Consider the following 144,179-nt stretch of genomic DNA (forward strand, 5'->3'; position numbering starts at 1 on the left):
GTTTACACTTTGTAGTCAATTTCCACACTAGAATAAATGTTTCTGACTAATAGGCTGTTTTCTATCAGAGAAGTTGTTTGCCTTCAGTTGCGCTTTAATGGCAGTGATGTTTGTGTTCTTTGAGCTTCTCCTGGTTAGTTCTGACGCATCAGGGAATTATTGAAATGGTTTCATTACTGACTCCAAGGAAAATCAATGCCTGATCTTAAAGCTTTTGTGTGAGATATGGTTTCAATTTACATTAAATATACTGTGCTGAGGGAGGTATGAATGGGGACATATTTACATTGACATTGAAAGATTACAAAGAAAGCATTGGACAATTTATAAATTACATTACAAATTAGTAATACACAACAATTACACAAAACAAAATCAGTCGAGACCACAGTATGTTTGAACATTAACCTTACTGGTTACTGCTGACACAAACCTAATTGTGGCCACCCACCATGGGTTTATCCTTAAAACCAATCTCCCCCTCTCCACTGAGTATCCTCTCATAAGCCTTTTCTGAGAGGTATCTCATACCTTATACAGACGCTGTGTGCCGGCCGGGTGTAAGAGCTCTCTCAGCCCTTGTCCTTCAATCACCCAAACCCCTCTGGTGCTCTCACCAATCTATCAGGTGCATCAGTGTTTCATGTGTCCTGTGGCACAACAGTGGGCAGCTCAGTTAGCTCCCTCCCTTTCCTCTGTCCACTTGTACCATAAATCATTTTGCTGGGGTAGGTATAGGAATTGGGTTAGATCAAGTGTGGCCTAGTAACTTGGTGGTCCAACTGGCATTTGACTCTGTGATGTTTTCTGTGTACTTTATCTGTTTGTATATATTTTAGTCTGTGTATTCATCAAAGTAGCCTATGATATGGAGATTAGTTAGAAATCCTGAAGGAGATGAATGATGTGTGTAGATGATGACATTTTGTAAAAAGAATGCTAAGCTTTATTTCATCCTCCATTAAAAAAATGTGCAACACTATAATAGCAGAGCCTAGAATGTATAGGCTTGTGAAGGGCATTGCAGAGAGTGTTGATATACACCCAAACCAGTCAGCAGGTAGCAGCCATGTCTTCCTCCCTCAGCCCTGTCCAATCCACACAGCCTTCCAATGCCAACACTACATGAGGACGGTACACCATTAAATCAACTAGTCACCTATACTTCCTGATCCAATTTACAAACAGTACAGTACAGTAATTGTTTGAAAAGGTCACCCTATTCAATTCCTCATGGAAAAAGCTGAAGGATGAAATAGAACTGTGTGCTCATAAATGCATTTCCCTCTGGGCACAGACATCAATTCAACGTTTATTTCACATTGGTTCAATCAGTGTGTGCCCAGTGGGTTGTTGTCTCAAACTTTTACTTGGATGGATAACATTTTCAAGGCTTATGTATGAATAGAAGGTCTCGAAGGATTACAGTATAGATGTAGGAATTATTCAAAACCCTATACTGCCTAACTAAACCCAAACTCCCTTCACATCACAACTGCTCACTTCTCCAACAAGCAGCTCATTAAATGTTTTGGTTCTGGGCTGCATACTGTATATCTTGTTAATGTATTACCCCCTCTCTATTAACCCTAACATACAGTTAATGAACTGTGCCTAAAGGTTTTGAGTGCTGAGATAGGACATGTTTTTTTCCCCATCAGCCTCTTAGTCCTCAGCCTGTGAATGCTACTCGTACTCCTTTTGAGTGGAGTGCACTTCGGCCATCAACTGTATGGTTTTTAATAAAGGGATCTATTTACCCTGCTAGCACATGGAAGACAAAAGTAGACCCCTAAATTCCCATGGAAGTTTCATGGAGTTGGTTGTGTGCTCTCTCTCCATGCTTTAGGTAACCTGATGTAAAAAGGGCTTTATAAATACATTTGATTGATTGATTGAGGTAGCGCTGCAGTAATTCTAGAAAATAAAATGGTTGTGCTTTATTTTACAGTACAGAAAATTACCAGGTATTGCTTCCAATAAAAATATTTTCTGTAAAACCACAGGAGAAAAACTCATGATTAGTTTTCCAATGAAGGGTTTAAGACCACAAAGAGGAGTAAGTGACCTTATCAGTATGATATAATGACAAGCTGATGAGAGCAACTAGCCATATCTGCATTATAAATATCACACAATCATCTACAGTGCCTTGCAAAAGTTTTCATCCCCCTTGTCTTTTTTCTAATTTTTTTGCATTACAACCTGTAATTTAAATTTATTTTTATTTGGATTTCATGTAATGAACATACACAAAATAGTCCAAATTGGTGAAGTGAAATTAAAAAAATAACTTGTTTAAAAAAATTCTAAAAGATAAATAACGGAAAAGTGGTGCGTGCGTATGTATTCACCCCCTTTGCTATGAAGCCCCTAAATAAGATCTGGTGCAACCAATTACCTTCAGAAGTCACATAATTTGTTAAATAAAGTCCACCTGTGTGCAATCTATGTGTCACATGATCTCAGTATATATACACCTGTTCTGAAAGGCCCCAGAGTCTGCAACACCACTAAGCAAGGGGCACCACCAAGCAATCGGCACCATGAAGACCAAGGAGCTCTCCAAACAGGTCAGGGACAAAGTTGTGGAGAAGTACAGATCAGGCTTGGGTTATAAAAAAATATCAGAAACTTTGAACATCCCACGGAGATCCATTAAATCCATTATTAAAAAATGGAAAGAATATGGCACCATGTGGGAGACTCCCCAAACATATGGAAGAAGGTACTCTGGTCAGATGAGACTAAAATTGAGCTTTTTGGCCATCAAGGAAAATGCTATGTCTGGTGCAAACCCAACACCTCTCATCACCCCAAGAACACCATCCCCACAGTGAAGCATGGTGGTGGCAGCATCATGCTGTGGGGATGTTTTTCATCGTCAGGGACTGGGAAACTGGTCAGAATTGAAGGAATGATGGATGGCGCTAAATAAATGGAAATTCTTGAAGGAAACCTGTTTCAGTCTTCCAGAGATTTGAGACTGGGACGGAGGTTCACCTTCCAGCAGGACAATGACCCTAAGCATACTGCTAAAGCAACACTCGAGTGGTTTAAGGGGAAACATTTAAATGTCTTGGAATGGCCTAGTCAAAGCCCAGACCTCAATCCAATTGAGAATCTGTGGTCTGATTTAAAGATTGCTGTACACAAGCGGAACCCATCCAACTTGAAGGAGCTGGAGCAGTCTTGCCTTGAAGAATGGGCAAAAATCTGATATTTTTTTATAACCCAACCCTGATCTCTACTTCTCCACAACTTTGTCCCTGACCTGTTTGGAGAGCTCCTTGGTCTTCATGGTGCCGATTGCTTGGTGGTGCCCCTTGCTTAGTGGTGTTGCCGACTCTGGGGCCTTTCAGAACAGGTGTATATATACTGAGATCATGTGACAGATCATGTGACACTTAGATTGCACACAGGTGGACTTTATTTAACTAATTATGTGACTTCTGAAGGTAATTGGTTGCACCAGATCTTCTTTAGGGTCTTCATAGCAAAGGGGGTGAATACATATGCACGCACCACTTTTCCGTTATTTTATTTTATTTTATTTTTGGTCATTTCACTTCACCAATTTGGACTATTTTGTGTATGTCCATTACATGAGATCCAAATAAAAATCAATTTAAATTACAGGTTGTAATGCAGAAAAATTGGAAAACGCCAAGGTGGATGAATACTTTTGCAAGGCACTGTAGTAATACAGAGTTGTGGCAAATATGTTTCTATGTCATAACACAGTTGCTTACATGCTTTTTATGTCTGATTTATTTTTCCTAACCATGTAATGAAAAAAATGTCCAATATATTATCAGACGGTGGAAGCAATCTTGTGAGAATTATTGCTCAACCTTGACAATGGAGGGATGGTTAACCTGTTTTAGATTTGACATTTTCAGAATATGGAAATTGAATCAAATGTTTTTATTGTTTTTGTATTGTTCCCTTTGTATTGTTTGGGCATTTGTATTGTGGGTGTACTGTCGGTAAAGTTCAATCATTGGAATAAGTCTGATAATGGCCTATTTAATCTCCCAGTTGTGCGTAAACACATGTGTGTTTGTCACACATTCACACCAAAGAGCAAAGTGTCTTGGTTTTGTCATCACTGGTCATTGAAGTAAAGTGCTCCCTTGTGAGAAGTAGCAGTGAAATTCCCCTGTATTTTCTAACACCCTGCACACATTGTGCCTTCTGGCTGGTGAGTGGGGATGTTTGACTGCAAGGCAAGCAGGAGGGATCCCTCGGCTCTGATCTGAGAGACCATGGCTGATGTTCCATCTCCCGGACACCACGACAACACTGACTCTTGTCAGACCCTGTGAATCAAACACTGTGAAACAGAGCTGTTAAGACTGCTATTGTCTCTTTGTAACTTAAAAGGACTGACTCTGAGTAATGTTTGTCAGTATGACATGGAGAATAACTGGACCTTATTTACTAGTGCTCAAGTTGAATCTGGTGGTTGGTTACCATATGATTTTACAGTACTTATGTTTTAGAATCATTGCACTGTCCTAGTTACTCACCACACATACAGTAGGGTAAAATCTACTGCTGACTTGCTATACCACCTCTCTCATACTTCACAAGCTCTGATGTTCTGAATGATGCACTGGGGATAAGATGGCCTGTTTATTTTCCCTTAGAAACCTGAGGTACTTCTGCCAGAAAATAAATAAAGATAACACAAAAACAATCTGTGGCATATACAGGGGGGAGTGAATAAAAAACAAGGTACTGTAGATATACAATACACTGGAATGATTAATGACAGTGCCTGAGTATCCCAAATTAAAACACTGTTGTTGTACACACTCCTTTGACAAAACACAATTAATTACCAGCACCAGTGCATACAATTGGTTTAAAAAATATTGTATTTACTACACGGGCAAAATTGCATAATTTTGATTAATTGTTATTGGGGACTAGTTAGACTCCTAGCCCTGATTGAAGATTTCTGTCACATCCTGATCTGTTTCACCTGTCCTGTGCTTGTCTCCACCCCCCACCAGGTGTCTCCCATTTGTCCCCATTATCTCCTGTGTATTTATACCTGCATTTTCTGTTTGTCTGTTGCCAGTTCGTCTTGTCCCACCAGCGTGTTCCCATGTTTCCTGTGCTCTAGTTTTTGTTTTTCCTAGGCTTCCCAGCACTGACCTTTCTGCCTGTTCTGATCCTGCCTGCCGTCCTGTACCTGCCTGACTCTGATTTGGATTACGACTCTTTGCCTGCCTGGACTTACCTGTTGGCTGCCCCTTGTTATGTAATAGACTCGTACTATCTGCTTCCTGTGTCTGCATCTGGGTCTTAGCCTGAGCCTTGATAACTTGATGGAGGAAGGAAAAATGAACTAGGAAGTCACAATAGACCCTGCTACATCCTTCTATTAATGAAAGGAAATGCATGGTGCTTTTAATCACGACTTTCAGGCAGGGGGAAAACAGTACCAGCACCTAACAGGAGAAACTATAAACAGAAAACCACTATGAGAAAATTATGTCCAATGCAGTTGTTTTTATCTCAATATCAAATCATTTCTGGGTAACAATTATGTACCTTAAAGTGATTGTTTTCAATGAAAATGGTCAAATAGAAAAAAAATAGCTAATTAGCTAAGAGCAATTTCTCAAGCAAGAATTTTGCTAGGACTGTCTGGGAGTGGTGTGAGTGGGGAAGGGGAAAACTGAAAATTAGCAGTTATTGGCAGAGAGGTTTGGAACTCTATTGGTCTATTAACTAATTTACCTCCTGGTGATGTCACCAGACAGGCCAAAACTCCATTCCACCAAAACAGGCTGACATTTCAGGCTTTCTTTTCAAACAGTTCTTACACTAAAAGGGCATTATCATAATTTTCACAATTTCACAGTATTATTCCAATCGTGTGGAAATATACACTGCTCAAAAAAATAAAGGGAACACTAAAAGAACACATCCTAGATCTGAATGAATGAAATAATCTTATTAAATACTTTTTTCTTTACCTAGTTGAATGTGCTGACAACAAAATCACACAAAATTATCAATGGAAATCAAATTTATCAACCCATGGAGGTCTGGATTTGGAGTCACCCTCAAAATTAAAGTGGAAAACCACACTACAGGCTGATCCAACTTTGATGTAATGTCCTTAAAACAAGTCAAAATGAGGCTCAGTAGTGTGTGTGGCCTCCACGTGCCTGTATGACCTCCCTACAACGCCTGGGCATGCTCCTGATGAGGTGGCGGATGGTCTCCTGAGGGATCTCCTCCCAGACCTGGACTAAAGCATCCGCCAACTCCTGGACAGTCTGTGGTGCAACGTGGCGTTGGTGGATGGAGCGAGACATGATGTCCCAGATGTGCTCAATTGGATTCAGGTCTGGGGAACGGGCGGTCCATAGCATCAATGCTTTCCTCTTGCAGGAACTGCTGACACACTCCAGCCACATGAGGTCTAGCATTGTCTTGCATTAGGAGGAACCCAGGGCCAACCGCACCAGCATATGGTCTCACAAGGGGTCTGAGGATCTCATCTCGGTACCTAATGGCAGTCAGGCTACCTCTGGCGAGCACATGGAGGGCTGTGCGGCCCCCCAAAGAAATGCCACCCCACACCATGACTGACCCACCGCCAAACCGGTCATGCTGGAGGATGTTGCAGGCAGCAGAACGTTCTCCACGGGCGTCTCCAGACTCTGTCACGTCTGTCACGTGCTCAGTGTGAACCTGCTTTCATCTGTGAAGAGCACAGGGCGCCAGTGGCGAATTTGCCAATCTTGGTGTTCTCTGGCAAATGCCAACGTCCTGCACGGTGTTGGGCTGTAAGCACAACCCCCACCTGTGGACGTCAGGCCCTCATACCACCCTCATGGAGTCTGTTTCTGACCGTTTGAGCAGACACATGCACATTTGTGGCCTGCTGGAGGTCATTTTGCAGGGCTCTGGCAGTGCTCCTCCTGCTCCTCCTTGCACAAAGGCGGAGGTAGCAGTCCTGCTGCTGGGTTGTTCCCCTCCTACGGCCTCCTCCACGTCTCCTGATGTACTGGCCTGTCTCCTGGTAGCGCCTCCATGCTCTGGACACTACGCTGACAGACACAGCAAACCTTCTTGCCACAGCTCGCATTGATGTGACATCCTGGATGAGCTGCACTACCTGAGCCACTTGTGTGGGTTGTAGACTCCGTCTCATGCTACCACTAGAGTGAAAGCACCGCCAGCATTCAAAAGTGACCAAAACATCAGCCAGGAAGCATAGGAACTGAGAAGTGGTCTGTGGTCACCACCTGCAAAACCAGTCCTTTATTGTGGGTGTCTTGCTAATTGCCTATAATTTCCACCTGTTGTCTATTCCATTTGCACAACAGCATGTGACATTTATTGTCAATCAGTGTTGCTTCCTAAGTGGACAGTTTGATTTCACAGAAGTGTGATTGACTTGGAGTTACATTGTGTTGTTTAAGTGTTCCCTTTATTTTTTTGAGCAGTGTATATAAAACAGCCTTTAAGTCAAGGAGACTTATAGTTTAGTTTGGGACACTCCTAAATAAAGTACGTCCCATCTCACAATATAGATACAGCCCCAGCCCCTGAGAGCATGAGACCATGTTTGCTTCTTCATCTCATCATCAATCAAACACAGAAAACAATTTAAAGTCCTGTTGATACAGGATGGCACCTTGCATGTTATTGAGAGGTCTTTGGCAAGATGGAAAAGAGAGGAAGGCAGAGGAATCACAGACCAACCTGTAAAAAACACTCTGATCTGAATCGATGTGCCGTTTTACACTGAGTGGAACTGGAATACATGTATTGCATCCCAAATAGCACCCTATTGCCTACACTGTACAGTGCACTACTTTTGACCAGGACCCATAGGCTCATAGGCTTCTGGTCAAAAGTAATGGACTAAATAGGTAATAGCTTGCCATTTGGTACACACACATTGCCTCTTAATCTAAGAATGAGAGAACAAAGAAAGGTTTTGCAATATTGTCTGAGGTTGGTGATATTTTTCATTAAATGTAAACCAGGACAGTGGCAGGCAACAATGTCATTAATATTGCATTATTTCTCCTCCAAACTTAGATTTGCCCTTTTCAAATGAGGAGACAAGGAAATGTACTGCAGGAAGCAGGCTCCTTCCAATAATAATGCACAGTTGTTATGTAAAAGCAAAATATGGCATGTGTCATTTCAGATTACAGCGATATGACATGGCTGCTAGAGTGGGTACAATGTGAACAATGATAAACAGTGCTATTTTCCAATTATGGGACAGCTTATAGCGAAGGGATAGCAAACTGTTCATAGGCAACAATATAAGGCATATTTGAAAATAACTGTGACTGAAATTGTTAGTTTCATGCAGTGAGCCATTCAGCACAACAATATCTGCCTGTCAATGATAGCTAACAATTTATTTCCACATCATCACATATAATAATTTGCTTGCTGATGAGGATTTGATTGAGCTATTAATTGCTTACGTTTTTGAAGATACTGTTCAGACAAAAATAAATTACATGGGTAACGTTACACCTGAAAAATCAGTTTTGATTATATGGACAGACTGTGCTTTGTGTTATTAAATCCTCCCCATTACCTGTGTGTTTCCTGAGTATAGGAGGTAATACATTGGTATGCATTAATCCACATAGTCCCTTTTTAAACAATGGGCTACTTTCCCCTAATGATAATCATCTTCCAGGTGCAGCACAGAAATGGTGATTAAATGTTGATTTTCCATCAGAGAGAAGCTGCGGGTGATGTATTTTAGCACATCAAGTTCTCCTCATACGGCTGATTGCAGAGGTTATATAAGAGCAAGAAAAACTCTCCATCCCTCTCCCCAGGAAAGACCTTGAGGATACTAGTCATCTTCTCTGTCTCCTAGTAGTAGTAGAAGGCTATAATTCCTTCCACACTAAAGTGGAACTCCTTGTTGTCTGTGGACTCATGTCATTACAGAGACAGGAGTATGTATAATGGCTGACTTTGTCACTTATGTGTGCTGTGCAAATTTCCCTTCTACAAACTGAATCAAGGGCGTGGGGGTCTGCATAGATTAGAACAGACATAGTTGATTATTGAGTGAGATAAAGCGAGAACCATTTGCATTCACATGGCCGTGGAGAGTACATTGTGGCCTCAAGTCAAGGCGGATATCATTATTGCAAATGAAAATAGCCTATAAGTGGCACCCTTGGTCAAATTGACACTGCGACAATAACGATAATATAGGAAGAGAAATGAGTCACTGACTTGAAATTCATGTCCTTGGTTTTATAGCTAACATTTACTGGCAGCATGATACCAGTTTGAAAGCCATAGTACAATAGAATAAAGTGTTAGGGAAAATATTCTTAGATTATGCCCAAATCTAGGTAACGAATATATATTTAGTAGAGCCAAGAAGCAGTCAAATTATTTTACAAAGACATTCCAACAATAGTTGTTCAGAAATGTTCTGACAAATCAAAGTCTGCTCTCTCCTCATCCTAATATGAGCCACATCTGTTGAAACTGGTTCCCTAATCCTTAATTTTCACTTTCTCTCAGCCTAATCTCTGACTGGCATTTAAACAAAGCTTAGAGTGTCCTGAAGTGGATTAACATTTGCTCTTAAGACAAGGAGCTTTGCCTGCTCTGCTTTCTGTATCTGTCCCTGTAGAATCATACATTGCATAACCAAAAGTATGTGGACACCTGCTCGTCGAACATCTCATTCCAAAATCTTTGCCATTATTATGGAGTTCGTCCCCCCTTTCCTGCTATAACAGCCTCCACTCTTCTGGGAAGGCTTTCCACTAGATGTTGGAACATTGCTGCGGGGACTTCCTTCCATTCAGTCACAAGAGCATTAGTGTAGTCGGGCACTGATGTTAGGCGATTGGCCTGGCTCGCAGTCGGCATTCCAATTCCTCCCAAAGGTGTTCAATGGGGTTGAGGTCTGGGCTCTTTGCAGGCCAGTCAAGTTCTTCCACACTGATCTCGACAAACCATTTCTGTATGGACCTTGCATTGTGCACAGGGGCATTGTCATACTGAAACAGGAAAGGGCCTTTCCCAAACTGTTGCCACAAAGTTTGAAGCACAGAATCGTCTAGAATGTCATTGTATGCTGTAGTGTTAATATTTCCTTTCACTGGAACGAATGGGCCTAGCCTGAACAATAAACTACAGCCCCAGACCAGTACTCCTCCTCCACCAAACTTTACAGTTGGCACTATGCATTCGTGCAGGTAGCGTTCTACTGGCATCCACCAAACCCAGATTAGTCCGTCGGACTGCCAGAAGGTGAAGCGTGATTCATCACTCCAGAGAATGCGTTTCCACTGCACCAGAGTCCAATGGCGGCGAGCTTTACACCACTCCAGCTGACGCTTGGCATTACGCATGGTGATCTTAGGCTTGTGTGCGGCTGCTCGGCCATGGAAACCCATTTTGTGAAGATCCCGACGAACAGTTCTTGTGCTGACGTTGCTTCCAGAGGCAGTTTGGAACTCGGTAATGAGTGTTGCAACTGAGGACAGATGATTTTTAAGTGTTTTACGTTGCGTTCTGTACGCTTGTGTGGCCTACTACTTCGCGGCTGAGCAGTTGTTGCTCCTAGACGTTTCCACTTCACAATAACAGCACTTACAGTTTACCGGGGCAGATCTACAAGGGCAGGAATTTGACCTACTGACTTATTGGAAAGGTGGCATCCTATGACGGTGCCACATTGAAAGTCACTGAGCTCTTCAGTAAGGGCCATTCTACTGCCAATGTTTGTCTATGGAGATTGCATAGCTGTATGCTAGATTTTATACACCTGTCAGAAACGGGTGTGGCTGAAATAGCTGAATCCACTAATTTGAAGTCGTATCCACATACAGTACCAGTCAAAAGTTTGGACACACCTACTCATTCAAGGGTTTTTCTTTAAAATTTTTGCATGTTGCGTTTAGATATTTGTTCAGTGTAGTTTGTCAATTTTTTTACAAATACACTATATATACAAAAGTACAGTACCGGTCAAAAGTTTGGACACGTCTACTCCCTTATGAAGTTGATTGAGAGAATGCCAAGAGTGTGCAAAGCTGTCATCAAGGCAAAGGGTGGCTATTTGAAGAATCTCAAATATAACATATATTTTGATTTGTTTAACACTTTTTGGGTTACTACATGATTCCATATGTGTTATTTCATAATGTTGATGTCTTCACTATTATTCTACAATGTAGAAAATAATAAAAATAAAGAAAAACCCTTGAATGAGTAGGTGTGTCCAAACTTTTGACTGGTACTGTATACAGTTGAAGTTGGAAGTTTACATACACTTAGGTTGGAGTCATTAAAACTCGTTTTTTCAAACACTCCACAATTTTCTTGTTAACAAACTATAATTTTGGTAAGTCGGTTAGGACATCTACTTTGTGCATGACACAAGTAATTTTTCCAACAATTGTTTACAGACCGATTACTTATAATTCACTGTCTCACAATTCCAGTGGGTCAGAAGTTTACATACACTAAGTTGACTGTGCCTTTAAACAGCTTAGAAAATTCCAGAAAATTATGTAATGGTTTAAGAAGCTTCTGATAGGCTAATTTACATAATTTGAGTCAATTGGAGGTGTACCTGTGGATGTATTTCAAGGCCTACCTTCAAACTCAGTCCCTCTTTGCTTGACATCATGGGAAAATCTGGCTCATCCTTGGATTTCAGGAAATTTCCAAACGCCTGAAGGTACTACGTTCATCTGTACAAACAATAGTACGCAAGTATAAACACCATGGGACCATGCAGCCGTCATACCGCTCAGGAAGGAGACGCGTTCTGTCTCCTAGAGATGAACTTACTTTGGTGCGAAAAGTGCAAATCAATCCCAGAACAACAGCAAAGGACCTTGTGAAGATGCTGGAGGAAACAGGTACAAAAGTATCTATATCCACAGTAAAATGAGTCCTATATCGACATAACCTGAAAGGCCGCTCAGCAAGGAAGAAGTCACTGCTCCAAAACCACCATAAAAAAGCCAGACTACGGTTTGCAACTGCACATGGGGACAAAGATCTTACTTTTTGGAGAAATGTCCTCTGGTCTGATGAACCAAAAATAGAATTGTTTGGCCATAATAACCATTGTTATGTTTGGAGAAAAAAGGGGGAGCTTGCAAGCCGAAGAACACCATCCCAACCGTGAAGCACGGGGGTGGCAGCATCATGCTGTGAGAGTGCTTTGCTGCAGGAGGGACTGGTGCACTTCACAAAATAGATGGCATCATGAGGAAGGAAAATTATGTGGCTATATTGAAGCAACATCTCAAGACATCAGTCAGGAAGTTAAAGCTTGGTCGCAAATGGGTCTTCCAAATGGACAATGACCCCAAGCATAATTCCAAAGTTGTGGCAAAATGGCTTAAGGACAACAAAGTCAAGGTATTGGAGTGGCCATCACAAAGCCCTGACCTCAATCCTATAGAAAATGTGTGGGCAGAACTGAAAAAGCGTGTGCGAGGAAGGAGGCCTACAAACCTGACTCAGTTACACCAGTTCTGTCAGAAGGAATGGGCCAAAAGTCACCCAACTTATTGTGGGAAGCTTGTGGAAGGCTACCCGAAACGTTTGACCCAAGTTAAACAATTTAAAGGCAATGCTACCAAATACTAATTGAGTGTATGTAAACTTCTGACCCACTGGGAATGTGATGAAATAAATAAAAGCTGAAATAAATCATTCTCTCTACTATTATTCTGACATTTCACATTCTTAAAATAAAGTGGTGATCCTAACTGACCTAAGACAGGGAATTTTTACTAGGATTAAATGTCAGGAATTGTGGAAAAACTGAGTTTAAATGTATTTGGCTAAGGTGAATGTAAACTTCCGACTTCAACGGTATATGTTTTCAAAAAATATATATGGGGGATTGGAAGTGATGCAGACAATTACATTGATGGAAGTTAAAATCTATCTGCAATATTAAAGCTCATCTACCCCCTTTTTTTTTAAGACAAAAAAACAGACACATCGCAACATCAACTGTTCAGATGAGACTGCGTGCAAATTGCTGCAAAGAAACCACTACTAAAGGACACCAATAATAATAAGAAGAGACTTGCTTGGGCCAAGAAACACGAGGAATGGACATTAGACCGGTGGAAATCTGTCCTTTGGTCTGATGATTCCAAATTTGAGATTTTTGGTTCCAACCAAGTAGGTGAATGGATGATCTCCGCATGTGTGGTTCCCACCGTGAAGCATGGAGGAGGTGGTGTGATGGTGTGGGGGTGCTTTGCTGGTGACACTGTCAGTGATTTATTTAGAATTCAAGGCACACTTAATCATTATGGCTACCACAGCATTCTGCAGCGATACGCCATCCCATCTGATTTGCACTTAGTGGGACTCTCATTTGTTTTTCAAAAGGACAATTACCCAAAACACACCTCCAGGCTGTGTAAGGGCTATTTGACCAAGAAGGAGAGCGATAAAGTGCTGCATCAGATGACCTGGCCTCAACAATCACCCGACAACCCAATTGAGATGGTTTGGGATGAGTTGGACCACAGAGTGAAGGAAAAGGAGCCAACAAGTGCTCAGCATATGTGGGAACTCCTTCAAGACTGTTGGAAATGTATTCCAGGTGAAGCTGGTTGATAGAATGCCTACTCATTCAAGGGCAAAGCTGTCATGAAGGCAAAGGGTGGCTACTTTGAAGAACATAAAATATAAAATAAATTTTATTTGTTTAACACTTGTTTGGTTTCTACATGATTCCATATGTGTTATTTCATAGTTTTGATGTCTTCACTATTATTCTACAATGTAGAAAATAGTAAGGATAGTGTTTGATCACTATCAAACACATCAGCAAGTCACCACTCAATTATGGGCTTAGGGGCCAAGTGTTCTTTCAACATAACATTGGCGACGTGTTGTCTTCTGTAAAGTCTGAGGCTCTACCATCCATATCGGACATGTCTATTTCTTCTCTTGAGATAACATTGTGATGGCAACGTTTGGGCATTGCTAAGGATGTAGCTGTAGTAGTTTACTGATAAAAACGTCTCTGTAGTTGATGACTGCTGACGGTATTGTACAAAAACTCATGCTGTAGAAGTTTAAGAAAGAACGTTCTCTCTTCCATTGATTGGTAAAAGAATAACAAAATTGTGATCTATAATACATGTATATACTGTAGCTATGCAGATTTTAAGTCGTTACACAAATGTCAGGGTAGGATTCAATTTATTTCAAAAAGCTAAAATGTTTTAACGTGCTGTCCATGTATTACTGTATTTAGTTTTAGTGTATTGGTGCCCAGAAAGATGTGCATTTTGGTTAGGCCAGATTGAGACAGTAAAAGATGGGGAATATTGGATGGGGAAATGATCATTTTATCTCAGGGGGCTCATAAACATTAACATTAATATGTTAGACGCGACCTATTCAAATTCACCATAAAGTTACCTCTGACAAATAGTCAGGAATTGCACAGAGTGTTTCTGGAACTGAACTATTATTCTTAATTAATTAAGAGTTAAGATACAACGGAATAGATAATGGATGGATTATAATGAATGTTTTGGGGCTTTCAATTGTAGACCAATGGTATATTTTATTTATTTTACATATCTTCAAAGTATCCTATATCTACAGCATACATTGGGCTTATGTTTATTTTGAACCCTCATTAAACTACATGCTTCAGTGCTCTCGTCTTTCTTGTACATCCCAGTAATTGCCATCAATGTTTCTGTAGAATAATTATCTGATTGCAGTAACGAGCTGCCTACGTATATGTGATCAGACAATGGAACACAGTTTATAGGCAAACAGTTTGCAATGTTCCAAAAACCAAGTCTCTCAGAATCTCACAGCAGTGCGACTGACTGTATTTCTCAATGGTTCCTATGAGATTCTGTGTGACTCACCCTTCCCCCTTCATTTGTCAGAGAGTGCTCCCTTCGTCTGTCTGAATAATGAAGTCACCTCTCCCTGTTGGCTGGGACCCAGGCATAAAAATACTATTGTCAGCATGACAATGAGAAACTACCAGGTCCCCTTCCCATGAGAGCTATGTGTCCTTGTCCACCTGCACCTCTCGCCCCCACACCGCTCCCCTTTCTACCACCCCTCTGCCACCCGGCTCATCACTCACTGTCACACTATCTGTCTATCCGGCATGTGAACGAGAATGAAACGTGTAATGCATACCCTGTCGGTCCGCTTTGGTCTCTGCTAGGAGGAGCACAATAGCTTTTGTCTCATATTCAACCGTTTAATAGTAATCCACTAGATGATATTCAAGGACATTTCTTGCAAGTAACATTCAACAGCTTAAAAAATATCATCCCTTTGTCAAGAAAATGTTATGGGCACACGTGTCACAGCAATCGCAATCGCAATTCCCTACATTTTGACCATTCAGTAGAAATAAATGAAAGACACAAAATATGAGCACCAAAAAGGTTTAGAGAGAGTTATTTATCTTCAAAGATGTGAACTTTTTGGCTGGGCATCAGAAAATACAGTGGGGAAGGAGTTTCTTGCTGAGCGTAATAAATTGGAACACTTCCAGTACTTTGTGAAGACCTGTTATCCTGTAGGTGGGTTTTAACGATTAGAGTGTTGCGAGGCCAGAATCCAGTAGAAGGCTGTAAGTGGAAACACAACAAAGGCAGGTAAGTGGGCTTACGCTGTCAAAGTCAAACAACCACCCGCATCTGGCTTTACATCTGTAAAAATAGGCCCTGGCTTCCATGTAACATGCAGTGAACATCATTATGGGTAAGGAACATCTTTAGAAATCTTGAAATGTTCCAATATGTACACTGCCTGGCTCTGTACACAATGGTTTAGAATATAGAATTCTTGAATTAATGCAGTTTTTTTAACATACTCAGTGGTTCACCATAAAAACATTTTATTATCCTAACTGTTCTTGGAGGACTGATACCAATTTCTATTTTACAATATATTACTATTATTTAGACATCTTTACATTGGTTTATATATTAATTACTTGAAAACAATTTGTACATGCTTGTGGAATTGACATTCCCTTGTCAGATGAAGCATAAGGATGTAAAAAGGCACGTTATTGCTCTGATAATTAGTGGCAAGCAATACAGTCAAAAGTAAAAGATAAAATAATATAATTTTTTTATTTGTGAGAACAGTAGTTGCTTTGCATTCTTATCTGTTCATCGGGAAGATGAACAGCTTTTTGAATCGTATTAAATATCTTATCAGGATAGTGAAATGTCCAAAGAAATTATCCAAATGATAGCCTGAAGTAATTACACGTTGATATGGCGACTGGTAAGCAATTTCATCTTTTGATCTGCTCAAAGGAATCAACAAAATTACTCGCTGCAACCTGCAAAGATTCCTGGGATTGGCTTTATACCAAAAACACAATACTTGTCATTGTCAGTGTTGAACCACATTGGGAGTTTCATTCAAGTGTCTTATTATTCCTTTTGTACATGTAGGTGGATGTTCTGTATGAAATGTAGAGTATTTCAAACAGTACTGTATAGCTCACTGTAAGCCTATGGTATGGTCTCCACATTTGACCCCCAGCTCAGTGGAACACATACTGTATATTGATCATATTCTTCTGAATATTCAGCAGTTGAAAGCTCTTTGCCCTAAGGGGAGGGCTCAGTGCACACAGTCCATAGAATAATCCACACACTGTGAACTCCTCATCTCATCAGTCCCAGGGCCTATATCAATCTCATATGAAATGCTCTCTGACTGTCTGTCCATGGGTTTGTCTTCCAAGACTGAAATTATATTATTTTCTCAGAGGTAATGTCTTGCCTCAATGCCTCGGATGCTTTATCCAGTTCCGAATCATCCACTTTTGACCAGAACACCTTTGCACCACCAGTCGAAGGCCAAAGTTGGCATCTTTCAACATCTCCACCTCAAGGCACCGTCCAGTGTCCCTGCTGATGATTGGACCATTCTGCAAAACAAGACGCAAAAGGATCCTATCAAAAACACTGGTATTGAAAAAGAACACATTGTTCCAAATAACTTTGTGTAACCTCAAATCACTCTCTATATTCCTGATGGTAGGTATTATGTTTAAATAGTGTTACTATTACCGACTCAATACAGGCACACTTCAAAGTAGAAACCACATTGCTATTCCTTGTATTCCTTCGGCCATGTGACAGTTGTGAATGCAAATGCACTGAATGAAAGTGGTATTTTGCTATGACTCAGTGGGATTTTGCATACTCTTCTACAGTGAAGGGACCTTTACCAGCAGCAACCACATTTCATCTCACATTTAACTCAAGGCTCATACTATTATAGAGAACAATTTATTTACCTCAATAGGTATGTATTACATGACTCAGTTATTTTGAAGAAGCCAGAGGCTCTTTTCAGAAACATTGATCAATTATTGTATTTGAATCAATTTGTGTTTTGTTTTTACCTGTGTAAAATCCCACAGCCTCTGCGAAACCCGCGAAACAGAGTCACATTTTTTCAAACTGGGCGTGCGCTCTCTTCCATCGTCAATAAGACATTTTGTATCGGGCAGGAAGGTGGTCGACCCTAGGGGTCCTAACTGCAACAGGCCCTCTGTTGAGTAACGGGCAAGCTGAAAAACAGAGATGAACATAAGGCAGTTAATTTGATTATAGCAAAAATAATCATGGATCCAAAATGCTGTACATTTTAGTAAATGCTGCAAATAAAATTGGCAAGTAGTGCACCAGAAGGTATTTTCATCATCCAACTCTAAGATATCGAAATCTATGGAGCTGCTAAGTCTATTAGCTATGTTACTGTCCTAGGACATTATAATACAGACAGAGGCATAGTTTATTAATGCTAAAGATTTTTTCAACCAGACATAATCCCTGGTCATTCAATCCAGTACAAGAAAGGGTGTGTGTCTGTGTGTCGTATCTGTTACTTAAGGATACAGTAGAAATAAAATACATTATTAATTTCACTGATCCTCTCACAGAAATGAGATGACAAAGATAGGGGGGTCTTCAATACAGCCCAACTTGACACATTGTGATATTCTGTTCTTCCCCTTTGTTCCCCAGTCATCCAGGTAAGAGGGGGTGTTGTAACGGAGGTAACTGTATGAACCAGAACAAGAGGAGGTCAGAGTCGATCAATGTAACGGAATGCTTTTGAACCCATACTGTTGATGACCCGGCATAAATTTACATTATGTGAGCCTTGCATCTGAATGAATGGCTGCTGCTGCAGGTTGATATTTTCTGTTACCACTCCCTTCAACTAAATACTCAGAGCTGGATAAACAATATACCAGCCAGCTCATGTGGGGACAGTAGGCTGTACTGTAGCTCTGACTGAAGGTGACAGAGTGCTCTTTGTACAGAGTGCTGCACTTATAGAGATAAAGAGACACCAATTTGGAACACATGAAAAATTTGGAATGGGTTCACCACTTACTTGTCCAGACTTTTCAGCTTTTACTACCTTGGGCCTGGTGAAAGTCCTGTGGCTGATTGCCTTTTCACTATTTCTATTGAAATACCAAGAGAGTGTTTCAAATACTAAGAAAGATTAAACAAATATTTTGCATGCTGAAAACAAGTGTCCAATGAAGATCCTGGAGCAGTAACGTTAATATTTTTCTGTGTCTAGGGCTGTTAAGGTGATCATATTACCGGCAGTCACGAATCATGACCAGTCAAATTCCACCTGACAGTTGAGTCACAACTACTGTAGGCTTCTCCAAAACTGCGCTCTGATGCCGCTGATGGTCATTAGTAGCCTACCAAACTTGCTAATAGAAAGTCGCTAATGGCCTGGTACTCAGCGCTCTATTGTCCCTCTAATCACTCTGACATCAATGCAAATAGTATAGAATATAAAATCAAAAACTTCATCAGAGCCCTGGTATTAAGAGTCTGAGCGGAATAGGATCACCTGTTGCGCAGCGAGATCCAGCTCCTCATAGCTGGTTGATGCATGGAATCAAATGTGTTCCTATGAGCCCATGTTGCGCAACATACAGTGGGGAGAACAAGTATTTGATACACTGCTGATTTTGCAGGTTTTCCTACTTACAAAGCATGTAGAGGTCTGTCATTTTTATCATAGGTACACTTCAACTGTGAGAGACGGAATCTAAAACTAAAATCCAGAAAATCACATTGTATGATTTTTAAGTAATTAATTTGCATTTTATTGCATGACATAAGTATTTGATCACCTACCAACCAAGAATTCCGGCTCTCACAGACCTGTTAGTTTTTCTTTAAGAAGCCCTCCTGTTCTCCACTCATTACCTGTATTAACTGCACCTGTTTGAACTCGTTACCTGTATAAAAGACACCTGTCCACACACTCAATCAAACAGACTCCAACCTCTCCACAATGGCCAAGACCAGAGAGCTGTGTAAGGACATCAGGGATAAAATTGTAGACCTGCACAAGGCTTGGATGGGTTACAGGACAATAGGCAAGCAGCTTAGTGAGAAGGCAACAACTGTTGGCGCAATTATTAGAAAATGGAAGAAGTTCAAGATGACGGTCAATCACCCTCGGTCTGGGGCTCCATGCGAGATCTCACCTCGTGGGGCATCAATGATCATGAGGAAGGTGAGGGATCTGCCCAGAACTACACTGCAGGACCTGGTCAATGACCTGAAGAGAGCTGGGACCACAGTCTCAAAGAAAACCATTAGTAACACACTACGCCGTCATGGATTAAAATCCTGCAGCGCACGCAAGGTCCCCCTGCTCAAGCCAGCGCATGTCCAGGCCCGTCTGAAGTTTGCCAATGACCATCTGGATGATCCAGAGGAGGAATGGGAGAAGGTCATGTGGTCTGATGAGACAAAAATATAGCTTTTTGTTCTAAACTCCACTCGCCGTGTTTGGAGGAAGAAGAAGGATGAGTACAACCCCAAGAACACCATCCCAACCGTGAAGCATGGAGGTGGAAACGTCATTCTTTGGGGATGCTTTTCTGCAAAGGGGACAGGACGACTGCACCGTATTGAGGGGAGGATGGATGGGGCCATGTATCGCGAGATCTTGGCCAACAACCTCCTTCCCTCAGTAAGAGCATTGAAGATGGGTCGTGGCTGGGTCTTCCAGCATGACAACGACCCGAAACACACAACCAGGGCAACTAAGGAGTGGCTCCGTAAGAAGCATATCAAGGTCCTGGAGTGGCCTAGCCAGTCTACAGACCTGAACCCAATAGAAAATCTTTGGAGGGAGCTGAAAGTCCGTATTGCCCAGCGACAGCCCCGAAACCTGAAGGATCTGGAGAAGGTCTGTATGGAGGAGTGGGCCAAAATACCTGCTGCAGTGTGTGCAAACCTGGTCAAGACCTACAGGAAACGTATGATCTCTGTAACTGCAAACAAAGGTTTCTGTACCAAATATTAAGTTCTGCTTTTCCGATGTATCAAATACTTATGTCATGCAATAAAATGCAATGTGATTTTCTGGATTTTTGTTTTAGATTCCATCTCTCACAGTTGAAGTGTACCTATGATAAAAATTACAGACCTCTACATGCTTTGTAAGTAGGAAAACCTGCAAAATCGGCAGTGTATCAAATACTTGTTCTCCCCACTGTATATTGCCTATGCTATGCAATTCCGTGAGAAAACAGTTTTGATGGCCTTTATTAAAAAGAGGAGGATCCCATCAGCTTTCTATAGGCTACGCCTACTAATAGCCTATTGAGCACATTACTTCGCTTTACAACCGTAGTAGCCTACCTGGCTGGCATGAAAATGAACAGCTGGAAAAGCATCCTCCATTAGTTATTCAAGTGCATGTATTTTTTCCCTCTGCCCCTGTTCTGACAGTTGCATGATAATGGCTCATTCTACAGTAAATCAAAACTACTTTCACACATATATTATTAAGTACATGTAAAGACAAGATTAAATTGAGAAGCGTCTAATGGGTGAGAATATTATCACTTGTGAATGATGCCCAGCGTGTGCAGAAATATGTGTTTCTTACGAGCCCAGTCAATGCGCAATCGCGTGTGAAAACAGTTTTGACTTGCCACTATTTAAAAGAGGATCCCAGCTTTCTCGTGCTGTTACAGTATATTTATTGCTCAATTCTTAAAATTAAGCACATTAATCCGCTTTACAACCGGTGTAACCTACCCGGCATATTAAAAACGTAACCACAGGAAGCGCTTCCTCCATTCGCTATTCGAGTGCAGGCTACGTTTTTGTTTTGTGGGCCATTCTAAATAAAACAAATTTTCACACATGTATTAGTAGGCTATATGTAAAGACCAGATTAAATAGAAAATAGTCTGATGGGTGAGAATATCATCAAGTGCTTGTCAAATTGTGAATGAGAGACTGATATGATGACCAATGGTGACTTTAAGTAAGCATTTCAAGGTAAGGTCTACCTACACCTGTTGTATTCAGCGCATGTGACAAATACAATTTGAATTGATTTGATGAAGTCTGTGCAGCCTGCACAAGAAACAGAGCAGAGCACATGCCTTTCATGCAACTTTTTTCAAACCATCATCAGAGTCGCATCATGTAGCTTTAGAATGTACTAGAAATCAAAACATATAGGCTAAGGTTTGTATCACAACTAAAGTTGCATAAATAACTCATACAGAAAGTATGAACACCCTTTTACTTTTTCCACGTTGTTGTGTTACAGCCTGAATTTAATATTGATTCAATTAAGATTTTGTGACACACAATACCCCATAATGTCAAAGTGGAATTATGTTTTTAGACATTTTTACAAATGTATAAAAAATGAAACGTTGAAATGTCTTGAGTCAATAAGTACTCAACCCCTTTGTTATTGTGAGCCTAAATCAATTCAGGAGTGAAAATGTACTTAACAACTCACATAATAAGTTGCATGGACTCACTCTGTGTGCAATAATAGTGTTTAACATTATTTTTGAATGACTAGCTCATCTCTGTACCCCACATACAATTATCTGTAAGGTCCCTCAGTCGAGCAGTGAATTTCAAATACAGATTCAACCACAAAGACCAGGGAGGTTTTCCAATGGCTAGTAAAGAAGGGCACCTATTGGTAGATGGGTAAAAATAAAAAAGCAGACATTGAATATCCCTTTGAGCATGGTATTAATTACACTTTGGATGGTGTATCAATACACCCAGTCACTACAAAGATAAAGGTGTCCTTCCTAACACTGTTACCGGAGAGGAAGGAAACCGCTCAGGGATTTCACCATGAGGTCAATGGTGACTTTAAAACTGTTACAGAGTTTAATGGCTGTGATAGGAGAAAACTGAGGATGGATCAACAACATTGTAGTTACTCCACAATATTAACCTAAATGACAGTGAAAACAAGGACGCCTGTACAAAATACAAATTTTCTAAAACATGCATCCTGTTTGCAATAAGGCACTAAAGTAAAACTGCAAAAAATGTGGCAAAGAAATTAACTTAATGTCCTGAATATAAAGTGCTATGTTTGCGCCAAATCCAACACAACACATCACTGAGTACCACTGTTCATATTATCAAGCATGGTTGGTGGCTGCATAATGTTATGGGTATCTTTGTCATCGGCAAGGACAAAGGTTTTAGGATAAAAGGAAACAGAATAGAGCTAAGCACAGACAAAATCCTAGAGGAAAACCTGGTTCAGTTTGCTTTCCAACAGACACTGGGAGACAAATTCACCTTTCAGTGGGAAAATAACCTAAACACAAGGCCAAATACACAATTTAATTGCTTACCAAGATGACATTGAATGTTCCTGTATGGCCTAGTTACAGTTTTGACTGAAATTGAAAATATATGGCAAGACTTGAAAATGGCTGTCTAGCAATGATCAACAACCAACTTGACAGAGATTGAAGAATTTAAAAAAGAATAATTAATTGATAATGCCCGAGAAGCTGGTGTTTGGAGGATATATTGGCACGGGTGTTGTCAGGCCCGAGACTAAGTACTTTAGTTCTGTATCTATGGACGCGACCCAGTTGTTCGTTCTAAATGTTCTATTGCCATACTGGTTGGAAATGTTCTTATCCCTTGCTTGCTAGCTAGCAAACTACGGCTAACTTACAGTCACGTCAAACAGTGCAGCCAGAATAACAGCAAAGTAGCTGCATCTGCATTTGTTTAAGCTGTTTTCTAGTGACATTTATTTGGATACATCCATAATAATGAGCTAATGATGCGCGATTTCGCCTGGCATAGAAAATGTGCTCGTCAGGACACTGTTGTTCAGAGGAGCTAAGTTAGCCAACAACACAGCTAACACAATCACTTCAAACTGAAGCTGGAAAGACTGCAAACTAGCTGCATTTCGTTTCGTTTTACCTGTTTTCTATTGACATTTATTTGTATATATCCATAAAAATTATGCCAGCTGATTCATGTTTTCGACTGGCTGAGAAAAGCTGTCTGCCTGTCTGTCTTGTCCCGACTCCCAACATGTTCATTACAATGGGACAGCTGGAGATCGAATTTCAATATTGAAACAATGTGGCAAATGTTGGAAAGACAGACAGCAAGGTTTATACAAATCTCCGCTGTTGAAAACCAAATGCTAGTCTAAAAGAAAATTGGAGATCATGTCTAGATGCTTTTTATAGTGGAGATCAAGTTTATAAATTGCCTGGCTGGGCTGATGAGACAGTGGATTGTGCAGTGAGATGGAACAGAGTAAATAGGCATTTCAACATCATAGTTTTAGCCGGTGGTAACTTGTGGAATAGACTCCGGCTGGAATGCGGTTTTAACCAATCAGCATCCAGGATTAGACCCACCCATTGTATAATGTGCAAATATTGTAATATATAATAATAATAATATTAATAATATTGTACAACCCAGGTGTGCAAAGCCCTTAGAGACTTATTCAGAAAGACTCACAGCTGTAATCACAGCCAAAGGTGATTCTAATATTTATTGACTCAGGGGTGTGAATACTTATGTAAATGAGATATTTCTGTTTTTAATTTTCAATAAATTTGCAAACATTTCTAAACACACTTTGCCGTTTTGGGGTATTGTGTGTAAATGGGGTGAGAAAAAATATATTTAATCCATTTTGAAGTCAGGCTGTAACACAACAAAATGTGGAATAAGTCAAGGGGTATGAATACTTTCTAAAGGCACTGTTGGAGGACCTGTTTCATATTATCACTTTGTTAACCACTTAACACAGAATAGCTGCATGTGCATACTCCCTCAGAAATCGTTTGGAGAAAATATCCTTTCTATTTTATTCAGCTACGTTCAATTGTGCTCTTCTTACTATAAAATAATGCCACAGGAATTATAAGCACATTTTATCTGCTAAATTTACTAGTGTAGCCATATGGCATAGCCAGATCAGGGCCTAACAAAAGGACGACTCAGAATATGCTTTTTTGTTCTTCTGAAATAGGCTACATTTTCTTCATATTATTTTGTTTCTTTAGACCTGCCTAAAATAATGGATTTATTGTGATGGTGTAGGTTATATTAAATTGATTTAGTGTGGTCCTCTGTAGCTCAGCTGGTAGAGCACGGCGCTTGTAACGCCAGGGTAGTGGGTTCGATCCCCGGGACCACCCATACACAAAAATGTATGCACGCATGACTGTAAGTCGCTTTGGATAAAAGCGTCTGCTAAATGGCATTAAAAAAATATATATATATATTTAGTATACTTTTTTAAATGTTGATGTTTCAAAGGTCCGCATCACTGCCCGGAGATGCTAAACGTGTTTATGTTATTAACGGTCAATTACCATGAGAACGGTAGTTATTTGCTTGACAGTTACCGTCTGACAAAATGTCATGACCGCCACAGCCCTATTTGTATCACAAAGTGATAGCTGTTTTTCCATTCTGTATTAATCACTATAACCCTGTTTGAACATGGGTTCCTGCCTGGCAGCAAGGCGAATAGATCTTAAACGATTAAGTGATTTAATTTGTCATTCATTAATTTCACTCTTGTTTTTTCTTCTTTCAAATGACCTCAAACTGACTTTCCATCCTGGTGTTTAGGGGTTGTGTAATGTGTAGTAACTGGCGTCATAAACTGATTTATCAGTAGTGGAAATGAGAACTGTATACAGTCCAGCAATATAATCCCTGTTAAGCCTTTATTTCCTAATGCAGTTAAAATCTGACTATAACAAATAATTAGCCACTATAAGGAAATAATTCTGCCAAGCCAATCAATCTGTTTTCAAAATATTAGAGCCTGATGCTCAATTACTTGGCGCAGTAAAGTTTGGGAGGGAGCCTCTTTGGGTCAGGCTAATCATGAGTTAACTAATTGGCTCATTAACACTAGGCTGGGGTACAGTACAGTAAATATGATGTTTGTGTGTTATTGTATAGGAGGAAGTATTTCAGAGGGAGACTTCTTGCTATTGTAATCTCTACCACGGAGCTGCAATGTGCCTCTCTGAGATTGCTGTACTGTATGCCACATGCCTTAAAGGGCAATTCCACCACTTTTCGACCTCATATTCAATATATCCAGCACCAAACCAGTGTCTACATATGTGAAAACAACGCGTTTCTCTGACCTGTGGTTAAAAAGATAAGAAGAAAGGTCCTAAAAAATGCTTCTCTGTGACATCATAGGATCAGTTTAAAAGTACAAAAAAACGGTGATTTTCCAAACCTGCATCGAGTTTCTAGCTAAAGGGAGAGTATTTTCTTGCTCCCAACGTCACCACAAATCTCACAGTGATGTTTGATGATGTCACGGGTCAGTGCTGATAGATTAGTGCTTTTTGAGGTTGGTAGTTTAGTGGTTAAGAGCGTTGTGCCAGTAACCAAAAGGTCGCTGGTTCTAATCCCCGAGCCGACTAGGTGAAAAATCTGTCGATGTGCCCTTGAGCAAGGCACTTAACCCTAATTGCTCCTGTAAGTCGCTCTGTATAAGAGCGTCTGCTAAATGACTAAAATGTAAATATAAATGTTTGGATTCGACTAGAAAAATGTATCAATGTTTTCGGTTTCGATACTTTTTTTAGACATTAAATGCACTATGCATTTTGTTGATAGAATGATGTTACAAGACAGAATAAAACAATTAATAAAAGTCACATGATGGTAGTGAATGGCCATTACTGCTTATCACTTATTAACCATAATTTATTCACAGAACTTTACTTTAATAAAATATTTCAGATTTTGTGTATATTACATTTGTTTTAGGCCTATCATCCCATTTCTATAGAGCTGCTGCCTATGCTGTCTGACAAAATCACTATTTGAGTAGTTCTTCAAAGTAAATAGGGCATATTTTTATGACTGCTGAATACCAACTATCAATCACTTAGATAATGTATTTCCAGGTAGAGATACCTTGCGAAACAACTGCTCTCTATCCCTCTTGATCGCGCGTTCTTCTGTCTCTTCTCTCTGGCACCGTGTCTGCCCCACACAGACCAGACAAGTAGACTATGATTATTGTCATTGTAGTTAATTACCACATTTTCGGGACACTAAACTATGTCGAATATTGGCCTATTGGAATCTACAACTCCCTATTACATCACACAGTTTGGGGTTGATGTGCTGTTTTCACATATGTAGACACTGGTATTGTGCTGGAGATAATGAAATTAGTTAGACAAGTGGTGGAATTGCCCTTTAAAAGGAGCCATGCAGGCTTTCCGTGGTTGCTATGATGCCTGGTGGTCGCCTAGGCAGACAGCTCTGTACATACTGTACATATTTTAATAGTTTTAGGTGTTTTTTGACAGAATCTTAAAAAAAAAAATTGTTAGCTAATTACGTTTTATTGTATACATATTGATCCACGCCAGTGCAAGACTGGCAAGTCAGTTATTTTACCAACTGAACTGGGAAGCTAGCTATGTTTTTACTTGAAACAACAAGAGATGGCAGAGGCTTGGAGACTGTTGAAGATGGCATAGGATCACTCAAGTCTTTCCCCAATGGTTTATTCCAAAGTGGACTATACCTTTTGATTATAGTGAGCTTCATGCACTCTAAGCTTAGTGGCTGCATGGCTTCACGCAGGTGGATGCTACATGTTTTTCTGAGGAATTCACGAAGGTGTCTACGACTGGAGATGGCAAAAGGTGACCTGACTTCTGACCATCGTTTCCACCCCACTCAACCCTTCATCTGAGCCACAACCCTTCATCTGGGCCTCAGTCGGAAGAGACGTGGACGGCGTGGGTGAGAAAGGTGCGTATGGAGAGCAGATCGGAGACAGGATGTGACCTGTTGGACTTGCACCTGCCTCTGTTGATGACCATGGTAGGTATTCCACCCAGAACTGTCAATAGGCTAACTGAAATGTTTTGTTTTGTTGTTTTAAGAGGGTCTTTGAGATTATTATTATTATTATTATTATTATTATTATTATTATTATTATTATTATTGTTACATGTATGGCCCAGGTAGGAAGGCCCACCATACAGTACAGTATCCCTGGACTGAACACATTATCTCCTTATGGGGGCTGAGCAGCAGCGGGAGACCTGCGTGTGATGTGAAACACCCTGTTTGTTTCCAAAATGGCACCCTATTCCCTATGGGAATGGCACCCTATGCCATTTGGGACGCAGCCCCTGACTACTACAGATCCCTTGGCTGGGGACGTAAAAGGCCTCTTAGCATACATACGCCGAGCAACATACGCCGTCCACTACTCTATGTACACCACACATAGCTGGGATTCCTGCTGGTATGAGCCAGGGGGTTGAGTGGGGTGACACTGGCCCTGGAATCCCCATCCTCTGCTATTCCCTATATTAGGATTAGCCCAAATGGACAAGGTGAGCCATTGTCATCCTGGGTTTAAACCTCCTTACAAGAGGCGTGGGGGAAACAGAGAGACTAATAAAGATTTATTCCGCACAATTACATTTTTCATACATAATAGGAAAGGTTCAGTAAAATCAAAACGGCTCCAAAAATGGAATTGGATCCTGTGTAGTATCTTAGTAATATAGTTATTTGTTTATTTCCTCTGAGGGTAGGATTAAAGACTCAGTGTATCTTTACTGGACTGCACTGAGCTCTCTCCGGAGGATAGAAGGACAAAAGAGCCAGCCAACACTGCAAATATTTTATATTCAGAATGCGACTGATAATAAATATGTCACTCCGCATCCGGAGGGGGAAAAATGAGCCATTAATAATATTTGCATGATTGCATGCGTACAAAAATAGTCGCAAAGACCCTTTGGCCCACGCACACACAGGTCAGCACCTAGTGAACATTTTATGATGGAACTACCAGGGAGGCCATTGATTAGAATATTAGAACAAACAAATGAGAAAGCAAAAATCTATCGGCTTATGAATTATATTGAAATAAATTATAAACCCAACATGCAACAATTTCAATGATTTTACTAAGTTACAGTTCATATAAGGAAATCAGTCCATTGAAATACATGTATTAAGCCCTAATCTATGGATTCCACATGACTAGGCAGCCAATCAGAATTAGTTTATCCCCAGAAAAGGGCTTTATTACAGACAGAAATACTCCTCAGTTTCATCAGCTGTCCGGGTGGCTGGTCTCAGATGATCCTGCAGGTGAAGAAGCCGGATGTGGAGGTCTTGGGCTGGTGTGGTTACACGTGGTTTGCAGTTGTGAGGCCATTTTGATGTATTGCCAAATACACTAAAACCACGTTGGAAGTTGCTTATGGTAGAGAAATTAACATTAAATTCTCTGGCAACAGCTCTGGTGGACATTCCTGCAGTCAGCATGCAAATTGCACGCTCCCTCAAAACTTACACAGGCATTGTGTTGTGTGACAAAATTGGCATCATATTGTCTCCAGCACAAGGTGCATCTGTGTAATGATCATGCTTTTTAATCAGCTTCTTGATATGCAACACCTGTCAGGTGGATGGATTATCTTGGCAAAGGAAAAATGCTCACTAACAGGGATGTAAACAAATTTGTCCACAAAATTTGAGAGAAATAAGCTTTTTGTGCGTATGGAAAATTTCTAGGATATTTTATTTCAGCTCATGAAACATGGGACCAAAATGTTACATGTTGCGTTTATATTTTTGTTCATTATACTTCTCCTGCCTCCGCCAGCTTCTTCTTCGTGGCCAAAAAAGATGGAGGACTGAGGCCGTGCATTGACTACCGGGGGCTGAATGCAGTCACCACCAAGTACCGGTACCCCCTCCCTCTGGTTCCGTCGGCCATCAAGCAGCTGCGAGGGGCCCGGTACTTTACCAAGTTGGACCTGAGGAGTGCCTACAACCTGATCCGAATCCGGGAAGGAGATGAGTGGAAGACGGCATTCAGCACTACCTCAGGCCACTATGAATACTGCGTCATGCCCTACGACCTCGCCATCGCACCTTCCGTGTTCCAGTCCTTCGTCAATGACGTGTTCCGAGACATGCTGAGTAGACAGGTGGTGGTGTACATCGACGATATCCTGATCTACTCGGCTACGTTCGAGGAGCACGTCAGGGACGTCCGAGCGGCCCTTCTCCGCCTCCGGGAACACAACCTGTTGGTGAAGGGGGATAAATGCGAATTTCACCAACAGGCCATCTCCTTCCTGGGATACAGGATCAGCCCTCAGGGGGTGTTCATGGAAAGAGCGAAGACAGACGCCGTCAGGTCTTGGCCAGTCCCCACCACCATCAAGGGCCTACAGAGCTTCCTGGGCTTCGCAAATTTCTACCGGCGTTTCATCAGGTCCTTCAGCTCCATAGCCGCCCCGCTCACCTCTCTCCTTAAGGGTGGGCCTCAGAAGCTGACCTGGAACCCTGAGGCTGACGCTGACTTCAAGAGGCTTAAGGAGAGGTTCTCCACAGCACCCCTCATAAAACACACAGATCCAGCTCGTACTTTCATCCTGGAGGTGGACACATCTGAGGAGGGCATGGGTGGGGTCCTCTCCCAGCGGCAAGGTAAGCCAGAGATATCCCTGTGCCTTTTTCACAAAAAAGCTTACCCACGCAGAGAGGAACTATGGAGTTGGAGACAGGGAGCTGTTGGCGGTGGTCCTCGTTCTGGAGGAATGGAGACACTGGCTGGAGGGCGCAGTCCATCCATTCCGGAATCTCACTGACCACCGGTATTTGGAGCACATACGGGCAGTGAAATGGATGAACTCTCGTCAAGCCAGGTGGGCCCAATTTTTTACTCGCTTTTCAGCTATTTCCCGTTATATCAACTCCTGTTCCGCATGTGCCCAAATGAAGACACCTCGGAAGGCAAACTAGTTCCTCTCCCAGTGCCTCAGCGACCTTGGTCACACCTGTCCATAGACTTTGTCACCGACCTCCCATGTTCTGACGGCTTCACCACAGTCCTGGTGGTCGTAGATCGGTTCTCCAAATCGTGCCATTTTTTGCCACTAACTGGTCTTCCTTCTGCTCTCCAGGTCGCTGAGGTCCTGTTCCAACAGTTCTTTCAGCATTATGGACTTCCGGAGGACATCGTCTCGGACCGTGGCCCACAATTCACCTCCCGAGTGTGGAAGGCTTTCCTGGAGAAGATCGGGGCCACGGCCAGCCTCACTTCCGGGTATAGGCCTCAGTTGAATGGGCAGGTGGAGCGCATGAACGAGGAGCTGGGGAGGTTTCTTCGTTGCCACTGTCAGGACCGGCAGGGTGAGTGGGCGAGGTTTCTTCCCTGGGCAGAATATGCCCAGAACCCCATCGTTCACTCCTCCACGGGGCTCACTCCCTTCCAGTGCGTCCTGGGGTACCAGCCGGCCTTGGCCCCTTGGACACCCAGCCAGACCGATGTGCCCGCTGTCGACGAGTGGTTCCACAGGGCCAGACACCGCCCATGTCCATCTCCAGAGGGCCATTCGTCGGCAGAAAGACCAAGCCGACCGCCACAGCAGTGAGGCCCATATATTCCAGCCTGGTGATCGTGTCTGGCTGTCCACAAAAAACATCTCTCTCCGCCTGCCCTTCAAGAAACTGAGCCCCCGGTTTGTGGGGCCGTTTAAGGTCCTCAGGCGGATAAATGAGGTATCGTACCGGCTGCTCCTTCCCTACCTGCTGGACTCCAGGTTCCGTGGGGGATGGCTCCATTACCTGGTGGACTGGGAGGGGCATAGTCCTGAGGAGAGGAGCTGGGTTCCGGCTGGGGATGTTCTGGACCCCAACCTAATTCGGGACTTCCACCGTCGCCGCCCTGACCGGCCCGCACTTCATCCTCGGGGTCGTCCTTCTGGCTGGTGACGTCCTGTGGCGGGAGCCGCGCGTCCGGGGGATGTACTGTCACGTCTCCTCCCGTTGCTCCCCTCCGGCGTTCTGATTCGCCGGTCTACTGAGCCACCTGTCTGAGCTCACCACCTCGGCAACACCGGAATGGAAACCCAACGCACCCTAATCACCTCCAGCGCACCTGCACCTCATCATCTCATTACCACCCCTATATAGCCCTGGACTGTTCAGTGTTGTGTTGTGTGTGTGTGATTGTTAGTGTCATGTCGTGTACTCGCTCTTTGTTGTTCTCTTGCTCAGTGTTAAGTAAACCTTTACATTGTTGATTCCTGCGTCTGCGTCCTACCTCTTCATATCCTCAGTACTCGTCACAACTGTAAGAATAATGCTTAAATACTTAAATTATTTAGTAAAGAAAGAAGGTATCTTCATGTTCAACCAACCAAAATTGTAAACAGAGTCTTTACATTACTTGTAAATATACAAAAGAGAGTGAAATCTGCTAACCTGTGAGGACATCCCGTGGCAGGGGTAGAGGATGGCTTTGTCATCGTCCTCTGATCCCTGGTCCAGACAGTAGCCACTGGCCTTACTGTTCCTGACCTGCAACACACCAAACAACACATACATTTTACTGATTCTGACCTGCAAGACAGCAAACAACACAGACACTTTACTGTTCCTGTCCTGCAACACACCAAACAACACAGAAACTTTACTGTTCCTGACCTGCAACACACCAAACAACACTGACACTTTACTGTTCCTGACCTGCAACACACCAAACAATACATCAACTTTATTGTTCCTGACCTGCAACACACCAAACAGACACTTTACTGTTCCTTACAACACACCAAACAACACAGATACTTTACTCTTCCTGACCTGCAATACACCAAATAACACAGACACTTTACTGTTCCTTACAACACACCAAACAACACAGATACTTTACTGTTCCTGACCTGCAATACACCAAATAACACAGACACTTTACTGTTCCTGACCTGCAACACATCAAACAACAGATAATTTACTGTTCTTAACCTGCAACAGACCAAAGAACACAGACACTTTAATGTTCCTGAACTGCAACATACCAAACAACACAGATACTTTACTGTTCCTGACCTACAATACACCAAAAAATAGACACTTTACTGTTCCTGACTTGCAACACACCAAACAACATACTCTACAGTGATGAGAGATTCCATTTTAACGCCAGGATGTTTTGGACCCCTTTAAAACAGTGTGTTTGAGCTAAAGACTTCTGTGTTGTACCATTGGATTAGTCTATTTATTCTGCATCCGTAGATACCAACCATTAGTCTGTGTTTGTGAGACAAGGGCGGATCCCGAAGGGACCCGGAGTCAGGTCTTTTTACAAAAACATATGTAGAGTCTGAATAGTTTGAGCTATAAATTTTAAAAAGCTATCTCATGGATACGCACATGTAACATGTTGTGCTCTATGATGCTGACAAGCATTAGAAGGTAAGGGGTTCATCTACATAGAAAATCATAGGAAATCCCAGGACATAGTGTATATAATACTGTAATAAGCTCACATAGTTGCTGTCACAAACTCCAAACTCCACACAGTTGTCACTGAATAGTTGGATATTAATTTCCCAGTGAGCAAACAAATTAATTTGTATCAGGTTTTTGCTTTGCCGGACCTTATTATTATTTTTACATTTCTCAATAAAATTCACGAATGCAACTGTTTATGTCAAATTGTTTTGTGTTCTAATTATATTTAGCCTCACTTCACAGTGAGGCTAAATATAAGGGCTGAACATGCAGCTAAATGAAAGTCAGATTAATGAAAAGCCAATTTTTGCTGGGGTCTCGGGACTGTTAGGCTTAATCTAAGATAAAGTAAGCAAAAGAAACCTCTCCAATCTCCTAGATTCCTAGTCCTGATGGTAGTGTGGTTAAGTGTGTTTTTAAGACTATGTGATTTTAATGTGTATCACTTTATTTCCACCTTGTGAATGTAACCGGTGTGAAATGACTAGCTAGTTAGCGGTGCGTGCTAGTAGCGTTTCAATCAGTGACATCAATCACTCTGAGATCTTGAAGTAGTTGTTTCCCTTGCTCTGCAAGCGCTGCAGCTTTTGTGGAGCGTTAGGTAACGATGCTTTGTGGGCGGCAGTTGTTGATGTATTCAGAGGGTCCCTGGTTCGAGCCCAGGTTGGGGTGAGGAGAAGTAATACTGTTACATGAAGAGATCTATCATGTTGTGTTGTCTGGTTAAAGTTTTAATGTTTATTAGTCGTATGTATTGGATACACATGGTATACACCGTCCAACAAAATGCTTACTTGCAGGTTCCTTCTCGACAATGCAGCAACAATACGAAATAATAAAAGACAAGAATACGAATATAAAGTAAATGGCTCAGTAGAATACAATAAACATTTTAGGATAAGTGTAATACAGGAAGGCAGAATTTATTGTCCAATATTTAAACGTGTTTTGGGGAAGGGGGGATTGTGGGGCAAGTGTTAAAATTGTGAAGAATTTAGAAATCATAGTAAGAAACTGGTAGCAGCAGTTATAATGTGTGTGTAGCATGAATGTATATGTGTTTGTGTGTGTGTGGATGTGTGTTTGTCTGTGTGGGTGTGTGCGTGTGCGTGAGTGAGCGTATGTGTGCTAAGGTGCGGAGAAACAGAGCAGGTGGTCCGTCCAGTTCAAGTGTTCAGCAGTCTGATGGCTTGTAGATAGAAACTGTCTCTGAGCCTGTTGGTATCCGACCACATGGTCCGATAACGTCAGCCAGACGGTAAGGGAGTGAACAGCTTGTGGCTGGGGTGTGTGGGGTCCTTGATGATGCTGTGGGCCTTCCTCAGGCACCATTTGGAGTAGATGTCCTGGATGGGTGGGAGCACGGTCCCAGTGATGTACTGGGCAGTCTTCACCACCTGCTGGAGGGCTTCGCTGGTCTGGTCAGTGCAGGGGGTGCAGCTGTGGTTCAGCTGCTGCGCTATGGCAACACATGGTGACTGTTCCAAGATTTGTCGCAGAATTGAAATAGTGGCACCTAAATGGGCACTGCTTTGAGGAATCCATTTACAAGAAGCTGGGCTAGGAGCATTCATGGGGCCAGGGCCACCAACATCGTGCTGCTTGATGAAGTTGCGGCCTATTTTAATTCTGATATATGCCGACGATATACTTGAAATGCTTATTGATTTTCTCCCCCGACTCTGATGTCGAAATCAATAAGTTAAAGGCTTGTATTTTATTTTACAATGATTCCGAATTGTCTGTCTGACTTCTTGCGCTCAATTTCTCATCATGTCATAATCTTTTCCGCTGTGCAGGGTTGTGCAGCTGAGCCCAAACAATCAAGTCGGCATCAAAAGCAAATAAGTGTGTAATTAATACTCTTGCATCTAATTTTGTAGCAGCGCAGCGTTTCTGTGGAAACATGATACCTTTACCTTTCGATGACATGTAATCTTTGAAATGCAGAAGCGGTGAAATACAATGTCAATGGTAGATTGACTGAGTATACAGTATGTAAACATAGCTTGCGTAGTACTGTACGTGACATTAAAGAAAACACTGCTTCTTCTTATATGGAAGCTCTTATATGCAAATACAGATTTAAAAAAACAAAGCACACCCTGCAATCACTGCAAGAGACAAGTGCGTGCCAAATAATTCAACAAATTATCAAGAATTTGTGGGTTTGCAAATTAACTAATTTGAAATGTGTATTATTTGTTGAACGTGTCTTCAAATACATAGTAGGCTGCAGGTATTCCACTCAAATCTTTTTTATTTTTTATTGTGTCATTGAAAGTGAAAATGTAATCAGGTATTCCGCTACATACAGTATAGGTATTCTACTCAAAACATGCTTTTGTTTTTGTATCGCTATCATTGATAGGGAATAGTGAACAGTGAATGTCTCACCTCCCCATATGTGATGGTGTTGTTGTAGATGCGCATCTCTGGGTAGACATTCTCCAGGTACCAACTGAAGCTCTGACACTGCAGCCTCTTCCTCAGTGCTACCCGCTCAGACACGTCCCCATAGTCAACCCCAGGGTTCTGGTAGCAACGGGAAAAATAAATCACATTTAACATTTATCCAGGAGGCTATTACTTATTATCTACTTAGCTAAGCAACATGTGACTACACTTGTTGTAGTTTGAATAGAAAAATGGAGGCCTCGAAAGACTGCTGGAGGGAGGAAGGGTGGAAAAAAGGAAAAGAAAAGAGAGAGCCTGAGAGTGGAATAGTGTATTTGGTTTAGAGATGGATGGATGGTGGCCTTTCATGTGGGACCCTCATTGTTCTTTCATTAGACATGATAGTATGCTGTGCAAATTCTAATCAGCTGCTTAATTATGAGTGCTCACGGCCCTGCCGTGCCGGCCGGTGTTGTGCGTTGAGGTGGCTTCCCAGATTTATGTGGAAAATGCCTAATAACTGCTCTGCTCTGCTCTGAGCTCTGCACTGTGTCCTGGCCTGTACATCAGAAATGCACTGCCTCATTAAGAGACACACTGACTGTTTCTAAACCTTAAGCAAACTTCTCTTTAAAAAGCTCCCTTTTCCTTCTCTACAGCCAGCCATGGGTATTAACCATATTTTCATATATGTGAATAATGCCATTGTCCTCTGTCTTTCTAATTAGCTGTAACATTAGGCTAACAGATGCATTCCTTTTGGGAGATGTTATTTGGACTACATGATGGTGGTAACCACAGTGAATCATAGACCCTGCCCTCCTAGCAGAGTAACCAATAACCAATTATTCTGTGTGTGTGGTGGAGGGAATGGGAGATGGATTAGTTATAACATTATACGTTTTGTACAGTACATAAAATAACTTCAGCGCCATGGGACAGAGGGGTAATAGAGCACCATGCCACTGGGATTGTAATTACATTGGACCAAGAATGTTATGCGATGAGCTAGTTTGTCTATAGGGTGCGGTCTTAGTTACTGTCGGAGGCCTTCAATCAGTAGGCTGCTCCTCCTGCATTCATTCATTGTACCTCTCCCTTCTTCTCCCTAGCTTTCTGTCACATTTACAGAGGCATTGGCCACCCTAGGATCGTTACCTTAATGTGCTCCTGTGCAGGAGGCCTTGTTTGAGTGAAACAGAATCCAAAGCTTGTTTCTCCTGACAATAATGTTTTGAAAAACATACAATTACTACCAGGCTGTGTTTTAAAGCATTGTCACCCGCCCCCTATGACACATAGATAATTTGCAGTACAGCAATTAGTGTTCTCCATTAAGCTGTTTTTTATTTATTATTGTAAAAAATTATTAATTTCCAAGCCCATTTCAATGGCTCTTGAAAGCAATTACGTCTAAACTGATATGTATGAAAGCGTACTCTGATTAAATGAAAGGCCCCCTCATTCATTTGATTTCAGCTCTCTGCTACGCTCCGCTCCACCACTCAGAGCCAGACGTCGTCGTTCAGATCTCACTGAGCTGCTCTGAAAGTTGAGTGGGATGAAATCTGAATTCTGAATTTCCATTGAGGCATAGCTGTCTCTCTACAGGATGCTGGTCTGAATGAACAAGTGGTGAGAATGGATGGATGGATGGGTGGGTAAAAGAGCAGACAGACCCATGTGACCATCTGTGTTCAAACTGGGTCTCCTGTGCGCCATAATACTGTGTTAGCCTGCTGAGCTAAAGTTTAGGTATTAGCTAACACAAGTCTTCAGGTCTTAGGCAAGGTTATTCACGAGCTTGATTCACCAAACCACCTCTATTACACTCATGGAAATAAGCCCTGTCTTATCATAGAATGTCATTCTATTTCTACCATCAATAGAAATAAGTCCTGTCTTGTCATAGAATGTCATTCTATTTCTACCATCAATAGAAATAAGCCCTGTATTGTCATAGAATGTCATTCTATTTCTATCATCACACTAGCCTTGACCTTGGCCGTATGTTTCCGGCGCTGACAGACTATGGCTACGCTCACATTCATGGGGATGTTCCAGGCCATGTACACATGGGACTTGTACTCGTCCATCCAGACCTCGGCGGCCCGCAGGGCGTTCCTCTTGGCGTAGTAGTCAATGTCATTGTTGTACGGCTTCTTTGTCCGCTCGATGTGCGCCACTCTGGCGCAAGGCAGCACCTCCATGCTCCCCCCACACTGCCACACCTAGAGAGGAGACAGCACAGAGGAGACAGCAGAGAGGAGACAGCAGAGGGAAGACAGCAGAGAGGAGACAGCAGAGAGGAGACAGCAGAGAGGAGACAGCAGAGAGGAGACAGCAGAGGGAAGACAGCAGAGAGGAGACAGCAGAGAGGAGACAGCAGAGAGGAGACAGCAGAGAGGAGACAGCAGAGGGAAGACAGCAGAGAGGAGACAGCAGAGAGGAGACAGCAGAGAGGAGACAGCAGAGAGGAGACAGCAAAGAGGAGACAGCAGAGAGGAGACAGCAGAGGGAAGACAGCAGAGAGGAGACGGCAGAGAGGAGACAGCAGAGAGGAGACAGCAGAGAGAAGACAGCAGAGAGGAGACAGCAGAGAGGAGACAGCAGAGAGGAGACAGCAGAGAGAAGACAGAGTCAAGCCTAGTCTAGAGGACCGTTTAATAGTTCAGACAGAGAAAACATTTGTATCTGCAGGACTTCCTGCTAGCTGTTATAGCTGCCTCCTTGTTTATCTTTTTACGAAGGAGGGTGTTTGCTTGATGCAGCAATTAGGTTCCACAGGCCATTATTTTCTGCTGAAGTGGGTGAAAACAGGCCTGATAAATGGGTCTGTATGGGAATGGCCCATAAATATGAGTGTCCCTAGAGAGTTTCCTGTGACACACAGTAACCCTGACACTGGATTGTGGCTGAATAATGTCTGTGTGTGCATAAGGGGTAATACATAAAAATAGGTGGTAAATGCATGTCATCCTGGAGAAAAACGTCCATCACTGCAGAAAGTATTGACTGACTACGGGCCTGAAAAATGCAGTGACACTCAACTGTGACCGACTCAATACTCAAGGAAGGAAAATAGTGGCAGAATCATCAGCAATGACTACGAGAATGAATTCTTCCAGGTTATTGGAAAACAATTCCAACCTAATGCTAACACTTGCCCAGACACAAAATTACAGCACAAAAAGGAAAGTCACAAGTAGAGAGAGAGAGAACTTAAATGAGAACATTTCCAACAGCAGAGCAGAAAGACAGAGAGGACATCATATGGTAATGTAGTCCTTCTGTCTTTTAAACTGCAGAGCCACCAGCACTCTGAGTCTCTTAATGACAATCTTCACAATCCAGAACAGATGTTCCAAACCATTAACATTCCACTGAACCCAACAGTTACCTCGTGCTCAGCAGAAGAGGACACAGATAACTGCCCGCATGCCGCAGAAAAATGCCCTGAAGAAACCAGGAGCTCCACCAATCGAATTTAGAGTACCAAAATACAAATACGTTTTTGAATTACATACTGATGAGTCACCTCCCTAAGGTAAAAAACTAAATTTAGACTAGCATTGACATCACCATTGTTTTGGAGGGGGTAGTAAGGAAACTTTACATGATCGTTACTTACTGTAGGTGTACCACTAATGTTTTATATGTTGTGTTAGCATGGACTTCCACTGTGCTCCTACTTTATGTCAAACATAAGGGGGTTTCATACCAAACTGCATGCAATGACGCATGTTGGTCCACTGAGTGAGTGTGGGGATGAGGCAGAGCAGAGGGAATTGAGTCAGTAGGAGAAATGTCATTGCTCAGATTCAATTGATTGATGGATCCCTAGTCAGGATACATTGCGTCAAAAGTTTGTTCTCCACCCTTTTTGATGGACAGGGCTGCATAACTGTAACCCATTGCATTCACTTGGGCCTTCCACTGACACAAAAAACAATGCTTGTATTGGAAAACATCCCATTTTAAGTGTATGATCCCAAAACGACTGCTGCTATGCAGAGCATATACTCCTCCATCTTTTCCCTAGCAGTTTGTGGCAGCTTATGTTGGAACTTCTTGTACTTCACCGCACATAACGCAGAGGTATTTGAGCGATTGTATTACAAGCACTATACTAATAGAGTATGCTGTGCTGAGTGCTAACAAAATGAGAAGTCAAATCAAGTATTCAAATAAACCAAATAAATGATTGCTGATCAGTGGGTCTGTGAAATTCATTGAGGAAAGATGTTGGAGCCGCTAAGGCACCAAGCCATATGGTACGGTGTGCCATGTTCATGGAAATTAAATACATCAAATATTAATCAAGTCACTGTTACCCAAATGTACATGTACAGTAACACTCAGATGTGTTTATGTGAGTGAGTGTTTAATTGAACGTTAATAAAGGCATTCATAGCATGAATACATTTGTCTTCTGATCCATTCCCTAGCTATGAAGCCATTTGCCCTCCTCCATCTCACACCCTCAATGGTTGCATTTGACTCAACCAACCTCCATAATGACCCAGATTGGCTGCAAACAGCAGTGAAGTGTGGAGTGACCCTGGACTAAGAAATCAATCAGCGCTATTACCATAACTTGACCAATAGCACCTTCATGGCTACAACATTCAAACTACTTGCTTTCATTGTGCATCTGTGGATGACATTGCATTCACTAATAGATGACTTATTATTTTACTGATCAATGGTTAGGTTTCAAATAACAAACAAAGACTTAATCAAATAAACACAGACTCATCTTCAATGCTGTCTCTACTAAATCACAAGCGCTTAACTGATGAACATGCAGTGGTAATACACTAATACACTTCTCTTCCTTTATCACTTTTATACAACAGGTTACCAACATATTCAAATAATGATTGACATATTTTCATTAAAAACTTTATTTTTATTAATTTATTCATTCTATTTCATCCTTCCACAAGATATAGTCCCGACACAAATCTAGGGTTGCTACCCAAGCCGGCTGGTCGTTCGTTCTATCGGTTCGATTGCCAGAGACGCTACCAGTCGTTGTCTTTTTGTTCTATATCTATGGATGCGACCCAGTCATTCGTTCTAAATGTTCCATTGCTATACTGGCTGGCAACATTCTTATCCCTTGCTTGCTAGCTAGCCAACTATGGCTAATTTACAGTCACGTCAAAAAGTGCAGCCAGAATAACAGCAAAGTAGCTGCATTTGCATTTGTTTAAGCTGTTTTCTAGTGACATTTATTTGGATACATCCATAACAATGAGCTAATGAGGTGCGATTTCGCCTGGCATAGGAAATGTGTTCACTCGTCAGGACACTGGTGTTCAGAGGAGCTCGCCAACAACACAGCTAACACAATCACTTCAAACTGAAGCGGGAATGACTGCAAACTAGCTGCACTTCGTTTCGAAGAGTAAATAGGCATTTTAACGTCATAAATTTAGTCGGTGGTAACTTGTGGAATAGAACTTGCTGGAATGCGGTTTCAACTAATCAGCATTCAGGATTAGAACCCCCCGTTGTATAAACTTGTATATACTCTATGCTGTTCAGAATGGATAAAAAACAAGGGTTGTGTGTGTGATTACAGTGCTTGGTTACTAGAATACACCCTTCCTTGCACTAAAAGTAAATTGAAGATCAATATCTTTCAGCCATGATTTCCAGTGTCAGACACACGATAACTAACTAACTGCAATCTGGAGCCAGTCTTGTGAAAGGCATCAGGCAGTATAGACTTCCTGTACTCTCTTAGTGACGAGAGAGAAGAAGAACCACACTGAGATAAAGCAGAGTATGTTTGACTACCACTGCTCAAATAGAGTGTAATATTACATGTTTGGACATGCAGTGGGTAGTCGTATATCAGAAAGTTGATAAAACAGATAGCTAGCGGAAGTAGAACACAGGGACTTCAATTAGCTGCACAATTTCAATCCACTCTCCACCATTAACTTTGATGTTTTATCTCAAACAGCCTGAACTATATCTGGTAATGAGTGGTGTTGTTTGTCATTATATTCTCTACCCCTCCTCCTCCATTCTCAGTCAATGTGCACACCAGAGTAATAGCTGGATCATAGCAGGGATTTGCCAGATAAACGCTGTATCTTTAGTCAGCACAGAAATCATCACCCTCTTGCCTATCAGCTTCAACAAGAAACTCCTAGCTAGGCCTCTGTTACAGTCAGTACATTTTCAATGTGTAATTTTAAACTGCGTAGGATAGCATTGGGTGATTGCAGAGATGGATCTGCACAGGTAATGCTTGTTTACTTACGGGAGAATCAAGTGTGTCAGAGTGGGTGTATCAAATCAAATCCAATTTTATTTGTCACATGCGCCGAATACAAATGGTGTAGAATTTACCGTGAAATGCTTGCTTACGAGCCCTTCCCAACGATGCAGAGTAAAAAAATAAAATAGTAACACAAGAGGAATACAATTAAATACACAAGAATGAAGCTATAGCCTATACAGGGAGTACCAGTACCAGATCAATGTGCAGAGGTACGAGATATTTGAGGTATATATGTACTGTACATGAAGGCAGGGTAAAGTGACTAGGCATCAGGATAGATAAAAATAAGAGTACAATAAGGAACAGAGTAGCAGCAACAAATAATCAGTGAAAAAGTGTGTGTCTGTGAGTGTGCGTGTGTGTATTGTTCATGATGGTGTGTGTGTTGTGTCAGTATGCGTCCATTTGGGACGTGTGGTTTTAACAGTGTGTGTTTATCTAAAATTGTCCTTTCTGTCTATTCTTGTAATCAGTCTAAATGACATTGAAAAAGCCTAATCAGATCAGACTAGACAAATCCTCTATGACAGGGTAGGTTTGGGAAAAATTGATTAAATAGATAACAGACATCACAGAACATGAAGTCTGAGGAGAGTCAGGTCAGTTCCCTTTTTAAAACACACAAAATCATCAGTGATAATGTGACCTTTGCAGCATAAGAGATAGAGAGAGTGTTAGTCAATCAGAGCGAGAACAGGTGGCGTGCAGCAGGCCAGTACCAGGCAGAGGAAGGAGCAGACTGCTGGCTTCTCATGTATGTCACGTCTGTTCCAGGAACTCTTATGACGCTGCTGCCACTCTCTCATGTCTTTGGAGGTCTCAGCCAGGGCATTAGCAAAACAAATCAGATTTAATGCCTTTTTTCGCTGGACACAAAAGGCATAATGATGATGTGATGATTGGACCAGGGCTACTTGGAAAACCCATTTATGCCATGCTGAGAGGGCCTCGCCAGCACAGCTTGCGCCTGATCTCCTCAAATAGCCAATAATTGATCTGTATGTGCATCATCTGGCCTGTCAAGTCACGTTAAAAAGTGTTTTGTACCAGCAGTAATCAAGTTTCTCACTACCACAGTAAAATAACATTTATCTCAAAGATATTAAGTACAGTTGGTGTCTTGCCCTGATATATGGTTGTTGATTCATATGGCATCATAGGAGTCAACAGCTATGCATCAGAGCAAGTTGGTGACCAACACAGAAGTATCATACACACACATTACCTTTTCACCTCTGAATAGATTAGGAAATAAGCATCTTTGAGTATCTTACTATGGTTTCATCTGAATATATAGTGAAGTCTGCTTTGCATAAATGCCTCTTTAAAAGCAGGAGAGAGATCATTAAGAGGCATCACCTAACATAGGAGACTGTTTACTTTGATGTAGAGGTAATTTAATTGCTAATATAATTGCCAATGTGGGGCGTTAGTTAATTGGCGCAGGACCATTTCGGTGAGCTAAGCCCTAGAGGGATGCAGGAAACTGTAAAAAACATAAAAACTATTAACAGCAGTAAACAGAATTGGAAACAGCACCATTCCACAGTATCACTACTAACCCAGCATATAGGAGAATCTAAGGTCTACATAAGGTTCTGTTACTCAGAGGATCTCTTACATTAGTGTTCTTCAAACTTTCTTTCCCAATGTACTTTATTTCATGAACACTGCTACTCAGAGTCTGTAGCGAAAGTAACATTGACATCTAATCCCTCTAATCTACCAGAAGTCATGAAGTAAGGATACAATGAAAGGAAAGGAGACAAGGAGAGGAGACAAGGTTGGAACATTCAGCACTGGGACTTAGTCGGAGATCATCAGAATGTTGCCTGAGGTCCTGCTGACTTCATTTTCTGCCTCATCTTGCTTGGCAGCTGTCTAATTTGACAAAACATTACATATCTTATAAGGCCTTATTTTGAGGCCCAGCTTTACCTTAATTCAGTGGCCTGAAACTTGTGATTTAAAGGCCACATCAGGCCTGCAAGTAGGGTTGCAAAATTCCCAGATTTCCAGGAATCTCCCAACTGGGATTTTATAACCCTACCTGCAAGTCACATTATGTTGGCTTGCAAAGTGATGTTGAAAAATTTGTTTTGATGTGACATTTCGATTTGAGTCAGTACCACAAACATTTTTAATAATAATGATTTTTCATTGACTTAGTAGAAGTATTTGAGTAAAAATGCATTGGGGTTTACAGTGTAACTACTGTGCCGAGCCGTGTCGGTCCCTTCCAGTAACTGTAGGAGCTGCCTGGAGGGTCACAGAGAGTTTAGCTCCAATATTTATTGGTCATATTGTAAGCATGGATGGCTGAGCTAAGGCCAATGGACCCAGGCATGACCCCAGCGGACCTCTGATTACTATAAACTCCATGTTGTGTATGTCTGTTATTCAGAGAGCAGTGGGGACTGGAGGGCATTTGCCAAAAGAAAAACATACATTTTCCATAACTACTTCACTGACAGTCAACTCTAAATGTACTGTAAAATGACCCTGTTCTGCAAATTGCACACCTTTTGAGAATAGTAATCATGTATACATACTTCATATACAGTATGTATGTGTACATAAAGGGAGGTTTGCCATAAGCCATACGATTATGAAAATCTATACTTTAGGCTTAGCTAATGGCCTTCTCCCATTGACAATCACACAAAGCACATAATTGACATTTCTGAGTTATAGCACTTGATACATTCAAAAATCTATTCAGCTCTCCCCACTCTCACATACAGCAAATGTATCCAATTAGCATAATCAAAGGTCTGGTAACAGTCAAGCTTCTCAAAGACAGCGGCTCCTAAACCCTTTTTGCCTTGTGATATACAGTACTAGCTACAATGCCTACAATCTTTTGAATATTCTTGTGACCTTTCAAATAAATGAAACCAATTATTCTAGCTTTAACTCAGTTTTACTTCTATATACTAATAATAATATAATAATATATGCCATTTAGCAGATGCTTTTATCCAAAGCGACTTATGCAGAAATGAACACACTAACCCTGGCATTACAAACGCCATGCTCTACCATATAGACACAAGGGGACTAGCCACGAGCCACCAGTGTCTCCTGACCCATAGTTGGGGGGGAGACACACTGACTGCCCTAAGCCACCAGTGTCTCCTGACCCATAGTTGGGGGGGAGACACACTGACTGCCCTAAGCCACCAGTGTCTCCTGACCCATAGTTGGTGGGGAGACACGCTGACTGCCCTAAGCCACCAGTGTCTCCTGACCCATAGTTGGGGGGGAGACACACTGACTGCCCTAAGCCACCAGTGTCTCCTGACCCATAGTTGGGAGGGAGACACACTGACTGCCCTAAGCCACCAGTGTCTCCTGACCCATAGTTGGGAGGGAGACACACTGACTGCCCTAAGCCACCAGTGTCTCCTGACCCATAGTTGGGAGGGAGACACACTGACTGCCCTAAGCCACCAGTGTCTCCTGACCCATAGTTGGGAGGGAGACAGACTGACTGCCCTAAGCCACCAGTGTCTCCTGACCCATAGTTGGTGGGGAGACACACTGACTGCCCTAAGCCACCAGTGTCTCCTGACCCATAGTTGGGAGGGAGACACACTGATTGCCCTAAGCCACCAGTGTCTCCTGACCCATAGTTGGGAGGGAGACACACTGACTGCCCTAAGCCACCAGTGTCTCCTGACCCATAGTTGGTGGGGAGACACGCTGACTGCCCTAAGCCACCAGTGTCTCCTGACCCATAGTTGGGAGGGAGACACACTGACTGCCCTAAGCCACCAGTGTCTCCTGACCCATAGTTGGGAGGGAGACACACTGACTGCCCTAAGCCACCAGTGTCTCCTGACCCATAGTTGGGAGGGAGACAGACTGACTGCCCTAAGCCACCAGTGTCTCCTGACCCATAGTTGGGAGGGAGACAGACTGACTGCCCTAAGCCACCAGTGTCTCCTGACCCATAGTTGGTGGGGAGACACACTGACTGCCCTAAGCCACCAGTGTCTCCTGACCCATAGTTGGGAGGGAGACACACTGACTGCCCTAAGCCACCAGTGTCTCCTGACCCATAGTTGGTGGGGAGACACGCTGACTGCCCTAAGCCACCAGTGTCTCCTGACCCATAGTTGGGAGGGAGACACACTGACTGCCCTAAGCCACCAGTGTCTCCTGACCCATTTCCATTTCTGCTGCAATTCTGGGACCAATTGTGTGTCAAGTTAGAGCGAAGCAACCAATGGATGAGGGAGGATTAAAGGGATTGGGATATGTTATCCCTTTTAAACAAAGCCAGGTGAATCCCTCAACAGTTTTATCGCCGGAGCCCTTACAGAGATTAACACTACAACACAGAACGGAAATATTCACAATTAAAAATAAGAAAGACATACTTGCATTTGTGAGCTATATGTTTGTGCTTAGTTGTGTCTTAGGAATTTGTGTCTCTGTCTCTGTTCTTAATTAAAATCTTCTAGAGTCTCTGCTCCCAGGAGAGATCTCTTCCTTTTAAAATAATATCTGAAGGATTTGCCCATTTCAAAGACATAGCAGGAAATCCTGACCACAAAGTGATATATTCTCCCATAAAGCTGTTTGGCTTTATAAAGTGAAATAAATATTCCTTTTTAGTTTTTTTGTGACTTTAAAGATTAATTCAATTTGAGAACTCCCACCGTGCAGTGTGGACACCTATAGCATTCAAAGCACTGATGTAATCACTCCACTGATGTAATCACATATACATCAATTGATTCAGTATGCGGATACCAAGAACAAAAAAAGGCATGATAGCATAAAATCTTTCCCTCAAAGCTGGAATAGTAGAATACTTAACATTTCCTCTATAACAGACAGACAGGGCCATACTAAAAAACTATGAGTGCTAAACCTTGGTTTGAGCACAATTCATTAGGCCTACACCCCTCAACTGGTAGTGTACACCTAACTGGTGTTTTTGTCAGCATCCATGTTACACGCTACATGTTACACACATCCATGTTACACGCTACATGTTACACACATCCATGTTACACGGTACATGTTACACACATCCATGTTACACACCGTGGTTAACACATTCAGAACTAGTCAGACCATTGTCTCTAAGCTGTTAAGAATGACCAGGCAGCATCATCATAATGTGTTGCAATGCAAAGACAGTTTGTCTATCCCACCCCTCCCAACGGGCTGTCCTATGAGATGAGTGATGTTTCAAAGCAGAATGAGCTGAAGGTCTCTCTCTCTCTCTCATACCCAAAATGCATAGTTCAAATCAGGATGTCTCTGTGATGTGATGCAGCGCTTTCAACTCTACTGTCAAAACGTGCAAAGCAATTCAATCCCCTGCCTTCTCATCAGCAGTCCCCTTAATTTTAGTGAGTTTGTCTGGCATACCAGTGCGTTCCTCAGTACCAAAGTGTTTTATTTTTTGTTACAATAGATTAGCTGTCAAAATCATTTCCATCTTGTCAAACACATCTAACACCATCAAACCCCCCCAATTAAACTAACAAATAAAAAATAAAATCTATAATGAGAAGGATGATCCAATTTCAAGTCTGTGCTTTCAAAGTTTATTTAAGTAATTTTGGCGACTTCAGACAGAGTTGGATGGTTAATTAGCTTCACTCTGAAAACAGAGGGTTATGAAATTAACAATACGTCTTAAAGGATCTTAATTGCATCGTCAATGTGTGTTTAAAGATAGGTGCAAGTGCAGTCACACTTGAAAGAGGCCTTTAATGAAGTTTATGACTCATGTGGATAATAAGTGGCTGACAAGTTCTGCCTAATTGCTACTCCCTCTGGCCCTGAATGGGAAAAACTCTCTCTCTGGCTGTCGAGTGCTACAGTATGTATTGAGACCCACATAACCTTGTCAATCTCCAAAAGGCATTCAGGGATTTCAAATACTTGAAAATAAGCTGCATGGGCTATTGTTAGGGAATAATTGTGCTTTTCAAAACGTGACCTGTTTAAACATTTAGTGGCAGATTTCTGGTACAGCACCATACCTTATAAAACAATAGAAACCCAGTCCAATTATATGTGCGCACAGACACTGTCAGCAGGTGCTGTAGGTGGGTGTGGTGCAGGAATCAGGCGCAGGACGCAGAAACTTAGTCCAAAAGACTTTAGTGAACAATCACTCATAACATGAGCCAAAAAGCCCGGAGGCGAGAAAGTACGCACACAGGCGTAAAATAAAATGCGCACTAACATGTGCGAGAACCCTCCCAAACAGAGGAGGAAAACAACGAAGCACAGACAACCAACAGAAGCGCAATCACACACAACACATGACAAACACAACGAGAACTTATAGGACAACAAATGAACGCTAAACGATAACAGGTGTACCACATCTAGACCAAACCAAACGAACATCGAAACATACAACGGTGGCAGCTAGTACTCCGGAGACGACGACCGCCGAAGCCTGCCCGAGCAAGGAAGAGAGGCAGCCTCGGCCGAAACCGTGACAGACACAAAATGTTTTAAAACAAATAATTAAATAGAGTAATATGAGATCTGTATGTAAAACATTTACATTTGACATTTTAGTAATTTAGTAATTTAGCAGATGCTCTTATCTAGAGCAATTTACAGTAAATGCATTACTCTTAAAATAGCTAGGTGAGACAATCACATATCACAGTCAAATATACAGGATACAAACATTCCTTTCCACCTAAACAATGGATAGGCCTATATAGCGTTTTGCAAAAAAACACGTTTTTTTTTTTTTAATCTACGAATTAAAGATCTGAGAACAGTAATGTTTTACATACACATGAAGGTACCCATAAGCAATAATTTCTGATGAAAAAACACAAATGTGAAACATTTGTGGATATAGCGTTTTAGAAATAAACTCTTGATCTATTTATACTTATTTACTTCAATAATAACTTATACAACTGGGATAGCCAGATTGTAAACTTAAACCATTGAATGAATGGAGCATTAAAAGAGATCCCAAATTGTATTTTAAGAAAGCTCTATATAACTGTAGTTCCTATTCTTCTCTGTGTCCTCACTCCCATGACTAGTGATGAGGTAGTGAGGTAAAACCTACTCTAATGAAGCATAGAGTAAATACCTCTCAGTCCATTAAGCCCCAGCAGATTGATTCAGGCCCTCTAAATAATGTATGTATTGAAATGGTCTACCCATTGTTACCTTTACACTGTGCCTATTGATGAAAAACAGATCTTTCCTCCCACATATTCTCAGTTAAAGGACTATATTCATGTAATGGGGAGATGAGCCAGTAGAGGAGCGGAAAGGAGATGAAGAAATCCACATGAGAGATACAGAATATCTGTAGTCGATATTTGATATACGACACAGGCCAGGTCTCCTGTTGTACTGATATCTCACACAAATGTACATATTTCTCATCATCTATCTCCATCTTCTCCCATGAGTCTTCATGTCTGCCTTCAAACCGTGACGCAGTACCCTAATGGTCAAATTCCCTAATGTAGTGGCTCAAATCAGTCCTATTCTTTTTGAAATGGTCTGTTTGTTTCAGTGGGCCCACATATGGTCAGCTGCTTTGTCATTTGCTGCCTGATGGACGTGGGCATGAGGGTGATTTAGCTAGCCGCGGATGGAACTGGAATGGCTGGTGACCACAGATGGCTGAGGCTTAATGTGGGTTCATAAGGACAGGGCTGACCTTTTCAAGATGACTCTCTCTTTGCTATGGATGTGGGGATATGGAGGAAAGCAAAGTAAAGCAAACACCACTGGAGAGAGATCCCCTCTCCTCTTCGGATATAATGATTTTGTACATACTTCCCAGTTTCTACTGCATTGTGATGGCACCGTCAACATCATAGAGATATGACACTATTTAATTATGTGGTCAGCATGAACTGTAGTTACACACTAAAAAATGATGGTTCATCAAGGGTTCTTTGGGAAGGGTAACTCCTGAGTGGTGCAGTGGTCTAAGGCACTGCATCGCAGTGCATACTGTGCCACTAGAGATCCTGGTTCAAATCCAGGCTCTGTCGCAGCCGGCCGCGACCGGGAGACCCATGGGGCGGCACACAAGTCGTCCAGGGTAGGGGAGGGAATAGCCGGCAGGGATGTAGCTCAGTTGATAGAGCATGGCGTTTGCAACGCCAGGGTTGTGGGTTCGTTTCCCACAGGGGGCCAGTATAAAATAAAATAAAAAATGTGTTCACTAACTGCAAGTCGCTCTGGATAAGAGCGTCTGCTAAATGACTTAAATGTAAGGGTGATGGTTTTATGTGGAAACATAATGACCAAGAAACCTTTGAGCTCTTCAATGGTTCTTTACAGTTCACAAAAGGGTTCCTTGCTCTTTTAGTGACAATTAAAATTTAGGGGAGGCGGCTCATTATAATATTTTGGGGCATGGTTTACGCACCACAGCTCTTTTTGTGCAACCGTGAGTGAGAGTGTCATTCCAGTTTATCTAATGTTTTGTGTTATGCAATTACACATCATACTATGGCGGGTGATGGTGTCTTGTGAAAGACTCACATACGGCTTTGTGTCAATTGAGAACGGTTCACTGACAGAATAATAACACCTATGGAATTTTAACTATGTAAAATGGCTGACCGGAATAAAAAACCCTGTATGGTTCTTCAAAATAATCTACAAAGACCATTTCAGATGTAAAGGTTCTATAAAGAACCATAAAAAGAGTTCTCTATAGCCCAAAAAAAGGTTGAAACCTGTTTTGGTGCTATATAGAACCTTTTTTAATGGTTATTTATAGAACCTTAGGAAAGAGTTCTTTATAGATGGGATGGGTTAGCTGACAACGTCACGAAAACGACGCGCACGCTTCAATGGGGCAGACATCTGCGTGTTGTTGTGATTCTGGATGTCCAGATAGCTACCAACAATGACAAGAAACTGCCATGTGGGGAATCGTAAATGACTCGTTTCAGCTAGTTTCATCTTGTTCTTGATACCATGTCTTGTTTTGAGGTGTTTTGACTGATTTCATGTCAATGTATTTATGTTTTCAATAAACATTGGAGATTAAATATAGTTTACATGTTGTCAACAATCTAAGCCAACCCCGTCTGTTTTACCCCGTGGTTGCGCACGCGTAGGTTTTCTTGCAGAACAACCAACCCATTTATAGCACCATTCAGTTTCCATTTAGAACCTTATGAGCATGGTTCTTTATTGAACCTTCAAAATAGGGTTCTATATACATTTACATTTACGTCATTTAGCAGACGCTCTTATCCAGAGCGACTTACAGTTAGTGAATACATATTTTTGTATATATTTTTCTATACTGGCCCCCCGTGGGAATCAAACCCACAACCCTGGCGTTGCAAACGCCATGCTCTATCAACTGAGCTACATCCCTGCCGGCCATTCCCTCCCCTACCCTGGACGACGCTGGGCCAATTGTGCGCCGCCCATTAGTCTCCCGGTCGCGGCCGGCTGCGACAGAGCCTGGATTCGAACCAGGATCTCTAGCACCAAAAAGCACCAAAAAGGGTTCCGCTATGGTTACAAGCCAAAGAACCCCTATCTGGTACTATTTTGTTTTTCTTGTGTGTGTGTGTGTGTGTAGTGTGAGAACATCTTGAAATGTGTAGCTAACAACTATGTACCACCACCACCACTGCATAATGAGTTGTGTTTTTTATAAAGTAAACTATCCTCTAACAATCCATTTGGCAGAGAGTTGGTCTCCCAGGCATAAAATGAGCATTTAGTTGTAAAAGGAACAAACAATTGTTGTTTGAGGCACAGTTGCCACAAACTAGCCACCGCATCTGAACACAACACTTCAAAGCAGTGAGTGTTTTACTTGAAAGCTTTGGCATTACCCAGGTTCAATAATGTACCAATCTTTGTCTGTTTTTTTTAAACTGCAGAAATGGCGGAAGTTTCAAGACACAACCTCACTACAATATGTTCACCTATAGAAAATAAGGCTGTCTTAGTTAAGGGCAGAGGTGTCAATTGGGTATGCCAGGGTATGGCAGTCACCATACCCTAGCTCAACACCAACAATTTTAAATAGGCTACTAAAATCATTCCAATCCCGATTAAAGGGCAAATACAGTTTAGCGGGATTAAAGGGCTGACTTTAAGGACGATGCAGACACCTGGGAGCGGCAGTGGTGTAAAGTACTTAAGTAAAAATACTTTAAAGTACTACTTAAGTCGTTTTCTGGGGTATCTGTACTTTACTATCTGTAAAATAATAAAACAAGAAAATTGTGCTGTCTGGTTTGCTTAATCTAAGGAATGTGAAATTATTTACTTTTGATACTTAAGTATATTTTAGCAATTACATTTACTTTTATACTTTAGTATATTTAAAACCAAATACTTTTAGACTTTTAATCAAGTACTATTTTACTGGGTGACTTTCACTTTTACTTGAGTAATTTTCTATTTATCTTTACTTTTACTCAAGTATGACAATTGGGTACTTCTCCACCACTGGGGAGTGGGAGGGAAGGCTGTTTGTATGGCTGGCTGGCTTTATGGAGAGCAGAGATCTGTATATAATGGCAAGATGCTCATGTCTCCGCCCTAACAATGTATACAAATAAGTGTCGAAAGGGAGTAGGCACGCCACTGGCTAGTCCCTGAAAAAGCATCTTGCCTCCGACTGGCAGCTGTAGTGTCTCCGGTCGAGAGAAGGGCGGGTGAGGGGTGGGTGGGCTGTGTAGGAAAACGGCACGTGAACGGCAGGAGCACGGCTGCCACTTGACAAAGCAGCCTATCGCGGGTGCCCAGTGAATGAGGCGATAGGCAAAAAAGCTGTCGCACGGCACTCGACCACTCTGGAGGGACGCCGGCCTACCGAGTGCTGACTGGGTGTGTTAGTAGAATGTTAAATCCTCTATTGACTGAGGTGAATGAAGCTACGGCAACAAGGTGATAATGGCTGGAGTAAATTTTGCTTGTTTTTGCTGTTCTCCAAATTGCATTTTAGAGTAAAAAAATTGTGTAGAAATTATGTAACTTTGCCATACCCTAGGTTTAGCTGAAATGAAGACCATGTCCTGTGTGGGTTCCTTTGTCTACCCTTAAGTACCTGAAAATATCCAGCCAAACAACAAACCCTGAAAGTGAAGAGGCAGGAGTGTATCCTATCTTTTGGGTAGGAGAGGACCCAACTGAGTTGAGCGATCGATCCCCCTTTCTTCTATTTTGTGTTGATGTTTCTGGAGTTTTAATGAAGTTAATTCGCCATCAAACAGAAGCGAGATAATGACCATATGCCAGAGATGAACCAGAGCCCGTGTGGATACAGTAGATGGGCTTTCAGGAAACTAATTATTATAACTTTTCTTTTGTCAAATACATGTGAAAAATGCTTGAATATCACAGGAGAAGGGCCGTGGTGTGATCACTCACAGATGAGTTGAGATAAAAACACATTACAAACCCTTTCTAGAAGATACCATCATGTGCAGTGTCACCCTGACCCCTAGATAGATATGTTATGTATGTATATACAGTGGGGAGAACAAGTATTTGATACACTGCCGATTTTGCAGGTTTTCCTACTTACAAAGCATGTAGTGGTCTGTAATTTTTATCATAGGTACACTTCAACTGTGAGAGACGGAATCTAAAACAAAAATCCAGAAAATCACATTGTATGATTTTTAAGTAATTCATTTGCATTTTATTGCATGACATAAGTATTTGATCACCTACCAACCAGTAAGAATTCTGGCTCTCACAGACCTGTTAGTTTTTCTTTAAGAAGCCCTCCTGTTCTCCACTCATTACCTGTATTAACTGCACCTGTTTGAACTCGTTACCTGTATAAAAGTCACCTGTCCACACACTCTGGGTTGGCGCCCCCCCTTGGTTTGTGCTGTGGTGGAGACCTCTGTGGGCTATACTCGGCCTTGTCTCAGGATTGTAAGTTGGTGGTTGAGGATATCCTTCTGGTGGTGCGGGGGCTGTGCTTTGGCAGAGTGGGTGGGGTTATATCCTTCCTGTTTGGCCCTGTCCGGGGGTTTCTTCGGATGGGGCCACAGTGTCTCCGGACCGCTCCTGTCTCAGCCTCCAGTATTTATGCTGCAGTAGTTTATGTGTCGGGGGGGCTGGGGTTAGTTGGTTATACCTGGAGTACTTCTCCTGTCTTATCCAGTGTCCTGTGTGAATTTAAGTATGCTCTCTCTAATTCTCTCGTTCTCTCTTTCTCTCTGAGAACCTGAGCCCTAGGACCATACGTCAGGACTACCGGGCATGCTGACACCTTGCTGTCCCCAGTCCGCCTGGCCTTGCTGCTATTCCAGTTTCAACTGTTCTGCCTGCGGTTACGAAACCCCTACCTGTCCCAGACCTGCTGTTTTCAACTCTTAATGATCGGCTATGAAAAGCCAACTGAGAGACCTGAGCCCTAGGACCATACGTCGGGACTACCGGCCGTGGTGACTCCTTGCTGTCCCCAGTCCGCCTGGCCTTGCTGCTATTCCAGTTTCAACTGTTCTGCCTGCGGTTATGGAACCCCTACCTGTCCCAGACCTGCTGTTTTCAACTCTTAATGATCGGCTATGAAAAGCCAACTGAGATTTATTCCTGATTATTATTTGACCATGCTTGTCACTTATGAACATTTTTGAACATCTTGGCATGGTTCTGTTATAATCTCCACCCGGCACAGCCAGAAGAGGACTGGCCACCCCTCATAGCCTGGTTCCTCTCTAGGTTTCTTCCTAGGTTTTGGCCTTTCTAGGGAGTTTTTCCTAGCCACCGTGCTTCTACACCTGCATTACTAGCTGTTTGGGGTTTTAGGCTGGGTTTCTGTACAGCACTTCGAGATATTAGCTGATGTAAGAAGGGCTATATAAAATAAAATTGATTGAAAATTGATTGATTGACTCAATCAAACAGACTCCAACCTCTCCACAATGGCCAAGACCAGAGAGCTGTGTAAGGACATCAGGGATAAAATTGTAGACCTGCACAAGGCTGGGATGGGCTAAAGGACAATAGGCAAGCAGCTTGGTGAGAAGGCAACAACTGCTGGCGCAATTATTAGAAAATGGAAGAAGTTCAAGATGACGGTCAATCACCCTCGTTCTGGGGCTCCATGCAAGATCTCACCTCGTGGGACATCAATGATCATGAGGAAGGTGAGGGATCAGCCCAGAACTACACGGCAGGACCTGGTCAATGACCTGAAGAGAGCTGGGACCACAGTCTCAAAGAAAACCATTAGTAACACACTACGCCGTCATGGATTAAAATCCTGCAGCGCATGCAAGGTCCCCCTGCTCAAGCCAGTGCATGTCCAGGCCCGTCTGAAGTTTGCCAATGACCATCTGGATGATCCAGAGGAGGAAGGGGAGAAGGTCATGTGGTCTGATGAGACAAAAATAGAGCTTTTTGGTCTAAACTCCACTCGCCGTGTTTGGAGGAAGAAGAAGGATGAGCACAATCCCAAGAACACCATCCCAACCGTGAAGCATGGAGGTGGAAACATCATTCTTTGGGGATGCTTTTCTGCAAAGGGGACAGGACGACTGCACCATATTGAGGGGAGGATGGATGGGGCCATGTATCGCGAGATCTTGGCCAACAACCTCCTTCCCTCAGTAAGAGCATTGAAGATGGGTCGTGGCTGGGTTTTCCAGCATGACAACGACTCGAAACACACAGCCAGGGCAACTAAGGAGTGGCTCCGTAAGAAGCATCTCAAGGTCCTGGAGTGACCTAGCCAGTCTCCAGACCTGAACCCAATAGAAAATCTTTGGAGGGAGCTGAAAGTCCGTATTGCCCAGCGACAGCCCCGAAACCTGAAGGATCTGGAGAAGGTCTGTATGGAGGAGTGGGCCAAAATCCCTGCTGCAGTGTGTGCAAACCTGGTCAACACCAACAGGAAACATATGATCTCTGTAATTGCAAACAAAGGTTTCTGTACCAAATATTAAGTTCTGCTTTTCTGATGTATCAAATACTTATGTCATGCAATAAAATGCACATTAATTACTTAAAAATCATACAATGTGATTATCTGGATTTTTGTTTTAGATTCCGTCTCTCACAGTTGAAGTGTACCTATGATAAAAATGACAGACCTCTACATGCTTTGTAAGTAGGAAAACCTGCAAAATCGGCAGTGTATCAAATACTTGTTCTCCCCACTGTATGTATGTATACTGTAGCTACATATGCCTGAGGGGACTTGAAAATGAAGGACAGTGTTTTGGTCACATGAGATGCTGTATCAGCAAACAATAAGTGAGAGATGGAAAATGCATGACGCAATAAATGTGTATTGACACCTCTGGCAGAATTCATCATTTCTATTCCTTCTTGATATTTTTTTCTCTTTGCAAACTCAGCCTCATGTTAAGCAATATTTTCATCACTGACACCAGGGTATGGGTTTCAAATTATACTTATTTATAAGTCACAGTGAACTGCAGCAAAAATAAACTACTTTAATACTAATATTTTGGAAGAGCTGCAATGGCATCGAGAATCAACATCATTAAATATCATGGCTAAATTAACTCATTTGTACACATACAGTACTGGTATAAATGGGAAAACTGTGTTATCAAGAAACAGCTGAAACATTTCCTTTAACATCAATAGTCTATGTATCTTATTGTTTTACACATTGACTACCTCTCTCATATCTCTAATCCTGGTCTTCCTCTCTTTATGATTTCTCCCACATTTCCATGAAAGCCCCTCCTATTCCCTGTAGTGTAAATACATATCTATACTGTACAGTGGAGGCTCCTCAGGGGAGGAAGGGGAGGACCATCATCCTCAGTGAATTTCATAAAAATATATATACTGAATATATTCACATCACCAAATAATTGATTAAAACACACTATTTTGCAATGAAGGTCTATAGTAGCCTCAACAGCACTCTGTAGGGTTGCACCATGGTGTAGCCGGAGGATAGCTGGTTTCCATCCTCCTCTGGGTACATTGACTTCAATACAAAACCTAGGAGGCTCATGGTTCTCAACGCCTTCCGTAGACTTACACAGTAATTATGACAACTTCCGGAGGACGTCCTCCAACCTATCAGAGCTCTTGCAGCATGAACTGACATGTTGTTCACCCAATCAAAGGATCAGAGAATTAATCTAGTACTGAAAGCATAAGCTACAGATAGCTAGCACTGCAGTGCATAAAATGCGCTGAGTAGTTGACTCAAAGAGAGAGAAAGACAAATGGTAAATAGTTTTGAACAAATTAATAAACAAAATGAAGGAGAGGCAAGAGATATTGAGAGAGAAAGAGATAGCTATATTTAGCTGCATTTTTTTCACTTTCACTTAGCTAGCGAATGCAGCTAGCTAGTTTAGCCTATTCAAACACCCGGCTCAAACAGACAGGGATTCTATGTTAACTAGCTGGCTATGGCTATCCAACACTTTCAAGTCAAGGTAAGCTTTTGGTTTTATTAATGTATTGCCACCGGGGGCCCGCCGGTGTAACTGCTAAACTGCTTGCTTGACTGTATACTGTAATGGGTTTACTAATGCATTAGTTCTAGTAGCTATGTTGACTATGACATTACTAATATGCTAATATGGTGACAACGATGTAGGCTTGGAAAGGTTTTTTCGCCTTCAGACAGCTGATGTTTTTGTGCACTGAAGTCCACAAGGGAAGGGAAAAGGTGATAGGAGGAGAGCACATAGATGCGAGAAGGAATTACACAACAAACAAAATGTTCCTGTTGTTTGTATGTGGCTGCTTTGAAAGTGAACTGTGTTTGAGTGTGATCAGGGGTGTATTCATTCCACCAATTCTGTTTAAAAACGTTTCTTAAACGGAAGCAAATGGAACGAAACGGGGATAAACATACCGGAATTTGTCCAATAGAAACTCTTGTTTGCAACTGTTGGACTAATGACTACACCTTAGATACGCTAGATGCAGGCAAGAGTGTGCAAGGTGGTATTGAATGTGTCACTGTCTGTCACCTTAGGTGTGATTGCACCTTGAGTGCGCTCTGGCGTTGTCAGATTGTCCATTCGTAAATTCAGAGCGTTTTGCTCCCGGACCATTCAGAGCACACACTGGATGCTCTGGCCAAGGAATAGGGTTGATCCGAGCTAGCATTCTGACCTCACAACAGCAGTCAAGGACCCAAGTTAACTGACTGAAGTTGGCTAGCTTGCTAACTACTTCCAGACACAAATGAGAGAACAACTCACTCTGACCATTTTATTCACCCTAGCAGAGCTGGTTAGGCTGCTTTCATGTTATCTAGAGCGTTGACTGTAACTGTGCTGCTGGCAACAATGTAATTACGTATTTTTGCCGACGTTTACTGACACCCGTCACATTCAATGGTGTTGCATGTTATTCAATTAATCAGTTACCCCTTGATTACTCACATGTTTCTCTCGACCTGTGCATCTATACTGAACAAAAATATAAACGCAACATGCAACAATTTCAAAGATTTTACTGAGTTACAGTTCATATAAGGAAATCAGTCAATTTAAATAAATTCATTAGGCCATAATCTATGTATCTCACATGACTGGGAATACAGATATGCCTCCGTTGGTCACAGATACCTACAAAAAAAGTAGGGGTGTGGATCAGAAAACCAGTCAGGATCTGGTGTCACCACCCTTTGCCTCATGCAGCAATACACATCTCCTTTGCATAGAGTTGATCAGGCTGTTGATTGTGGCTTGTGAAATGTTGTCCCACTCCTCTTCAACGGCTGTGCGAAGTTGCTGGATATTGGCGAGAACTGGAACACGCTGTCGTACACGTCGCTCCAGAGCATCCCAAACATGCTCAATGGGTGATATGTCTGGTGAGTATGCAGGCCATGGAATAACTGGGACATTTTCAGCTTCCAGGAATTGTGTACAGATCCTTGCAACATTTGCATTATCATGCTGAAACATGAGGTGATGGCGGCGGAAGAATGGCACAACAATGGGCCTCAGGATCTCGCATTCAAATTGCCATCGATAAAATGCAATTGTGTTCATTGTCCGTAGCTTATGCCTGCCCATATGATAACCCCACCACCACCATGGGGCACTCTGTTCACAATGTTGACATCAGCAAACCGCTCGCCCACATGACGAACATTCAATTCTCTGGCAACAGCTCTGGTGGACAATCCTGCAGTCAGCATGCCAATTACAAGCACCCTCAAAACTTGAGACATCTGTGGCATTGTGTTGTGTGACAAAGCTGCACATTTTAGAGTGGCCTTTTATTGTCCCCAGCACAAAGTACACCTGTGTAATGATCATGCAGTTTAATCAGCTTTTTGATATGCCACACAGTTGGATGAATTATCTTGGCAAAGAAGAAATGCTCACTAACAGGGACATAAACAAATTTGAAATAAGGTTATTGTGCGTATGGAAAACGTATGGGATCTTTTATTTCAGCTCATGAACATTGGGACCAACACTTTACATGTTACGTTAATATTTTTGTTCAGTGGCCATCCGAGTGGCACAGTGGTCTAAGGCACTGCATTGCAGTGCTAGAGGCGTCATTACAGTCCCGGGTTCGATCCCAGGCTGTGTCGCAGCCGACCACGACTGGGAGACCCATGATGGTTTTAGCGACTGCACTTGAAGAAACGTTCAAAGTTCTTGAAATTTTCCGGATTGACTGACCTTCATGTCTTAAAGTAATGATGGACTGTCATTTCTCTTTGCTTATTTGAGCTGTTCTTGACATAATATGGACTTGGTCTTTTACCAAATAGGGCTATCTTCTGTATACCACCCCTACCTTGTCACAACACAACTGATTGGCTCAAACGCATTAAGAAGGAAATAAATTCCACAAATTAACTTTTAACAAGGCACACCTGTTAATTGAAATGCATTCCAGGTGGCTACCTCATGAAGCTGGTTGAGAGAATGCCAAGAGTGTGCAAAGCTGTCATCAAGGCAAAGGGTAGCTACTTTGCAGAATCTCAAATATAAAATATATTTTGATTTGTTTAACACTTTTTGGGTTACTTCATGATTCCATATGTGTTATTTCATAGTTTTGATGTCTTCACTATTATTCTACAATGTAGAAAATAGTACAAATAAAGAAAAACACTTGAATGAGTACGTGCGTCCAAACCTTTGGCTGGTACTGTATATATATATTTTTTGTTCAGTATACATTATAAACTTTCATTCATAGGCTAGGTTGTAGCAACCTCATGATGGGTTTATGGAAAATTCTAGTATCATGTAGTAGCCTAAACCTATCGATGTTACATTGAGCTGGGTGAATGGAATATGAATGACAGTCATCCAATATGCTGTAATAGAAATAAGGCCATACTCATTTTTAAAAAATCGTCTTCCCTCATCTTAAACATCACCGACCGTACATTGAAAAAATCCAATAAGATCATACACTTCTGATCTTCATTCCCTCCCATACTGCTCACCAAGATCTCCACTACCACACAGAAGACCAATGTGGCCTGTTTCTCTCTCTCTCTCTCCCTCTCTATCTATCTGAATTTAACCACTCTCTTCCTCTAAAAAGGCCAGCTCTTTGGTGCCAGCCCAGAATACCTTTTAAACAGAGTGTTATAGGGAAGGACGAATGGACAGTCAATTATAAATACTCCATAACCTTTGGCTGTGAACTGGGCGTTTCATCCACTCCCGTGGTGAAATGGTCCTGGGCAGCCGCCCTGGCTAATTGTTAAAAATGTTTGTGTCAATCACGCCTATCCCAAATGGCAAGTCTCTCTCTCTCTCTCTCTCTCTCTCTCTCTCTCTCTCTCTCTCTCTCTCTCTCTCTCTCTCTCTCTCTCTCTCTCTCTCTCTCTCTCTCTCTCTCTCTCTCTCTCTCTCTCTCTCTCTCTCTCTCTCTCTCTCTCTCTCTCTCTCTCTCTCTCTCTCTCTCTCTCTCTCTCTCTCTCTCTCTCTCTCTCTCTCTCTCTCTCTCTCTCTCTCTCTCTCTCACTCACTCACTCACTCAATGAGATGGCCTCAGATACATAATTACTCCCTGCAACAGAGAATAACATGTTTGTTTAATGTTAATGTGTTTAATCTTCCTGACAATGACAGAACTAGAGAAGAAAAGGTACTAGAGTTTACATAGGCATTATGGTGAAAGACAAAGAGAGACTGTTATGCCTACATCTGTGACATTGGTGTTACTATTGCATGAATCAAGGAGAGTGCAATTACTTTATGTAAGCATTGTGCAAATGTCAGACCTGATGCAAGTCATTCAATGGAGCACAATGAGAAAGTGGAGTACATCAGTATAAAACACACACTCCAGTGGGTTTCTTATAACACTCTATTTAGTGGACGTATCTGAATCAATCTCCTACTCTATGAACCGACCACTCAGTGGCATGGTTTGCTGCATAAAGTCAGGTCCGGTGAATAACAAAACAGAGTTTAACCTTGAAGACTGAAATTCAGGGGTGGCATACTGAACACTGAAATGACTATTAGGCTCAATGAAGAATGTGACTCTTCACTGGTAACAAACCTGAAACAAACATGTATTTGTTGTCTGAATGTCTCTTACTATTCAGGGGGAAAACCTTGCTATTGATGAGGATATGTCATGCTAGTCCATTTGGAATGATGAGGACTTTGAGACGGCCATCAGCTACTATAGCATTCCCTCCAGGTTCCTCAGAGGGGTTGAGTTATCAATAAACCAACCAAGATCTATCCTCTCGCCTCTCGCCTCTGAAGTGCATTTTCAAAGGCTGCAGAAACCCTTCTGAAGCACCGTTCAAGCAATCTGAAGATGTTAAACTGGATGTGATGACATTAATGAAGGATAATTTTTCAAGCATGTCTCATTCCAATAAGCCCAGAGTGAGTTTAGATTCAGAGTGGTTCCACTTGGCTGAGGAGAAACATTTTCTGAATTTAAACGTAACCAATTCTTCAACCAAGCCTCCGCTCACATGAAGCGTTAAATTCAACTCAAAGCAGCTGCAAAAAGATTTACATTTTCAGTATAGGGCTTTAAAGCCATAGGGTTGACTGAATATTTGCATTAAGGATTTTCCCTCCCATCTGAGAAACATATTTATAACATCTTTCTGTTGACGCCTTTGGGTATTGTATTTTAAGCTGTAACCCTTAGGCTACAAAACATAAGGAAACTTAATCGTGAGCCATTCCAAAGACGGGAATATAGACTTAATAAATCATTTCAACAGGACTTTCCAAGTGAGCCGGCACTGTACCTAATATTGGATTTGTAATTACTGGTAATGTGTTCCATCATACCAGTCTTTCCTTTCCAATCCCACTTGCTTTAGCTGAATAGGCACATTAACAACCTCAACTTCTAATGGCATTTCTAACTACTTTTTTTGTGTGATTATGATTTTGTACCTTCATTTTGTAATTTCTCAAAAGTAAATGTGTCCATCAAAAGAATGTGGATGTATTTAATAAGCAGAATTAATCAGTATTGTTGTACTCACGCGCATGCCAAGCTCAATGTTCTCGCCCCCATAGACTTCCATGCCAGGATCAAGGAGGCCAATCTGGCCAAAGTATTCTCTGTCCACCACAAAGGAGCAGCCGATCATAGCTGGTGTCCTAGATGAAAAGACAGAGATGGAGAGAGGCTTTTAAAAACTGCGTTCTTGATCAGCTTCAGTGACTAACCTTTAGTGCACCCACAGTGCACTCTGTTGAGGAGACCCTTTACTAAAACAACAGGATTCATAATAATGTTAATAATCACTGCACACAAGGCAGTTTGCACCTTGGGCTACACTGCAGGCCGATACACTATTTACTTGACTTGATTTAATTTCAAAATCTATGCATGATTAACCTTGGAAAACCCCTGAGTAACAATGCATTTTACATGTGTTGCTATTAAGAGAAAAAAACAGAACACCATTGTTCTCTCTTAATTGTACATCTACATGTGAGGTACAAGTGCACCCATACATTAATGTGTTTTGATAAATCTACATTCTGTGAAAATACCACAGGCTCAGGGTTTAGTATATCTTTAGATATGCATTTTTCCATGAGTGTCTGTGTTAAAACATCAAGAGGACCAACTTCCAGAGACATCTCCATAATACAATAGAACTGAGTCTATAAATCTGTTCAAGGAACATTGCTTTAGGGACGTTTGAAAGTGGTATGAGGGGGAAGCTATGATGGGGACAAGGTCCTCTAGTAAATATAGACTGTCAGACACACACACACACACACACAAACCTCCATGAGAGAGCCGCCTGTGCTGGCCTGAGGAGGATAGGATGGGCCACTCTCCTCTCCTCTCCACTCCAGCCTGCTCTCTCTAGGTCTCTAAAGTCGTTTTTATTTCCGGGCCACTGTCACCCTAGGCTTGCTTTTACTGGCTTTAGCCATTGCATTTAGTGCTCTGTGACATAGACTTCATAAAAATGTAATATAAAAAATATAGCAGTCCATGATGTGCGATGGCAAACAGAGTCAAAAGGCTTATTTTCAATCTGATCAGTGGGTGGCTGTAGTCTACTGCAGCATGGTGCCTGTAGCTAGTACACCATACATTAACATGCAGTGGAGAATGCCGTTCTGTACGGCTGGCCATACTGTATGTTAGTGGGAGGAGGTTATTAGAGAGGAAGGATGAAGAGGGAACTCTTTAATGATTAATAGACACTGTATTAATATTCAAAAGAAGGTTGTTTAAGGATATCAAGGATGCTGTGCAACTTTATATTTGTAGGCGATAATTGCAGTAGTTTCTTTTTCAAAAAATAATCTGCATGGAGTGTGCTTTATGAAATTATTATGTGGGGTAAGGAAGAAAGATACACACACACACACACACACACACACACACACACACACACATACACGCACACAATAACACAAACCAACATCTGCACAATCACTGCTCTATAGATATCTTGCAAAAAGCTCCCTTTTTCAATGAGCAAACTGCTTACACACTCTCATCCTCTGTCTGGTTTCCACCTCCTTTTCTTATGTTATGATGTTTGCAGTCAGTCAAAGTTTATAAAAGAGACGTTTTTGCTTTTACAGTGCCTTCAGAAAGTATTCACACACCTTTACTTTTACCACATTTTGTTGTGTTACAACCTGAATTTAAAATGGCCTACACACAATACCCCATAATATCAAAGTGGAATTATGTTTTTAGAAAATTTAACAAATTAATAACACATGAAAAGCTGAAATGTCTTGAGTCAATAAGTATTCAACCCCTTTGTTATGGCAAGCCTAAATAATTTCAGGAGTAAAAATGTGCTTAACAAGTCACATAATAAGTTGTACGGACTCACTTTGTGTGCAATAATAGTGTTTAACATGATTTTTGAATGACTACCTCATCTCTGTACCCCACACATACAATTATCTGTAAGGTCCCTCAGTCAAGCAGTGAATGTCAAACACAGATTCCACCACCAAGACCAAGGAGGTTTTCCAATGCCTCGCAAAGAAGGGCACCTATTGAAAAAAGCAAACACTGAGTATCCCTTTGAGCATGATGAAGTTATTAATTACACTTTGGATGGTGTATCAATACACCCAGTCACTACAAAGATACAGCCGTCCTTCCTAACTCAGGTACTGGAGAGGAAGGAAACCGCTCAGGGATTTCACCAATGGTGACTTTAAAACAGTTACAGACTTTAATGACTGTGACAGGAGAAAACTGAGGATGGATCAACAACACTGTAGTTACTCCACAATACTAACCTAAATGACAGAGGGAAAAGAAGAAAGCCTCTACAGAATAAAAAATATTCCAAAACATGCATCCTGTTTGCAATAAGGCACTAAAGTAAAACTTCAAAGAATGTGGCAAAGAAATTAACTTCATGTCCTTCATACAAAGCGTTATGTTTGGGGCAAATCCAACACAACGCATCACTGAGTACCACTCTTCATATTTTCAACATGCCATCATGTTATGGGTATGCTTGTCATCAACAAGGACTAAGGAGTTTTTTTAGGATATAAAGAAACGGAATAGAGCTAAGCACAGGCAAAATCCTATAGGAAAACCTGGTTCAGTCTGCTTTCCGACAGACACTGGGAGATAAATTCACCTTTCAGCAGGACATTGACTTAAAACACAAGGCCAAATATACACTGGAGTTGCTTTCCAAGACGACATTGAATGTTTTGAGTGGCCTAGTTACCGTTTTGACCTAAATTGGCTTGAAATCTATGGCAAGATTTGAAAATGGCTGTCTAGCAATGATCAAAAACCAACTTGGCAGACCTTGAAGTATTTAAAAAAGAATAATGTGAAAATATTGCACAATACAGCTGTGCAAAGCTCTTAGAGACGTACCCAGAAATACTCACAGCTGTAATCACTGCCAAAGGTGATTCTAACATTGACTCAGGGGTGTGAATACGTATGTAAACAAGATATTTCTGTATTTCATTTTCGATACATTTGCAAACATTTTTAAAAACATGTTTTCACTTTGTCATTATGGGGTATTGTGAGTAAATAGGTGAGAAGAAAACATAATTTAATCCATTTTGAATTCAGGCTGTAACACAATGGAATAAGTCAAGGGGCATGAATACTTTCTGAAGGCACTGTTGTGGATATGCATTTTTGGATGCCCAAACACCTGAGTGCGAAGGCAATCGGTCTCAGCTCTGAATAGCCATAGGCCTACACTACGTCTATTGTTGATGGACAGAGGGCTTTAGGAAACAAGTACAGGAATGATTTCCAATAGGGATCCACACAGCCAACACATTCCACCTGCCTCTTGAGGCTTGGAGTGTCAATAACAGGACTGCAAATAGCACCTGCAATGTTTGCAGTCATTCCACTGCTGTTTTTGACAAAATGTCTACATCTCATGAACTACATAAAAGATCTTACAACAGAAACAATTGGGTTACTGTAGTCCATATGAAAAGGAATTGTCACGATCGCCTATGAAGTATGACCAAAGCGCAGCGTTGGGAGTGAACATGATGATTTTAATATTGAAACACACGACAAAACAAACACGATCCGTGAAGTCCTCAGTGACAACTACTGAACAATGAACAAAAACCCACAACCCCCAACGGAAAACAAACAGATTAAATATGGCTCCCAATCAGAGATAACGAGCTGACAGCTGACACTCGTTACCTCCGATTGGGAGTCACTTGACCAAACACATAGAAATACACCCAAAAGAATGAACAACCCTGGCTCAATATTCAGAGTCCCGGAGCCAGGGCGTTACAGGAATCCCAATAACTCCTCTTACAATATTTAATAAGAAAAGTTGAGTTTTTCATGCTTGTTCTGCTGTATGTTTGTTTAATCTGTCTCAGGAGCAACAGTAACACCACTTAACAGAGCCCTGCTTAACATTATTTCCAACGCTTAACATTTCTGTCTCTAACTGGCAAAGCATGGTTCGGTTGTAATTTAAATAGTAATAAGCAAAGTAGCATAGCCATGATGTCAGAACAGTCTCATATTGTCTCTTCTGTCTCTGTTGGTTGGCTCCTGACATTGTGTTAAATTACAATCATAAGCTAAATTATGCTTGAATGCCTCAACCAGAAGACAAATGGCCATAGCACATGGTTCAGAAGTCACCTCCAGTGTTCAGACACATCATTAGGGGCTATATGAATAATTAATTAAATCTATTTTATGACCTGATTTGTGTGTTGCCATGACCTTGACCCAGCCAAACACGTCCGGAGAAATATATGACTATTTCTGTGTGATTTAGGAAATATGATATAATACTAATGCTGAACATATAAAAAATATATAAAACATGATTTACCTGAGGCCCCTAGGTGAATATTTACTGTAATAATAATCCATTCTATGATTACAGTGACAACATTTCTTCCATACAATACAGCACCAATGAACAAAGTTGTGTAGACTAAAGTCAAGTCCATTGCTCACTGTATGCAGTTACACTACTGACCCAATATCAAGGTTTCCTCATCAAAATGTTTGTTTGTTTGAGGTTGACTCTGTTAGTTGTTTGGCCTGTACACTTGGACCGAAGACCCATACAGCCATATAGTTGATGGCTCTAAACATGAATAAGTCATATATGGGACCTAGCTATCCATATTTCATCAAACATCCTCATCTATAATGGAGGGGGTGCTCAGCTATGGTGAGGTGTGTTACCTGATGGGGGCTGTCTCGTCACCCTTGTCCAGCCACTCCTGAGGGGGGATGATGTACATGCACCACAGGCCCCAGTTGTAGCCGTGGGCCGCGTTGGCGTACTGTTGCACCTCGAACGTGTTGAACTTGATGTTGTCGATGGCGGGGAGGATGATCCGGGTATGGTCCTCCTTCACTCTGGTCAAGATAGGCTCCGCCCTTTGATATGAGAAGAGACAGACATCAGGGTTGAGCTACTGTACTGTGACACTGTACAACATCCCTTTAAAACACTACAGAAATAAATGTAATACATATGGCCAGCAATAAAAAAGCAGTGTTGGCTCCCTCGATATCTTTATTTCTCATGAACAGGGTTGCCAGGGATTCTCAATAAAAGCCTTTTTCCAAAAGCCTGCCAAAGTCTTCAACAGTGGCTTACTCTAGGGTGTTTTGCTTGACACGTTCTGTGTCAGAGTACATCAAACTGTGTGCAGCAGCCTTGGTGTTGGTGTCCCCTTGTCATTGAAGTGGCTGGCTACAGAGTATGTGTTTGTTCCCTTCATTTCCTACTCCCTTGCCCTATGGCATGCATGCTGATACCCTTGGGTAGATGGTAGGGGAATAAAGGTCGCTGTCAATTAATTTGCCATGCTGTTAGCCCTGGCTATACATGTTACTTTGATCATCTGTCTAATGTTAGGAGGTCTGCTTCAGTACAGCTTAAGAGCAACTACCCATACCTAGAAGCTGCATTTCTCTTGATTTTCAATCTGACAGGCTGCAATTATGATCCATAATTACCGTAACTCTTAAGAATATCCTCTCCCTCTTCTCTCTCCATTCTCAGCCTCTATCGCTCTCACCATATTTTCTCTCTCAATCCCATTCTCTCTCTATTTCTTTAAAACCAAGCCCATTTATCTTCCAAAAGCAGAAGTATTCCTTATCGCATCAAGGTAGTGGAAAGAGTGCAGGGGAGTGGATCCAAATGGAGCTATAAGTGGGTTTGCAGTAAAAATGACTGACAGAAGCACTACTAAGTAAAAGCAATCATTTAATAAGAGCAGAGGGATTGGTAAAAGCTTCCCATCTCAAAGATTGGCATATGAGAGACATGGGCCTCTACTTACTTTAAGGTATAATGGAAAGGATAAAAGTCTGCGTGGGAGAGGGGTTGACCTCCCCATCTGCTGTTGGAAAGTTGGTTTGTATCCAGGTAAAGAAAGGTGTTGATGAGCCAAATTGTCTGACAAACATGATTTACCGTTTGTGTTTTGAACAGTCAAACTTGAATGATGAAGTAATAAAATGTAATAACTGAAGGGTGATAACAAATATTGCAATGCTAACTTATTGTCACTGAACACTTGAATTGTAAATGACTGCATTTAGATTCATTAAAAACTAGGATGTTTATATAGCCCTAATCCCCCAGTTATTTCTGAGATATCTATTGACAATTATATGTTATTTCTCAGCCAGCAAATACATCTTATATGGAGTTAATTCTACTTAGAATGAGTAGGCCTTCTGTAAGCTTCATATTGCCATGTGCCTAACATGGATAGACAATGATGAATACAGTAGCTGTACCACATGCTGAGATCTTGCTTTTGGTGGATCCTGTATGAATTCTCTAACCTTGAGAACCCAGAACCCCACTCTTCTCCAGTATACTCCACCAGTCATTCATCTTCACCTGTCCTTGAGAGTCTACAGTACAGTAGCAGCCCAGAGCTAGCTAGCAGCATGCGCAACACTAGCTACCTCACTAGGCACCTGTGGTACCCCAGAAACAATGAGGGATCAGGTTTGACTGATGAGGTTTTTCATTTCCCCCCTCTTCTCCTCCTATCATTTCATATCACCATCTCCGTGACAGTTATTCACCCACATCTGTCCAGATTCAATTTGGTTTCATATTCAAATAAATTTTTTTCCCTCAGTGATGACTCATGTAATCTTGTGAATACATTGTGTCAATAGGTCTCGTTGTTTTTCTAGAGCTTCTCTCATTTTATTGCTACCTGGTCTGGTCTCAAGCCTTTTTCAACATATACATGTACAGACGTTTTGGGCAAACAGATTATTGTGTGAGTTGTTTACTTGGCCATTGTTTGATTAATTTAATGATGTCTACAAGTAACAAAATAAACAGCCCTGCGTGTTTTTAACCCACTCAAAACCAATGGAAGATGTCTAATATTACGATCAACATTGATTTTCCCGACCTTAGCAAACACGCATGCCTGGGGTCGTGGAGCATCATATGGCAGGATATAAATTCCCTGATCTCAATCTGTGTGTACTTAAGTCGACATGCCATCTTCTGAGGATGGCTCCTCTCCCTATCTGTCCTACCTTTGTCCTCTGCACAGAGCCCAGAACGCAGGCCTCTGAGATTACAACTCTATTCTTCCAGATTAATGGAATTCCTGTGTGACACATCTTGAATTGGGAAAGTTTCTGAAACACGGATTTATCAGATAATGGGATCTAGCTTCATTCACAACCATGCAGCCACAGAACTGCAGGCCCTGAGTGAGGATCTGTTTCATTCGTTTGCAGGTTACAGTTTTTCTCAATTGCTAAAACACTAAACCCTATTGTCTGAACCAAATGCTCAGTTGCCTGAACCCACTGATTGAATCAATCACTCTTTTGGCAAAACCATAAGCACTTTTCACCTGTTTAGACATAACTTGCCAACACATTTTCATTGTGATGCACCCGTGCTGCATAATGGTGAGCACAGGTGACAAAAGTCAAACACAATTAGAGCACAGGTGTCACCACTTGAACACAACAACTCAAAATTGATCACACTTGTGGCTAATGATGTGAGGGAACATATACAGTAAGCCAGTTCAGAGAGCACTGGTTTGTGAGGCCCTACAATGGATAGAAATCTGAGAGGAAGAGTTCGTGTGAGAGGAGGTCGAGGTGGTCGAGGTGGTCAGCGAAGACAAAGAACAGTAATATCTGATGAAATCAGAGCTACTGTGATTGACCATGTTCTTGTCCATGGTATGAGCATGAGGGAGGCTGGACAAAGGGTACAACCAAACATCAGTAGATTCACTGTGTCCACCATAATCCGAAGATTTAGAGAAGAGAACAGGTAATTACCTTTTTTTGACATTATAGTACAGTATGTAAATGTTGACAGCAATTACTGTATGACATACTATATACTGTACCACAGTATACTGTAAGTAAATATATGTTTCAGTACATCACTGTACCAATGTACTGTAGTATTGTAATGGAGGGTTGGTCTAACTGTTTGTAGGCCTAGTATTCCATGTATATTTTTTGTAACTCCATGTTCTCTTTTTGTAGAATTTAAAGACTGCCACATGGGGGTGGGAGGACAGGTATGTTCTCCCCACACCAAGGGACCCTAATTGTTGATATGGTCCGTGAGAACAATGCCATTAAACTGAGCGAAATTCAACAGAAGATCATTGAGGACCATTTAAATTTTGAGGGTATCAACAGTGTCAGCCTCTCTACTGTTGATCGTGTCCTCAAGCGCAACAGACTGCGCATGAAACAGCTATACAGAGTGCCCTTTGATCGCAACTCAGACAGAGTCAAAGAGCAAAGATTCCAGTATGTACAGGTTGGCATATATCCAGACTCATTCAATGTTGATTACTCTAAGTAGTGATTTACTGTAGTGGCCTAAATCACTTTTTCCGTATCACTTACAAAACTATATCTATTTCTACAGAGGGTTTTTCAACTGGATGCAATGGAAAGACCCCATCAATACATCTACATGGATGAAGCTGGGTTTAATCTCACCAAAAGGAGAAGGAGAGGCCGTAATGTGATTGGCCATCGGGCCATTGTTGGTGTTCCTGGGCAGCGTGGTGGCAATGTCACATTATGTGCTGCCATCAGCAATCATGGGGTTGTCCACCATCATGCCAACCTGGGGCCCTACAACACTCACCAGCTCCTCATTTTCCTCAATCACATGCGAGATGCTTTGTTAGGGCAGCAGGATGAGCATCCCATCTATGTTGTTGTTTGGGACAATGTGAGTTTTCACAGAGCCCTCCAGGTTAGAGAGTGGTACAATATGAACCAAGGTTTTATCAATCTTTGCCTTCCACCGTACTCCCCTTTCCTAAACCCCATTGAGGAATTATTCTCCTCATGGCGGTGGAAGGTATATGAACGCCAACCTTACACCAGAGTAAATCTCCTGCAAGCCATGGGACTTGCCTGTGGTGACATAGGTGTGGAGGCATGCCAAGCCTGGATACGGCATGCCAGGGTTTTTTTCCCCCGTTGCCTGGCCAGACAAAATGTGGCCTGTGATGTGGATGAAGTCCTGTGCCCTGACCCAGTACGGAGACATGATGCTGTGGCTGAGTAATGCACTTATTTGTATATTTTTGTACTTTATTTTTACATGGGCTTACTGTACACAAGTGGCAAACGCATAAGATTTCTGTTTGTTTTTACAAGTGCTACATGTAAATGCACAAGATTTCTGTTTTGTCTTTTTTTTTTTTTGCAACATGCATTTAGCCTACAGTGAACAATAAACATTTATTTATCCAGCTTCGTGTCCTGAGCATTGTGTTTTCTATTTTTCTACGTAGTGTTTAGTGACTGTTCAGTAGTGTTTTTAATTTTGATTGACTCGGGGCACGATTTGACAACATAGTTCAATTTTGAGCACAGATTGAACTGTTTTGAGGTGAAAGTTTGGTTTTGCAAGAAGAGTCTGAGGTTTTGTGAATGTAGCTTGAAAATTGGGTTTTGTGTTCACAGTTAAGAGAAAAGGAGAGCAGCTTTCAAGAAATGTGTCTTAGCAATCGAGAAAAACTGTAATGCACCAGAACATGTGAGTTGCCCATGCAGAAAGTTGAGGGGATTTCATTGTGACATACTGTAGCTTCCATTTATGAGCGCATTTTATGTGTGTGTGTGTGCATGCACATTTGTTTGTGTGTGTGCGTGAGCGTGTGAGTGAATAAGTGAGTGAGTGAGAGAGAGAGAGAGAGAGAGAGAGAGAGAGAGAGAGAGAGAGAGAGAGAGAGAGAGAGAGAGAGAGACACACACATGTTGTAGCACATTAAGACTGCACACTGTACATAGATCTTGGACTATCCAGTCACACAGTTGTCTCCATGGCTGTTTTGGATAGATAATGCATGAATCTGTAGCAAAAATATTCATATTAGGCAACACTACTCCTGTAAAAATGACTGTTCTGAATGAAAGGTACAGATGTAGGATATTAAATTGTTCACCCTGTTGCAGGATAACCTTCCTGCAATGCAGGAAATTAAAAACCTTTAGTGAATTTGAGGGTTAAACAGGCTTTTGAAGTTTGTAATTTACACTTTGAAATTTCAGCCTAGATTTCCCGTTACAAAAAATTTATCAACCCCAATAAAAATGTTTTCCTGCTCTAGCAAACAGGCTCAAATTAAGATCCTACATCTGTAGGGATCATTATTCACACTGAATTTAAAGTTACAGTGTCAGGTCCACTGAATAAGGTTTTGGCAATATCATGATAGTGGAAGGTTAAGAGCTTGCAATACTATCTAAATTTAGCTTTTATGTCTTGATATTACTTTTATAATTTTCAGTTGACGTGGTAGGTATATATGCTTAGGGATAAAAGCTGATAGTACTGTAGTATTAGCAGCATAAATCTCTGTCTATTCTGCATTTTTGGATGCCTGCCTAGTGTGTGGGTTGTGAAGCACTCACTGTGTAAGCGTTACACCATCTATCTCCATTCAAGATGGATAAACACTAAACCAAGACCAGTCAGTCAGAGCAAGAGGAAAGGTAAGGCATGTTTCACTTTAGCTGTGAAAAGGCCACAGGGTTTCTAAAGCTCAGTACTGTTGAATGAAAAATAATACTTGTAGTACACTTGCACAGCATAGCAAGTAGACTGAGCTCATTATGTCCACTAAAAGTGATACATTTTCAAGCTTTGAGAAGAGATCACAAGTGTCAAAATATGTCTGATTTTTAAACTGTTTCGCACAATAAAATTGTTTACTGCTCAGTATAAGGTCTATGGGATGTTATCTACCCTTTTTTAATTTTTTTGTAAATCAAGTGTATAGTTCACAAATGTATCCAAGATAAGCACCTCATTGAATCCTGTTCAAATATATTTCCATTTTCTGAACAATAAATGCAAAGCACACAATCCAAACCAGTTGATAGGTCCTCGGAAGAGGTTGGAACAGTCATATTGCTCCTTTCACTCTTATTTTTCGTATTTTCCATTCTCTGACCTCAATCTGAATCCTGGGAAACGGTGGGATGACAAGGTGTAGCAGCATCACAGCACCATCAAAGCGTGGGGTTGTGACCTGTGCATTTCATTACAGCCATGCAGCCTACATCCAACACCCACAGCCTTTTATCTCCCCCACACACTCAGCAGGCACACACACACACGCATGGACTAATCATTAATAACCTGAGATTGCAAAAATATAAATGTATCTGAGGCTGCTCCCCCTGTGTGCTCAGAGTTCAAGAGGCACGGATGCTCATTACAACCCTGTCGTATTTCCACCATATTAATTGTATTTACAGAAAAATGGAGGTTAGCAGAATTAGAATGTTCGCCTCGGAATGGATGACCCTGTTTCTCAGCATTGGATGTATAGTTGTACTGTTATGGCTTTGGAGGGAGGGAAAGGATTGTGTACGTTTAGATGACGCAACAATAATGCAATGCAATGATATAACATCTACCCATCGAGTGAATGTATAACTGAACATAAATATGTTCCATCCATTCCACTGGTGAAAACTATTAAAACGTGAACTATTCATACTTAATAAACCAACATGGGTTCAAGGAAATGTAAAGTGTCAAAGTACATTTATGATGCAATTATATCAAACAATCCTATAATTCCATATGTGTATAATCAATTCTATACTAAGGGTAAACAATATCAACTGGATAGTTTCTTGGCTTCAGAATGCCATCACGTTCACTTGGCTCAACTGGATGCCTGCATGCATTAGTAGTTTTAACAAGGTTATTCACTATGCCTCGTGACAAAAAGCAGGGGAACAATCCATCTCACTTATCACTGAAGTATGTGCCATAATGCATATTCATATGATGATGAATAGAGGGGCTTGTGATTGCAACGAATGGACACATCTAAGGTTGCTGCTAGTATTTGAATAAGGGCTAGCAGCACAATATACCACATACTATAAAGTTGAAGTCGGAAGTTTACATACACCTTAGCCAAATACATTTAAACTCAGTTTTTCACAATTCCTGACATTTAATCCTAGTAAGAATTCCCTGTTTTAGGTCAGTTAGGATCACCACTTTATTTTAAGAATGTGAAATGTCAGAATAATAGTAGAGAGAATGATTTATTTCAGCTTTTATTTATTTCATCACATTCCCAGTGAGTCAGAAGTTTACATACACTCAATTAGTATTTAGTAGCATTGCCTTTAAATTATTTAACTTGGGTGAAACGTTTTGGGTAGCCTTCCACAAGCTTCCCACAATAAGTTGGGTGAATTTTGGCCCATTCCTCCTGACAGAGCTGGTGTAACTGAGTCAGGTTTGTAGGCCTCCTTGCTCGCACACGCTTTTTCAGTTCTGCCAACAAATTGTCTATAGGATTGAGGTCAGGGCTTTGTGATGGCCACTCCAATACCTTGACTTTGTTGTCCTTAAGCCATTTTGCCACAACTTTGGAAGTATGCTTGGGGTCATTGTCCATTTGGAAGACCCATTTGCGACCAAGCTTTAACTTCCTGACTGATGTCTTGAGATGTTGCTTCAATATATCCACATAATTTTCCTTCCTCATGATGCCATCTATTTTGTGAAGTGCACCAGGCCCTCCTGCAGCAAAGCACCCCCACAGCATGATGCTGCCACCCCCGTGCTTCATGGTTGGGATGGTGTTCTTCAGCTTGCAAGCAACCCCCTTTTTCCTCCAAACATAACGATGGTCATTATGGCCAAACAGTTCTATTTGTGTTTCATCAGACCAGAGGACATTTCTCCAAAAAGTGCAGTTGCAAACCGTAGTCAGGCTTTTTTATGGCGGTTTTGGAGCAGTGGCTTCTTCCTTGCTGAATGGCCTTTCAGGTTATGTCGATATAGGACTCATTTTACTGCGGATATAGATACTTTTGTACCTGTTTCCTCCAGCATCTTCACAAGGTCCTTTGCTGTTGTTCTGGGATTTATTTGCACTTTTCGCACCAAAGTACGTTCATCTCTAGTAGACAGAACGCGTCTCCTTCCTGAGCGGTATGACGGCTGCGTGGTCCTATGGTGTTTATACTTGTGTACTATTGTTTGTACAGATGAACGTGGTACCTTCAGGCATTTGGAAATTGCTCCCAATGATTAACCAGACTTGTGGAGGTCTACCATTTGTTTCTGAGGTCTTGGCTGATTTCTTTTGATTTTCCCATGTTGTCAAGCAAAGAGGCACTGAGTTTGAAAATACATCCACAGGTACACCTCCAATTGACTCAAATGATGTCAATTAGCCTACCAGAAGCTTCTAAAGCCATGACATAATTTCTGGAATTTTCCAAGCTGTTTAAAGGCACAGTCAACCTAGTGTATGTAAACTTCTGACCCACTGGAATTGTGATACAGTGAATTATAAGTGAAATAATCTGTCTGTAAACAATTGTTGGAAAAGTTACTTGTGTCATGCACAAAGTAGATGTCCTAACCGACTTGCCAAAACTATAGTTTGTTAACAAGAAATTTGTGGAGTGGTTTTAATGACTCCAACCTAAGTGTATGTAAACTTCCGACTTCAACTGTACATTCAACATGTGTCATATTTTTTCCTATTCACACTGAAATCTATATACTCAGCTCTGTGCAAACACATAAGCACACTCACAGTTGAAGTGGCAAAAATGTGCTGTATGCAACACAAATCAATTTAAATCAAATTATATTTGTCACATGCTTCGTAAACAACAGGTGTAGACTAACAGTGAAATGCTTACATTATGGGCCCTTCCCAACAATGCAGAGAGAAAGAAAATAGAGAAATAATAGAAAAGTAATGACATGAAATAATAAAAGTAATAATAAATACACAATGAGTAATGATAACTTGGCTATATACACGGGGTAACAGTACCGAGTCGATGTGCAGGGGTACGAGATAATTAAGGTAGATATGTACATATAGGTAGGAATAAAGTGACTAGGCAACATGATAGATAATAAACAGTAGTTAGTGCAAAAGGTCAATGCAGATAGTCTGGGTAGCTATTTGGTTAACTATTTAACTAACTATTTAGCAGTCTTATGGCTTAGGGGTAGAAGCTGTTTAGGGTCCTGTTGGTTCCAGACTTGCATCGGTACCGCTTGCCGTGCGGTAGCAGAGAGAACAGTTTATGCCTTGGGTGGCTGAAGTCTTTGACAATTTTTAAGGTATAGAGGTCATGGATGGCAGGGTGCTCAGCCCCAGTGATGTACTGGCCCGTACGCCCTACCCTCTGTAGCGCCTTGTTTCCTAGAGAGATGTAGTGCCTGATGTTTTTAATCTCATCTATCGCATTCTTTTTTTTTGACATAGTATAGCTTCTTTGAGAGAATAAGTCGGATCCAAGGGCACAGTTGTATGTTTCATAAGCTGATGTCAAATATAATGTATTCTCATGTAAAACAAATGAACGGCTGCTGTACCGAACAAAGAGGCCACGCTAGAAAAAAAAGTGAAACGTGAAGTGTGTGTGTGAGTCACGAAGGCAGCAGGTGAACTAAATCAAAGGAAACTCCTACTGATCCCTGCATGTAAAACAAGAGAGCGAAAATCAGAAACAATGAGGGTGGTTCCCATGGAGGTGAAAGGGTGGTGAGGGGACGGAAAAGCACATCCATTTTTTAACAGGAGCAGATGGGGAAACAGATGAGGGAACCACGAGGGAATCAATTATCATCACCCACTCCAACTCCTGATGAAACCAACCAACCAACTCCCCCATGTAGCTGGCTGGCTGGCAGAGACAGCTTGGTTTGGAGTGGCCATTAAGTTCCCACTAAAAGCCCTCCTGGGCCAGGGTCAAGGTACGTGAGATCCACCTCCGCCCAGAAGTCGAAAGGTCAGCAGTGATGAATGTATAGCGGATCATATCACAGTAGATGGACTGTCTGATTATCTGTGCTCATATTTGTACATTACCTTGTATTCGTTTTGTCAGAACTAGTCTAGACTCACAGAGGGCCTTGAGCCTTCTTAACTTTAATGCTGTGTGTTGATTTATTATAGTCAAATGTGTGTAGGAATCACATGGTCGTTTATTCATAACTAGGGAGGAAGGGGACAAGGAGTTTTTCCTGACCATGTGACCTTACTTGTGACTTTACTCCAGGCCCTAGAATTTCCTGGTCCAGGGAAACTCTAGGCCCTATTCATAACACATGATAGTATTCAATACTCTTGAACAAGATATTTAACCACACTTTTATAGAAGTGATAAGTAAATATATTCAGCAAATATTTGTCATCTTCTCTTCCTGTTCTGTCTGATGTTGGAGTTATGAAGCAATGGCTGTATCTTGTTAGGTGAAGTTACTGGGCTACAGCCAGGGAGGCAGAGAAACAATTTATTACCAAAACCTTCGGTTCCAGCACTCACCCAGCTTCCCCCAGCTTCCCCAGGAACACACCACACACACTCCATCTTAAAAAGCCTGACAAGATGACAGACTCAAATTAGGTGCCAATTACAAGGCACTTGAGTGATGTGTTTGGTGGTAAGCATGGGTGTCAGCCAGACATTGGGTTGAGACCCCCTTAAGTAATTTCCATGATGCTTATAAGACTAAAGTCTAAGGCCTGAGGAGGGTGGGAACAGTGAGGCAAACACAACATTTGAGCTGTTCTCTATTATTTTATCCTCCCACCACCGTTAAAACGTGCCGTTGGCTTATGTCAGCGACTTACAGGACAGTACAGTACAGTACCGTAACATCATTGAAATCCAAACAGTGTATTTTCTATTGGCCATTAGTCACAGTTCAGGAGTGATGAGGGAAAGCTTATTAACTGCTCTAACTCTTTCAAAATGGAGGTCATATTCCCTGAATGTGCTGCCTCAGTAAGAATTCCTTGTAGCGTAGGCACTGTTTAGCTGACGCTTAATCAAAATGCTTAAGGAGCGACCCGCATATTTCATCGATGATTATGTAGGACTACAACCGTTGCACTCCAACATGGACCCCAAGAGGGAAATAGAGAATGAAGAGAGTGTATGAAGATGAAGCACAGTTCTTACCAGGCAGTGTTGAACTCTACATGGGCATCAAAGAAGCCTACGACCGGGGCGGTTGCAGCATTCCAGCCGTGTATCCTGGCTCGGATCAGGCCCTCCCTCTTACTGTTGCGGACGATCTTTACCAGGCCTGGGTAACGCTTGTTCACATACTGGTCTAGGTTGAACTTCAGCTCCACTGGAGAGACAAGAAAAAGAGAATCAGTTATATTGGAAAACAGAAACACTGAAAGTTATGACTTCACCGCAAATGCAGAAAGTGTTGTTTGAATCTGGTATACAACAATCAATTAGCATTATTTGTCTGAAAAAAAAAATGGGGTTATGAATTGCCCCAAAAAGAACACAACAGAGCTCAGCATCATGAGTTACGTAGAAGAAGTAAAACTAGAGCGACCCAGCACAACACAGATGACCTTATTCTTTCTGTACTGTAAAAACGTTATCTCCCTCTCCCTTGACTCTACTCCAAGGGATGAGCCTGGCTTTCTTTCCATGTCACTGTCTTACCTGGAAATAAAATCAGTGAGGTAAACAAGCAGTTCCATAAATGGCCCGTCTGACTGACTGAGCCCATGTAATGTTTTTGGAGGAGCTGACGCCTGGAGCTGACGCCTGGAGCTGACACCTGGAGCTGAAGCACGGAGCTGGCACCTGCTCAGCACATAAATCAACCTCTGAAAGAACACCGGATCTAATCTGTAGGTCTCAGTCAGATAGAGATGGTGCTGTCATTGGAGGTTTGTTCAGTACTTTTTGTCAGAATGAGTAAAGCTGGTCTGCCTATAAGATTTGAGGCATTAAACATTAAAGCGGCAATCAGCAGTGAAAACAATAACAAAGCTCCGCACCCCTGGTTCAGTAAAAAGCGGCGGGATGGGGCTGGAGAAATGTAACCACTCTCAAATTCATAGACAGAGCTATGGATGTAAGGATTGACCATCCATGATATAAAAAGTATTGTTTTAACCATGTTTTGAGGTAACATAGTGTTTGTTTACATTTTCTTTGTTTAAAAACATTGGAGTAAAACAAGCTTATATTTTGGGTTCTGATGGGGCACAACAGTTGAACTAAGCTCATGTGGCATTTATAGTATAAGTTATATTCTTCAAGAATCAATGGGTACATATCATTAATCTATTAGTCCAAAAATGTCTGTAGCAACCGCTGATTGCGCCTTTAAGCATCCTTTGACTACAATATGACCCTACAGACAACCAATGAGTGCGGCCAAACGTTTTTCTCTGAACATGTGATCTGACCAGGAAAAACTCTGGGCCGTAGCGATAGACTACAGTGACCTGACCTCTACACCCTAGTTTAACTCCAGGCTCTCTGGGAGTTTTTCCTGGGCTTTTTTTCTGTTTGTCTATGTTTAAGTTTACTAGAATGGTTTGTGAGCTGTGTGCAAACTGTGGCTACATTGCTGCAGCTAAAAGATGATGAAACCCAACAAAGCGCAATAATTGCATAGCTGTTCTGTTGGGGAGAGAAACATTATAGGATCCCCTCTGATGCTCAGCAAACAAATAGAAAGTTGGAATGCATCCGCAGCACTGGAGAATTATGGACCATTGACTATGTTTTAAAGGGATCGACAGTGCAACACAGCAAAGAATAAATAACTATCCATCATACTGTGAATATGGAATAAACACATATTTCACCGTATAGGGAGCCATAGGATTTCAGGGTGAAAATGGTACGATTGTGGGAGGACTTTTGCTGTGTCTGATAGATTTTTCTCACATGCATTGGTTTTATTTGATCAGTCTACAGGCTTACACATTTTAATCTGCATATATCATGTGGTTTAGTTTGATGTATGACTTCTATACTATGCCTATTGCCTAATGATCCCTGTGTGGTCACCAGAGATCGAAGGCCAGTGTGTAGCCATGTTGATTAAGGCCAATTGGCAGTGGGTTACGTCATATATGACATAACTTATATAGCCTATACCACTGACAGAGAGAGATAGATGAGAGATTGGTCATATTTTTTTTCTTGATGATCAACTGCAATCCACTTGTATTTGGATTCAGCTCTCATGTCATGTTATGAGCTGTACTCAACTTTGCTTCAGTTCAACAGATCCCAGCTAGCACATAACGTTCTGAGAACCATATGTTTAGTAGAGCTTGGTGAGAGTGTTGTTGTCCTATGGTTATTTTGCATACAACCTTCCCACAACATTCTGGGAATGGTGCAGGATAACCAGCTAGCACATAACGCACTGAGAACCATATGTTTCTTAGGTGGGAATTTCACAACTTCAGCATAACGGTTCCGACAGGTTTCTTCATGGTTCAATTTAAAGTAATCTTCTCAAATTGTTCTGAGAACGTTAAGAAACAACGTTCTTCTGTGGGAATTACAGTACTTTAGCATAACGTTTTCTGCAGGTTTCCTCATGGTTCTATTTAAATTAATGTTCTCAAAACGTAAAAAAAACGTTCAAGAAAAACCACAAGAAAACATTAGCAACGTTCTAAGAACTTTCTAAGAATGTTATTTAAAAACATACACATTCTGTTCTCAGTGTCAACCAAACTCTCTCCATCTTCTATCTTGTGAAGTGTGTTCAGGTGTGTTGGCCGCGCCCACTAATTGGCCACGCCTAATATGAATGAGTGCTTGTTTCCTTTGAAATGGAGTCTGTTTGAATAGACTAAAATCGAAAGTTTTGTAGGAGTTAAAAATACATGTCATGCTAGCTCCATCCTGGTGGCACAGTGGACTAATTCCTTGGATAGAGAACAGAAGATCATAGGTTCAAATCTCACCAAGAAATGTTGCATTAATGCCTAAACAAATTAATTTCCATGTGTCCTATCTGTGCTTGGAGTTCAAAACAGTTAACCTTAGCTAACAGTGTTATTAAAAGTCTTATTCAAACATGTTCTCAGAATGTTAATTAATTATCTTCAACTAACCTATATCTTCCGTTCTCAAAACATAAATAACATCTCCCAGGAAAACTTTCAAGGAACCATAGTAAAAAGTTCTCAGAGCCCCCTGCAACCTAAAAATAAACATTCCCAGAACAGGTGAAATTTGCTCTTCCGTTCTCAGAATGTTAAAAAAAACTTTCAGTTTTACCAGTCAGGAAACTTGCAGCTTCGTTCCCAGAAACAATGGGAAACCAAAAACGGACGTTCCCACACCTTCCAAGGAACCAAATGTGCTAGCTGGGATGCTATTTTCATTATATGAACCATTAAGTTATTAATTTACTTGCCATATTTGGAGTTGAAATTCCAACAGGCCTATTAAACATTGTACTTCTGATAATATGTAAGCTGCAACAATGAATGAGTGTTTGGGACTGTTACTGTATGATATACACTGTTAGCTAAACTTCATCAAGTAGAACAAGCATTTAGTTTCCCTGCCCGCCCGGCGCCCACTAAGGCAAATGAGCAACCCTGAATGAAAATAAACCTTTCAGCAACCAATAAATGTCACTCTCTGTCCCAGCTAAAGGATATGTGTCACAAAGACAAGGCAAACATCCCACTGGGCACAGACAATTCAACGTCTATTCCGCGTTGGTTCAATGTAATTTCATTAAAATGACGTGGAAACAACGTTGATTCAACCAGTTTGTGCCCAGTGGGATGTTCCCTGTGTGTGATTCATTGTGCACCCAGCGAGCCTCTGTGCCTTACCTCTAGTCATTTCTCAGAGCCGCGGTCAAATGAGAGGAGACAGGCCTAGCCAGCAAGAAAAGGTCAAGTAGCCAAGCCTGCATGTTTATAGTCTAATGTCACTGGAGAGAACAGCTTAAACATCTGCACAAATTACCATCACCAATCACAACCAGTAAATAATGGCGTAGACGGATAGGGGGGAGTACGTGGTTTGGTATTTTACCCCGGCTGCCATTTGTGCCTACCTTGTTTGGTTTAAATTGATGCCTATTTAAGAGCCTCTACGGGGAGGCCAATGTTGACTCTTACTTGGTCCTCTTTCAGTATGTTATTTATGTGCCTCCACTCTGCGCCAGCCGGGGGGACACTGGGACTAAAACCCAGCTCCATGCCAAGTGATGGAAGGCCAAGTGTCGATTGGAATCTAGTTCATTGTCCCTCTCCTCTGAAACAGGCAGGCTTCTGGGAGTCATGGCTGAGCGGGACCAGCTGCCACAGGCCATGCAGGTGTGTGGAAGCAACCAAAGGCCTATGCAGACCAAATCACCGTGAAGACTGTGCACTGCACATCAGTTCACCAGAGGATAGAGGCCTCTCTTTTTTTCTGGTTATTTTTAAACTCACTAACAGTGTTCAAGAGCACACCCTCAAGGGTTCTCCATTCCTCTCTACTTTTCCCTCGTTCATTCTCTTCTCTGAACACACGCACAAACAACACACACACACAGAGAGAGAGAGAGAGAGAGAGAGAGAGAGAGAGAGAGAGAGAGAGAGAGAGAGAGAGAGAGAGAGAGAGAGAGAGAGAGAGAGAGAGAGAGAGAGAGAGAGAGAGAGAGAGAGAGAGAGAGAGAGAGAGAGAGAGAGAATCACACTTAAGTTAGCAAGTTTTGTGTAACTTGACTTATTAGATCATGGCTGTTTATTTGTTTTATAAGGGAATTGACTCCTCTGGCACTTTTCCCACACACAAACAGATGCAATCCTTTGTTTGTGACTCCCCCCGCCACTTTTAAAGAGACAAAAATGAATTGGAGAAGTAATGTTTGTGGAGCAATGAGCCACAACAAAATGCAGTAATGCAGTAATACAGGGATTGTGGTTATTCGAATGAGATATGGGAAACAAAACACTAGGTCAGGTAACAGTAGCAGCACTGTGACAAATGCTGATGTAAAAAGGGCTTTTGATTGATAACTTGATTGAGTACAGTCAAAAGGAATGAACAGTTAGATGGTTATACTAAACCAGCATCTAAACTAGAAGTCTTACCACTGTCGCTGTTGTCGTCCACCAGGATGATCTCCTTGAGAAGGTGTGCAGGGGTATGGTTGACCACGCTGTGGACGGACCGCAAGATGACCGACAAGGCCTCGTTCACAAAGATGAAAACCACTGAGATCTGAGGGAGGTCCTCTGGGTAGGTCAACTGCTTGCACCTGTTAGGAAACAAATCATACGGTTTTATAATTATGGAACACAATTCAGGATTTGGCCAGTGAACCGGTAAAAGTGAGCTGCCCTTTTTCATTTGAATAAACCAAGTCTTGTTTGAATGTTCTGAACATTCATTGTAGAAGGCAGAATATATTTAAATGCTAAATGTATGAAGACTTGTGTATGTATGCTTAGTGAATGAATAGTGTTTTATATCGATGTCCCCTAAAAGCTTACCACGGTCCCAAAACGTTTTTTGACAAAGCAAAGTAGGGGAAATAGGAACACTCTTTAATGTGAGGGTTGTGGCAAGGGAAAGCTGCAGCCTGGCTGTAAATGAAAGATGCAGCCCCTTCCTGGCTAGCTAGGTCTATTAGCTGGAGGTGAGAGGCAGATGAGGTGTAGAGAACAGGGCTGGGAATGACACCAACACTGATGGGCTAGGGCTTTTCTCTCTCTCTCTCTCTCTCTCTCTCTCTCTCTCTCTCTCTCTCTCTCTCTCTCTCTCTCTCTCTCTCTCTCTCTCTCTCTCTCTCTCTCTCTCTCTCTCTCTCTCTCTCTCTCTCTCTCTCTCTCTCGTCTCCACAGCCAACACTCTCTCCCTCCTTTTCTCTGTGTCTCTCCCTATCCCTCCTCCCTCCCTCTCCCACCACTCTCTCTCGACAACCCAGGATCTCAACTGGAGAAAATGCTCTTGCTGCCACTGATTAGGCCTCTCACACCAACGCATGGTAACTGGAACTGTGGAGCAGTGATTCTCATGATTGCAATCCAATTTCATGTTGTTGTTTTCAATGACCCAGTTAATGGAATGAATAGCACACGCCCACAGTTGTGGTTGCTGCTGTACACAAGCACACAAACAGGCACCATACATTAGGTTTTAGATTTTGTATATATTTTTATGCTGTTCATCATAGTCTGTTTGACTCCTCCCATTGCGTTTCCCTAGGGCTTTCACAGTAGCATAAAGCTTTGCAGGAATCTAAAGGTAAAGCTGGTCATACTGAAACGGATTCCTATGGCAACAACCAGCACACACGAACATCTTGTAAACCATCCCCCACCAGCATCCTAATTATATTTCAACTGCAATTCCTTCTGAATTCAATCTCTTTATGCTTCCCTTGCTTGTTATGCTCAACAGTGCTGTCCCACTGGGCACACTCTGGTCATTTCTATTAAATTACGTTGAGCCAACGTGGAATAGACGTTGAATTGACGTGGGGTGTTATTTAATCTTCTATTTGTCTGGTGTAATCATATTGCACCACAATTAGGTGTTAATGAAGCACTTAGTCACAATAACATGTGTTTATTTTTTCACAATGTTCTCACGTTTGGTTGAAATGAAATGTGTTGGCAAAACGTCATCACAACAAATTCTAAATTTAACTTGACTTGGCTCTAAGTAGATGAGAGCAGAGGGCACAAACAAAATGAGTCATTTAAAGCTGGAATCCTTCATGGTGAAATTGCTACTGTCCGTTTGCGATATTACAACAACAAAGACATTACTGCAAACAAACACAGTTTTTTTGCACGCGTAATAGAACAGCAGCATATGTACTGCAATTATTTTTACCACGATGAGTGAGGATCCCCAGCTCTGCTTCGTCAACAAAACAAAAACAATTACAACGGCCGTGGGGCAGAGAGTGGCACCGTTTTCCCTACTGTTTCCCTACAAAAGTTCAGTATTTCTTCCCATATTCCTAGCACACAATGACAACATCAAGCTTGTGACAAACTTGTTGGATGCATTTGCAGTTTGTTTCGGTTGTGTTTCATATTATTTTGTGCCCAATAGAAATGAATTGTAAATAATGTATCGTGTCACTTTGGAGTCACTAAATACTTATATATTAACGTGGATGCTACCATGATTAAGGATAATCCTGAATGAACTGTGAATAATGATGAGTGAGAAAGATGCTGAGGGTGAAAGATCATACCCCCAAGACATGCTAACCTTTCACCATTACCAATAATAGGGGATGTTAGCATGTCTTGGGGGTATGATCTTTGACCATGTGTAACTTTCTCATTCATCAATCATTTCAGACCCACTGTGTGTGTGTGTGTGTGTGTGTGTGTGTGTGTGTGTGTGTGTGTGTGTGTGTGTGTGTGTGTGTGTGTGTGTGTGTGCACCAGATGGAACCCAGCGTGGCTCTGCGTCCTGTCCTCTCTACCCACCTAAACTTGGGAATTGTGCAGTTAGTTAGTTCTGCACAAACCAATGATGAGGCCTGTGTGTGTGTGCGTGTGTGTTTGGCCTGCACTAACTGTTTCTCACCTCACAGCAATGGGAAATGACAGTAGTGAAATGTACAATAATATGGAGAGGAGAGACTGTAAGGGTGTTATACATGGTATATCCCTCAACGGTTCATTTTAGGACCTGTCCTTTTTAAACTGTACATAAATTATGTTGGTAGAAATGTTTAAAACTCCCCCTGTATGCTGACGACACAATTGTTTACTCCTGTGCCTCTAAAATTGAGAAGGCTTTTCAGGATTTGCAACTGGCTTTTGATTCCATTCAGAAACTGTGCTGAATGCCAGAAAGACTCAGTACATTGTTCTGTCTTCAAAGCAGAAAAGTGGAGTCATTTGCAGATTTTATCTTTAAATGGCCAACTGATTGAAAGAGTATCTTCATATAAGTACCTAGGCATCTGGTTAAATGAAAAGCTAAATTTTAAATAGCACATTGAAAACTTGGGTTTAAACTGAAATTAGGTTTATATTTTAGGAACAAATCAGGTTTTTCTATGTCAGTTAGAAAGGAACTTGTGCAAGGGACATTTTTATCTGTGTTGGACTATGGTGACACTAGTACCTTTAGGGTACTGGACACAGTGTATCATGGAGTGCTTAGGTTCATAACTTATGCAATATCACTCATATCTTTGCTCCTCACTAACATCAAAATCATAATCCTACAGCCTCCACTCTCAGGACAAGGACTGAAATGGGGGAACAATCCTTCTCTCCTACAACTCTCCAAGACCGAGCTACAAAATACTTTAAAACTGAAGCTGTACAGTATATTATTTTGTCTAAATGGGTCATACTGTTAATGTATTATTTGCAGTATATTCCCCTATTCAAGTTCAAAGTGAAGTTCTATAAAAAAAAATCAGTTACAATTAAATTCTTTGATTGAAAAACGGAATTGGTTATATATCAGTTTATATACGTATACTATTTATTTATTTTTCAATACAGAATGTTCCATGTTTCCTCTCAATAATAGCAGATAGGACTGTTTTGATTGATAAGCTTTTCAGTGTATTCCTGAAATCCTTCCAAAAGGATTACTTTTCTCTCAACAAGTTTATTTTGTTCTCTTCCACAGCTTTTCTACTGCCTCTTTCAATCAGCCATACAGGCATTATACGTAAACACAAAGCCATATCTGGCAGTGAATACAAGTTAATCTTTGTGCAATGGTTTTCCTTTAGTGGGGGGACAGCCACAATCTGACAACCATGCCAAATCAAATTATGTATGTTTTATTTGGGCTTAGTTTAATTTGTCATGGCTAATGGCTAGCGTATGTGTATGAATATGGTTACCAGAAAAATGTAGGCCAGAAGGGGCCATAGCAAGAAACCAGATCACTTCAGTTGAGTTGTGTCTATGTGCAAATTCAGTGTCGAGGTTGTTAAGTGATATTGTAGTTCCAATGCCCTAGTTACTGAATCCAATGTAGGTCATCGCTCAACCTTAAATTTGTACCTGTCTGCAGGAACGGGGAGACTTGTAGGTCCATAACAGTATGAGCGATCGACTCATCTGTTTGTAATGGAACTAAGCTCACTGGCAAGCTCTCATAATTTGACCTAGAACGATCTGTGACAGAAACAGAGCACCAGATTAAGACTTATTCCCATCACACTCCCTCTTCGGCCTGTGACGCTGGCCGGCCCGTCTGCTTTTCACAGCCATGTTATTTGCTTTGAAATTTCACATTAACCTGAGATAACCTGTGCCGCACAGGAAATCTGAAAGCAACTCTACCCCTATAGAAAAGGTTGTTCTCAAAAATACATTAGTTTGCCTTGTCATTTCGCTGCCCTGTTGAGGAGATAAACTCAGCTTTCGTAGGAGAAACATTTGAGCTGAAAGCATTTTACTTACAAATGGCCACTGCGGTGACCTTGCAATCCCATTCCAGGGTATCAGAGGCTTAAGAAATTAGGTAGCGCCCAGCCGCGTGCCCTTCCTTTTGCTTTATAGTCTAGTTCTCCTAGTCCCAGATGCTGAAGGAAGACAAGTCTTTGGGGAACCTCAACATCTGTCGCATTGCTTGATCTCAATGAATATCGGAGCAATATTGTCACGTCTTGCTACGAATGAGTACAGATCTTATAGATGAATTGAAATAGAAAATATTGTAAAACTTTTCATCACGGGCTAAAGAGGCAAACTAGACAAACTAGAGAGCAACAGAGAGCTAACAGCATGGACATTGCATTTTCACATTGACTGTGAGGTATAGGCTTGAACTGTTTTTCATTTTCTTTCTCATTCAGATGCTATTCTCTTCTGCCCTCTGTGAACCTCAGGTGCTAGCTAGTGCATCATTATTATTTGCCCATCCCTTCTCTAAGACGTATTATTGCTGCATTGTGCTAAAGGCCACCTAGGATGGACAACATATTGTGGTGTGACAGCAGTTCCTGGTTGGGATAATAAAGCCTCTAGTTAACTTCCTCTGGATCACTGTTAGAAAATGTCACCGCTGGAAGGATTGGCAACATAAAGCTCAGACCACTGGACAGTGAATGGGGATAAAAGTGGTTAGGGAAATGCTCCGTCTTGACAAATCCTAATTTGACCATGAGCTGATAGTGGGCTGTAATTAGAATTAATAGATCGGCGGTAGGTCTTAAAACCCTACAAAATGAAAAAATCTATATCATATCCAATGGATACAGAGACAGAGGGGATGAGGAGTGTGGATGTAGAGATCATTCAATAATCCCCCCCAGCCTCCTTGTGTTTGTCAAACACCTCTCTGCTCCATGACTCCTGTGCAATTATGGCATTAGACCAGAGGTGTCTTGTGTTACCCTTCCAACACTATCCTACAGACCCCAATCCTATACTTTGCTGGCTCAGGTATTTTCATTTCACATTGTCCTTTCAAGCAATGTTTCAGAAACCAAGGTGGATGCATAAGCAGGCCAATGCAGTACAGATCAGCTTGGCTCGGCTCAGAAGTGTGGAAATGGTATCAGTATATTGAAGATGTGTCTTGTGTGTTTCTGCACAGCCCAATTCAGTCCAATCTGCAATGCCATGCACCCACATAGTATGAAAATAGCCCTATTCCTTTCCTGCACCAAGGACCCATGTTTTGATAACAAAGTCCTTGTCTTGTTTCTATCAGTAGACATTCAACAAGGTCGTTCAAAGTGCAGGGACAATGTTTGTTTTATTTCATTCGAGCCATGGTGCAATAATATGCAGAACAGTAAGACACGGATATGTTAAGCTAAACATATTGATTTCCTTTATGCGTAGGGAGCCCACTGTATCTTCACCAAACACTGTGTCTATATGGTTATTATGAACTGCTTTTGTTTGGGGAGGGGTTCACCCTCTGGAATGACCTGTTTACAGCCAAAGAAACGGCATATCTTGCTGCACATGTTTGTTAATGGGACCGTGAACAATTGTGTTTTTCTGAAATAGAGGCAGACACACATACACGTCGCACACACACACGCACACACACACATACACACACACACACACAGCATAGAACTGCATGAATCATTATTTCCACAGGGTATACATAACATACAGCTGCCCCTTAAATTAGTGTCAAACACAGGACTGACGGTATGATTATCTATCACGAGGGAGTAAACAATACATGGAGATAAACGGTTTAGCCAAACCGTTAACACTGACTTCCTGTAAACATGATCAAACCGTCAACACTGACTTCCTGTAGACATGATCAAACCGTCAACACTGACTTCCTGTAAACATGATCAAACCGTCAACACTGATTTCCTGTAGACATGATTAAACCGTCAACACTGACTTCCTGTAGACATGATCAAACCGTCAACACTGAGTTCTTATAGACATGATCAAACCGTTAACACTGACTTCCTGTAGACATTATCAAATCGTTAATACTGACTTCCTGTAAACATGGTCAAACTGTTACACTGACATCCTGTAGACCCGATCAAACCGTCAACACTGACTTCCTGTAGACACAATCAAACTTCAACACTAACTTTCTTTAGACATGATCAAACTGTCAACACTGACTTCCTGTAGACACAATCAAACCTTTAACACTAACTTTCTTTAGACACGATCAAACTGTCAATACTGACTTCCTGTAGGCACAATCAAACCATCAACACTGACTTCCTGTAGACACGATCAAACCGTCAACACTGAGTTCTTGTAGACATAATCAAACCATCAACACTGAGTTCCTGTAGACATGATCAAACCGTTAACACTGACTTCCTGCAGACACGATCAAACCATCAACACTGACTTCCTGTAGACACGATCAAACCGTCAACACTGAGTTCCTGTAGACATGATAAAACCGTTAACACTGACTTCCTGTAGACATTATCCTCCTCATAAAGAACCATTTCCTCAAATCCAATTTTCCACCAAGCAGTTTTCAGCTGGTTATTAATTAGTAACCCGTCTTTTCACTCTTTCCCTCTCTCGCTCTCTCCTCTCGTTGATTTTCCAGTATGAAAGAAAGGGAAAGGGGATTACAAAGTGGATGTGGATCAAATGAATTGTTATCCCTAGCAAAGCCCAAAGAATTCTCTGGACGTCTCTCTCTGTCTGTCTGTTTTTGTTCTCTGACACGGGCTGATCTAAACTCCAGTGGCATGCCTTATTACAGGGTTCTTCAATTCCGGTCCTGGAGGGCCGAAACATTTTGTTTTTTATTTCTACCTGGTAGTTAATTGCACTCACCTGGTGTTCCAGGTCTGAATTAGCCCCTGATTAGAAGGAGAGGATGAAAAACAGAGGTGTCTCTGCCCTCCAGGACCGGAATTGAAGAACCCTGCCTTATTATTTGCTCACAGTCATTGTATCACATTCTAAATATAAGATTCAGTTAAAAAAGACCATTAATCTTCCCGCTGGGGTCTCCACGGTCTCTTTCAGAAGAAATACTGCTGGACTCTCTTTCTTTTATTGCATTATTAACTAGCCTGCCGCCCCACTATCAACATCATCTCTGGCTGTCTGGGACAATGTCTTTTCATGTAAGGATTACTTGTGTCTTATGCAATTTCCTTTGTAGCTACGGAGACAAGGCAAGGCTAAAAACCTATTTTGGGTTTCTCACTGTTTTATAAGATCTGTGGTTTCTTACCTCAATTCAGTTGGCTCTTTTATTCTTGCTCCTTAGTTGGAGAGTTACCTACAGACAGTGTTCTTTTCTTCTGCACAAATAAATATAATAAAACATACTAAATGAATAAATAAATAAAGTCAAACCTACTTTTTGGGTCTGTAGTCTGGGATGCTGCGGTCCAGGGAGATGCGGTCACTGAGCTGGGCGTTGTAGCCGTACTCCTCGTACTTCCCCTCCCCGTCAACATGGCTGTTGTCCCCCAGAGTGGCAGCTGCTCCTCCCTGGCCCAGACCCCCAGGCCCCTCCACCAGCCCCATGGGCTTCGCCAGCCCTAGAGGACAAACACACAGACATGCACATGCAGGCACACACGCACGCAGACATAAATGCACACGAACACAGACACATGCTCACACACACACACACACACACACACACACACACACACACACACACACACACACACACACACACACACACACACACACACACACACACACACAGGGAGACAGAGAGAGAAGGACAGACAGAGAAAGAGACAGAGAGTGGTAGGTGAGAGGAGAGGCCATGCAGAGGGACAGCTGATTGGCATTCATGGGCTGTGAGGATCATGGGGAGTGCATCATTACACTGTCTGTCTTTAAAGGTGCTGAAAATACCAACCTGGACATGGATTTCTCAAGGTGACAAAGCAGAATGACCAGCAGAGAAAAAGCAGTGGCGTGCAAGACATAGAGATACACATACATTATAACGTCTGAGTTCTATTTCTATGGCACAAGCATTGCATTAGAGATATGTACACTGAGTGTACAAAACATTAAGAACACCTTCCTAATATTGAGTAGCACCCCCCCCTTTGCCCTCAATTCGTCGGGGCATGGACTCTACAAGGTGTCGAAAGCATTCCACAGGAATGCTGGCCCATGTTGACTCCAATGCTTCCCACAGTTGTGTCAAGTTGTGTCAAGTTGGCTGGATGTCCTTTGGGTGGGGGACCATTCTTGATACACATGGGGAACTGTTGAATGTGAAAAACCCAGCAGCGTTGCAGTTCTTGACATAAACCGATGCGCCTGGCACCTACTACCATACCCCGTTCAAAGGCACTTAAATATTTTGTCTTTCCAATTCACCCTCTGAATAGCACACATACACAATCCATGTCTCCATCGTCTCAAGGCTTTAAAATTATTCTTTAACCTGTCTCCTCCCCATCATCTACACAGATTGAAGTGGATTTAACTACTGACATCAATAAGGGATAATAGCATTCACCTAGATTCACCTGGTCGTCACTCTATGTCATGGAAAGGGCAGGTGTTCTTAATGTTTTGTACACTCAGTCTACATTTCCCTGGTACTGATCATTTTACAGGATATCAGGTCTAAAATCACTGTTGGAATTCTCCTCATTTGGAAAAGCATATTAGATACGCTTTCGGTTAACCTAATTAGAATTAGACTGAAACTGGTTGGGACTGACAGGTTTAAAGATACTTTACAGATACTACTGGCCACAACAGCAGCTCTCTAGACTGTTATAATTCCCTGCAGAGGAAGGGGTCGCCTGGGTAAATAATACAAAATCTATCAACAAACAAATACAGCTTTTCAACTACACATCGATGGCCGTTCACTAAGTGACTTTAAGTCATCCGACTGGTCACACACAGGTTGAATCAACGTTGTTTCGATGTCATTTTAATGAAATGACGTGGAACCAACGTGGAATAGAAGTTGAATTGATGTCTGTGACCAGTGGATCACACATCAGAAATAAATCTGTGTCTGTGAAGTCTCCAACTATTGTAATTGACATCTGATTGAATGTCTCAGACAAATCACCCTGATGCTCTTATTAAAATGACACAGTACAATGAATTTAGCAGACTAGAACACAGTTCCCCTCTCTGTGACATTTGTAAAGGGGAAAGGAATGTGTACAATGGGTTATCAGAAATTAGATTTTCAGAGATCTCAGCAGTCTCATCAAGTGAATGCTCTTGGAAGTTTTCAGTCTTTAATCACAGACAGTGATATTTTGCTGTTATCAATGTAGAACTTTCCAGAACGACATCAAAGTCTGGCTCTTAATTATACTTTTGGTTTGTATTTACATTCCTGGCTCGTTCTTTTTTTTACCTTTTACGTTTAAGTATCATTTACATTTTAGTCATTTAGCAGACACTCTTATACAGAGTGACTTACAGTTAGTGAGTGCATACATTATTATAAAAAAATTAATAAATCATACTGGCCCCCCATGGGAATCGAACCCACAACCCTGGCGTTGCAAACGCTGTCGTATAAATATATATGACTCGAAAGTAGTCAACTCAAACATATCTCACAAGAAACTAGAGCCTGTGAATCCAAAAATTAGACTTGTATTATCTATTAACAAAAGCCGAGCAATTCCATGGAACGACTGTCTCTCTCTGGCTTAGACATCCCTTTTATACACCCACACACAACTGCACAAACATGCGTACATGGCATATAGTTACCCCCTTATGGCAAATTCCTAACTTATTTTAGTTCTACACCACCCTTCTTTTTCAACGTCCAACTGTCACACAATGTCCACTCCAAAAGGTAATGAATGCTTTTTTCTATATGAAGCCTCTCATTCTATCATTCTATTGGCTGCGTGGCCTAGGCCCCTTCTTAAAAAAGAACTACGGTAATGCATACCATGTGTCCATAACAAGCCCATGGGCCACAGTTTGAGAGCCCCTGCGACAGAGCACATACATTCATTTAAACATAGTCATGTTTATTACTAATATTATTATTTTACCTTTGACCTCTCCCTACATTTGCCTTAATGATACATAAAATAATACCATAACGCCGGCCATTCCCTACCACACCCTGGACGACGCTGGGCAAATTGTGCGCAACCCCATGGGTCTCCCGGTCATGGCCGGCTACGACAGAGCCTGGATTCGAACCAGGATCTCTAGTGGCACAGCTAGCACTGCAATGCAGTGCCTTAGACCACTGCGCCACTCGGGAGACCGAGTATGGAGTGAGTCTCATAGCTCTTTCTCTCGTCTGGATATTTTAGACTCTGCTGCACCTTGTCTAGGTATGAAGTCTCATAGCGTTTCTGGTTTGGATATTTTAAACCCTGCTGCACAGTGACATTGTATGGGCTTAATTTGATCTTCCTGTCATACTTCCAGTGTGATCTCCACAGGTAAACCATGTTGCCTCTTCTCAATAGATGGACAGAAACAGCAAGTTAACAGGCCATACTAATGAAGATCTAGGGTCACACATTCTCCCACAAGCCATTGCAAGCAAAACGTTTTGGGGGAGAGGGCTTTGAGGTTCTGAGAGATTTGCCATTGGAGCTGAACGGTTGGCTGTTGCAAGCTGTCACCTCTCACGAGAGGGATCACATTAGGGACAATGCAGTGGTGTCATCTGACACCCTGGGTGGGGTTCAGTAGTGTTATGAACCCATTCTGAATCCCAATTGCCCACTCTCATAACACTGAGGTAATCTAAGAAGCAACAGAAAGTGAAATCTGGAGGGCCTCTCTGCGTGAGACTCAGAAACAGCCTAACATCCCTGCAGTTTAGTTTTCCACAGTCCGTCAGTTATTTTTCTCCCCTCACTCTCTGCTTCTTCTGGCTGGTTGAAGAAAATTCCATTAGAGGATGAGCGGATGCACTCACATTGAGCCAGGAAGTCTGTCCGCTGTTTGCTGCTGCCTGACAGAGTGGAGAAGAGATATTTTAACATAGGCCTCGTGCGACTGACATGGTTTGAACCTGGGTATCTTACACAACAGAAGAGCACATTAGCCCGCTAAGCTAAAGCTTAGTCAGTGGTCCAATGCAACTCTACGTCTAAAGCAATGTTACTCATCATCAGTGGTGTAGTGGAAGGGTAAATGCAAGTAAACACAGTTTACCCACCTTTTTTTATTTTGCGTGACAGTTCACCCACCTTTGCAGAAAAATCCATTGTAAGTATAGGGAGCGTTACTCTTTTCTCTGTGACCGGCGATCAGAGTTTACCTTCCTATTTTTTTTACCACTACATCACTGCTCATCATGTGAGTGTGGTCCAGAGTACTGGTTTGATCCTGTGTTGTTTATACACAGGATCAAACCAGCAACAGCAAACAGAACCGGCTCAGGGATTTGGTGGTGATTGGTTTGGAGCTGCCTTTGTTTTGCTGCTGCCGATACAATTGGGCTTTGATAATACCTCAGAGGATCATTTGTTGTAGCTACAATTTCTCACTCTGCTGCTGATTCATCTTTTCATGTTATTTTTTTATTGAGGCTGAATAGTCTGTTGATTAGAGCAAAGCAAGGAATCCTTACAATGCCACAACTTATTAGTGCAAATAGAGGGGTTTAGCTTTTGATGAAAACTGACAAGTCCGCTACAAGGATGAATACTTATTGGAAATATTACATTCAATTGTGTTTTATTACAAACCACTCTGAATTGGTACAGTATATATTGCTAAGTGTGTAAAGCTACTTGAGCTATTAAATTAGACAAGCCTCAAGCCATTCAATATAATTCACATTCCAGACATAATAGAACATTAAATGATTGCATTCACTAAAACCAATGAGTAGGTAAGTCATTTTCTACAACAATGAGAGATGTCCCACACAAGTCAACAAAATACAACAATAATATGGTTGTGCGATTCATCATTGAAATATATTGGACTCTCATTCAGGGTAAAAAATATTGTGAATCAGGTTGGGCAAACTATTGGGGCACACGATGATGGCATATGCTCCAGCTACCACAGTGTTTGGCCAGGACTGTGAATGTCAGTGCACCTCTATGACTAATCGTGTTACTGTACTGTTGACCACAGTGTTTGAGCACTATGCTTGTACCATTGGGTTGGACCTGTATACAATGAGCAGAAACATTAACTTGTTCAGTCAAGGCAGACAATATGCCTACCATGATGTAGTTCTGTGAATATAAAGCAGAATAAATCTGGGAAGGAAGGGTAGGGGAATCAAGGACACTTGATTTTTCCAGGCTTATTAGATTGACTGATAAGACGCTTTTAAAGGACTTTTCGTGTCTGGGGTAAAACTGTACATTGCTTATTCACTATGGCAAAACCACCAAAAAGAGCTTCAAGCTTTTTAGCCTAAACAGAAGCATATCTACAGATGTGTGTAATCCTATCCTATTGTGATGATTCATGTTGTATCACTGACACATCCTCAACCCAATATCCTTTACTTCCTCTAGTGTCATTCTTCAAACTGCACATTAGCAAAACACCTTAATTATCCCTCAATGAGGTAATTACAGGGAAACATCTGGTTGTTCCACTGTAAACACACAGGCACTATTCCCTGTATTAAGAAGTTAGCAGCACGCTATGGGGAGATAAAGGTTGCATCCAAAATGACACCCTATTCCCTACATAGTGCACTACTTTTGACCAGAGCTTTATGGGCCCTGTTCAAAAGTAATGCACTATTTAGGGAATAGGGTGCCATTTGGGAGTCAGACGAGGATGGTGTACTGTTCCTATGCACTCAGATGGACAGATCTGTGTTTGTGCAGATATGGGGACGAGAAAGGCTGACTACCATTAAACATCAATCTGGGTGCACTATGTCCAAGTGCATATCCATCTTGATGTTCAGTCGCTCACCTCAGAATCCATTTTTATAGAGGCGCCCGCAAAATGATGCATTAAAGTCATAACAGTGATAAATAATGTAACAACATTCAAAAAGTGTCTAACTTGGGCTTTATGCGATAGATGTCAAACTAAAAGACACCCCCATTTTGTGAATGATTTAAAGGAAAAGTGGAGTTATGCGTGTCAAAAGTGAAGCTGAGATTATATAAATATTGATGTCTTGGATGTGGTCGTGTGATCTGTTGTTCAAGAAGAGGAAAATAACTCCCTGTGGTTGGTTTTAAAAGCTACAATGTGGGCGATCCATAAAACATTGACAACAGGGGAAAGGCATAATGTATAATGCATAAAGTCTTGATTTGCTGCTCATGTCAAAAAACGCAAACCAATGGGTCATCAGGTCTTATAGGGGTGACTTGTAGCTCAATTGGTAAAGCATTGCGCGGGTATCACCCATACGTAAAGATGTATGCACACATGACTGTAAGTCGCTTTGGATAAAAGTGTCAGCTAAATGGCATATTATTTTTATTTTTATTTTTACTTGTATTTGGAAATGATCAATGTGATATCTCTAGACCCAATGTGCCATCACAATAATCCAAGCTTGCATGGCAACACATGCAAAGGTCTGAAAGTGGAAAGTACTGTTTCAAAAGAAGAAGTGCACAATAGCACCTTTTAGCAATTCTAAGGCAAATATTCTTTATAATCTACAGTAAAGTATATATGTCTATAAATCATGAAATACGACACTTTCCTAATGAAAAGGAAATATATTCACATGGATCTAACCTCTCATTTAAGAGGGCAAGGACAGATTCATGTCAGGACTTTGTAGGGAATCATCAAATTAAATTTCAAAAATAACCACCATATGAAACCTCTAGCTATTCCCAAAGTGGCATTATCCTGTAGATAGAATGCAGATTGTCAGAAGAGGCAATGAATTTATTACAGGGATTCAGATTCCTAAATACTGGAACTGATTAATTGATTATCATCAGTTACTGAAAATGTTTGGTAGATGATTGCTTATCTACATATCATTACTGGAAAATACAGTGGGGAGAACAAGTATTTGATACACTGCCAATTTTGCAGGTTTTCCTACTTACAAAGCATGTAGAGGTCTGTAATTTTTATCATAGGTACACTTCAACTGTGAGAGACGGAATCTAAAACAAAAATTCAGAAAGTCACATTGTATGATTTTTAAGTAATTAATTAGCATTTTATTGCATGACATAAGTATTTGATCACCTACCAACCAGTAAGAATTCCGGCTCTCACAGACCTGTTAGTTTTTCTTTAAGAAGCCCTCCTGTTCTCCACTCATTACCTGTATTAACTGCACCTGTTTGAACTCGTTACCTGTATAAAAGACACCTGTCCACACACTCAATCAAACAGACTCCAACCTCTCCACAATGGCCAAGACCAGAGAGCTGTGTAAGGACATCAGGGATACAATTGTAGACCTGCACAAGGCTGGGATGGGCTACAGGACAATAGAAAAGCAGCTTGGTGAGAAGGAAACAACTGTTGGCACAATTATTAGAAAATGGAAGAAGTTCAAGATGATGGTCAATCACCCTCGGTCTGGGGCTCCATGCAAGATCTCACCTCGTGGGGCATCAATGATCATGAGGAAGGTGAGGGATCAGCCCAGAACTACACGGCAGGACCTGGTCAATGACCTGAAGAGAGCTGGGACCACAGTCTCAAAGAAAACCATTAGTAACACACTACGCCGTCATGGATTAAAATCCTGCAGCGCACGCAAGGTCCCCCTGCTCAAGCCAGTGCATGTCTAGGTCCGTCTGAAGTTTGCCAATGACCATCTGGATGATCCAGAGGAGGAATGGGAGAAGGTCATGTGGTCTGATGAGACAAAAATATAGCTTTTTGGTCTAAACTCCACTCGCCGTGTTTGGAGGAAGAAGAAGGATGAGTACAACCCCAAGAACACCATCCCAACCGTGAAGCATGGAGGTGGAAACATCATTCTTTGGGGATGCTTTTCTGCAAAGGGGACAGGACGACTGCACCGTATTGAGGGGAGGATGGATGGGGCCATGTATCGCGAGATCTTGGCCAACAACCTCCTTCCCTCAGTAAGAGCATTGAAGATGGGTCGTGGCTGGGTCTTCCAGCATGACAACGACCCGAAACACACAGCCAGGGCAACTAAGGAGTGGCTCCATAAGAAGCATCTCAAGGTCCTGGAGTGGCCTAGCCAGTCTCCAGACCTGAACCCAATAGAAAATCTTTGGAGGGAGCTGAAAGTCCGTATTGCCCAGCGACAGCCCTGAAACCTGAAGGATCTGGAGAAGGTCTGTATGGAGGGATGAGCCAAAATCCCTGCTGCAGTGTGTGCAAACCTGGTCAAGACCTACAGGAAACGTATGATCTCTGTAATTGCAAACAAAGGTTTCTGTACCAAATATTAAGTTCTGCTTTTCTGATGTATCAAATACTTATGTCATGCAATAAAATGCAAATTAATTACTTAAAAATCATACAATGTGATTTTCTGGATTTTTGTTTTAGATTCAGTCTCTCACAGTTGAAGTGTACCTATGATAAAAATTACAGACCTCTACATGCTTTGTAAGTAGGAAAACCTGCAAAATCGGCAGTGTATCAAATACTTGTTCTCCCCACTGTATGTTTAATTCCACCACAGGCTTCATTTCCCCACTCCAATTTGCTGGGGAGTTGTCTGTGGGCACTCCAATAAATTGTAGAATTACTGATGAATACTATTAAGGTAGGGGTATGGGAGATGAGACAAAATTACATTTCTAATTCCTCATCAGGATTTCTCTCTCTCCAGGCTTTATTAACAACATTGCTTTCTGCAGCATAATTGAAGGGTTTATTTCCAAAACGCTATATCCACCAATTATCCACATTTGTGTTTTTTCATCAGAAATAATTGCGTATTGGTACCATTATGGGTGTGTAAAATATTACTGTTCTCAATTTTTTTTATTAATAGATTATTTTGCAAAACACTTTATATCCATTGTTCAGTTGAAATGGAATGTTCATATCCTGTATATTTGACTGTGATATGTGGTTGTCTCACCTCGCAATCTTAAGATTAATGCACTTATTGTAAGTCACTCTGGATAAGAGCACATGCAAATTACTAAAATGTAAAATGTAAATGTTTTACAGGGATGTAGCTCAGTTGGTAGAGCATGGCGTTTGCAACGCCAGGGTTGTGGGTTCGTTTCCCACGGAGGGCCAGTATGAAGAAAAAAAAAAAAACTGTAAGTCGCTCTGGATAAGAGCGTCTGCTAAAATGACTAAAATGTAAAATGTAAAAATGTTTTACATATACAGTGCCTTGCAAAAGTATTCATCCCCATTGGCGTTTTTCCTATTTTCTTGCATTACAACCTGTAATTGAAATTGATTTTTATTTGGATTTCATGTAATGGTCATACACAAAATAGTCCAAGTTGGTGAAGTGAAATGAAAAAAATTACGTGTTTCAAAAAATTCAAAAAAATAAATAACGGAAAAGTAGTGCGTGCATATGTATTCACCCCCTTTGCTATGAAGCCCCTAAATAACATCTGGTGCAACCAATTACCTTCAGAAGTCACATAATTAGTTAAATAAAGTCCACCTGTGTGCAATCTAAGTGTCACATGATCTGTCACATGATCTCAGTATATATACACCTGTTCTGAAAGGCCCCAGAGTCTGCAACACCACTAAGAAAGGGGTACCAACAAGCAAGCGGCACCATGAAGACCAATGAGCTCTCCAAACAGGTCATGTACAAAGTTGTGGAGAAGTACAGATCAGGGTTATAAAAAAATATCAGAAACTTTGAACATTCCACGGAGCACCATTAAATCCATTATTAAAAAATGGAAAGAATATGGCACCACAACAAACCTGCCAAGAGAGGGTCGCCCACCAAAACTCACGGACCAGTTAAGGAGGGCATTAATCAGAGAGGCAACAAAGAGAGCAAAGATAACCCTGAAGGAGATGTAAAGCTCCACAGTGGAGATTGGAGTATCTGTCCACAAGACCACTTTAAGCCGTACACTCCACAGAGCTTGGCTTTATGGAAGAGTGGCCAGAAAAAGCCATTGCTTCAAGAAAAAAATAAGCAAATGCGTTCGCCAAAAGGCATTTGGGAGACTCCCCAAACATATGGAAGAAGGAACTCTGGTCAGATGAGACTAAAATTGAGCTTTTTGGCCATCAAGGAAAACGCTATGTCTGGTGCAAACCCAACACCTCTCATCACCCCGAGAACACCATCCCCACATGGTGATGATGTTTTTCATCGGCAGGGACTGGGAAACTGGTCAGAATTTAAGGAATGATGGATGGCGCTAAATACAGGGAAATTCTTGAGGGAAACCTGTTTCAGTCTTCCAGAGATTTGAGACTGGGATGGAGGTTCACCTTCCAGCAGGACAATGACCCTAAGCATACTGCTAAAGCAATACTTGAGTGGCTTAAGGGGAAACATTTAAATGTCTTGGAATGGCCTAGTCAAAGCCCAGACCTCAATCCAATTGAGAGTCTGTGGTATGACTTAAAGATTTCTGTACACCAGCGGAACCCATCCAACTTGAAGGAGCTGGAGCAGTTTTGCCTTGAAGAATGGACAAAAATCCCAGGAACAAATGCTTGCACAATGCACAAGAGCTGGATCACTTTTCAAAGCCATGTAATATAAGAAGACTGAGCATTTTAAATGTCCTCCAAATCTAATTGGGCCTTGTCTTAATCCATTGGCATGTCATTGTTGGACAATAAACAACTGAAAAATGGGCAATTACTTCAAATCGCTGCAGGACATGGTAATAGTTATTGGCACACAAGGTTCTCACTCTGTACAGCCAATCCCAATTGCAATAGAATACAATTTGTGGTCTGTGCCCCATTTACAAATCGGGTAATAAATCGGGATATAAATGTATGATGAAGTGTGTCAATAAATAGGTGGACGCTAAACATGGAGGGGTTGGTGACAGGAGGGAAGGATTCCTCCAGACTCTGTCTGACTCTGTACACTTCAGGGCAAATACATAAAATACATTTTTAGTGTCACACACCAGATAGGTGCAGTGAAACGTTATTTTTACAGGGTCAGCCATAGTAGTACACCACCCCTGGAGCAAATTAAGGTAAAGTGCCTTGCTCAAGGGCACATCGACAGAGTTTTCACTTTGTCAGCTCAGGTATTCGAACCAGCTACCTTTCGGTTTCTGGCCCAGTGCTCTAACCGCTAGGCTACCTGCTGCCCTACATTCATAAATATATGGTGGCTCCCCGGCCCCTTACACCAGATAAAGCCCCCTGAATGAGAGGATGCATTATATATTTGGTGAGGCAGTGCCTCCTAGCTTTGCTCCAAAGGCCTTGAAAACGTTTGAAAATAAGAATAAAATGACTTCACAAACACTTTGACCAAAATCCTGTTCATAATACAATAGTTCCGGCATGAATAGGGCTTTTGCTGGGCACCAAGGCCAAATATCACAATGATGGTTTGATACTGTGAGTACACAACTTATCATTTAAGAACCTGTCTCTATGGAATTGATTTTATGTTAACATTTTCACCTTAAAGCTGAGTTTTGTTGATGTCGACTGAATAGGGAGATTGAGGGAATTATCCGCTACTATTAACAAATCAGTGATTGCACAGGCTGCTTATCATAGGATTTGTATAGGATTTGTATATACTATTGATAACATATGGATGATTCTTACTGTAATTGTGGAATTGACTGTATAAAATGCTACATAGTAATGCATGCTCAATATTCTCTACAATAGTTAAAGGACCTCTCAAATTAAATGTTGGACTTTTCAGTCTATGGATCTCTCATGTTTCATGAGAGAGTAGGACCATGGAGCATACTGAGAGTCCTGAGTTGTTTTTTACATGATTTAAAGGATGCTGTTTTTTGCCAGGCAGATACATTTCAGTGATTAATGGCAACATAATTAAATAAAGCTGCTTTTTCATTTGATTAGAGAACCATTTTATTGGAACTTCTTTTAGATTTCAGACAGCCAATCAAGATGATTGTATTGGGACCAAGGGAATGACAAAAGCAAAACTAGTAGCCAGAGGCAGGGTTGTTTCCCCCTATGGGTATAATATTAAACTATTGGCTAAGGTCTTTGATTTCAATTATTGATAGGGATCAGACCAAGTTAAATGCACAGATTAGGAACTGTAGCATTTATTCTACTTTAGAAAAATATATTCACTTGTTGGCAATGGTTTGTAACACCATGAAGAGCCACCATCCGTTACTGGATGACTCACTCTGCACAAAATAACTATACCTACTGACTGACACCGTCTGAATTGCTGATATACCAGTTGCATATTATCTTGTTGACCATTGTCTGATCAAGTCCAATGTATTTGGGAAAGTAACATGCATAGGCTGTTTATAGTTGCTCTGTAGTAAAATGACAGTAACTCAGGATGGCCATAACTATAGAGATATGACTCCTCAATTAATACTGAAAATTAGAAATATCTCATACTTGAGTAAAGGCTATACTAAATGTTGTTAAGTAAGCATACTCCATACCATTTAATTGGTTGTAGACAACGTCTTCGAGCCGCTCCAGCCTCTGAAGTATAGACTGCCTGTCCACTAAGTTGGAAACTTTTCCATTCCTGGTTCTCAGTCTCTGGTCTGATATCCTGCCGATCTGAATGAGTTCCTCAGAACGGTCCTGTATTCTGCAGTACACTGAGAACAAAATGATCCCCACAAAAACGAAAATGTTTACCGTGAGCAAAGTTTTTATTTTGCGTGCCACAGCCATGTAACCTAAGAGAACAGTCGGGCTGACACCGTCAAGCCAAATAATAATCCATTTGGAGTACTTAACTACCTTTCGGCTCTGTAGCAATGAAAGCAGACGCTTTTAGTGGAAGTCAACTTTGGGAGTCCTGGAACGAGGAGCTGTCCTTTCAGCACCACTGAGATACCGGCGGCACGCTTCTCTAGGGCTGGTGTGGGGGGCTAATCCTGTTCAAGCTTCGGGTCTCCCAGACTGTGGTATCCAGATGCTGTACTGAAGAAGTTGAAGGTTGACAAGCATGCTAGACAAAACAATGTTTTCTCTTTATATCAACGCAGTACGCCTATACCTTTACAGACTCACTGCTGGTGGAGTGAAATAGAATGTCTTCTGTGGTGTCCACTAAAAATAAATTACGTCAGACACGAACCATAGTCTAAAATAGGAGCGAATATGTACTGCAGCCAAACATATCTGCGTGCACTGCAATGTGGAAAGTCGTCAAATCTCAGTCACGAGGACAAAATCAGCTCGTCCATCATTAACAGTGCATAATACCGTATTTGCGAAGCAGCATCAAATATCACTGCTTTGACATTTCCTCTCTCAAAGGCGTTGTGGTCACAGGATTCGTCCTGATCCTGAAAGAGATTCGGATGTGTTTCGAAATGTGCACATGCCTCCCTCAATTATGCAGCGAGTTTCTTCCATCAATCCACCATTGGTCGCAATAGAACGTTGAGGTGGTGACAGAAGTTCAGAACGGGTTTGTCCTCAAATGCTGTCAAACGGTACGGATGCTCGCGCTGCCTCTCTGCATGGTGAGCGAGCCAACCATTCTCTGTTGCCAGCTCTCGCATGCTGTCTTGCATCCCACCCTCTCCCTCTCTGTTCAGGCTCTCTCTCTTAAGGAAGAGTGCAGGGAAAGCGCTATTGCGTTGTGACGTTTAGAGTCACAATTATTAATATTCACGTGCTGCCTCAGGGATAAAAGAAACATGAATATAAAAAGCAACTTTCTTGGAATTCATACGGTGCACTGTATCCGGCCACTTAATTACAATAACATAACATAATAATAATATATGATTAGAAAATATGTTATAGAACCCTAGGCTATGTCCAATTTGTGTATTGACTATTGTACCTCGAGTTGATGAGCTTGTAAGTTTCATAGCTACTGTTTTTTCCCATTGCAGCATTAATAGTTATGTCCAGTCAGCCAACACATTCTAGAGGACATGTGTATGCAAATGTAATTGCTCCTGACAACTGCCATATCCTACTGAGACCCAGCAATTCATTTGTGTCCTCTCTAATGGACATTAGTTTTTGGTCCGTATCTCAAAGGCCATTACATGCCACGGTGTTAGGTCCTGTTGTACCTTTGTGAGGCTTTTGTCAGCTTGAAACTTTTTTATTTCTGGTTCTTCAAAATGGCTAACATCACAACTACCACCACACTTGTTTCGCTGTGGTCACAGGATTCGTCCTGATGGAAATATCTCAGGAATAGTTTGGTGTGTTTTCAGAGAAGTGTAATAATGTGTTTCACATTAAATAAGAGCTTGTTAATAAATGTTATCTGTAATGTACATCAGGATGCTTTTTTACTTACTGTCCCCATTTACTGTATTGTAAAATGTTTTATATTTACTATCAACCGAGTCCTAATGGCCACTACTGTGCACTGTATACAACAAAAAATAAATAAACATATTTCTTCAAATGTTTTTCATTGACACATATTGTTTTCACCCCAAAGACGGCTGTGATGTAAAAAATGATAATTCCAAAACTTATTTTTGTTAGGTCTCAGGAAACTATAAAAACAACCCTGTAAGGACATTGCTAGAGGGTAACAGTCAAGATCAAATAAATTAAACACGTTTGAGCTGGCATTGACTTCGAGATTGATTGTATTCTCCTAATACCAACAGAATAAATCACACACAGAATAGTCAGGTTGATTGAGCTACTATACTCCCAATAATCATAACAACAGCCAGAACATGGTTTGTCAATTATTGTTGGTATATGACTTAATTGATTGCTAATTGATTTCAAGTCAACCTCTTCAGAGATGTCTCAATGTAGTTAGGCTACACAAAATGCAAACAGGTATCACAGGTGTAAGTAGCCTACAATGTAAAAACATGTATCTACTTCACCCATCAATGCAATATCATGTACAGTGCCTTCAGAAAGTATTCACACCCCTTGACTTTTTCCACATTTTGTTGTGTTACAGACTGAATTTCAAATGGATAAAATTGTGATTTTGTGTTATGGATCTACACACAATACCCCACAATGTCAAAGTGGAATTGTGTTCCTAGACATTTTTACAGATTAATAAAAAATGAAAAGATGAAATGTTTTGTGTCAATAAGTATTCAACCCCTTTGCTATCGCAAGCCTACATAACTTCAGGAGTAAAAATGTGCTTAACAAGTCAGATAATAAGTTGCATTGAATAACTCTGTATGCAATAATAGTGTTTAACATGGTTTTTGAATGACTACCTCATCTCTGTACACCACACATAACAATTATCCTCAGAATGGAGGTTCCCTCTACCCAGATGCCAGTTGAACCTCTTATCTAAGCTCAGCACTGTGTACCCTGCCTGCCAGAGACCAACTGTTGCCTGATCAGTGATTCCGAATAATCACGATTCTAGTAAATTACAGCCAACAGAGCCAGTCCCTGTGTACTTTCTCTTGATTAGAGTAACCCAGAAGTAGGCCTTCTGAAACATTTTAATCCCTGGCCTTTCTCCTCAGAGGAGCCAAGTACAGATTTATGATTTGTTTGACTATCCAAAACAATTAGATATGGGCTATAACTGTAAAATGTTTATTGAATGGTATGGGTACGGAGAGCTCAAGGCTTGTAAATGTTTTCTCGCACTAGAGTAAATTCCTTGATGAGACATTTTAAGATAAATGTTTTACAGATAGCTTTTCTTTTTTTAAATCCATGTTATTTCTTCAGGCAACTAGTCTGAAACCAAGTCATTCAAGAACTAGCATAGTGCATTCTTCATTTTACAACTATGGTTCTTGTGCTTTATGCTTTAGACTTATCAGGGAGAACTTTCTCATTTCAAACTTTCCCACATTTGTAATGGCATTTATAATGCTGTTACCACCATTGGTAATACCCCCAAAACACACTGAACTGATACGGGTGCTCATTAGTCCCATGACTTTCTTAAATCTCCAAATCAAGAAGGCCAACATCCTTTGTACATACAGCCTTCCCCCTAAACCAAGCAGATGTTTTACTGAAGGGACATAATTGAAGCCATTCTAATTGAAACCATTCTGAATGGTGAATTTTCAATTTAATTCAAATGTAAGATGAGATAAAACAAGACATATGGACTATTGTTTAACATGTAATGTTAATGAACAAGAAACAAAGACATTGCTCTATTGAACTTCACAACTGCATAATGATAGGCCATGGTCTATGCTGCAACGCTCAGAGTAGGTAACACGCTAGGTAACATGTTGGCTCCTCGGTTGTTATTCATACACGTCTATCTATCCCTTTAGTTCTCATGCTCTGCATGACAAGTAGATTTGAAATAATTGGCTTTATCTGCAGAACTTAATGAGGTTTCCTGTTGAATATGAATCACATTTCAAAATATGCTGATTTGGTTTGTGGAGAGAGAAGTCTGCTGCTGAAACAGACAGGCTTCGGGAATCATTCAGTAGCCCACTGGTCCACTGCTGTTCATACTATTAATATTAGTATTACTACTACCACGATTATGACTACGATTATGATACCAATATTACTGCTGCTGCTGCTACTACTACTACAACTACTACTACTAAAACAACAACAACAACAACTACTATGACGACGACGACTACTACTACTACTACTACTACTACTACTACTACTACTACTACTACTACTACTACTACTACTACTACTGTAACTACTACTACTGCTGCTATTATGAATATTACTACTACTACAGCTCTTACTATTACAGCAGCTAAAACATATATATTTGAATAAAATGTCTATAGTATATTATTGTACTACCGTCCCCCTTCTTTCCCCTCCTCTCCTAAACTTTCTCTGTGACCGGTTCCTGTTTTGTGTATTCTGCACGCAGCCCAAGACAGCTTAGCCAGACACAAGCTAGCTCTGAGGCCTTTTAGCCGTATTAGCCTGGGAGGCTGCCAGACACACCTTACTCATCCACCTCACAGTGTCTCTGCACGTCTCTCTCAAACCTGTGAAAGTGACAGGATGGAGAAGAGAGGCTACTGAGCCTCATTTTCCAAGTTGAGCACCAAATCAAATTGACATTTGACAAGAAATGCCTCAATTAGGAATGTTTTAATACACTGTAATTGAGCATGCGCCCCATGTATCAGTATGCTAAAGAAATGTACACCATATATACAACATCCTACAATGTTAAGAACTTATAACAGTAGATATGTCCAATATGGGCCTGCAGTTTTACATGTCAGAGTACAGTATATGAAAGCAACTAACACAATACAAAAAAAACAACCAACTCAGATAATGTGCGTCTGGGATTTCAATAACTGGTAGTGAATGCAGGGTTAATTACTGTGCTTGTCTCAGATGTACAAGTATACAGGCACAAACTGTGTCTCCTTTAAAAATACCTCCCTGTACAGTGGTGCCTGCCCTGAGAGTGTGCCAGTACTAAGTTCATATATTATCACTTTGACCTCAGGCTAACAACTAAGACCCAGTTCTATCTGCCTTAACTTGGCTCATTTTGATTCGCCCAAGCCACTTCTCCTTCAGTACAACTGGGACCGTTGATTTGCCTAATGCTTTAAAGTCAATTACAATATTAATAACCCAGTGGACTGTTAAGTTTCAAATGGGTTGATGGTGGTTTTGTTTTTCTCAGACTAATGCAGTCTTGCTGAAAGGAGGCAGCGAGAGTGTTTATTAGCAACAAGCCTCATTAAGAGACAATGTGCTCCCTGAGCTTCGTACACTAGTCTCTCGTTACCCATAATTCATAATTCTTAACCACTCTGGTCTCAGATGCACTTTGTTTTATAAGTTCAACCAAACAGACACTCTTGAGGAAGGTTTGACAACAAGACAACACATTGGCCCTGAGCTGAGCTGGTTGTTTGGACGGCTGCTCAAAGGTATGGCACATGATGTCAAACTGAATTAATTTAACATCAGACAAGCTCTGCTGATCTGATATTACACGAGAGGAAGAAACTGAGTTGATTGTTGTTTGTAGTTAAACAAATCGGATATAATATAAAAATGAATGATGGGGTTTATCAATACAAACATAAACCTGACTTTTTCCATATGACTAGGGTGGGAACTCTCCAGACTCCCCTGAAATGTTTCTTGATTTATGGCAGAAGCAATTATGTTTTGCCAGTGTAGTGAGCGTTGATAGGAGAATTGGTCCAGGTAATTAGAAAGAATAATGAAACAGCTGGCCAAGGGAATGAATCACTGCATCAAAAATCTTATCAAAGATAAATGGACTATCCACATTACCTCATCATCATATGCCAGATAGATTGTTGTTTTAAATCCCTGTGTGCACACTAATCATTATTCTATACTGCCACTCCAGCTCCGTTCCTGTATGTATGCAGATTGATTGGGTCTCTGTAGGTTTGTCGCTGGAGACAGTGAACGTTCCCATGGTTTATGATTTACTGTCTGAATGCTAATTATAGTTAACAATTTACTGTAGACGTCCTGGCCAGGCTGCTGGAATGTACAGTCACATGTATTGTGTGCATTCCACATGTGGGTCTATTGTACAGTGTGTGTGTGTGTTTGTGTGTGTGTGTGTGTGTGTGTGTTTGTGGCTAAGGTCTCTACATTTGAGTCATTTAGCTAGATAAGATGGCTAGGTGAGACAACCACATATCACAGTCGTAGTAAGTACATTTTTCCAGCAAAGTCAGTGCCAGTAGGAAAATGCAAAAAATTTTGGAATATGGGCAGAGACTCTGCTGTCCTAGCATCAGGGAGAATCTCGTTCCACCATTGGGGTGCCAGGACCGAGAAGAGCTTTGACTGGGCTGAGCGGGAGCCTACCCACCGCAGGAGTGAGACGGCCAAGAGATAAGTGGTGGTAGAACAGAGTGCTCTGGTTGGGGTGTAGGGTTTGAGCATAGCCTGAAAGTAGGGAGGGGCATTTCCCCCTTGCTGCTCCATAGGCAAGCACTCTACGGATGTTGTAGAGCATGAACCTGCAGGAGCGAGTCACTGCTTTGATGTTTACAGAGAACAACAGGGTGTTGTGCAGGGTCACACCAAGGTTCTTTGTACTCTGGCAGGGGGACACCGTGGAGTTGTCAACCGTGATGGAGAGGTCTAAGAACGAGCAGGCCTTTCCCAGAAGGAAGAGCAGCTCTGTCTTGTCAAGGTTGAGCTTGAGGTGGTGGGCTGACATCCAAGCTGAGATGTCTGCCAGGCACGCAGAGATGCGTGTCGCTACCTGGGCATCAGAAGGGGGGGAAGGAGAAAAGCAGTTGACTGTCATCCGCATTGCAATGATAGGAGAGACGATGTGAGGTAATGACGAAGCTGAGTGACTTGATGTATAGAGGAAAGAGGAGAGGGCCTAGAACCGAGACCTGGGGGACACCAGTAGTGAGAGCACTTGGTGTAGATACAGACAAATCTTTAATTTAGGTTTTCTGTAACATAGCTACTTTCATATGGAATCAGATGCACACAAACAGATGCTCTACAGGGGCCTGATGTTCTGTGTACTGTATAGTGGTATTTTAATGCCAGGCGGCAGGTGCTGTACTGCTATGCTGCTTGCCTACATTGTTTGCTTTAGGAGACGAATGCTACAGTAAATGACAGATAGTGAAAGCTGAGCGCATGTGCAGTATATGATCAACAACCCCATTCAAACATTTCTCAACAGGGAGTGGCACGCTCAGGTTGGTTGATGTTCAATACCTTCCCCATCTGTGGCTCAAAGACCATGCCAGCTGCCATTGTCTCTGACATGCTTAACATAAATGTTGTTAACAGAAAGACACACATTAGTGTGCGCACACGCACGCGCGCACACACACACAACTATATATACACAAAGTGGTCTGTTTATTAGGTAAAACACCCCATTCACAAAAATGGTTTACTCCTACAGAGTTTCTATATAACGCAGGCAGACAGGCATCGAGGCAGACAGGCATCGAGGCATTCAGTTACTGTTTGATTGAATGTTAGAATGGGCAAAACGAGTGACCTAAGTAACTTTGAGTGTGGCATGATCATCGGTGCCAGGTGCGCCGGTTCCAGTATCTCAGAAACGGCTGGCTTCCTGGGCTTTTCACGCTTGACAGTGTCTAGGGTTTACCGAGAATGGTGCAACATTCAAAAAACATCCAGTCAGCGGTAGTCCTGTGGGAGAAACAGCTCGTCGATGAGAGGTCAAAGGAGAATGGCAAGAATCGTGCAAGCTAACAGGCAGGCCACAAACAGGCAAATAACAGTGGTGTGCAGAACGGCATCTCGGAATTCATAACTTGCCGGTCCTTGTCACAGATGGACTATTGCAGCAGACGACCACACTGGGTTCCACTCCTATCAGCTAAAAACAAGAAGAAGCTGCTCCAGAGGGCACGCGATCACCAACACTGGACAATTGAGGAGTGGAAAAACATTGCCTGGTCCGACGAATCCCAGTTACTGTTGTGTCATGCTGATGGCAGGGTCAGGATTTGGCGTAAGCAGTATGAATCCATTGCCCCATCCTGTCTGGTGTCAACGGTACAGGCTTGTGGCGGTGGTCTAATGGTGTGGGGAATGTTTTCTTGGCACACGTTAGGTCCCTTGATACCAATTGAGCAACGTTTCTATTCCCGGAAGAATTTAGGCTGCTCTGGAGGCAAAGGGGGGTCCGACCCGGTACTAGATGGGTGTACCTAATAAACTGGCCACATAGTGTATATACAGTGCATTCTGAAAGTATTCAGACCCCTTGACTTTTTCCACATTTTGTTACGTTACAGCCTTATTCTAAAATTGATTAAATTGTTTTTTTCCCCTCATCAATCTACACAAAGCAAAAACAGGTTTTTAGACATTTTTGTAATAAAATAGAAAATAAAAAATGAAATATCACATTTACATAAGTATTCAGACCCTTTACTCAGTACTTTGTTGAAGCACCTTTGACAGCGATTAAAGCCTTGAGTCTTCTTGGCACACCTGTATTTGTGGAGTTTCTCCCATTCTTCTCTGCAGATCCTCTCAAGCTCTGTCAGGTTGGATGGGGAGCATCGCTGCACAGCTATTTTCAGGTCTCTCCAGAGATGTTCGATCGGGTTCAAGTCCGGCCTCTGGCTGGGCCACTCAAGGACATTCAGAGACTTGTCCCGAAGCCACTCCTGTGTTGTCTTGGCTATGTGATTAGGGTCGTTGTCCTGTTGGAAGGTGAACCTTCGCCCCAGTCTGAGGTCCTAAGCGCTCTGGAGCAGGTTTTCATCAAGGATCTCTCTGTACTTTGCTCCGTTCATCTTTCCCTCGATCCTGACTAGTCTCCCAGTCCCTGCCACTGAAAAACACACCCACAGCATGATGCTGCCACCACCATGCTTCAACGGAGGGATGGTGCAAGGTTTCCTCCAGATGTGACGCTTGGCATTCAGGCCAAAGAGTCAATCTTGGTTTCATCAGACCAGATATTCTTGTTTCTTATGGTCTGAGAGTCCTTTAGGTGCCTTTTGGCAAACTCCAAGCAGGTTATCATGTGCCTTTTACTGAGTAATGGCTTCCGTCTGGCCACTCTACCATTAAGCCCTGCAGAGATGGTTGTCCTTCTGGAAGGTTCTCCCATCTCTATAGAGGAACTCTGGAGCTCTGTCAGAGTGACCATCGGGTTCATGGTCACCTCCCTGACTTAGGCCCCTCTCCTCCGATTGCTCAGTTTGGCTGGGCGGCCAGATCTAGGAAGAGTCTTGGTGGTTCCAAACTTATTCCATTTAAGAATGAAGGAGGCCACTGTGTTCTTGGGGACCTTCAATGCTGCTGACATTTTTTGGTACCCTTCCCCAGATCTGTGCCTCAACACAATCCTGTCTCATAGCTCTAAGGACTATTCCTTCGACCTCATGCCTTGGCTTTTGCTCTGACATGCACTGTCAACTGTGGGACCTTATATAGACAGGTGTGTGACTTTCCAAATCATGTCCAATCAATTGAATTTACCACAGGTGGACTATAATCAAGTTGTAGAAACATCTCAAGGATGATCAATGGAAACAGGATGCACCGGAGCTCAACTTCGACTCTCATAGCAAAGGGTCTGAATACTTATGTAAATAAGGTATTTCTAAAAACCTGTTTTTGCTTTGTCATTATGGGGTATTGTGTGTAGATTGATGAGGAATTGTTTTTATTGAATCCATTTTAGAATAAGGCTGTAACGTAACCAAATGTGGAAAAAGTCAAGGGGTCTGAATACTTTCTGACTGCACTGTATGCATAACATAGTGCATGCATCCATATCAATCCACCAAAAGAGCAAAGTAGGTATTGGCACCAGGAATCAGAGCAGCCCGGATGGCCAGACTAAAATCCACATTTGGAACATTGCATTGGGGAGCCACTGTGTCAGGCCAAATCACATCCGCGGTTCTCCTATCCTAACTTACGTCTTCTTTACTTAACAGAGAACATATACTTTGGGAATTAGCCAGACAGCAGTAATGCCATTTGGAGAAAAACATGAGAAAATAAACTGGAGGCACAGCACAGGAGCCAGCCGACATCAAAGCTGTGTGCATCTCTCGTTCTCCTCTTGCTAAAGGCCCCGTCTGTGTGATTGTAATTAAAGATAGAGACGTGGGCAGTTCTTCCAGAGAAAATAATTGTGTGGCGATGGAGAAAGAGAGAGAGATAGAGAGAGGTGGATGCAGGAGGGTGGTGGTTGGTGACTGTAAAAGGCTACAGGCAGGGCACCGGTTGGCGGACGACTGAGAGGAGAAGTGACACATTGGGGGACAACAGGGGCTCAGATCAGGGGAGAAGAGGGAACAATAGGTCAGTACTACTCCTCTCCCACTGGCACTCTCTCTCTGCTCCCCATTTTACCACCTCAGCCCCTGGGAGGACACTGTCATGTCTGGAAGATGGTACTGGAAAGGTGGTAATGGAATTAAAAAGTGTGGTAGCAAAATATACTATTCAATATAAGGGCCTATATGATGTAGATAGCAATGGTCAATACATAAGTAACACTCTACATGTATAATTATATTCCTATAGTACAGTAAGTAAAGCACAGTGTTTCTATACAGGTACATAGGAGCAACGTGATATAAAGTGTTACCATTGCCAAGCAAGAATCAAATCAAATCTAATTATATTTGTCACATGCTTACTTACAAGCCCTTAACCAAATACAAATATTGGCCAGAAAAACAGAGTAACTTGTGCTTAGGATCTATTATGCTAACTACTTGGCATTTGTATTAGCCATCAGGCTTTTAGATAATGCATTTTTCTGAAGTTCTTTTTGTTATGGCCTACCAGCAGACCAAGCACAGAAACTAACCAAGTTTGCTTGCTTACCCCATTTTTCAGTATGGCATCTATTTTAGCCCCAAGGGTAAGAAAGTCAACTGAAAGTTAATTTCAATGTCTTTGATTAATGGTTGCTGGAGGATGGATTCCTTTAATCTGTCCACTTTTCAATTGTTTCATTTGAAACCACATACACACACACACACACACAGGTAATTATTCAGAGAACTCTCCCAGAGTAAATGTTTGTCCTTTCGCCCCTCTGCTGTGAGTTGCCTTGATTCAAGGCTTTTTAACAACCAGCTCTGGTGGTGGATTGGTATGAAAGCTATAGGCTACACCAATACTGTATATTTGGTGTTAAATAATGTACTGCACAATGTCATTGGGTGTAGCATTTCACAATAAGTAAGTATGGTAACAGTTTGGCTGCTGGTGGAATAGTTGGCTGCTCTTGGATGGACAGCAGATATTGCAGCCATTGTCCATGTGCTTTTTCATTGCTCCATGATCAATAATGACATGACAGGGATTCCAGTGCACTAAGTCTTCATAAGACTTCATATTCAGGCTGTCATATAACATCCTTAAATAACCTAAAAGCTCCTGAGATGAAACAACAGAAGGATATCCAAGTCAAGGATTTGTTGTCTGTGTAAAGTGATGTTTTCATGACTCCCAAAGCATTTGGAAGATAATTGTAGAACAATTCCTTCTGCCTGAAGCAAATAGAACACTTTAAAAGCATGATGTTAAGTTATGTATTCTTTGATGTACAGACTTTTTTCAGTTGGCCATTTGAGTGAAATGCCTCACAGTGTGGAAGTTGCATTATATATGAATGAGTAGGTGTTCTAAACATTTTGAAAGGTAGTGTATTTCCCCAAAATCTCTGAAAGGAACATTTCCTCAAATTCTGTGTTTGAGAAATTCCTCATTTACATTTTAGTGACTACTAAACTAGAGCTTGGGGCTGAAAGATCTCACATTGACAGTCATTGGAGAGAGTTAGATTTTTTTTTCTTCAATAAAGTGATTGGATGTGGTTTGAAATGAGAATTGCAGACAACTTTTCTAGGAACATGAACATTATAGAAATGTTGATCACGGTAAGTAACAACCTTGTGACAGTGCCAACCAATCAATTACCATAGTTGAAGGATTTTTCCACATTAAATTGTTCATTTTTCTCATTGTAACAGATTCAAATTTTCTATCCCAGCTCTATGGCGGTCTCTTTTGACAACATTACATTACAGTGCTGTTCTCCATGACAGTATGTGTCCCTAATAGACACTAAGAGCTCTATTCAATCAGTATTGCAAGGTAGCAGCAATTGAAATGGCAGTTGGATGCACTCTCAAGCTGATTGAGTAAAGCTTATTATCTGTAGCAGTCACACTGAATCCATTTCATCAGCCAAGCAGCGCTCGTATTAACGGTCTTAACTCATTTCATCCAATTGAATTGACTCATATTTTTATCACTGTGACAGCCTTGAGTCTCTTTTAAGCAGATTTACTTTTTTTTCCATGGAAACTTATGTATTGGTGGCTGGAGCAACATTGATTAACTGATTACATAAAGTAAATACAAAAGCATGATAGAACAATACCTTATTGTCACAAGTGTAGAGGAGTAGGCAGGAGGCAGTCGCAGGTTTTGAACTACTGAATTTATTAAAGCACCAGAGCTTAAAGCGTGACGAAACCCACAGTGCAAAATATAAAGTGCTCAGGAAATAGTAGGAGAGATTCCTCTCAGGAAAACAAGCAACATATACATGACCGACAAAGACAAATGACAGAGGGAGTATAAATATATATACACACAGTGATAGCGTGGGGATTAGAACTAGGTGTGTATAATGATGACGAGACAAGTCCGGGGTTGATGAGTGAAGGGCGTTTGCCAGCAGCAGGTTCGGCAGAAGCTAGAAGGCCGGCGACGCCGAACGCCTGAGCTGGACAGGAGGGGGAGCCAAAGCGAAGGAGTACGCCGGGGCTCCCTCGACGTCCAAGGGAGGCGGACAGTGCGTTGTGGGTTCCAGCACTAGCCAAGGGACCAGCTGCCACCGGCCTGAGGAGAGATACATGAAATGAGGGTGAGATACAGTAATTGACAAGGAGCTGTAATCTGTACGTCACCTCACTGATTCTCCTCAGGACTTTAAACGGCCCCAAAAACCGCGGGCTCAGCTTCCGGCAGGGCAGGCAGAGGGGCAGGTCCTTCGTAGAAAGCCAGACCCTGTCACCGGGGTGAAAGACCGGGGCCACACTGTGGTGACGATCGGCCTGCGCCGTCTGCCGGAACCAATCGTCCATGGCAGGAGCCTTGATCTGACTCCAGTGCCAGGGCTGGCTGATAGCCTAGAACACACTGAAATGGTGTGAGGTTAGTGGATGAGTGACGGATGGAGTTTTGTGTGTATTCTGCCCAAGGCAGAAATGCAGCCCACTCCCCCGGTCGGTCCTGACAGTAACTACAAAGGTACCTACCCAGTTCCTGATTTACCCTTTCCACCTTCCCATTTGATTGGGGACGGTACCCGGAGGTGAGGCTGACTGTGACCCCCAGTCGTTCCATGAAGGCCTTCCAGACACGGGAGGTGAACTGAGGACCACGTTCAGACACAATGTCCTCCGGGATCCCGTAGTGCCGGAAGACGTAAGAGAAGAGAGCCTCCGCGGTCTGCATGGCCGTAGGGAGACCAGGCAGAGGAATCAAACGACAGGCTTTGGAAAAACCGGTCCACAACGACCAGGATGATGGTGTGCCCCTCCGAGGGGGGAAGGTCTGTGACAAAGTCCACGGAGAGATGGGACCATGGTCGTTGTGGAACCGGCAGTGGGTGGAGTTTGCCATTGGGGAGGTGTCTCTGTGTCTTGCTCTGTGTACAGGAGGAGCAGGAGGAGACGTAAACCCGGACGTTCCGGGCCAAGGTGGGCCATCAGTACTTGGCGGAGAGACAGTCGATAGTACGGGCTATACCCGGGTGCCCCGACACAGGTGCTATGTGTGCCCAGGCGAGCAGACGGTCCCGCACATCAGAGGGCACGTAGATATGCCCCTCGGGATAGTCGGCAGGTGAGGGCTCAACGGATGTCCGCGTCCACATTCCACACGACAGGAGCCACAATGCGGGACAGGGGAATAATGGTTGTCACTTCCTCCCTCCGATCCTCTGTGTCATGCACCCGGGACAACGCATCGTCCTTAACGCTCTTAGATCCCGGCCGGTAAGAGAGGATAAAGTCAAACCTGGTGAAGAATAGGGTCCACCTGGCCTGACGCGGGTTCAGCCTCTCCGCTGCTCAAATATACTCCAGGTTCCGGTTGGTCTGTCCAGACAAGGAATGGGTGTTGAGCACCCTCCAGCCAGTGCCGCCATGCCTTCAGCGCCTTCTTGACGGCCAACAACTCACGATCCCCCACGTCGTAATTCCACTCCGCGGGAGACAGCTTCTGTGAGTAGAAGGTGCATGGATGGAGTTTAGGCGGTGATCCAGTACATTGGGAGAGAACAACCCCTACTCCAACCTCGGAGGCATCCACCTCCTCGATGAAGGGCAGAGACAGGTCAGGTTGAGCCAGAACCGGTGCGTTCGTAAACCGTTCCTTTAGCGCACAAAAGGCTTCGTTGGCATCCCCAGTCCAGCGCAGCTGTCGAGGACCTCCCTTCAGGAGGGAGGTGAGAGGGGTCACCACTGTGCTGAAACCCCTAATAAAGCGCCTGAAATAGTTGGAAAAACCTAGGAAGCGCTGCACTTTCTAGATGTTGGAGGGAACAGGCCACGACAGTACTGCACTGACCCTCTGTTCTTCCATCTCCACTTCTGCGGTGGATATCCGAAAGCCCAGGAAGGAGACCGCCTGCTGGAAGAAACGGCACTTCTCTGCCTTGGCGTACAGGTGATGCCCTATCAGCCTCTCCAAAATGGACCTGACATGAGACATGTTGCTCGCGTGTAGTGGAGTACACCAAGATGTTTTCTATGTACACCACTACAGAGCGACCCAACATGTCTCTAAACACCTCGTTAATGAAGGATTGGAACACAGAGGGTGCATTTGTCAGGCTGTAGGGCATTACCCTGTATTCATAGTTACCGGTGCTGGTGCTGAAGGAGGTTTTTCCATTCATCCCCCTCTCTGATGCGCACCAGGTTGTAGGCACTGCGTAAATCTAATTTGGTAAAGTACTTTGCACCGTGCATCTGTTCGATCACATTGGGTATGAGAGGCAGGGGATAACTAAATTTAACCGTAGCCTTATTCAGTGTCCGGTAATCGATACAGGGGAGGAGACCTCCGTCCTTATTCTTTACGAAAAAGAAGCTGGAAGATCCCGGAGAGGTGGATGGACGGAGGAATCCTAGGGCTAGCCCCTCCTGGATATAGACCTCCATGGCTTCGGTCTCTGCATGCGAGAAGGTAGATGTGCCCCACGGGAGGGTAGAACCAGGTAGTAGGTCGATAGTGCAGTCCCATGGGCGATGAGGGGGCAGACACGTTGCACGAGTCTTCAAAAAGCCACCTGTAGGTCCCGGTATTCCTCCGGGATAGGGACATGGCTGGCCTGGTCCGGACTTTCTACGGAGGTGGCACAGATAGACACCGAGAGACACCTCCCCTGACACTCCTGCGACCAACCCAACAACCTCCTCTCTGTCCATGATATACTGGGGTTATGCGACTGTAACCATGGGAGACCTAAAACTAAGGGGTGTGCAGGAGACTCTAAGATGAGGAACGTGATTCGTTCATAGTTGTTGTGATCAACTGTGAGGGAAATGGGAATCGTGGTCTGGCTCACCAGTCCTGATCCTAGGGGACGGTTGTCTAGGGCATGGACTGGGAAAGGGGGTTGTAAAGGGACTAGAGGAATGCGTAAAGATAAGGCCACTGACCGGTCTAGGAAATTGCCTGCAGCACCTGAGTCCACTAGGGCAGGACTCAGTGGGGGACCAAGATAGTCCGGGAAGGTGACAGGGAGGAGGACGGGCTGGGTGGACGGAGAGGAGCAAGGCACGTCCATGCCTACCTGGGAAGGTGCAGGAGCGCTCCTCGACCTGTCGCTTCCTCGCCTGGTTCTCCTTCTGGGACAGGTGTTCCAGGGGTGGTCCGACTCCCCGCAGTAGGAGCAGAGATCCTGTTGATGGCGGCATTGACGTTCCTCTGGTGGAAGGTGCGTCATGCCCAACTCCATGGGCTCAGTCTCGATGGAGGTTCCTGGGAGAGACCCGAACCCCTGGGATGGGCGACGACGGGCACTAAGGAGATTATCCAGGTGGATGGCCATGGCGATGAGCTGGTCCAGTGTGAGGTCCTCATCGCAACAGGCCAGCTCGGTCTGGACGTCCGCCTGTAGCCCGCTGGGGAAAACCGTCAACGGACGCAGTCACCGTCTGGACGCAGTCATTGTCTGGAATTCCAGAACATACTCAGATGCTGTCCTGGACCCCTGGCGCAGACGGAGGAGACAATCACCTCCCTCTCGGCCCTCTGTTGGGTGGTCAAAAATGGCATGGAAGAGTTGACTGAAGCGCTCATGAGACTGTACTTCTGGACCATCCCTCTCCCAAACGGCGTGCGCCCACTCCAGAGCCCGGCCAGTCAGCACTGAAATCACCAAGGCCACCTTGTCCCTCTCGGAGGCCGTCCCAGCATGACGTGCAAGGTGGAGGTCACACTGCAGGAGAAACCCCCTACAGTGAGCTGGGGTGCCGTTGCTGATTGGACCGAGTGATATACAGTGGGGAGAACAAGTATTTGATTCACTGCCGATTTTGCAGGTTTTCCTACTTACAAAGCATGTAGAGGTCTGTAATTTTTATCATAGGTACACTTCAACTGTGAGAGACGGAATCTAAAACAAAAATCCAGAAAATCACATTGTATGATTTTTAAGTAATTAATTTGCATTTTATTGCATACATAAGTATTTGATACATCAGAAAAGCAGAACTTAATATTTGGTACAGAAACCTTTGTTTGCAATTACAGAGATCATATGTTTCCTGTAGGTCTTGACCAGGTTTGCACACACTGCAGCAGGGATTTTGGCCCATACAGACCTTCTCCAGATCCTTCAGGTTTCGGGGCTGTCGCTGGGCAATACGGACTTTCAGCTCCATCCAAAGATTTTCTATTGGGTTCAGGTCTGGAGACTGGCTAGGCCACTCCAGGACCTTGAGATGCTACTTACGGAGTCACTCCTTAGTTGCCCTTGCTGTGTGTTTTGGGTCGTTGTCATGCTGGAAGACCCAGCCACGACCCATCTTCAATGCTCTTACTGAGAGAAGGAGGTTGTTGGCCAAGATCTCGTGATACATGGCCCCATCCATCCTCCCCTCAATACGGTGCAGTCGTCCTGTCCCCTTTGCAGAAAATCATCCCCAAAGAATTATGTTTACACCTCCATACTTCACGGTTGGGATGGTGTTCTTGGGGTTGTACTCATCCTTTTTCTTCCTCCAAACACGGCGAGTGGAGTTTAGACTAAAAAGCTCTATTTTTGTCTCATCAGACCACATGACCTTCTCCCATTCCTCCTCTGGATCATCCAGATGGTCATTGGCAAACTTCAGACGGGCCTGGACATGCGCTGGCTTGAGCAGGGGGACCTAGCGTGCGCTGCAGGATTTTAATCCATGACGGCGTAGTGTGTTACTAATGGTTTTCTTTGAGACTGTGATCCCAGCTCTCTTCAGGTCATTGACCATGTCCTGCCATGTAGTTCTGGGCTGATCCCTCACCTTCCTCATGATCATTGATGCCCCACGAGGTGAGATCTTGCATGGAGCCCCAGACCGAGGGTGATTGACTGTCATCTTGAACTTCTTCCATTTTCTAATAATTGCGCCAACAGTTGTTTCCTTCTCACCAAGCTGCTTGCCTATTGTCCTGTAGCCCATCCCAGCCTTGTGCAGGTCTACAATTGTATCCCTGATGTCCTTACACAGCTCTCTGGTCTTGGCCATTGTGGAGAGGTTGGAGTCTGTTTGATTGAGTGTGTGGACAGGTGTCTTTTATACAGGTAACGAGTTCAAACAGGTGCAGTTAATACAGGTAATGAGTGGAGAACAGGAGGGCTTCTTAAAGAAAAACTAACAGGTCTGTGAGAGCCGGAATTCTTACTGGTTGGTAGGTGATAAATACTTATGTCATGCAATAAAAAGCAAATTCATTACTTAAAAATCATACAATGTGATTTTCTGGATTTTTGTTTTAGATTCCGTCTCTCACAGTTGAAGTGTACCTATGATAAAAAGTACAGACCTCTACATGCTTTGTAAGTAGGAAAACCTGCAAAATCGGCAGTGTATAAAATACTTGTTCTCCCCACTGTAGATGGTGGTGGGGTGGCTAGAACGACCGTGAGGAGCTGGGAAGGTGGAGGTGTAGACTGCAGTTGGCGTACGGTCCGGATCACCTCGTCCATGGCAGTCCCGAGGTGCTCCAGGCACGAGTCATAGGTTTAGAACTACTGAATTTATTAAAGCACCATAGCTTAAAGCGGGACGAAACCCACAGTACAAAATATAAAGTACTCAGGAAATAGTAGGAGAGATTCCTCTAAGGAAAATAAGCAACATATACAATGACCGACAAAGACAAATGACAGAGGGAGTACAGTATATATACGGTGATAGAGTGGGGATTGGAACAAGGTGTGTGTAATGATGACGAGACAAGTCCGGGGTTGATGCGTGAAGGGCGTTTGCCAGCAGCAGGTTCGGCAGCAGCTAGAAGGCCGGCGACGCCAAACGCCTGAGCTGGACAGGAGGGGAAGCTAAAGCGAAGGCAGGTGTGACACATCACAAATACAGTGCATGCAATGTTGTTTTCTTTTCTCTCACTGGATAAAGGGCATTGTAAACCGTCACAATTCCACTGTGGTATTTCCAGTGGCAGGTTAGCTTTATGTTATTTGTGCTATAAACATAGCTAGGTTTTCTACAAAATGGATTTGCTGTTTCAATGTCATTCACCTTACAGGTAAACTAAAGCAACCATACACCCATGTAGAGTGAACATTATTAACTTGTAAAAAGTAGTGCACTTCATAGGGAATAGGGTGCCATTTGGGACATAGACAGAATATTGAGCTGTTGACACTTCTACAGAGGAGAGACATTACTAATAGCAAGGCTCTGTCTGGGACCAATCATACAGAATATTGTATTCTGCAATACGACTGTCTGGAAGACAATAATATTGGAAAGTTGAGAGTCAACCGCTCATCCATTTTGGATTAACTTGTGTATCTCAAGGTCTTTAACAATTTGGATAATTTCACTATGACATTGTTAGTCACTGAAGTAAAACACTGAAAACGCATGGCTAGTTAAGGGAGCAATAAGGAATGAGAGCCCATGGGTATATTGTGAATAGAAATGACGAGTTAGAGAATTTCTCGGAACACAATTCTCATTTTAAGCTTCTTTACAAGTCTCAATAATACAGAGAGAAGAGAAGGAGAAACCACTCGAAGGAGTGACTCAGCTAACGGTACAGTGCCTTGCAAAAGTATTCATCCCCCTTGGCATTTTTCCTATTTTGTTGCATTACAACCTGTATTTTTAAAAGATTTTTATTTGGATTTCATATAATAGACATACACAAAATAGTCCAAATTGGTGAAGTGAAATGAAAAAAAGAACTTGTTTCAAAAAATTCTGGAAAAAAATAATGGGAAAGTGGTGCGTGCATATGTATTCACCCCCTTTGCTATGAAGCCCCTAAATAAGATCTGGTGCAACCAACTACCTTCAGAAGTCACATAATTAGTTAAATAAAGTCCACCTGTGTGCAATCTAAGTGTCACATGATCTGTCACATGATCTCAGTATATATACACCTGTTATGAAAGGCCCCAGAGTCTGCAACACCACTAAGCAAGGGGCATCACCAAGCAAGCGGCACCATGAAGACCAAGGAGCTCTCCAAACAGGTCAGGGACAAAGTTGTGGAGAAGTACAGATCAGGGTTGGGTTATAAATAAATATCTGAAACATTGAACATCCCACGGAGCACCACTAAATCCATTGTAAAAAAAAATTGAAAGAATATGTCTCCACAACAAACCTGCCAAGAGAAGGCCAACCACCAAAACTCACGGAAAAGGCAAGGGGGGCATTAATCAGAGAGGCAACAAAGAGCCCAAAGATAACCCTGAAGGAGCTGCAAAGCTACACAGCGGAGATTGGAGTATCTGTCCATAGGACCACTTTAAGCCATAAACTCCACACAGCTGGGCTTTACGGAAGAGTGGCCAGAAAAAAAGCCATTGCTTAAAGAAAAACATAAGCAAACACGTTTGGGGTTCGCCAAAAGCCATGTGGGAGACTCCCCAAACATATGGAAGAAGGTACTCTGGTCAGATGAGACTAAAATTGAGCTTTTTGGCCATCAAGGAAAACGCTATGTCTGGTGCAAACCCAACACCTCTCATCACCCCGAGAACACCATCCCCACAGTGAAGCATGATGGTGGCAGCATCATGATGTGGGGATGTTTTTCATCGGCAGGGACTGGGAAATTAGTCAGAATTGAAGGAATGATGGATGGCGCTAAATACAGGGAAATTCTTGAGTGAAACCTGTTTCAGTCTTCCAGAGATTTGAGACTGGGATGGAGGTTCACCTTCCAGCAGGACAATGACCCTAAGCATACTGCTAAAGCAACACTCGAGTGGTTTGAGGGGAAACATTTAAATGTCTTGGAATGTCCTAGTCAAAGCCTAGACCTCAATCCAATTGAGAATCTGTGGTAGGACTTAAAGATTGCTGTACACCAACGGAACCCATCCAACTTGAAGGAGCTGGAGCAGTTTTGCCTTGAAGAATGGACAAAAATCCCAGTGGCTAGATGTGCCAAGCTTATAGAGACATACTGTACCCCAAGAGACTTGCAGCTGTAATTTCTACAAAAGGTGGCTCTACAAAGTATTGATTTTGGGGGGGGGGTTGAATACTTTCGCAAGCCATTATAGATCTCATTTTACTGTATAGATTTTTTAAAATATTGATGTCATAAATGTATCATTTGTTCATTTCTTAATTAAAAATGTAGTTATTTGATACATTTGACATTGTAAAACCTAAAGCTAATTTACCAACATTTCAGAAAATGTATACAGTGGGGGAAAAAAGTATTTAGTCAGCCACCAATTGTGCAAGTTCTCCCACTTAAAAAGATGAGAGAGGCCTGTAATTTTCATCATAGGTACATGTCAACTATGACAGACAAATTGAGAAAAAAAATCCAGAAAATCACATTTTAGGATTTTTAATGAATTTATTTGCAAATTATGGTGGAAAATAACAAGCAATATTTCTGGATCTCACAGACCTGTAACTTCTTCTTTAAGAGGCTCCTCTGTCCTCCACTCGTTACCTGTATTAATGGCACCTGTTTGAACTTGTTATCAGTATAAAAGACACCTGTCCACAACCTCAAACAGTCACACTCCAAACTCCACTATGGCCAAGACCAATGAGCTGTCAAAGGACACCAGAAACAAAATTGTAGACCTGCACCAGGCTGGGAAGACTGAATCTGCAATAGGTAAGCAGCTTGGTTTGAAGAAATCAACTGTGGGAGCAATTATTAGGAAATGGAAGACACACAAGACCACTGATAATCTTCCTCGATCTAGGGCTCCACGCAAGATCTCACCCCGTGGGGTCAAAATGATCACAAGAACGGTGAGCAAAAATCCCAGAACCACACGGGGGGACCTAGTGAATGACCTGCAGAGAGCTGGGACCAAAGTACCAAAGCCTACCATCAGTAACACACTACGCCGCCAGGGACTCAAATCCTGCAGTGCCAGACGTGTCCCCCTGCTTAAGCCAGTACATGTCCAGGCCCGTCTGAAGTTTGCTAGAGTGCATTTGGATGATCCAGAAGAGGATTGGGAGAATGTCATATGGTCAGATGAAACCAAAATAGAACTTTTTGGTAAAAACTAAACTCGTCATGTTTGGAGGACAAAGAATGCTGAGTTGCATCCAAAGAACACCATACCTACTGTGAAGCATGGGGGTGGAAACATCATGCTTTGGGGCTGTTTTCCTGCAAAGGGACCAGGACGACTGATCCGTGTAAAGGAAAGAATGAATGGGGCCATGTATTGTGAGATTTTGAGTGAAAACCTCCTTCCATCAGCAAGGGCATTGAAGATGAAACGTGGCTGGGTCTTTCAGCATGACAATGATCCCAAACACACCGCCCGGGCAACGAAGGAGTGGCTTCATAAGAAGCATTTCAAGGTCCTGGAGTGGCCTAGCCAGTCTCCAGATCTCAACCCCATAGAAAATCTTTGGAGGGAGTTGAAAGTCTGTGTTGCCCAGCGACAGCCCCATAACATCACTGCTCTAGAGGAGATCTGCATGGAGGAATGGGCCAAAATACCAGCAACAGTGTGTGAAAACATTGTGAAGACTTACAGAAATGTTTGACCTGTGTTATTGCCAACAAAGGGTATATAACAAAGTATTGAGAAACTTTTGTTATTGACCAAATACTTATTTTCCACCATAATTTGCACATAAATTCATTAAAAATCCTACAATGTGATTTTCTGGATTTTTTTTTCTCAATTTGTCTGTCATAGTTGACGTGTACCTATGATGAACATTACAGGCCTCTCTCATCTTTTTAAGTGGGAGAACTTGCACAATTGGTGGCTGACTAAATACTTTTTTCCCCCACTGTATATAGTTTTTTTAAATGAAACTCTTCAATTGGGCATTATAGATATGAGTCATATCTAGTGCTGCAGCTGGAACATCCATGCCATCTCATCACCTCCAATAACTCAGGATGAAACCAGGAGTGACATGCATTACATTTACATTTTAGCAGACGCTCTTATCCAGAGCGACTTACAGTTAGTGAGTGCATACATTATTGTTAGAGTATTTATTTATTTTTTCATACCCCCCTTTGGGAATCGAACCCACAACCCTTGCGTTGCAAACACAATGCTCTACCAACTGAGCTACATCCCTGCCGGCCATTCCCTCCCCTACCCTGGACGACGCTGGGCCAATTGTGCGCCGCCCCATAGGTCTCCCGGTCGCGGCTGGCTACGACAGAGCCTGGATTACTCATTACTGATTACTGATGACAAACACTCAGCTCTGCTCAGCTCAGCCTATCTGTTTTAGGACAGTGTTATGACGAGTTTCTCTGGTATCAAGTAATTCATGATGCAAGAAGTTATTTAACACTTAGATGGAGAGGTGATGCAAAGTATTTAATTGATGGCAGGTGCTTTGCCTCTTGTCATCCGAACACTGGACAAAGGAAATCTCTCAGTTTATATACTTCATGTTACACGTTTCTTCAACAACATCTGGTAACCATCAGTGGGCAGTCCCCACTCTGATGTTATTACCTTGTACCCCAAGTCAGTATATTCCATCTATCAATCATTCTAAGATAAACCCCAGTAAGCTCCCTCAACATAATGGAATCCTTGGCATTCAGACTCTGTGGCACCAAGAGTTACCTATCTAAGAGATTTAACTTTGTTCCCACAACACCATGACAAGACGTTATATCAGACAGCAATGGGCAGGAGACTGTGACACACTACAGGGTCAATCAGTCAGAGGACAGAGAGGTGAGCTGGGGAGGACAGTGCATGAAGGGCAGGCAACTTTATAATACTCTTACATGATCCAGCATTTTAATTAATAATAAATAATAATATGCCATTTAGCAGACGTTTTTATCCAAAGCGACTTACAGTCATGCAGGCATACATTTTTGTGTATGGGTGGTCCCGGGAATCGAACCCACTACCCTGGCATTACAAGCGCCGTGCTCTACCAGCTGAGCTACAGAGGACCACAATTACATTTAGATACAACAGGAACCTTATCATCTTAATGCAACTGAAGTTGAAACTTTTACATTTGGCATGCACTACGTACAGTGCCTTCGGAAAGTATTTAGTCCCCTTGACTTTTTTCACATTTTGTTACGTTACAGCCTTATTCTAAAATGGATTAAATAAATAAACAATCCTCTGCATTCCACACACACTACCCCATAATGACAAAGTGAAAACGGGTAAAAAAAATTTTTTTTAAATGTATTTAAAATAAAACAGGAAGTACCTTATTTACCTAAGTATTCAGACCCTTTTCTATAAGACTAGAAATTAAGCTCAGGTGCATCCTGTTTCCATTAATCATCCTTGAGATGTTTCTACAACTTGATTGGTGTCCACCTGTGGGAATTGTCCGTAGAGCTCCGAGACGGATTGTGTCGAGGCACAGATCTGGGGAAGGGTACAAAAATTATTCTGCAGCATAGAAGGTCCCCAAGAACAGTGGCCTCCATCATTCTTAAATGGAAGAAGTTTTGAACCACCAAGACTCTTCCTAGTGCTGGCCGCCTGGCCAAACTGAGCAATCGGGGGAGAAGGGCCTTGGTCAGGGAGGTGACCAAGAACAGCATTATGCTGTGGGGATGTTTTTCAGTGGCAGGGACTGGGAGACTAGTCAGGATCGAGGCAAAGATGAATGGAGCCTGAAGTACAGAGAGATCCTTGATGAAAACCTGCTCCAGAGAGCTCAAGACCCCAGACTGGGGCGAAGGTTCACCTTCCAACAGCACAACAACCCTAAGCACACAGCCAAGACAACGCAGGAGTGGCTTCGGGACAAGTCTCTGAATGTCCTTGAGTGGCCCAGCCAGAGTCCGGACTTGAATCCAATCAAACATCTCTGGAGAGACCTGAAAATAGCTGAGCATCCAACCTGACAGTGCTTGAGAGGATCTGCAGAGAGGAATGGGTGAAACTCCCCAAATACAGGTGTGCCAAGCTTGTAGCGTCCTAACCAAGAAGACTCGAGGCTGAAATCGCTGCCAAAGGTGCTTCAACAAAGTACTGAGTAAAGGGTCTGAATACATATATAAATGTTTTTTCTTTGTCATTATGGGGTATTGTGTGTAGATTAATGAGGGGATAAAAAAAAAATGTTTGAATAAGGCTGTAACGTAACAACATTTGGAAAAAGTCAAGGGGTCTGAATACTTTCCGAATGCACTGTATGTATTGATGATTATTGATAAACAACTATACTTGTTTTAAAAATTCTGGACCAAAACATGAATACACAGATCAGAGAGGATCTGTCTGTGAATCTAAAGTTGCACTAATAGTAAGTAGAGATCTGGCATTTGTTATGCACTGCTTAGGTCACAACACTGTCCTATAAGCCTGTTAACAAGAAGCTTAAACCCAGATAGATGATTATCCAGCAGAGGATAGTGCCTCTTCAGCAGAGGAGAGATGCTGATAACCCTCATGTCAGTTATTTCTATACTGAAAGAGTTGATGATAACACCATTGTGTTGACAACTCCATTGTGTCCTCCTCCCAGAGTGCAAAGAACCTTGGCGTGACCCTGGACAACACCCTGTTGTTCTCCGCTAACATCAAAGCGGTGACCCGATCCTGCAGGTTCATGCTCTACAACATTCGCAGAGTACGACCCTACCTCACACAGAAAGCGGCACAGGTCCTAATCCATGCACTTGTCATCTCCCGTCTGGATTTCTGCAACTCGCTGTTGGCTGGGCTCCCTGCCTGTACCATTAAACCCCTAGAACTTATCCAGAATGCTGCAGCCCGTCTGGTGTTCAACCTTCCCAAGTTCTCTCATGTCACCCCGCTCCTCCGCACACTCCACTGGCTTCCAGTTGAGGCTTGCATCTACTACAAGACCATGGTGCTTGCCTACGGAGCTGTGAGGGGAACGGCACCTCCTTACCTTCAGGCTCTGATCAGACCCTACACCCAAACGAGGGCACTACGTTCATCCACCTCTGGCCTGCTAGCCCCCCTACCTCTACGGAAGCACAGTCCCGCTCAGCCCAGTCAAAGCTATTTGCTGCTCTGGCACCCCAATGGTGGAACAAGCTCCCCCACGACACCAGGACAGCGGAGTCACTGACCACCTTCCGGAGACACTTGAAACACTACCTCTTTAAGGAATACCTGGAATAGTATAAAAGTAATCCTTCTACCCCTCCATCCCCCAACCCCCATAAAAAAAAAGTGGTTGTCCCACTGGCTATCATAAGTTGAATGCACCAATTTGTAAGTCGCTCTGGATAAGCGCGTCTGCTAAATGATGTAAATGTAAATAACACACTTTACTGTTGTTTAGGTGAGAAATGACCTCATTGAAATATTAGATAGTGTTAGATGATATTAGATAATATTAGATACAGTGGCTGCATCCCAAATGGCACCCTATTCCCTATACTGTACAGTGCACTACTACTAGCCCTATGGGTCCTGGTCAAAAGTAGTGCACTATAGGAAGTTGGGTGCCATTTGGGATGCCAGTGAAACGGCCACTGCAACCATACTGACTGGTTCACGAATCTATGGAATATTTAAACCCACACATTAACCAATATCACACAGAGTCAAAGACAAAATGAGGGCACATTGTCCAAATCACTGACTGAGCAGCACTGGAACAAATTATTGCACAATGCACAGGAGCTGCATCTCTTTGCAAAGCCATGTAATATAAGAAGACTGAGCATTTTAAATGTCCTCCAAATCTAATTGGGCCTCGTCTTAATCCATTGGCATGTTATTGTTGGACAATAAACAACTGAAAAATGGGCAATTACTTCAAATCGCTGCAGGACATGGTAATAGTTATTGGCACACAAGGTTCTCACTCTGTACAGCCAATCCCAATTGCAATAGAATACAATTTGTGGTCTGTGCCCCATTTACAAATCGGGTAATAAATCGGGATATAAATGTATGATTAAGTGTGTCAATAAATAGGTGGACGCTAAACATGGAGGGGTTGGTGACATGAGGGAAGGATTCCTCCAGACTCTGTCTGACTCTGTACACTTCAGGGCAAATACATACAATACATTTTTTGTGTCACACACCAGATAGTCCTGAGTTGTTTTTAACATGATTTAAAGGATGCTGTTTTGCCAGGCAGACCAAACCTCCTGCAATACATTTCAGTGACTAATGGCAACATAATTAAATAAAGCTGGTTTTTCATTTGATTAGAGAACCATTTTATTGGAACTTCTTCTAGATTTCAGACAGCCAATCAAGATTTTTGTATTGGGACTGACAAAATAAAAACTCAGTAGCCAGAGGCAGGGTTGTTTCCCCCTATGGGAATAATATTAAACTATTGGCTAAGGTCGTTGATTTCAGTTATTGATAGGGATCAGACCAAGTTAAGTGCACAGATTAGGAACTGTAGCATTGATTCTACTCAGTGGGGGACCAAGATAGTCCGGGAAGGTGACAGGGAGGAGGACGGGCTGGGTGGACAGAGAGGATCAAGGCACGTCCATGCCTACCTGGGAAGGTGCAGGAGCGCTCCTCGGCCTGTCGCTTCCTCCTCTGGTTCTCCTTCTGGGACAGGTGTTCCAGGGGTGGTCCGACTCTCCGCAGTACGAGCAGAGATCCTGTTGACGGCGGCGTTGACGTTCCTCTGGGGGAAGGTGCGTCGTGCCCCCCTCCATGGGCTCAGTCTCGCTGGAGGTTCCTGGGGGGGGTGAATACTTTCGCAAGCCACTGTAGTTCTGGGTAATTCAATGAGACAATTTTTCTCTTTAAAATGCATACCAAACAAAAACCATTGATTGAAAAGTTTAACAAACCATATAACTCTATGCACAAGGACAACCTTTAACAATTTCCACTGAACATTTTACAAAAACACATTTACAGGAATAACTGCGCACATACAACGTTTGTTAACAGAATAAAACTGAGGGATATTTTACCATAATGCTATTACCAAATCTTTGCATCTGCAGTTTTTCCAGTAAATGTATTTATTTATTTATTTACTGTGTACATTTTAAAGTGAAGAATCGGAGTCTCAGCTTAATTCTGTTACCATGGAATTGCACTTCTGCATCTACACAGTACTGTGCTAAAACGGTACGATCCTGTATGAGTGGGTGGTTCAGGGAATTTAAGTTAACATAATATCATAAGACATAATAAAGGAAAGCATTCATGACCGTGGTCCTTATTTCTTTGTAGTAATAATTTAATTTAAGTTAGGGTTGTGTAATGGAGTTAAGAACATGCCATATTGTGCAGCCCTAGTTTGAGTATTCCACTATTTAAAAACTAATTACAGAGAATTAAAGCACCATTAACAAAAATTAAAGCAACAACCATAGCAAAGTACTGTACAGTAATTCAATTTTGGCAGTTTCGAAAAACTCCATTAACACAGTCAGTGACATCTGAATTATGTGTCCTTTTAGACAAAATTAAAAACAAACAAGCAAGGCTCTTTTTAAATGTAACAACCACTTATAACGTAATGCACCAAGCATTGTTTTTTTCTCCCCATCTCAAGTACTTAAATGTTTTTTATCCAACCAAATAGAGACTGGGAGTGGTGGAATTGAATGCATAATGAAAAGCTCAGCTCAGGTTTCCTTGATAGCTGTGGAACAAATCCCCCTGCTGGGCTTGCTAATTAGTTTAACTTGAGTGCGCAGCCATTTTCTTCCCCATTCACATATTAATTTCATGCAAATGGATATTCGCAGTGGAGCCCGGGCAAAAAACAACATGTTCCCTGCAATTCCAATTTGCCGTTATCACATGAAAACATTGTGACATTGTTTATCTGCTGTCCACACCGTTGCCTGGTGATCTGTAGTTACAGAGACTGTGTTAGCTAGAACAAGGCTATGGGTACACCCCTGGCAGTGAGGTTACCTTTCCAGAAAAGAGACAGATAGAGACTCTCCGACGACAGAGAGTGAGTGGTACCTTGGCAAGATCTGCTCTGCTCTCCATATGTTCAAGCCTGGCCTGGCTAGCCCCACATAGGCCCACTAATCAGTTAGCGATTTACACTACTTAAGAGTGCAGCCGTTCAATCCAAATCAATAGTGTTTTTATTGTTGGTCCTATATGGCCCCTACTTCTCTGTTGCTACAGCCTCAGAACAATGAGTAGATGGTTCTGGAACTGGTGGTTCTGGAACTGTAAATTAGGAAGGATCAATAACCTCACAAAGAGACATTGGATTTCTCAGAGTTCTACTGTGTTGTAGTGGTCGTTTGATTGGTGTATTTTATGGATGGGGGGCAGAGAGAGAGCCCTATTATAGCCTCACGGGAGCGTACGGTGCGGTGCAAATTCAGCCATGAAAGCCGTCTGTCCACTCAACAAGGCAAGGGGTTATGAGCAAACACCCAACAGGCGCTAGAGAAATGGATCCCCCTACAGCACAACAGCCTAACACTCACACTGTAAAAAAGCCAACTTAACCAATTGCTTATTCAGCATTATTCTGTGAGTTAGGTAGACGTCAGAAGGACAAGAAATGTAACTAATGTGTGAACGTTTGTTCACTCAACAAACTTTGCTCACAGTGAGCTAAACGTATAAAAACTTGTTGAGTCGAATTACAAATTCATATTTACCTTTGGAAGGTAACACTGTATGTTGGTTCAGCTATATATGCCCAAGGTGGTGAGGGTAGGCAACAACACATCCGCCTTGCTGACCCTCAACACGGGGGCCTCTCAGGGGTACGTGCTTAGTCCCCCCCTGAACTCCCTGTTCACACATGACTACGTGGCCGCACACGACTCCAACACCATCATTAAGTTTGCTCCAGCCACCCAAGTCATAGACTGTTCTCTCTGCTACCGCAAGGCAAGTGGTACCGATGCACCAAGTCTGGAACCAACAAGACCCTGAACAGCTTCTACCCGCAAGCCATAAGACTGCTAAATAGTTAACTAAATAGTTACACGGACTATCTACACTGCTCAAAAAAATAAAGGGAACACTTAAACAACACAATGTAACTCCAAGTCAATCACACTTCTGTGAAATTAAAAACTGTCCACTTAGGAAGCAACACTGATTGACAATACATTTCACATGCTGTTGTGCAAATGGAATAGACAACAGGTGGAAATTATAGGCAATTAGCAAGACACCCCCAATAAAGGACTGGTTTTGCAGGTGGTGACCTCAGACCACTTCTCAGTTCCTATGCTTCCTGGCTGATGTTTTGGTCACTTTTGAATGCTGGCGGTGCTTTCACTCTAGTGGTAGCATGAGACGGAGTCTACAACCCACTCAAGTGGCTCAGGTAGTGCAGCTCATCCAGGATGGCACATCAATGCGAGCTGTGGCAAGAAGGTTTGCTGTGTCTGTCAGCGTAGTGTCCAGAGCATGGAGGCGCTACCAGGAGACAGGCCAGTACATCAGGAGACGTGGAGGAGGCCGTAGGAGGGCAACAACCCAGCAGCAGGACTGCTACCTCCGCCTTTGTGCAAGGAGGAGCAGGAGGAGCACTGCCAGAGCCCTGCAAAATGACCTCCAGCAGGCCACAAATGTGCATGTGTCTGCTCAAACGGTCAGAAACAGACTCCATGAGGGTGGTATGAGGGCCCGACGTCCACAGGTGGGGGTTGTGCTTACAGCCCAACACCGTGCAGGACGTTTGGCATTTGCCAGAGAACACCAAGATTGGCAAATTCGCCACTGGCGCCCTGTGCTCTTCACAGATGAAAGCAGGTTCACACTGAGCACATGTGACAGACTCTGGAGACGCTGTGGAGAATGTTCTGCTGCCTGCAACATCCTCCAGCATGACCGGTTTGGCGGTGGGTCAGTCATGGTGTGGGGTGGCATTTCTTTGGGGGGGCCGCACAGCCCTCCATGTGCTCACCAGAGGTAGCCTGACTGCCATTAGGTACCGAGATGAGATCCTCAGACCCCTTGTGAGACCATATGCTGGTGCGGTTGGCCCTGGGTTCCTCCTAATGCAAGACAATGCTAGACCTCATGTGGCTGGAGGGTGTCAGCAGTTCCTGCAAGAGGAAGGCATTGATGCTATGGACTGGCCCGCCCGTTCCCCAGATCTGAATCCAATTGAGCACATCTGGGACATCATGTCTCACTCTATCCACCAACGCCACGTTGCACCACAGACTGTCCAGGAGTTGGCGGATGCTTTAGTCCAGATCTGGTAGGAGATCCCTCAGGAGACCATCCACCACCTCATCAGGAGCATGCCCAGGCGTTGTAGGGAGGTCATACAGGCACGTGGAGGCCACACACACTACTGAGCCTCATTTTGACTTGTTTTAAGGACATTACATCAAAGTTGGATCAGCCTGTAGTGTGGTTTTCCACTTTAATTTTGAGGGTGACTCCAAATCCAGACCTCCATGGGTTGATAAATTTGATTTCCATTGATAATTTTTGTGTGATTTTGTTGTCAGCACATTCAACTATGTAAAGAAAAAAGTATTTAATAAGATTATTTCATTCATTCAGATCTAGGATGTGTTATTTTAGTGTTCCCTTAATTTTTTTGAGCAGTGTACATTGGCCCCCTTCTCTTTTGACTCATCACAAACGCTGCTGCTACTGCTTATTATCTATCCTGTTGCCTCGTCATTTTACCCCTACCTATATGTACATATCTACCTCCATTACCACGTACCCTTGCACATGGACTCGGTACTGGTACCCTGTGTATATAGCCAAATTATCACTCATTGTGTATTTATTCCTTGCGTTATTATCTTTCTATTATGTTTATATTTTTCTCTCTGCATTGTTGGGAAGGGCCCATAAGTAAACATTTCATAGTTAGTCTACACCTGTTGTTTTCGAAGCTTGTGACAAATTACATTTGATTTGATTTTAAATGTTGAGCAATCTCACAATCCTATTACAATTGGAAGCGCTTGAGTAAATGAGGGATACAAAGTATATTGAAAGCAGGTGCTTCCACGCAGTTAATTAGGCAATTAACATCCCATCATGCTTAGGGTCATGTATAAAAATGCTGGGCAGGCCATTTTTTGGGGGCTACCATGGCTAGGGTGACAATGCCCCCATCCACAGGGCATGAGTGGTCACTGAATGGTTTGATGAGCATGAAAATGTTGTAAACCATATGGCATGTCAGTCTCAGTCACCAGAGCTCAACCCAATTGAACACTTATGGGAGATTCTGGAGGGGTGCCTGAGTGTTTTCCACCGCTATCAACAAAACAACAGATTATGGAATTTTTCATGGAAGAATGGTGTCGCATCCCTCCAATAGAGTTCCAAACATTTGTAGAATCTATGCCAAGATGCACTGCAGCAGTTCTGGCTCGTGGTGGCCCAACGCCTTATTAAGACACTTTATGTTAGTGTTTCCTTTATTTTGGCAGTTACCTGAATGTTCACTCAACCTAAAATTCTAAGTTGAGTGAACATACAATTTAACTTAAAAATGTATGTTGGTTCAGCTATATGCCTAAATGTTGCGCAAACTCACAATCCTATTGCAACTGGTTGCCTTTCTTTTAACAGTGCAGGAAAACAACAATGACTGCATCCCAAATGGCACCCTATTCCCTAAATAGTGACAAGGCCCAAAGGGCTCTGGTCAAAAGTAGTGCACTATAGAGGAAATAGGGTGCCATTTGGGATGAGCTCAACATCCATGGAAGCCTATTGATTTCCAACAATGACGACAACAACATAAACTTAGGCTCTGAGTGGTCCCCTAAGGCACAGGCACTCACAGCAGCCGCCACTGTGTTTGTTTCTCTGGGATAATATGCATTGTATAATGACTATAGTCATTGGCACATGAGACCCTTTGCTGCAGAACAGATGTGCTGCTTCCTTACAGCAGTGTCTCTCAGGTGCGCCTCTCTCTCTCTCTCTCTCTCTCTCTCTCTCTCTCTCTCTCTCTCTCTCTCTCTCTCTCTCTCTCTCTCTCTCTCTCTCTCTCTCTCTCTCTCTCTCTCTCTCTCTCTCTCTCTCTCTCTCTCAATTTATAGCGCTATTATAGCAGACTATAACCACAGTTTTACTGCATTAATTTATAGTAATCGTAAAAGATGTATCACCTTTTCTAAAATAATGGGTCTTACAAGGTACACGTTAGGCATACCTTCTAGAACAACAATCATTGCCACTGATGCAATCGTTCGGTCGAATTAGGGATTATATTTGATGATTTTCCAACAGAACAGAGGCTGTAGGCTCCCACAGATATTTAAAGGGATGGTCGTTATGGAAGAGAGCCCATTTGGTCTCTGGGCCTCAAGGTGACATTGAGCATCCACAATAATGCAATGGTGGCATGCTACTAAACACATTTTTATGTATCCTTAATTTATCCAGGTGAGTTCCATTAAGATATTAATCTATTTTCAATGCAGCTCTCTGACCAAGAGGTAGCAGCATAAACACCAACAGCATTTAAAAACAGTAGCATTTAAAAACAGTACGACCATTGTGTTCTTCAGGGTGACCCTCACAATGACTACAATTATATAATTAATTGGACAGTAAATGGAGATCTGAAGCTTCACAACCACTACTCTCACAGCATGCAGTGGTTCCTCTCCTCCACTACAAAGACAGAAGCATCATTTATTTAACTTATCATCACCTCCTATCACAGTTAGTTCACAGTAGGAGCCTTCACAGATGAGCATATGAAGCCCATCAACAGTTCTATTGGAGCGCTCTCTCTTTCACTCTTTTTATGTCCCTCTTTCTTTGTGTGGCTCCCTCCTGTCTTTCTTTATCTCTCTCAGTCCCCCTTTCTCTATTTTCTGTCATTCCTTTTGCTCTGTCCCCTCTCTTCTACTCTCACTGTATCACTATCTTTCTCCCCCTACTCTATCGCTTGACCCTTTTTCACTATCTCTTTTGTCTCTTGCCCCTCTCACCTCCCTCTCCCAGTCAGATATATTATATTGAGGTTGGAGCAGTGTTCTAGACTTCCTGACATGCCTTTGTGCGGTGGGAGGGACACTGTGAGCAGACATCACCTGTGAGTTTTATTTCTGCCTCAGTGGCTTCTGGAGTTGTTTGGACCTGAGCGTGATCACAACTCACGCACAGCAAGACCACTGAAGAGGGGCTCACCCTCTGACCCTCCACTGGCCTGGCCCTCCACTGCCCTGTCTCACCCCGCTGGGAGAGAGAGAGGGAGAGAGATGGAGAGAGAGGAGAGAGAAGGAGAGAGGGAATAAGAGAGAGAGAGAGGAGTGAGAGAGAGAGAGAGAGAGAGAGAGAGAGAGAGAGAGAGAGAGAGAGAGAGAGAGAGAGAGAGAGCATACAACATTATACAATCCATGTACATAAACTTAAAGTGTGCAGTTAAAATTGCCAAAAAATACACATATTTCTTTCCACAGAGCTGTGGGGTGAGAAAGGGATGCAGCTTGAGCCCAACCCTCTTCAACATACTGTATGTATAAATGAATTGGTGAGGGCACTAGAACAGTCTGCAGCACCCGGCCTCACCCTACTAGAATCTGAAGTCAAATGTCTACTGTTTGCTGATGATATGGTGCTTCTGTCCCCAACCAAGGAGGGCCAACAGCAGCACCTAGATATTCTGCACAGATTCTGTCAGACCTGGGCCCTGAGAGTGAATTTCAGTAAGACAAAAATGATAGTGTTCCAAAAAAGGTCCAGTTGCCAGGACCACAGATACAAATTCCATCTAGACACCGTTGCCCTAGAGCACACAAAAAATGATACCTACCTTGGCCTAAACATCAGCACTACAGGTAACTTCCACGAAGCTGTGAACGATCTGAGAGACAAGACAAAAAAGGCCTTTTACGTCTTCAAAAGGAACATACAATTCGACATCTCTATTAGGATCTGGCTAAAAATACTTGAATCAGTTATAGAACCCATTGCCCTATATGATTGTGAGGTATGGGGTCCACTCACCAACCAAGAATTCACTAAATGGGACAAACACCAAATTGAGACTCTGCATTCAGAATTCTGCAAGACCAGAATTAGGACGATACCCGCTAATTATCCAAATCCAGAAAAGAGCTGTTATATTCTACCACCACCTGAAAGGAAGCGATTCCCAAACCTTCCATAACAAAGCCATCACCTACATAGAGATTAATCTAGAGAAGAGTCCCCGCAGCAAGCTGGTCCTGAGGCTCTGTTCACAAACACAGACCCCACAGAGCCCCAGGACAGCAACGCAATTAGACCCAACCAAATCATGAGAAAACAAAAATATAATTACTTGACACATTTGAAAAAATTTACCAAAAAACAGAGCAAAGTGGAATACTATTTGGCCCTAAACAGAGTACACAGTGGTAGAATACCTGACCACTGTGACTGACCCAAAATTAAGGAAAGCTTTGACTATGTACAGACTCAGTGAGCATAGCCTTGCAACTGAGAGAGGCCACCGTAGGTAGACCTGGCTCTTGAGAGAAGACATGCTATGACACACTGCCCACAAAATGAGGTGGAAACTGACCTGCACTTCTTAACCTCCTGTCAAATGTATGACCATATTAGAGACATATTTTCCCTCAGATTACACAGACCCACAAAGAATTCAAAAACAAATCAAATTTTGATCAACTCTCATATCTATCAGGGGAAATACCACAGTGTGCTATCACAGCAGCAAGATTTGGGAGCTGTTGCCACATGAAAAGGGCAGCTAGTGAAGCACAAACACTATTGTAAATACAACCCATATTTATCTGTAGCCAATCATATAACATTTGAAATGTCTCTATTCTTTGGAAACTTTTGTGATTGTAATATTTACTGTTTCTCTGATTGTTTATTTAATCTATTTCGCTTGCTTTGGCAATGTAAACATATGTTTCCCATGCAAATAAAGTCCTTTGAATTGAATTTAATTGAGAGAGATGGAGGGGAAAAACACCAGCCAGGCCAGACACTTATTTTACTCTTCAGTGCATTCGCTGTGTGTGTCATTTCATGATACTTGTTTCCCTTATCTGAATGGAATTCTTTTGTATTCCTGTCAAAATGAAATATTCAGACCCACAAGTGCAATACTTGGAGAGTGTAGCACTGACCTAAATCACCATGAATCACAGAGGTAATCATAGAAAGTGCAGCAAATGGAAAATCAAAGGCATATCCAATCAATATGTACACTAGAACATTATTTTTCTCAAAATATTTCCCTTTAAAGCAAACAATTCATGCTTGTTCATAGTATCTTTGCCTTTGACTCAATTACCACCCCACACATTAATGATCTATCATTTTCCATTGGTGGTATAAAAGCCTTATACGGTCTGTTTTGGAAACAATTTGTTCTTTTTGACAGAACAATGACTGACATGTATTTCACACATTATGCTACATTCTCCAAGGGCCATGTTAACACCAGAGGCATATGGATGGTGTGAATTGGTAAGTCATATCTGTTGTGAGACTAAGGTGACAGAGACACTTTGGACATGGACAATCATTTAATTCTCAACAGGGAGGGGTCTGGCAGTGAATGCACGCAAACACATGAATGCAGTAACACGACCGCACGCGTACACACACGTACATACACACATACTTCTCTACATCCCCTCCAAATGAAAGACAACAGGCCTGACATGTAGGGACAGTCTTGACAAATACAATGGGGCCCCATTTAAAAAAAACTAGTGTGACAGGTCAGTCAAGGCCTCATTTCACCAAAGTAATTATCTTCTTGAAGCACAGTTCTGTCCTACGGAACATTTGCTCTTCAACGAAATGTGCCTTATTGCAAGGTGCAGGTGTGAAATAGCATTCTGTTCAGCAGTTCTGGGTGAAAAACAAATATAAATAGAAGTACAGTATAATGTGACCTATAGCAACCACTGTGTGGTATGGGATACTGACATATTGATATAGGCCTGCTGTAACATATATGGTATTACTTCATAGTGGTCATGTAGGCTATGTTTGGCTTGCATTCATCGGACCCAGGGTTCATGCTAGTACAGTACAGCACTACTGAAGAGTTCCATTGTTATAGTGTTTCATTTTCCCCAGCAACTGCATAGCATCTTTGCGCTTCTAAAGGTCATAAAATGCATGATGATATTTTAAAAAATGTAGACCATGGATTTTTAAATAGCACCATGGCTTGTAAAAATACAAATAAAAATGTGTGTAACAGTGGACTGGGAAGTAGGCCAGGTGGCCAGGGACAGGCAGGGGATGGCACAGTACAGCTCGGCACAGCACATGGGGAAGGTAATCTGTTAAATCCAGGCCTAGGGTAAGTCCAACATGGCACCCTATTCCCTATGTAGTGTTCTATAGGGCTATGGTCAAAAGTAGCACACTAAATAGGAAATAGGGTGTCATTTGGGACTCAGCCCTAGTCTGCACTATACCAGCAGCCACCTCTGTGACTCACCATAGATAGAACTCCCATCCCATCTCACTAACAAAGGTCTATCATAGAAGAGTTCAGTGGAGATTCCTCAGGGAGAGCAAGAATGCTGACTAAAGCTTTGTTTGCTGATGTGTAAGAGAAGAGAAGAGAAGAGAAGAGAAGAGAAGAGAAGAGAAGAGAAGAGAAGAGAAGAGAAGAGAAGAGAAGAGAAGAGAAGAGAAGAGAAGAGAAGAGAAGAGAAGAGATATTTGATTGTTTGTTTGTGTAGGATGATGTAGCCTAGCAGTGTAGCACATCTGGAAAGACTGGTGCTTTGAATGGGGTTGTTTGTGTAGTCTATACATGTGTTATGGTTGTGCGATCTGACTTCTGATGCCACAACCACATTTTTCTGCATGAGAAAACTTCTACATAAACTTCTAGTGTGAAAGAAGGCTATAACTCCACATTTTCTATTCTTTTTTTATTATGGCATAATTCCAAGTTCAAGTGGAGTGGGCTCTGGGGTTAAGGAATCATTTTCTGTAAGGGTTAGAACGGTATTTGATTTGAAATATCAAGGGTGTTCCATCTCCTAGATGTGTTCCATCTCCTTTGCCTATTACCCAGAGTGCATCAGCGTGTCATTATGCCCAGCACAAGGAGGAGAGTGGTGCCGGCCGGATCAGAGCTGCTCTGTAATGGTGTCTCGTCTGAATTCAATCACTGCAAAGCCAGAAGAGAGAGAGAGAGAGCGAGAGAGCGAGAGAGCGAGAGAGCGAGAGTGAGAGAGAAAGAGAGAGGGAGAGAGAGAGAGAGAGAAAGAGAGAGGGAGAGAGAGAGAGAGAGAGAGAGGAAAGCCCTAGCCCATCTCACCATCAGTGGACCATTACAATTATGAGTGCATCCTGCAGTTCTTTGCGCTTGCTCTGTCTCAGGTCCTGAGGTGTCACAGAGGGAATAATCGGAGGGGAGGCGTAGGGTTGTGGTGGGTGTAGAGAGAGAGAGAGGACCCTGTCCTTCCCTGTCCTTCCTTGTGCCTTTCATTGACTCACGCATCACTGAGCAATGCACCATGGGAGGGCTGTGCAGTGGCTGCTCTCAGATGCTGCTGTCAAGGGCAGGTGTCCCAGGTGTGTGTGTGGGGGGGTGGGGGGCAGTGATCTTTTACATCAGTGACGTCTGTTTATGGCACCGCAGACGGTTTAACATCTAATCAGATCACAAGGAGTATTGTGCATGAGGGGGATGTCTCGTAATTGTGTCAGGGCCCCTTTAAATTGTAGTTGAGCACAAATACCTTAATAATAATAATAATAATAATAATAATAATAATAATAATAATGACACTGTAAAGCAAAGAGAATAAAACAAACAACAACAAACAATAGAATAAAAAAATAAACAAAGCTACTTAGCTTGAAAAAATACCACAGTTTACTATAGAATACTACAGTACTTATTATATAATTCTACAGTAAACTGTAGTATACTGTAGAATACTATACTACAGTCGTGGTGAAAAGTTTTGAGAATGACACAAATATTAATTTTCACGAAGTCTGCTGCCTCAGTTTTGATGATGGCAATTTGCATATGCTCCAGAATGTCATGAAGAGTGATCAGATGAATTGCAATTAATTGCAAAGTCCCTCATTGCCATGCAAATGAACTTAATCCCCCAAAAACATTTCCACTGCATTTCAGCCCTGCCACAAAAGGACCAGCGGACATCATGTCAGTGATTCTCTCGTTAACACAGGTGAGAGTGTTGACGAGGACAAGGCTGGAGATCACTCTGTCATGCTGATTGAGTTAGAATAACAGACTGGAAGCTTTAAAAGGAGGGTGGTGCTTGTAATCATTGTTCTTCCTCTGTTAACCATGGTTACCTGCAAGGAAACATGTGCCGTCATCATTGCTTTGCACAAAAAGGGCTTCACAGGCAAGGATATTGCTGCTAGTAAGATTGCACCTAAATCAACCATTTATCGGATCATCAAGAACTTCAAGGAGAGAGGTTCAATTGTTGTGAAGAAGGCGTCAGGGCGCCCAAGAAAGTCCAGCAAGCGCCAGGACCATCTCCTAAACTTGATTCAGCTGTGGGATCGGGGCACCACCAGTGCAGAGCTTGCTCAGGAATGGCAGCAGGCAGGTGTGAGTGCATCTGCATGCACAGTGAGGCGAAGACTTTTGGAGGATGGCCTGGTGTCAAGAAGGGCAGCAAAGAAGCCACTTCTCTCCAGGAAAAACATCAGGGACAGACTGATATTCTGCAAAAGGTACAGGGATTGGACTGCTGAGGACTGGGGTAAAGTAATTTTCTCTGATGAATCCCCTTTCTGATTGTTTGGGGCATCCAGAAAAAAGCTTGTCCGGAGAAGACATGGTGAGCGCTACCATCAGTCCTGTGTCATGCCAACAGTAAAGCATCCTGAGACCATTCATGTGTGGGGTTGCTTCTCAGCCAAGGGAGTGGGCTCACTCACATTTTTGCCTAAAAACACAGCCATGAATAAGGAATGGTACCAACACATCCTCCGAGAGCAACTTCTCTCAACCATCCAAGAACAGTTTGGTAGCGACCAATGCCTTTTCCAGCATGAAGGAGCATTTTGCCATAAGGCAAAAGTGATAACTAAGTGGCTCGGGGAACAAAACATCGAAATGTTGGGTCCATGGCCAGGAAACTCCCCAGACCTTAATCCCATTGAGAACTTGTGGTCGATCCTCAAGAGGCTGGTGGACAAACAAAAACCCACAAATTCTGACAAACTCCAAGCATTGATTATGCAAGAATGGACTGCCATCAGTCAGGATGTGGCCCAGAAGTTAATTGACAGCATACCAGGGCGGATTGCAGAGGTCTTGAAAAAGAAGGGTCAACACTGCAAATATTGACTCGTTGCATAAACGTAATATAATTGTCAATAAAAGCCTTTGACACTCATGGAATGCTTGTAATTATAATTCAGTATACCATAGTAACATCTGACAAAAATATATCATAACACTGAAGCAGCGAACTTTGTGAATACCAATACTTGTGTCATTCTCAAAACTTTTTAGTGTTTAGTACTTACCATAGAATGGTATCTGCAAAAAAACACTGTAGTAAATACTACAGTAATGTATGCAAAAACACTACAATCCACAAAAACACTACACTTTTAACTATAATAAATACTACAGTATTTGCATATACCCTGTCCAATCCCCTCCCCCATATTGCAATTTGTGCCACCCATAAGTTAGAAACCTACATGCCAAGTATAGACCATATTGTTTTCCCTACTATCTGTTCAGACCCCAGTCCAACCAACCAACCTACCTACCTACCTACCTACCTACCTACCTACCTACCTACCTTTGGAGGCTTCTGAGGGGAGGATGGCTCATATTAATGGCTGGAATGGAGTCAATGGAATGGTATCAAACATGTGGTTGATACCATTCCAGCAATTACTATGAGCCATCCTCCCCTCAGTTGCCTCCACTTTACGTTTTAGTCATTTAGCAGACGCTCTTATCCAGAGCGATTTACAGGAGCAATTAGGGTTAAGTGCCTTGCTCAAGGGCACATCGACAGATTTTTCACCTAGTCGGCTCGGGGATTAGAAACAGCGACCTTTCGGTTACTGGCACAACGCTCTTAACCACTAAGCTACCTGCCACCCCTACCTACTGGTTATGGAACATTTGCTATTTTAGTATTTCTCCAGTAGGTTTCCTCAAGGGGAAAGCCGCCACTTCTATGTCAAAGAAAACAGAACAAAAACACTGTAGTAAATATGTCCTCAAAAACATTACAGTAAATACTACAGTATAATACAGTCCGCAAAAACATTACAGTAAATACTACAGAACACTACAATCCACAAAAACACTGCATTAACTACTATAGTATATACTACAGTTATTTCACTACAGTATTTATACTATAGTTAACTGTAAACACTACAGTAAATGCACTACAGTGAAAACTACAGTAAAGTCTGCAAAAACGCTGAAGTGGATACTATAGTATTTATACCATAGTATACTATAGTATTTTTTCATGTGGGTAGAGCTGAGTGAGGGCTAAGCTGAGGAGAAAGCCAGACTGAACATGTTGGTTTTTAGTCTGTTTTTGAAGGTGGTGATGGAGTTAGAGTTTCGGGTGGCTAGGGGGAGAGAGTTCCAGAGTTTGGGGGCCAGCGGCGCTGAAAGCCCGGTTCCCCATGGTGCATAGTCTTGTTTTGGGGATGGAGCGGAGACAGCAGGAGGGGGTGTGTGTGGAGGAGGTCGGAAAGGTATGAGAGGACAAGGCCATGGAGGACCTTGTAGGTGAGGAGCAGGGTCTTGTAGGTACAGTAATGCAGAATTTGACTGGGAGCAAGTGAAGGTGGTGCAGAGTGGCGGTGATGTGTTCGCAGGGTTTTGTGCATGTTAGGAAGATGAGAAAATGTTATTGGGTCAGCCTTGGTGTATAACATTAGCAAATGAAGTGTGCAGGCTGAGCTGAGAAGCCATTGAATTCTGGTCCCTGGAGAGTGACGGAGAGACATTGCAGACTATTAGGCATTTGCATCTGTAAGCATTCATGTTCGAAGCCATTTTGCAGCAAAGGATTTAGTTAAAAGATGTCCTCGGGCAAGCTGTGTTTTGAAGTTAAGCCTATGGGAATGTTGGGAGAAACCAGTAATGCTCTCAATATCCAATTTCAGAAAACAACAAACAGAGCTTGCTTAAA

The 144,179-nt window shown here is 42.3% G+C and overlaps 1 protein-coding gene and 1 non-coding gene across 2 annotated transcripts; one reads left to right on the forward strand and one right to left on the reverse strand.

The window, feature by feature from the left end:
• Positions 1 to 15,240: 15,240 nt before the first annotated feature.
• Positions 15,241 to 103,567, reverse strand: LOC121585001 (polypeptide N-acetylgalactosaminyltransferase 9-like). The gene is made up of 11 exons (XM_041901299.2): positions 102,470 to 103,567; positions 90,364 to 90,547; positions 82,683 to 82,849; positions 77,761 to 77,935; positions 66,481 to 66,678; positions 61,802 to 61,919; positions 37,124 to 37,309; positions 35,079 to 35,216; positions 31,650 to 31,745; positions 17,438 to 17,605; positions 15,241 to 16,957 (listed from the first exon to the last, which is right to left on the reverse strand). The coding sequence occupies exons 1-11, from the start codon at positions 102,708 to 102,710 to the stop codon at positions 16,811 to 16,813; spliced, it is 1,818 nt and encodes a 605-aa protein (XP_041757233.1). The 5' UTR covers positions 102,711 to 103,567; the 3' UTR covers positions 15,241 to 16,810.
• Positions 103,568 to 143,140: 39,573 nt separating this feature from the next.
• Positions 143,141 to 143,195, forward strand: LOC121585248. Its single transcript, XR_006003827.1, has one exon. It is a non-coding gene; the product is annotated as a U7 small nuclear RNA (small nuclear RNA).
• The last annotated feature ends 984 nt before the right edge of the window (positions 143,196 to 144,179 follow it).

This window comes from Coregonus clupeaformis, chromosome 16 (assembly GCF_020615455.1).
Source record: "Coregonus clupeaformis isolate EN_2021a chromosome 16, ASM2061545v1, whole genome shotgun sequence".
NCBI lineage: Eukaryota > Metazoa > Chordata > Actinopteri > Salmoniformes > Salmonidae > Coregonus > Coregonus clupeaformis.

Bases quoted from the DNA above. Each gene is read 5' to 3' on its own strand.
- LOC121585001 (XM_041901299.2), bottom strand. From the start codon at position 102,710: ATGGCTGTGGCACGCAAAATAAAAACTTTGCTCACGGTAAACATTTTC. The intron at 66,679-77,760 runs GTAAGAACTGTG...CTCATATCAAAG, and splicing joins GTAGAGTTCAACACTGCCTG to GGCGGAGCCTATCTTGACCA. The intron at 16,958-17,437 runs GTAAAAACAAAA...CTTGTTTTGCAG, and splicing joins GGCTGTGGGATTTTACACAG to AATGGTCCAATCATCAGCAG.